Source organism: Hippopotamus amphibius, chromosome 2 (assembly GCF_030028045.1).
Source record: "Hippopotamus amphibius kiboko isolate mHipAmp2 chromosome 2, mHipAmp2.hap2, whole genome shotgun sequence".
Classification (NCBI taxonomy): domain Eukaryota; kingdom Metazoa; phylum Chordata; class Mammalia; order Artiodactyla; family Hippopotamidae; genus Hippopotamus; species Hippopotamus amphibius.
The window spans coordinates 211,443,415-211,581,637 of NC_080187.1; the positions used below are offsets into that span (position 1 = coordinate 211,443,415).

The window sequence follows — 138,223 nt, forward strand, 5'->3', positions numbered from 1 at the left end:
TTTTGTGTATGAATAACTCACAGTCATTTACTTGTTCTATTGTTGATGAACATTTGCTTTGTCCATTTGGACTAGTATGAATAACACTGCTATAAACGTTCTTGCTTATGTTTCTCAGTGCGCATGGGAGAGCATTTTTGTTGTACACATGTTTAGGGGCAGAATTGCTGAGTCATCGGGTATATGTGACTTCAGGTTTACTGAATAAAATCAAGTTGTTTTTCAAAGTGGTTTTACCAGTTTACATTCCCATCAACATCACAATTATTATTATCAGTCTTTTCCTTTTAGCCATTCTGGTGGATGCATGAAGGAAGCTTAACTGGGGTTTAAAGTGCATTTCCCTGATAATGAGGTTGACACATATGTATATATTTATTAGCCCACTTTTCAGTGTCTGTCCTAGTCTCCTGCTCATTTTTCCATTAGGTGTTACTTTGTTTATTTTTTTCTCAATGATTTGTAAGAATTTTTTACATTTTTTGAATATAAGAACTCACCTTAAGTGTATGGTTGGGTGAGTGTTGACATATGCATACACCACTTGTTGAAAAGCCTACCCTTCCTTTATTGAACTATCTTGGCAGCTTTGTCAAAAATCAATTACTCATAAATGCATGGGTCCGTTTCTGGACTCTCTTCTTTTCCATTCATCTGTATATCTATATACCACACCGTCTTGTTTATTATAGCTTTACAGTAAGTTCTGAAGTCAGATAGTTTAAGTTCTTCAACTTTTTCCTCTTTTTCAAAATTGTATCTGCTATTGATGTTTCTTTGCATTTTCGAATTAAAAATTTGTTTGTCAATGTATGGTTTAAAAAATTCCTGCTTGAAGTTAGATTGATCTACAGATTCAGTATCCCAGTTTGGAGAGAATTGACATTTTAAGGATGCTGAGTCTCATGATCCATGAACATGGTACATATATCTATTTAATTACTCTCAGCAATGTCCTTTAATTTTCAGTGTACCTCTCTTTTATTATATTTAATCCTGTTTCATGCTTTTGACATTGTATTAAATGAATCTTTATGTTTTATTTTCCAACTGTTTGTTGCTAGTTCATAAAATTACTGTAAATTTTTGTATATTATATTTGTGTCCTATAGCTTTCCTAAATTCACTTTTTAGTTCTGGTAGCTCTTTTGTGTATTCCTTGGATTTTTCTATATAAACAATCATATCATTTGAAATGAAGACAGTTTAATTCTTACCTTTCAATCTGTATACCTTTTATTTCTTTTCTTTTCCTTACCTCACTACAGTGTCTCGGACCTCCAGCACAATGTTGAATAGTAGAAGTGCGAGTTGCATCCTTAACTAGTTTCCAGTCTTAGGAGTAAAGCATTCACTATTTTCTTGTTAAGGATGATATTAGCTGTAGGTTTTTCATGAATGCCCTATAGCAGTTGAGAAGGTTCCCTTGTTTCTTAGCTGCTAAGAGACTTTATTATGAATGACTATTAAATTTTTTCAAATACATTTTCTATATCTACTTTAAAAAATCATACTGTTCTTCTCCTTTATTCTGTAAATATAATGAATTACATTGATTGAATTAACATTTATCCTCAGATGTTAAACCAACTTTGCAGTTCTGGGATGAATCCCATGTTGTCATAGTGTATTATGCTGGATTCAATTTGCTAAAATTTTGTTAAGAATTTTGTTTCTATGTTCATAAGGAATATTTATCTGTAATTTTATTTTACTTGATTTTTGCAATATCTTGTGTAAATTTTTGGTATTAGGGTTATGCTTACTTCAAAACTTTAGTTAGATAGTTCCCCCATTCTTTATTTTCTAAGAGATTTCATAGAAGATTGGTATTATTTTATTTCATCCTTAAATTTTTTATAGAATTTACCAATAAAGCTATTAGAGCCCAGAGTTTTCTTTCTAGAAAGTTTTTTTTTCCTGTTTTTAACAACAAATTGATTTTATCTAATAGATATAGGGCTATTCTGAGTTTCTGTTTCATTTCGTGACACTTTTTGTAAACTATGTTTTTCAAGTTATGTGTCCATTTCATCTATGGTATTGCATTTGTTGGCATAAAGTTATTTATAACACTCCCTTACTAACTTTTTAATGCCTGTGGTAATAATGCTTTATTTATTCTTGATATTAGTCATGTGTCTTCGCTCTATATTTTCACAATCAGCCTAGCTAGGAATTTACCAATTTTGTTCATCTTTTCAAGGAAATAACTTTTTGACCTTGTTAAATTTTTATATTATTTGATCTTTTCTATATTAATTTATGCACTTATCTTTTTAAAATTCTACTTACTTTGGGTTTACTTTGCCTCTCTCGCTCTCTCTTTTTTTTTTCCCCTTAGCTTTTAAAGGATAACCTTGGGCATTTGTTTAGGACCTTTCATCTTTTCTAATATAAGCGTTTAAAGCTATACATTTCCCGCTAAACATTGGTTTAACTAAATCCACAAATTTAGTTATCATATTTTCATTTTCATGCGATTGGAAACATTTTTTAACTTCCTTGGGATTTCTTCTTTGACCCAGGGATTACATAGAACTCCATTGTTTAATTTTGAATATGTAGGTGTTTTTCTAGATGTCTTATCATTATTGATTTCTCATTTGTTTCAATGTTGGTCAGAGAACATACTCTGAGAGCCCCAAATTCTGAATTTACCTCTCATATATTCTGTTCTTCCTTAATACTCTTCACCATTATATTAGCTGACTAAAGTCTTCAAGCAGATTTTTTTAAATAAGTTTATTTATTTTGTTGGCTGTGTTGGGTCTTTGCTGCTGCACATGGGCTTTCTTTAGTTGTGGTGAGCAGGGGCTACTCTTTGTTGTGGTGCACAGGCTTCTCACTGTGGTGGCCTTTCTTGTTGTGGAGCACAGGCTCTAGGCACCTAGGCTTCAGTAGTAGCAGCATATGGGCTCAATAGTTGTGGGGCATGGGCTTAGTTGCACCACGGCATATGGTTTCTTCTTGGGGCAGGGATCAAACCTGTGTCCCTTGCATTGGCAGGCGGATTCTTAACCACTGCACCACCAGGGAAGTCCTTGAGCAAATTTTTGAAAATAATATTGTGTCTGGCTTTTCTTACTGTGCTAAGTGGGAAAGCTAATCCAAATTACCTAGTCCTTCATTACCAGGCATCACTGTAGTTGCTTTTACAAACCTGTATCATTCAGACTAAATCAATCATTTAGCATCAAAGTTATGCCATAAATGTTTTTGGTGGAATTTTTCTGCATGGAATAGACCGGCTCACTTCTTGAAACTTGAGTCAAATAAAGTTTGGGCCAAAGGTACTTTCCCCCTCTCCTGGTATAACCTTCAGAATTAAACCTGGGCATTCTTTTTACAAAGACTTCCAACAGGTGCCCCAAATTGGGGTCCTCTGTCTCAATCATTTTTCACCACCTATTCAGTTTACAAGAATGTCTCTGACATTTATTGGGTGGTAATTTCTGAGGAGGAAGAAACTTTATTTTCCCCTCTTCTTCTAGGCTCTGATCCCTGTTTAATCAACCTAAAAGACTCATTTGGGGCTGCCTTCTTCCTCGACAATTAAAAATAATATTTTCTAAAAAATAATAATATTTTCTAGACAATTCTACAATGCTCTAGCTTGTGTTCCAGTTTTCCTCAAACGTCAATGTCATTGTTTGGGTGAGTGGAGGAGGGAGGCGGGGGATGCGTATTCCTTCCTCGTGTCTCATTCTACATGGAGGGGCACCGTTCTTTGTAACACTCTTGGCCTCTCTTAGTTTGGAGCCTTAGAAAAGAGAAACTGGGAATGTGCAGTCCAGCCTCTTCTGCCCTATCTCTTTGGGCACAGGTTGCCCTAAGGAAGCACAACTTCTGCTACACTCCTCCAAGAGCAAAATTTCCCAAGCCAGTATTTCGGGTGGGTGCATCTATCCATATACAAGGTTAGAAAGCCCAAATACCAAGTTCACCCCTTATAAAGGAGCTATTTTGGTGTTTATCTGCCTTATTCTCTTGCCTTATTTCTCAGAACATTCAGAAACTAAGGTAGGGTAGGAAGGTGCTGCTTCCTAGGCTCTCTGGAACCCAGTAGCTATGCAAACCAATTCTCTTCCTGAAGTGATCAGTTCATCCTTTGTTTAAGAAAAACAACACCCTCGTGTTCTCAAACCTTCCACAGAGAGACTGTGGCTTTCCCGAAGTGTTGCCTTGGTGCAGAGGCACATGGATGTAACACATTCATGGGAAAGTTTTCCCACCTCATGAATCAGATCATCACATTTTTTTTTTTTATCATCGTGGATTGTCTGGACTATCAAAAACTTCACATGGCCCTTGAATCCATCAAAGAATTTTACCTAAAGGAGTCTTAAGTGGGACAGATAAGAAAGGTCAAAAGCGGGAGGAGGGTAAAAACATGGGTAAGTTGCGAGCATCTTTAATGAAAGACAAACAGTGCTCTTGAGTCTCCTGTGCAATGTGATGGGACAGAACTAAACTCAGATTCTAGCTCTGTGGCTTTGAGCAGATACTTGGCCTCTCTGGGTCCCGGTCCCCTCCCTTAGGAAAACAGACAAATGATGTCCATCTTAGAGGGCTGTTAAATGAGGTAACATATTGGAAAGCTTGAAATGGAATGAGTACTCAATAATGGCAGTTTTTTCCTTCAAAAAAACCCCGACTGGATCAAATTTTCTTGATTATCTTAGAAAGTCTTGGGGAAGATTCTCAGTAATACTGAAAACCAGATAAATAGGAAGATGGGCAAAAGCAAAACAGACAAAACAAAACAACAGAGTTCAGAGAAGAAATGATTGGGTAAGGCAGCGTACATTTGTACAACTTAATGCTTTGCCAAAGGGCTCCCCTAACTGTTATTTGATTTGAGCCTCAAAATGAAATTGATGGGGCAAATACTACTGGGTCCATTTGAAACATGAGGAACTAAAGCTAAGAAATCGTATGTGATTGCTCACGGCTCTTCAGTGTCCAATCTAGCACATCTCTCCCATGGTACCCTCTACATGTCATGCTCACTCCGAAATAATGACCATATGATGCTACCCGTGTGCATATTCGGCACTTCTCAGTATGCACATCTCACATTCATTTCCTCATGTTGTCCTCACAATGAGGATTTCTGGATGTTTCACAGATGAGGAGCCCCAAGCTTCAGAGAGTCCAAGCAGCCAGCCCCAAATCACACAGCTAGTGCAGAGACTGAACTCAGGGCCTTCTGACATGTCCAGGGATTCTGTGCTCATGGATTTTAATCACACAGAGTCTATCAAAGGCAATGGGGAGGTGGATTCATGTCTGGGGTGAGAGCAGAGCACATGTTCTTCAGCCCTGGAGGAGCACCTTGCGCAAGTGGCCCTGGCCCTCATGGTCACAGCGACTGACACAGCCAGCACTCTGCCCAGGTCATTTAGTATCTTCCACAGCAATGGTGTGATTTATTGATGGCTTTCATTCCCCACCGAGACGGCATGAAAATAATCAGATGAATTATGAGCTCGTGAAGGTGGAAGCACTCTGAGCCAGCTCCCGCACAAGGAAAATATATGCTGGGGTTCTGCCTGGAGCAGCACAGGACGATGCATATTTCTGCAGGAAGCGGGGCCTCATTTGCTCCTTTGGCAGCAAGTCACTCCTCTATACAGACACAGAGAGGCTTAATAGGTAATAGCACTGGCATTTCCCTGTTCCAGGAGTGGAGATGAGATGAGCAGTGATGGGTTCCGGGATGGCAAAACAGAGCCTCATCCTTGGGGGACGAAAGCTGCATTTAGCCCTGTGGCAGCTGGCAGGAAGGCCAGCCCCGCCAAGGTTTCCTAATGCGTGGGTGCCTGCCCTGCTTGATCACGAGCCATGGGGCTTTCCTGCGGGTGCAGCCATGCTGTTTTACTTATCTGTTGCTGAATCACACACCACCCCAAAACTTAGGGGCTTCACACCATAATCATTTTATTACTCACAGTTCTGTGGGTCTGAATTTGGGTGGCTCTGGGGGCACACTTATCTCTGCTCCCTGCTGTGTTGGCTGGAGTGGCCCAACTGGGGCTAGAGGATCCAAGGTGACCCCACTCACATGTCTGGGGCCATGCTGTCTGCTGTTGGCTGTGGGCCTCAGTTCTTCTCCGCACAGCCATCCTCCAGCAGGACAGCCTGGACTTTTTACGTGGCAGCTGGGTTCCAAGAGCAAAAGTGAAACTTGCAAGTCCACTTGGGCCTGGACTTTGCAGTCCCAGAAAGTCATTTCTACACATTCTCCTAGTCAAAGCAAGACAAGACGTAAGGCCAGCTCAGATTCAAGGGATGGAGAAATAGACTTCATTTCTGCATGTCTCTACAAAGGGGCGTGGACACAAGAGGTATGATTTCTTGGGGGCCGTTGGGAGTTGGAGTTTAGTGAGAAAGCAGGACATTTATGAAGGAGACCCCTTGGGATGGTCACCAGTGGAAGGGAAAGGAAAGGAGCAGGAGAGGGCAGAGGGAGATGTTGACCAGCAATCAGGTCCAAAGAGAGCTCCAGCCTACACCACAGAAGCACTGAAGGTGAAATGGCCCTTCAGAGCTGTCCCAAGGTGGGAACGGTGGCCAGGACTTCTTACACCCAAATCAAAGGATGTGGGTGCTTTCGAAAGGGGCATGACCTTGGGTGAAGCAGTCCCTAAAAGGAGCAGAGGCCTGGAGGCTGCCTGCTCACAGCACTCCCTGCAGCTGGGAATAGCCCGTGCACTGAAGGGGCACCTGCGCGGCCCTCATGGTGTCCACCAATGTTTTACCAGGCTTGCCTTCCCCAAGAATCTACTTTCCTCCCAGCACCCCACCCCCCAGAGGACAGGGCAACACACCCTGGACTCCCCTGGACCTCCCTCTCCCGACCCACCACCTCAGCATTCCCTGCCCCATTGCCTGGCACCTCCCTCCCTGCCCTACCTGGTGCCGCTCTTACCTGGGTGGCCGACACAGCCTCCTACCAGGTTTCCACCACTCCTGCGCTCTCCCCTTCAAAACCAAGGCTTCTTCAGCAGCCCCAGCTGTCTTTCTAAGACAGATCAGCCCCTGAGACTCTCCTGCTTAAAGCTCGTCCCTGATCCCCACGACCCCAAGACCAAACCCTGGCTTCTCAACGTGGCTTCCCACACCCAGCAGATGGCCTGGCCACGGCTCCGGCCACGGCTCCCTCCACTTTACCCCCGACGCTCAGGAGCTTCAAGCACTCTCCTGTCTCTGTTCCATCTGCCTGTGCACTCAGTCCTGTGAATCCCCCTTTCCCGCCTCCCTCAGCCCACCCTCAGCTCACTCTTCAGCTAACTATTCGCACTGGCAGCCTTCCCAAGGCCCCAAGCCCACCCCAAGTGTGTCAGTGGCCTTCCTCACGTCCCCATTTCAGCACTCTGTACACAGGTGCAGCTAGAGGTGCCCCTGAGGTCTGTCTGTCTCCTGCTAGACGGTGAGCCCAAAAAGGCCAGCCCCGTGTTCACTGCACCCCAGTGAGCAGAGCACGGTACCATGAAGCGCTGTGTGCGCAGCGCATCACAGGGGCCCCGTCATCTGTTCTCTGGGTTACTTGTGACCTGATAGCTGGAGGGGAGACTAGAGGAAGGAAAAGGAGGGCTGCATCTGAGGTCCTGAATTAGACCAGCCTCAGGAGGTGAATGCCCTCGAAGGAGGCAGGAGAGCTGCTCTGGGAAACGGACCTGACCTACAGCCTGTGCCCGGCCGCAGCCCGGCCTGGTGAGAGCCCCACCTCGGATACGGGGTGGACCCAGGGCCATGGGAGCCTGGGGGATGCCCAGCAACAGCGGACAGGCTACGGAGGGCGCCGCGTCCCTTTAAGACAATATCCACATCTCTGCTCCCTGCTGGGCAAAGCCCTCAACGTTTCCTCACAGTCTGTCTTCCTCCGGCCCCAGAGAAATGCTGCCAGACCCCAGCGAGAGAGAACTGCCCGCCATTTCTTGAGCCCTCACCCTGTCCAGGGCACTCTGTGGGGTTTATTATCCTTGTTTTTCAGGTTAGGTAACAGAGGCTCAGAGAACTCCAGTGACTTACCCAAGGTCCCTGCAATGAGTATGTGGCAAATCCGGGATTTGAAACCAAGCCCTGTGTCCTCTGAACACCTGAGACTTTGCATGAAGCCCAGGCAGGGCAACCTGGAAGAGCCAGAGCTAACGCCTCGGAAGGCACCCACAACCAAAGAGGGATGGGGTCTTGGCGAACAGATCACAGAATTCATAGTTCTAACCTCTGTGCTGCACGCTACCGTTCGCAAACACACGCCTGAAAGGGACCTTGGAGATCATCTCGTCTGACTAGTCCATTTGTGCTTAATTTTATTTTGTGAGCCCTCAGGGCTCCAGTTTTAAGATCCATCCATGTTTCTAAGTCAACATCTGGCCCGTTGCTTTTAAGTGCTTCCAGTGCTGCATCAACCCTGGTTTACTGCCCACGGCTGCAGGGACGGACGTCCAGATTACAGCTCACTCCACAGACTCCACTGCGCTCCCCCACAGTCACAGCTCTGTCTTAAAGGTGAGAAAACAAGGGCCAGGGAGTGGGGAGCGGTTGGCAGCCATACTCGCCTGTCATAGCCATCTCTAGTTAGCTCCCTGGCAACCCCCAGGGGAAAGGCGTTTCTCTCTCCTAATTTGTGCACGTCCATCTGGAGAGGGCGCTAAGTGAACTTGCTCGCATCTTCATATACGCGGCAATCCTGGGGCTGGGGCGTTCCGATAGCCTGAGCCGGGTCGTGTGACCACTCTGGTTTGGGGTATGTGAAGCCATTCCTTACCTCCCAACAGGAGACAAATGGGATGGGGAAGGGACACGTAATTCTTCAAAGAAAAGAGGAGTCTCGGCAGAGGAAAACAGCAGGCGTCCACATAGGGCCTCGTGGTCACTGTCGGGCTGGGACACCAGTGCCACTCACAGGGGCAGGGTCCTGTGTGGGAGTGGGGCACAGTGCACCTCTCCTGAGAAGCAGGGGTGAGCGCCTGGCCCTAGGCTGCCCACTGGGAGGGGTGCATCTCCTGCCGCGTGCTGCCACACAGGGCCAAGGAGCCCGGCGCGATGCCCCTGCAGTCCCTCTGAGGGGCTGAGCCGGGAGGAGAACATCCCCTCCCCACCTTGGTCCCAGCCGGAGCAAGGAGATGGCGAGCTTTGGCTGACACCCTCGCCGAATTTGCACAGCGGCGGGCTCAGGGTGAAGAGAATCTCCAGACCCCTACGGGAGCTCCATTCTGCTAAATGTGGAGTTCAGGCTCTGTTGACAACATAATCTCTCAGAACGCAGAGGAAGGAGAGTGACTCCTTAATTCTGGTCCCTCAAAGACTGGCTGTTAAAATGGACACGAAAGGAAATTGAGGACAGATGGTCCACCCAGAACATGGCCGTAGACTAGTCTGTACCCACCTCCCACACTCTCTCCTGTGTCCTGGGAGCACCTGAAGCTTGACACAGGGCCCAGACAGGCAACCCACAGAGACAGAGCTAATGCCTCGGGAAGTGCCCGCAAACACCGAGGATGGGGATTTGGTGAATCAACCTCCAGCCTTCTTTCCCTTCTGTGGGGCAGCTCTGAGCCCACTCTCCTGGGCCTTCCAGGGCTCCCACTAGGACTGAGCTTTCCCTGCCCACAGTGAGAACGCAGGCGTGATAACACACCTTCCGTGAGCTTCCTTCCTCTCTTGCCGCACTTCTCCACTCCCTTGCCCAGGTCTCCTGGGATCACTTTCCAAAAAATGACTTACACTCACATCCTTCTCCCAGGTCTGTATCTGGAGGAACTCAAACGAAGATAATGCGATAACCGAGAAAGTAAACGTGGAAACCTGGAGACGTAGTAGTAATAGAGTGGATAAGCTTCCTCTGGGTTTGGAGTCATATAGTCTGTGTTCTGCCTCTACTAGTATATAAATATTTAATATTAAAATGAGCGTTGTTTATAGACTTTAGGAAGTAAATTTCAGGAAAAGCAGAGCTGGAAAATCTAGAAACAGGAAAATGGCTCAAGAAGGATGGGAGACTTTTACAAATTCTGAGGCTATTCAAATAATTCATTCCTCAGAGGCAAAAAGGACAAAAGGCAAAAGAAGCATCATGGCAGGCCGAGAACAGAGGCTCCACCCGCAGTCTGTAAGCTGGGTGTTGGGAGAATTGCGCTGAGGTTTGTGAATATCCCCAGGACAACAAAAGGGGCTTTGGTAAAGTGCTTCCACGTGCACTGGATGAGGAAGGGACAAGCTGGTGCTTGTGGCAGAGAGGGCCACGCACAGGTGACAGTGAGAACTGCAAAACTCCCATTTTACTCTTGTCTTTCCTACCAAGGCAGATATTTTAGAATATAAAAGGTGAAGACACACTGAGTTAAGAGAAATCAACACACAACTGAAGTCCAGGCAGGTGCTGGGGCTTGACAGGGTTACAGGGCTGGTAGTGCCATGAGGCTGGGCTTGGACTCCCCAGCTGCCCAATCTCCATTCTGAGGGCAGCTGGCGGGTAGTAACTGGGGGTGGGCTGCAGGGCTCTGTCCTTAGTCCCAGCGTGTTTTCTACAAAACATAATGACCATCCTAAGCACAGTGCTTGTCACAAAGAAGGCTCTAAACCAGTGGTTCTCTCCCCAGGACATCTGCAAGGTCTGGAGACCACATTAGGTTGTCACAGCTGGGTGTGTGCGGTGCTATCGACATCCAGGGGTCAGAGGCCAGGGATGCTGCTTAACCTCCTACACTGCACGGAAGAGCCCCCACCACAAAGAGTGATCTGTTCCAACGTGGCAATGGTGCCACGGTTGGGAAACCCAGCTCCGGACGGATGACTGTTGAATGAATGAGGAGCTGGTGAGCACCCGCTTCATCCCTTGTGGATGCACCGATGACTAAGACAGTCTCTCCCCTCAGGAGCTTATACTCCAGTCCAAGAGGCAGAGGCAGGTGGCTACGTAACAGAATGAGATGTGCTTTAATGGAGGGGATGTGAGAACAGAGGTCAAAGAATCACCAATCCCACGAAGCAAAGGTGCCATGTGAGCTGGGCTTTGAAAGATGAAGCTTGGTCTAGACACGAGGTGGCGATGAAAGGTGAACAGAGGCATGACGCATGCCTGGTGTGTTGGGGACACCACAAGGAATCCAGCATGATTGGAGTGCAGGGTTCTTAAGGAGGAACACTAGAGACCGGGGCGAGGGCGCCGATGCCATGGTGAGGCCCCTTGACTGTGTTACGGGCACAGGGTTACGAAAGTTGTTAGGCAGGTGGTAACATGGTCAGAACGATCTCGTTAAAATAAGAATATGTTTCTTATCTTGGTTAAAAAAAAACTTTCTCTCATGTAAAGAATTAGTAGAACATTACTTTCATTCATAAAGCCACACAAAATACAGTGGAATATTCTGCATCCTTCTAGAGGACACCAGAACCCTCTGCCCCGTCCACTCTCATCAATCTCTCCCTTTGCCCTGTAGATGTGCCACATTTTTTTAAGAGTACAATTCAGTAATTCTCAGCAAATTTACACAGTTACACAACTGTGTAACTATCACCATAACCCACTTTTAGGACGTTTCTATCAATGTCACCTCAAAGAGTCCCTACGTGGTCATTTGCTGTCAATCCCCATTCCTACCCCCGGCCCCAGGCAACCACTAAGCTGCTTTATGTCTCTATACATTTGCTCTTTCTAGATACTTCATATAAATGGAATTCCACAACATGTGGTCTTTCGCCTCTGGCTCCATTCACTCAGCATCATGTTTCGAGGTTCATTGCATGGGAGCGTGAATCAGCAGTTTGGTCCTTCTTATTGCTGAAGGATACCCCAGTTGGATGCCTGTTTCAAAGACGATGCTGGTTCTAGAATGTAAGGTGGGTAGGAGGAGGAAGAAACAGAAGTCAGGGGAAGCTAGGAGACCATGGTGGTTGTTCAGCCTGGAGACAAAGGAGGCCTGAGCTTTGTCTCACTGGAGAGGCAGTGGGCACGGAGAGAGGGAGGGATGGAGGTTAAAGGACCGGAAGACAATTTGCTCATGTGGGGCTGGATGGGGAAGAAGAGGAGAAGCTAGGGGAGGTCTGGATTCCCACAGGGCTAAGGAAGGGGCACGTGAGCTGATGGCACCCCTGGGCAGATTCATACCTGGCTGCTGGAGTGGAGTGTTCGCAGATCCAGTCAGCCCCGAGGACCCTCGGGGTGGCCTGCTGAGAGGCTGGCTCCTTGGGGATGAAGATACTGAGAACATGCCTGTCGCTGTGCTGATGACACAGAGCTATGAGGAACAGCAAATTTGGGATGATTCAATTCAAAAAATCTTGGCAGGCTCAAATGATGGGCCATGGCAGAATCTGGGTGGCTGTGTGGTGGTAAGACCTAAAAATGCCAGTGGACTATGGTTTTCTGGAAACATATCTGTCTTCCTGGCATCCTGTGAGCTTTGTAAGGACAAGGACAGTGCCTGGAGGTACAAGGAGGATCACGTGAAAATGACCCCAATAGCTGGCTCTGGTGGTGGGGGCCTCCTCTTCTCAGCTTCCTATGGGACGAGGAGCGCCTCTGCTCCAGCAAGAGGGTCTGTCCTGCCTGAAACTCCTGCAGGCCCCCAGGTCCCCATGTGAAAGGTGGCCGCTTTCCTGGACCACTCCTCTAGCATCCCTCCATCAGACTAACAAGCCCATCATGCCCCTCCATGGGATGTTGAAACGATGGGGACCTCATGTCTCTTCTCGCGGATCTTTACTTTGTGTATTTCTCCCAATAAAGTCTGCTCCTTAAGACTTACTGTGTACCGTGCAAGAATTTATGATACTATTTATCATAGCAGCAACTAACACACCACAGGGGTTTCTTCACCTTTGTATCCATGCACGCCAACGGAGGGCCTGGCCCATGCTAAGAGTTTGATAAATAGCTGTGGACAAATAAAAGCAGAAACCACTTGGATGATGGATACCTGCCTTAAAAGCAGTTGGTTCAGAATTCCAGGCATTACGCAAGGATTCTATCACTGGACTCTATTCATTGTGGCCCAATTCTTGGAAACTGGAGATTCTGATAACATTTACTGTAATTTCTAATTTAAAAAGTAGCATATGCTCTCAGAGGCAGATTTGGAAACTATAAGCAATGTTAACTTTTTTTTAAAATAAATTTATTTATTTTATTTATTGGCTGCGTTGAGTCTTCATTGCTGCACACAGGCTTTCTCTAGTTGCTGTGAGCAGGGGCTACTCTTCATTGTGGTGCGCAGGCTCCTCATTGTAGTGGCTTCTCTTGTTGTGGAGCACGGGCCCTAGGCACATGGGCTCAACAGTTGTGGCTCACGGGCTCTAGAGCACAGGCTCATTAGTTGTGGCGCACGGGCTTTGTTGCTCCGTGGCATGTGGAATCTTCCCAGGGCAGGGCTCAAACCCCTGTCCCCTGCATTGGCAGGCGGATTCTTTACCACTGCACCACCTAGGAAGTCCAGCAATGTTAACTTTTTGATTGATTTCTTTCTGTCTCGATAGAGAAGGATGTTCAGAACATTTATGATTCATACATGTACACAGACACGTACACACACCACAGATCTTTACTACATAACTGGGATCAATAGGAGGATTTACGTTTCAAATTTGAAACATCTTTCTGTCATTAAAACTCTTTGGGAACACCCTTTTTAATCAGGGCAGAATATTCCGTCACAGGTAGGTTACCTGATTTACTTGCCCCTTTCCCTCTCGCTGCCTTTTTAGGTTGTTTCTGGGTCTGGGGGCTGGCTTTGGTGATACCTAAGTCTGTGCATCCCACATGGGGCTCAGGAGCCCTTCCCCGCTTTAGTCCACCTCTCTAGTACCTGCAAACTCTCCTCTGGTTACCTTGCTCGCGGGTTGATGCACAACATGACTCACCCCTCCCCCTTCTCCTCACCCCAGGGGCCAGCTCTGCCCCAGTTCCCTGTTTTCCCCCCACCAGCTATTGTCTGGGGCGCTTCACAGTCCTGGAGGCCACAGTGGTAGTAGTTCCTGGCTCTCTCCTGCCATCTCCTGCCCACTTGCAACATCTCTAGCATCCTAGCTTAATTCTTACAGTGCTGGGCCAATGGGGGAAGGACAGGCCTAAACCGACGTGACCACATGTAATAGGTTTAACTGTAAAGTCCCATACTTATTTGTTCTCAGTTATCTGCATAGTAACACTATGAGGCCTGATTTAATTGCATCTGAAAACAGTCCTAGAGGCTTTACTTGGTAATAAGCCCGATAAGAATCAGTAAGGGAATGTGGCTGTCCAAAACAAAAAGAAAGGTAATGCCATTTCCAGTCACCTTTACGCACTGTTTTTAGGCTCAGGATTACCAGGGGGATGTCTTGGGAAGGCAGATTTCAGGTTAAAATAAGGAAATAGCTTTGTAACTGGAGCTGTCCTCCAATGAAATGAACTGGCAGTGACTGTTAATATTCAAGAAAAGATGGGATCCCTTATGCCTCTGAGATTTTATTGCTACCCACACAGACTCATTACGCACACGTCTTAAGTGACTGTAGAGAGATTGAACACCCACACCAGCAGTGGGAGGTGTGAGCTCTGGGTTTACATATGAACCTTCATTTTGCAGCTTGCTCCCTGGAGTCACTGAGAGGGCTTCAGAAGCTATGTGAGGTGTGTGGTAGCTCAGCGGTCTCCAACCTTTCTGGCACCAGGGACCGGTTTCGTGGAAGACAATCTTTCCACGGATGGGAGTGGGGGTGGGGGAAGGAGATGCTTCAGTGGGTAATGGGAGGGATGGAGTGTCAGATGAAGCTTCACGCTCTCACCCAGCACTCACCTCCTGCTGTGCAGCCCGGTTCCTAACGGGCCACGGACCGGACCGGGTACATGGCCCGGGGGTTGGGGACCCCTCTGGTAGCTCCCTGAGGCGGGTCCCAGCCAGGCCCCGAGGCCGGCTTTTCACTGCTGCTGGGCCTCGGCACAGTGAGGCAGCATCTGGTCTCATGAGTGGTGGGGAGCAAGTGTCCTCCACTCTCCCTGACCTGGGCAGGAAGAGCCACAGGCCTCACCCTGCCTTCCCATCCACCCCATGGGGCTCTGCTGCTGTCACCGCACTGTCTGCACTCAAGCCACAGCAGCTCCAACAGACTCTTGCCTGTTACCCATTCAACACATGTTTCTTTCCTCTAGGCCTGTTGTGTAGAAAGGTCTGCAGGTGATTCACCAGTGCTTAAGGGAAAGCATCCATTTCCCTTGGGGAGAGGGAGCAAAAGAGCAAACTCTTAAAGGGCCAAGGCAGAGGACACATGCAAGGGTGTGTCTGCCAGACAAGAGCAAGTGCAAAAGCAGGGGAGACGGAGCGGCTTGGGTAGGAGTAGGGGGAGAAAGCATTCAATGTGGCAAGTAGCTTAGTCTGGCTGGGTCTGAGGTGCTGCAAAAAAGGGTGGGTGAGAAGTGAAGCTGAAGAGGTAGACAGGGCTCTAAATAAGAACAACCATACTAAGGAACTTGGATTTCAAACTGAAGGCCATGGGGCCACCATCAGAGAACAGTACGAAAAGCCTGAAGACGTACAAGGACTATGAAGTGGGTGGTTCCTTCTGAGAGCAATGACCAGCTGAAAGAAAGACTGAAAGGTTCTGACCCCTAAGTTCCTGATCTCACAGGCTCAACTTGCCAGCAGTGACCGACCTGGGGCTTCACACAGCACCCTGTGGAGAGGGTGCTGTTTTGTCCCCACTGAAACACATTTGGATTTGCTTCCGTGGCCATCACGCTTCTGCCAGCACAACCATCTGTGGACTCACCTTCTACACAGACTTGGTATCAAAGACCACCTTGCTTGTAAGGAACTCATTTTTCTGCAAAACTAGGAAATTGGTTGATAGACCTTATTCAAAGTTTTTACCATGTACCAAATCACTCAGAGGTAACTGGCTTTATAGAAGGGTGTAATCACCTATGGAAAACAAGTTCTAGCGCCACTGGAGAGAAAACACCTCTGAGGTTAGCGCACTGATCTACAGTACATGATATACCTTTTGAACCAGCAACCAGTACACAGGGCCGGGAACCAAGCAGTGGATGTGCAGGTGCTTGTTTGTCACTTTCATAACTAACGACTCACAAAATTTTTGCTTCCCATCCCTGTAACTCTGGGCTCTGTTGGTTTACAGATTTTAGTTTTGAGAGAAGAATGCTTCCATGGGGAGACAAAAACAAAGGTTTCAAAGACTTGGCTATTCTACCTCCTCATACTACTGTGGTGTTGTAACATAGCTACTACATAAGCCAGGAAGAGAAAAGCATAGATGCAACCGAGAAGATCCCCTGGGACTTCTCTGGACACTGCAATGATCAGTGGTAAAAATGAGTGAAAACTATAATCGGTGACACTGAATTGAACGTTTGCTGATTTCCTTAGAGTAAAAACTCCTCGTGTGGCCAATTTCAAGCTATCAATATGACATCACTGCATTACGAACATGCAGTTAGGATGAGATGAACAGTAGCACACCATTATATGTTTTTTCTGCCATACATACAAAAGGCATAATCTCAAAAGGATCGATAATAGTAAAATAATTAGAAAGTGATGAGCTTGGGATATTTATTACACTGTCTTTAATATAATTTATTTAATTGTGTTTATATAATTTAATTTTTAATAATGGCTTATTTTTAACAAATGGCCGAAAACATTGCTGAAAGTTTATCAATCTCCTCTCAGGAGCCAGTACAAAACAGATTTAGCACACCACATAGAAAAAGTGTCATCAAGGGCTCAGATTCCTCAGATATGAAGGTTTGGGTCACCTTTCCTAGTTAAATAATCCAGCTGAGGTTCTGGCTGAAGGCAAAGGGAATCTTAAATGTTGTGGGGAGGGAAAGTCACAGACACCACTTCTGGCCTTGGGCCTAGCTGCAAAAACAAAGACTTGAGCATCTATCCGTATTTTCTTCCATTCCATTTATATATGTTGGGGTTTTAACTAATTTTTCTTGTCTTTCCTATCATTATCCCTGACTCCTGGGAGTCGTTAACTGCACAATTTAGTTTCTTGGTCAGATCACAAAATTGTAAGAATGTGACAAAACTGGAAGAGGAGGACATCTCCAGAGGCCCTGGACTTGGGCTTGGAACTGGTTACAATTCTTATGAGACACCTGGTCGACTCCCTTTGAGAAATGGATGAACACATTTTTTATTATATGAGGGTTAGGATGGAGGAAGTTTTATTTTGTTGTATTTTGTTTTTGAAGCAAAAATTTGGAAAGAAGTAATATTATTGATATGGTAAAATCCCATAATAACACACCACCTCAATGCAAACCTGGATATAGCACAACTGGTGACTGATTGCCTCCGTCCTCTGCCTAACTCTGTTCTCAAATGGAGGCAGGTTTAATTTGTTATCTTCTGCTTCTGCAGCAGGAGTGAGGAAGATGGAGGGAGGATGAAGCTGAGCAGGAAAACAGCAGGCACCCCTGCACAAGGAAGTAGAGAGATGGAGGGTATACTCCTGCGTCACTGGTTTTCTCCCCAGATCAGGACAATTAGATGAGAACCAACTAAGTAAATGTTTTGGAATCACTGTAACTGTTCTGGAATCCCTGCCTGCTGCAGAATCCAGAATCCTCCTCTTGACACTTAAGCTGGAGCTGACAGCTGCCCCCAACAGCACCATATGGCAGCTGGGACATGGCCCCAGTTGAATCAGGCAGTGGGACTCAGACCTGCCATCCAGCTCGCTCTGCTGCCTCACCCAGTTATTTAATTTATTTCACATTAATACATCCCACATTTTGCAAGAGCTGAATTAGGGGAAACTTACTTATAACATTGCAGCAGGGTTTTTCAGCACTGGACACCAGAGAGAAGTGAGTGGATATTTGTATTTTGTTGGTTTGGTCTTTGGCTTTCCAGAATTTGAAACCATTTCCATACTTAGGAAACGCCCCCTCTATGAGTCTTAGTATGAGGCAGTGCTGATGATGCCCGCAACTCACCTTCCCAGCCTCCCTCACAATTAGCCTAATCAGAGGCAGCTAGGATGCAGATCTGCTGGGATCTGGCATTGAGTGGTAGTAACAGTGGCATCTCCACTGAACCAATTCTGCAACATGATTTGGCTGCATAGCCTTCAAATTTTGTCCCTCCATCTTTCCAGTGATTCCATGAGCTTCCTAATATTTTTTTCAATAAATTACTTTTCTTCTTAAATCAGACAACTGTTCTTATAACCAAAACCCTTGGTTGATATAATATAAATAATCTCTAAGGAGAAGTAACAGAGTCTCCTTCTAACTTTTGGACTAACGACACAGGAAGCAGGGCCGCTCACTAACAGAGTTCTGTGCACATGTGGATTAAAGTGAAATGATGAGCCACTTTGAGCAACTCTGGAATCCTTTCTGAATGAGTCTCCTTCCAGCATCAGTGTGCTACTTCTTTGGTGAGCTCTTTGAACTCTCTGCCTTTAACCTCTCCTTTCATATGGCTTCCAGCCACCGTTGTAGAGGCCGAAGGGGAGCTCTTATATCCAAAGTGACTTGATTCTCTCCTGTATTTTTTCCTCTCTGTTAATACACATAAGCAAGGACTGACCCCTTAACACCAGTGGTGAGGGGTTTGTGGACATGCGTGCAAGCACACATACATCTCAACCAAACTCAGCGTCAGAGAAAACAACCCTGAAGTTCATAATTCAGAGAAGGCAGTAAGAACATAATTGGTCCAAGTACCAAGACAAACCAGTAATCATCCTAGGAGCAAAACCTCATAAAACTTTTGTGCCAAGAAGTACTTTTGTAATAATCGAAGCATCTCTCTTTCAATTCAGGCCTAGACACTAAGGTTAAATTATTTATCTGCAGTCACTACAAACAATCAAGAGCATACTCAGGAGCCAGAACAAAACTTTGCTTACATCTGTACATCTCATAAAACTTCATAAATCCTCATCATTAAACACATCCCAGGAGGGCTCATAGATAGTATCTAATTTGTATATACATACATACACAGAGTATCCAGTAAGATGAAAAGACTTTCTATAGAAAGGCAAGTCCCAAATTCCAGCTGAGCCCACTAATTTCTAAAAGACACCCTTCACTTGATTTAAAGCTAATTTCTCCCCGCAAGACGTTAATCTCTTCTCCTACACAGTGCCATTTTAGAAGGATCTCAGCTGACTTTTTGCACTTTAGATATTCTACTGTGCTAGCTTTTCCATCATGCACCCCGGCTTTTCCTGCTGACCATCATAGCCAAGGCATAAATTAGGCAGACCAAGCTCTTGAATACTCCCCCATCCAAATGCAGAAGAGAAAGCATAAGGGCCGCTCCTCAATGTTTTTACTGTAACACAAGATAATAGAAAAAGCTCTTTGATTCGGTGAGGTTCTAAAGGTGCTGTCCTCTGGATTAGAAAAGTAGTAGCTCAGAGGAAAACACAGAAAACCCTAACAGATCAACATTTTTCTTTGGACTTTAGGAAGCTCAGAGCCGACTTTGCAGTCCAAGTTTAGTTATGATATGAGGACATCACCCCCGCCTTTTTCTTAACCCTCAATTTCCTCATGTAATTACGTTTACCTTGCCATATATATTTCTTATTTTTCTGAGGAACTAGGTGAATCTACTTTTACCATTTTAAAACTTTAAATAAGTACAGAGTCATTGAAAGTTTTAAAGATATTGGAGAGGTCCTGCTTTTCGTTTACCTAGTTTCCTCCAATGGCTACAGGTCACGTAAATACAGTAAAGTATCAAAACTAGGAACTTGATATCCGTACAAAGTGTGTGTGAATTCTAGGTCGTGTTATCACATTCGTGTAGGTCTGTGAACTCCACTGCAATCGAGATACAGAGGTATTCCATCACCAATGATCTCCTTTGTGCTACCCCTTTGTAGTCACACTCATTCCCGCCCTCCGCTAGCGCTAACCCCCAGCAACCACTAATGTGCTCCCCACTAATGCATAATTTTGTCGTGTTGAAAATGTTATATAATCCACTACGCTCAACCCCTGACAACCACTGATGTGTTGCTATTACTGTAATTTTGTCATTTTGGAAATGTTATGTGAACTGGTTATATAGTAAGCAAAGGTGAATATATTTTTGAAGTACAATTATTTGTTCACTCATCTCTTTTTCTCTAGGTCATTTCAATTTACTTACTCAAGTGGAGGACTCTGGGCTGGGGCAGCCACCACTGAAGAGTTTTTTGAGCACCTCTGCTGTCCAGTAGCTTGTAGATAATTTAGGAGATAAAAACCAGTAACACTGATTTGGAACTTCTGGCTTCCAGAACCATGAGAGGATATAGTTCTGTTGTCTCAAGCCACTGCTTATGGTAATTTGTCATAGCGGCCATAGGAAACTAATATACTCCCCAACAACCAGGACAGTGCCTTTCTGATACATGGCAAGTACTCAAGAAATGTTTTAAGAACTTCTTTGAGTCCAGAATAAAAGGGAAAACTCTTCCAAAAAGTAATTCCTGGAAGGTTTCATGGAAGTAGGATCTGAGTTATTCCTTAAAGAACTGAGCGAATTATAACGGGAAGAAATGGAGTGAGAGATCATTTCAAGCGGTGGGAATAAGATGGGCAAAGCACGGGGGCCGGCAAGCCGAGGACGGTGAGGGCAATGACACGGGCCCAGTTTGGCTGGGATAGAAGAAGGCCCTTATGGGGAAAAGTGGGGGAGGCACTGCAGTACAAATGCCCTGGTTCCCTCATTTATCTGTCTAGGCGTGGGTTTTCATTGGCTTTCCTCCAGCACAACAAATCTTACCAATGTGGGGAACTTTTACAGATGATTCTTCGAAGACCTGAGCATAAGAAGTGGTATTCTGTGGTGTGCTGTCAGAATCCCAGTGGGTTCTCTTCGATCCCCTATCAGAAAGCTATTTGGAGCCTAGTAGGATAGAAAGAACCTTTTCCCTCCCCTGGGAAATGGCTCTATGAATTACTGACCAACTGTTTACCATGCTCTTAGTTACTATTTTGTAATAGTTTTAACACACAAAGTCCATTCATCAGCTTAGTATAGATGTGGTAATTCACACAGCAAGCTGATGGACTTGCCATCTGTCTCCAAGGACCCTAACACCCACTCCATTCCCAGCATCCCAAAAGTAAATACAGTCAGCTCTCCTGGGTGCAGCATTCTACTCAGGCTCTGTGAGTAAGCATACCAGCGCACAGAGAGCGTGCTGATAATTGGTATTCGTGGCATTGCTGAGGATCCTGAGATCAGGTCTTAGCAGGCCCTGTGAATTCTCAAAGGCAAAGTCAAATTACTTCAATATACTTGCTTCTCTACCGACATTCTATGTTAACCAGAGCATTCCATTCCCTGCCCACATTAAAGAACAGAGTTTTCCATAATGGCAATTCCTAACTAATAGGTTCCCCCAAATCCCTGCCTATCTAGTCAATATTATCTTTTATTTTTTCAAGAGTAATTGCAGAAAGATTTGGAACTTGAGAGAATGAAATACACAGATTTTGAAGTGGAGGTAAGAGATAGGTAGACCAATGGAACATAATGAAGATTTAAAAAATAGACCCAAATAAGAATTTCATATATTTTTGAGTGGAAAAAAAAATATTATTGCATTGAAGAAAAAAAGATAATTGAATTAACTAGGAAAACTGAATAGAAATATAGATAATGAAGTGAATCTGTACCTCATGTGATAGCATTAAAACAGTTCCAAATGGATTATTTAAAATAAACAATATAATTAAAGAACTAGATAAAATATAGGTCCATATGATGAGATAGAATGTTTAAGGTATGATATCAATGCCAGAAACCATAAAAGACTGACAAATTTGAGTACAAAATTTAAACTGGTGAATGAGAGAAAAAAACTAAGTTAAAGGGAAAATAAAATCAGAAGGAAAAAAAACTGCAACCTATTTGGCAAAGAATTAACATCTTTTTGTAGATGATTCTTAAATTTAATTGTAATTTAAATGTAGTCTTAAATTAAAGGGGTTAGAAGAAATTCTTGCTCACATAGTGCAATTCAATTCACCACTCTTAACCTCAGGCTCTTAAAACAAGGGTAGGAAGCCTATTTATTGGATTCCCTGGACAAAGAAGGAAGTGGCCCCCAAACCCTGTACTATTATTGTTTTACAGGATAGTCTTCCTTGGCATGAACACATACAAGAGTACTGAAAAAGACACAACAAAGTGCTAACCACGGTTATGTCTAGGTTTGGGGGGGTGGGGCGGTAGGTTGGAGGGGTGAATTATTTTTTTCTTTTTCCTGTCTGTATTTTCTAAAAGTTTTCAAATTGAATATACTTTGCTTTGGAAATAAGGAGAAAAGAATTTAAATTAGCCCTGGTTCTTAATTGCAAGCAATAATACCCAATTCTGGCAGTTTTAAGTAAATAGGAGATATATTAAGAATCCATTGGATTAAAAAAATATTTTTAATAATAATAAAAAAGTGCACTGGGTAGCTCATTGAATTATAGAGAAGATGGAAAACCAGGCTTGGTCCTAAGCAGACAGAAAAATCTTCCAAATCACACTCCAAAGTCTGTCTGAGGAGAAAACAGCAGTTGTCCCATCAAGCATTAGATGCTAATCTTTGGGCCACTTCCATCTCTGCACCAGGAACTTGATCTTGGAGAAAACCCACCTGTCCCTGCAACCAGAAAGAGAGACCAGTGCCACCTCTGCCTCTTACTGTCACTTAGTATCCCAGTCAAAGTCAAGGACACAGCTGGCAAGATGGCCTGGCCTGGGTCATGTGCCTGCATCCCAGGATGCCAGGGAAAAGCAAACACTTGGCATTTTCAGCCTCTATAGTGGGAGGGTGTCTCTTCATCTCATTAAGACTCATAAGACAGAGAATCCACTAGACATAGAAAAGTGGCTCACATGCTGGTGGTCACGTGGTGGTTATATGTAGTAACTGGTTACTACATAACACACTTTAGAGATTTTCATCAAAAATATAGAGGGAGCATGGAAGCAACCTAAATGTCCATCAACAGATGAATGGATAAAGAAGATGCAGTACATATATACAATGGAATATTACTCAGCTGTAAAAAGGAATGAAATTGGGACATTTGTAGAGACATGGACGGACCTAGAGACCGTCATACAGAGTGAAGTGAGAAAGAGAAAAACAAATATATGTTAACACATATATACGGAATATAGAAAAATGGTACAAATCAACTAGTTTGCAAAGCAGAAATAGAGACACAGATGTAGAGAACAAACCTATGGACACCAAGTGGGGAAAGTGGCGGGGGGGGGGCCTGCAAGGGGTAGGAAGGGTTGGAGGGGATGAATTGGGACATTGGGATTGCCATATATACATTACTAATAAGAAAAACAATCAAATTGTACACTTAGATATATGCAGTTTATTGTATGTCAATTGTATCTCAATAAAAGTTCTTAAAATATAGAGGGAGGTAGGAATCTGAAAAGCAGCAGTAGTTTAAAGGAAATTGTGATGGTAGCATAACTCAGCCATCTGTGATGCCTCCACATGTGGTAAATTATCTTCATCTTCCCTTAAAATAGGATTTTTCCCCTTAGTTTTATTATTATCTCTAAGATTATCTGCTAATTAACACATTATTGGGGGTTAAACACACTTTTTTAAAGTAAAAATTCACTTACAGTAGTTAACATGCTATTAATTTACAAATGAATTCATTTGGTCATGCTGTTTTTTAAATTCCTGCCTCAGAAAGCTCCACCAATTTCTATCTTGGAATAGAGGTGAGGGAGATAGGAAAATAGGAGTCCATGGTAGGCCTGGATAAGGGGGTGCAAAAATGGAGGATTTAGGGTATGGTGAGTGCACAGGAAGCCTGAAGGGACACAGGTAATGAATGCACAAAGAGAGCAGAAAGGAAGGCAAAAAATACCAGAGACAGACATCTACTTTAGAAATTTGTTTGAAATATCTGTCAACCAAGAATAAGATGAGAGCCACCATAGAATGGCCATAATCAAAAAGTCTACAAATGGCAAATGTTACAGAGGGTGTGGATAAAAGGGAATCCTCCTACACTGTTGGTGGGAGTGTAAATTGGTGTAGCCCCTATGGAAAACAGTATAGAGTTTCCTTAAGAAACTAAAAATAGAGCTACCATATGACCCAGCAATCCCTCTCCTGGGCATTTATCAGGAAAAGATGAAAACTCTAATTCAAAAAGATACGTGCACCCAATGTTCATAGTAGGACTATTTACAATAGCCAAGACATGAAAGGAACCCAAATGCCCATCAACAGATGATTGGATTAATTTAAGATGTGGTGTATACACACACACACACAAAAGAATGAAATAAAAAAGAACAAAATATTGCCATTTGCAGTACTGTGGATGGACCTAGAGAATATTATGCTTAGTGAAATAGGTCAGAGAAAGACGTATATATAGGATATCACTTCTATGTGGAATCTAAAAAATAATACAAATATATATATAATCTATATACAAAACAGAAATAGACTTACAGACAGAAAACAAACTTGTGGTTACCTAAGCAGGGAGTGGGGGGGGGGGGGGACAAATTAGGGGTATGGGATTAACAAACTACTATGTATAAAATAGGTAAGCAACAAGGATTTATGGTATAGCACAGAGAACTATGCTCAATATTCTGTAATAACCTATAATGGAATATAATCTGCAAAACTACTGAATTCCTATGCTATACACCTGAAACTAACACAATATCGTAAATCAACTGTACTTCAATAAAAAAATAAGGGGACTTCCTAGATGGCACAGTGGTTAATAATCCGCCTGCCAATGAAGGGCACATGGGTTTGATCCCTGCCCGGGAAGATCCCACATGCTGCAGAGCAACTAAGCCCATGTACCACAACTATTGAGCCTGTGCTCTAGAGCCCTTGAGCCACAACTATTGAGCCCACATGCTGCAACTACTGAAGCCCCTGCACCTAGAGCCCGTGCTCTGCAACAAGAGAAGCCGCCTCAATGAGAAGCCCGCACACCACAATGAAGAGTAGCCTCCGCTCGCCACAACTAGAGAAAGGCCACATGCAGTGACAAAAAATAAATAAATAAATAATTTTAAAAAAATAAGGTGAAAGAAAAAAATGAATTCTTCTTCGTGGACCCAAATAGACCCAAAATGTGGACTATTACTACTCTGGTTTAGTCACTGCATATTAGTCACTGCATTATTTCAAAATTTTAAAGTTATTTACAAAATAGCTTACATTTCTTACCATCAAGTCTGATGGAAGCATTTAGGGAGATGCACCCTGTTTATCTCATGGCACGTGCCCCAAAGGGAGTTTTTACTCCAGTTTGAAATGATGTGCTAGACCCACGGGGGAAAGGCTGGCCAGCTTTAGAACCAGGAATAACTGTGCTCTTCCTAATGGGTGCTGTGCCTCACCACATATGATGTTCACTTCTTTGCACTGGCTGCTAGAAAGCTGAGGCAAACTGAGGCCAGTTCCAGAAAAGTAAGCAGAATATTATGGTGCTCATGGCATGTTTTCTGGATCCCGAGCTGTTGCTTGTTTTTCCTGTCCTTTTAGTATCTACCATTCCCCTTTCCCTCTCCCATATTAAGAAAAAAACTGCAAGCTACCTTAAAATCTTTTTTGTAATGAGGTAGGGCAAAAATAATAAATATGCATATTGACATTTGCTTGGGAACCTAAAATGTAAATTCAAGGCACTAGCTCCTTATTCTGGTAAGACATCAGATCACAATTAAATCTTCTTCAAATTTCTCTGTTGTCCTGGTAACTGCTCTCCACTTAGAGAACAAGGAGGGTGAGATTGCCCAAAAGGGTCTGGAAGGAGTGCAAGAGCATATGAAGGAATTCTTTCTGCTGTTCGTAACCACACAACAAGCTGTGGCAGAACGGCAGCACAGAGCTAGAGACAAGCCCTCCTCAGGTTACTCCGGTTGCTGTGACGTACTCGGGCTTTGCTGCAGTTAAGTGGCTATGTACATTATAATAACAAGATTGGCTACAGCACACCAAAAATATTGACAACGAATAGTACTTTGGATAATCACAGATTGCAAATCCTCTTAAATGCATTTGACTCTAACAGATATATTTAGACTTAGATGAACAGTAGCTGGGGGAAGTTCTTCAAGTGTCAATTGGTGTGAATGAATAAAGATGGCTTTAAAGGAGCTATGCTGCTTAGGGATTAAGGCCAACTGGAACAATTCACTTTTACAAAATCAGCCTCTGAGCTCAAGAGAGCAGCCCCTCTTTATTTGATTGAGGCGTATACACTTCAATCCTTAGGACTTGTGCTAGCAGCCCTGTGACGGGTCATCTCTCTCCACCTGCACAGAGAAGAGTTTTAAACTGTGCATAAATGGGAACCTGCAACTCCTGTGAAACGATCTCTGCAGCAACAACAAAGAGGGGGCAAATTTTAAGCAGCAGTCACTTTTATTTTGGCTTAACAGATTTTAGCAGGAAGACTCTGACTGTGGATCGGCTTCATTTTTAAGTCCTAAAGAGAATTTCTGAAGCAGCCCATAAGGTGCCACTTTAGTGGAAGGCAATTAAAAACATCCTAGAATAGCAAGAAGGAAAATCACAGGATTTGTTTGGACACTGTAGGGGAAAAGTTACGGATTACATTACTGCCGTTCCTCCGTCCTCCCCGAGTCTATTTGTTCTTATACTCCTACATAAAGTCCTTCCCCAGTTTTTGGAGGTGGGAATGGGACAGGAGGTACGATGCAAAGAGTAAGGAAAGTTTATATTATTTAAGATATCACTTGTCATGTTTTAACTGCAGCAATGTCAAGTGTCACACCCACTTAATAAAAGGGATGGTGCAGACTTTTGAATGGTGCAGAATTTCTCCCCGTAGGTGAGTCGCTCTTCTCAAAAGTCGAATTCCAGTCCTTCCTTGACAATGTGGGCACCACTAGAAAAAAGTAGACACTTATTAGAAGTCACTTTTCTCTAGGTCTTTTTTTTTTTTTTCGTAGTCCTTAAGGACCGCTGGGGAAGGCATTTTCAAACTTAAATTCTTTACAATGTTGAGCTACAAGGAAACTATTAGAAATGTGGTTCGTCTAAGTGAAATGTCAACAGAGGGCACCCAGCTACTTGGATTTCCTGCAGGTACCACTTTTAAAGTGGCCTTCACCGTATTCTTCCAGCCTGTAAGAAAGCTACTTAATGATGCGTAAAACTAATTATTATAAAATAAGACTGAATCTGTACGGTAGCTGTTCACAATGTGGAAAATCACACTTTTTCATGGCCTATTTTCTTTTAAAATGTATGCCCTTTTCTCATCCTTAATGTGTTCTGTATATGTAAAATAAATATTCTTCACAGCAGGACCTGGGCTCGGAGGCCTTAAAACCCAATAAAAGAGTCCTGTAGTTTAATGGTCCTTAAATGCTCGACATCTTTTTCACTTAATGTAAAATCCATCTGATCTAATAGCCGTGACTGAATTATAGATATATAATTTTTTTCTATTAAATGTTAATCTTCTGACTTGGCAGAGCAACAGAAGCTCTAAATTATTAAGAAGGCAATAACCTCTCTAAAGTCTTTGCTGAATTCAGAATATTCCCAGGATAGCTATCGTGAAAAAAAATTGTAAACCTGTTTAAAATATAAAATAAAAATTGGGCCCGTTAAGTACAATTTGATGCCAAGTATCAATTATAAGGGGCATTGTTTTTATTGATGTCCCTTCTATTACATGTGTATGCATGTGTCTGTATGCATGTGTACACACACACACTAATAACTGGAGAAGCAACCCTCACAAGTCTTGGCTTTTTTTCATTTACATATGACATTTTTGTAACCTTCCCTTTTTGGGTGAATTCATTCATCATTGATGTTTGTTCATGCAGGCATAAATAATGAAAATGCCCTCCAACACGTAAGTGATGCCACATGCCCAATTATGCTAAACACGAGCTCTCTCACTGCCCAGGGAGTTGTATTGGAATGCCATCTTTGCTGCCGTTTCTTTTTTTTTTTTCTTTAAATCTCTACATTCATGACTCTCGCGAGCCAAAGGTCCATATATGCAGTAAGAAACAGAAACCACGTTAAGAAGCAAGTTAGTATTTACCTGGAAAGGTTAGTATATAGACAGTCTTGTTTCAAACAGCCAAGACCAAGACACAGGGACGAATTTAATTTTCGAAAACAAAGTCTTAAATCCAGTTTAGTTGGGGACATCATTGAATGAAATGGGAGCTGAAATACCTATTTTCCATTTCGCATTTTGTGCACGATATAGTTTACGGTGCCATTTGCTTTCTTTCTGAAAATTACTCATAATAATTGTTTTTTCCTCTCTGAAAGTTATTCACAGCATTTAGCAGCCAGGAATAAGGTCCAGGTCCTTCTTCCCCTGCCAGACATGTGCAACTGTATTTTGCACAATTATCACAGGCAATTCTCTTTCAATCCTTATTTTGGTGCCAGAGGTACTGTCATTACTTTGATGCACAGAACTTGTAAGACGATAAAAGATCACCACAAGGTTGCAGAATCCAGTGACAAGGAAAATAAAGAGGCAACAAGAAGTAGTTTTCCTCCACCATGATGAAGCAGATGTCAAAAGCAGCCTGTAACCACTACTGTCTCCCACTTGGCATTAGTGTAAGCAGGCACCGCTGTATCTAGTCATCGAGGACACCAACAATTAATTTGAAACACTTCCCTTTTCTCTTTTGAAACAAGTGAACTGAAAACATGACCCATGTTCTCAGTAGGTAAGAAGCCCACGAATGAGAACAATATTTAGGTCCTCGTTAGAAGAAAGCTGGTAACACTGCGGGGGGAAGTGCTCATGTTGTAAAGCTGTAAGATTTTAAAGCAGCAATGATCCAATGCATTTAGAATAACAGAATAATTTAAACTGTATAACGTTGGCTAGGGTCAAAAGGAAGGGTTTAAATAAAAAACAAGCTATACGAAAGATTATACTAAATTCATCTGGAATTTTAGAATAGCACAGGTATAGCTAGTGATTAGACTCACTATTATTAAATTTTAAGACATCCATTGCATTAATATTTGATTTTACTTTAATAGTTCTTTATAACATTAACCCTCTGTCAAAAGAAATGAGCTTTTCTGATGAAGCAGGAATGATAAGAAAAAAATACAAGCAATGAATAGTAATAAAGATTTCAACAAAGGACTGCGCTCCAATAAGAATTCAGTGATTCTTTCAGACAGCACTCGCATTTTAGACAAAAACTGATCTTCCTCTTGGCCTAAGTTCAGACTTCATAGTTTTTCTGAATAGAGGATAGTGAAGAGACCAGCATCGCCTATTGTGTATGTTCCATTTGTTAAACTATCTAAAAAGCTTTCACCTTCAGTGTTGTACATGCAAGTCTGCCTTTGACCCAAAGGTGAGTGAATGAGAAAACAGGATTAATTCAAGGACGTTACTTGATATTGCATTCTACATAGCTAACTGAAAATGGGTGTCATCCTCTGTACTTGGCACACCATCGTTCTCTACCCCAAATTCTCCAAAAATAGCAAATGGACTGGCTTACCTTGTAAATCTCTTACAAGGATGTTCAAAACAATATTCCACAGGAAACATTTTATTGATTGTTGAAGACAAAATAAAACACATATAAACCCATATAGGGGTTCCCTTCCCACCCCTAATAAGGAAAGTGTAACACTGAAATGTAAGTATTCAGTCAAGAACGTCTCTATTCTAGAGCTTCAACAGGTGACCTAAAACTCATGAAACAGAACTCATGTTGAAGGACATTAAATATAAAAATTACAGAATCCAAATATTGCTTATGTGAACTGTGTACACTTACCTAAAGAATTCAAAACAAATCCATCTCTGACTTTTCACTGTTGTTTCTATAACTGAAGAAATACGACGGCTTATTCTTTGGTAGGATAAGTTATTGATATTTTGATGGTACTTTGTCCTTGTTATTTACACAAAAATGGGATCAAACATCTGGTTCAGATGCTCAAAGATTATTGCTAAGGCACATTTTGCAATTAAAAAAACTTGGCTGAAATGATTCATTAGTTTATTTGCTAACAGTCAAATTAGTAATTTTCAATCTGAATCGTAAATAAAATAATAAAATAACAAAACATATAAACTTTCCTTAATGAGATGTAGTTAATAAAAATGGTTGGTTATAATACTTACTATAAACATCTCCAATTTCATTATTTTCTTGCTATCTATATTCTTAGTTTACTATGTTATTGCACTTTTGTCTAAAACCTTAAAGATCTGTCTTCTAAAATCAATTCTCTAAAGCTAATTTTGCAAGAAAACTGCATTTCACATTATTAATCTCATTAGTGCAATTTTCCTATAAATAAGTACAAAATATTTGGTGGATGCATATATAATGAGTACTTGGTTACTATAGTAGCAAATGTCAGAGTAATTACTAAAAAAGAGTCTAAAATTTTTAACACTTTGAAAAATCTAGTATACCACTTACCATAGTTCTCTACATACTGTGGCAAGAAAAGTCACTGCAAGTGAAAATTAATATACTGCTGTAGAGACTATGAGGAAATTTTATTATAAATTCCTGATATATTCCACCCTTGCCTGTTCCTAGCCTAAATGCAAACAATTTGTGAAAAGAAATTTATTTTAAAAGGCACAAAAGTAAAAAGAAAAAAAAATCTGTACCTCCAAAAGAAGTCAAAGGCACTCATTAAGTTACTTCAATAAAAATGGAACTTGGCCAGCCAAGTTACCACACATCCCTTGAAACGGTATTAGGTCTCATGGCTTGACTCAACATCTGAAAGATCTTTTGATCCACTTAAAAGTGGCTACTAACCCAATTAATTTCTCTGGAAGAAACCTTTAATAATTATTTCAGCCTAACCCCTCTTCAAATAGACCCACTCAGATGACTCATGTTTTATTGGGTACTCAGTCAATTAAAAATAGGTAGCCAATCCAGGGCAAAGTGTTACATTGTTTGTCTAATTGTAAAATTAACACATAAAGAATATAAGATTTGAACTGATATTGAAACAGTAACGTATTTGCTAATTTAAAAACCTACTGATGGATCAAAATATACTTTATTTTAATTATACTAGCACAGCGAGGCCCAGAAAGGCCATGGAGTTGCATACAGAATGCTCAGCACCAGCAGGGAAAGCCACGTTGACCGGAGAGTGCTGCCGCTAGCACACAAGCCCTTGCCGCATTTGTATGATCTGGAGTAAGGCCGCCTGCACATCTTCATCCATGTGACCCTTGGGAGAAAGAAGAGAGGGGAGAAATATTTTATGTCATCTTCATTTACACACAAATTCTAAAGAAAAGGGCTTTATAATAGGACCTCATTGATTCTGATTCACCAAACGCTAAAACCCTCACCATTGTGGTGATATTCTAGAGCAGCGGTCCCCAATCTTTTTGGCACCAGGGACCGGTTTCATGGAAGACAATTTTCCACGGACCTTGGGGGAGGTGGGGAAGAGATGGTTCTGGCAGTAATATGAGCGATGGGGAACAGTAGACGAAGCTTCCTTTGTTCGCTCACCTCCTGCTGTGCGGCCCGGTTCCAGTCTGCGGCCCAGGGGTTGGGGACCCCTGTTCTAAAGGTTTTATTGGAAAACAGAGTGGAGCTCTATCAATAAAATTAATTTAAAAGCAGTGCACACCAGGTGCTTTTAACATCTGTTATCAGAGAACAGATGGACAAACCTCTTTCTCTTTTTTACATAATGGCTCAGATGACAGGGGTAGCGTAAGTTACAGATAAGCAAAGTAAACTATGAGGAAATTTCTTTTTCTTCTGCTAAGTTTTTTTTTTTATTAGAGAAGTAGCTAATGAAAAATCCCCATATTTATATTTTATACATTATTTTGCAACTTGCCTTTTCACCTAGTTATTGCCTTAATTATTTTATTTATTTTTATTGATTGATTGATTGGCCATACCACATGGCTTGTGGGACCCCAACCAGGGATTGAACCCGGGTCCGCTGCAGTGAAAGCCCGAGTCTAACCACTGGGCCTCCAGGGAATTCCCTGCCTTAATTATTTTAAATTACTGCATAATATTCCACTGTATGGATGTACCATAATTTCTTCATTCATTCTGCCAATGATGGACACTTACGGGATATCCAATCTTTATGGGCAGATTCCTAGAGAAGAAACTGCTAGATGAAAAAAGCAGGCTCAATTTTTAAATTTTGCTAAGTATTACAGAATTTCCCTCTTTAGAGATAATAACAACTTACACTCCCACCAACAGGGTATAAATGCCCATTTCCCACAATGCCCTGGCCAATGCAACAGACTATCATCTTGTGTAATATCTGCCAGTCCCAGAACTGAAAAGTGGTTCTTTGTTTATTTGCATTTCCCCCTTTACTGGTTAGGCTGATATCTCTTTACACGAATGTTATCCACTTACGTTTAGAAAGAGACACTTCAAAGTTAAAAAGATGGCAAGAGGTTGATTCAACGCAAGTCAATATGGTGAGCTTACAAACCCCTCCTCCTTGCCTTTTTCTTTGCTGGAGCACCTGAATGGGTTTCAGCATGACACTTCCTATTAATATAAAAAGTTCTGCTTCCAAAATCTGTTTCTATAACAGCAGGATGTTTAAATTCCAAACATTAGTCATGGTTGACTAAACTGAATTTCTTAGTTAACTTTATGATGCCAGAAGGCAAGACTATTTCAGATGCCAACTGCTTTTGCTTTGTTTCATTAGGAGTCAGCAGAAAATAATTTTGAATTTCAGAAGCATACATGAGAAAAAGTTGAAACACTTGTTAGTTTGTGGTCTTTCAGCCAGAGTATGCTGTTGCCCCCCTGGCCAGTATCAGAGCCAAGTGCGTTCCTCACACTCACTAACACAGATTTTCTACACGTTTCTATTATTTTCCCTCCAAAGAACTCCCCATTCTGCTGCCCATCAATAGTCTTCTATAATAACTGCAATAATAATATACTTTCAAACCCCAGCTTATCTTCTATCCACTCAAAAGAAAATAGCCAAAATACTTTATCACATCATTCATTATTTTCAATTGGTTTCCCCTTCATCTCCTATAGAAAAGGCGGGCTTTTTTATTTCAAGATTTTTTTTTTTCTTTTCTGAGTGTGGACACTTCAAATCCTAAACAATTTCTATTACATCTCACCTGCCATCTAATATTGTCTTCCCAAAAAATCTATTCTGAGAATTTTGGAGACGCTGATTGTAGGGTTTCTACAGAACATTAAGTATAAAATCCTTTACATGTTAAACATGTTTCTTAGTGTGATCTTTTTTTAATAGCTTTCTCATTATACCCCCCAAAGAAGGCAATTCGTAGTCTTATGCTTCACTGAGATTAAGGCTCAACAAATAAATATTATTGATATTCTAACAGAGCCACTTTTTTCTTAAATTATTATAATTCTGTGCACACTTTGTCATTTTTATACTTTTGTGGTATTCTCTACATTTCAAAGAAATAGTCCTGAGCTACCAAGAAGCAATGCAGTTCTTCCCCCACTCTCCTCTTTTAGCTAACAGCCATGTGTGGATGTCAAGACATTATCTCCAGCTAGCAATACCATTAACGTGTGCTGCCATCACATGTTGCCAAACTGTCTATAAAATGAGTGACAAGCAGATGGAGACAACACTAAATTTAAGATGTTGTGTTGCCATACAGCTTTGTAAATTTCTCTGGGAGATATGCAAGCCATGATTAAAAGAAGCAATTATTTTAAAATAAGCATATGGGGGTACAACTAGCTTAAACATCAATGACTTTCACATAAATTTACTGGAAAATAAAAAAAAAATTTCTCTAAAATGATATCCTATCCAAAGGAATAGTTCTTCTTTACCTGTGCAGCACTAAGAAGGTGTGTCCGATAAATTGCAATTACTTCTTGGTGCTGTCTGTCGGCATCCTACAAGTGTGTAAAGACGGACAGATCAGAATATCAGCATTCACACTGTCAAACACATGGAGGCTTGTGACAATGCTGTCCTCCGGCCTGAAGCTTCTAAACGGTAGTATTATTTAAAGTGCTCCTGCTACTTTCTGTAACAAACCGCCCTGGACCCACCAGACGCAAAACTCCACAGCATAATAAGAGTATAAACTTTTCTAAAGAATGTGCGGGAACATTCACAGTGAAAGCAAATGCACTTACCCTAGGTAACACGAAATCATTGCTGTAGTTCACATCCAATGCCACGAAATTACCCAGACACTTACCAACTTATGCTTTGGATTATTGCAAAAACTTCCCATCTCATCTCCTGTCTCTAGACTTTATTCCCTTTCATGCTTCCGAGACTGAGGTAGCTCTTTCCTCACATCACTTTTGACTCAAAAACCTTGGGTGAATTCTCTCTTATATGCAGTGAGGCGTCAAACTCATCAGCCTGATTCTCGACAGCCTCTATAACTTGGCCTCACATACAGCTCCCACGACTAGCCAGGCTGAGCAGGCTTTACTACCCCTGGGGCATGCATGCCACTTGATTCCACAGCCATGCCTTGCTTCATGCTGTTTCCTTTGCCTGGGAGAGTCTCTATTTTCACTTCCTTTCACCTACCAAAACACCATCTATCTACAAGTTCAGGCCAGGTAATCCCCTCCTCATTGAAACTAGCTCCCACCATACCAGTAATCTTTCCTTCCTGGGAATTCATATCACTTAGAATCCAGGACCATATTCTTAGTTCTATATTTGATACTTTTTGTCTCATTTTCCTTTTCATGCATCTATATTTTGCCTCTCTAAATACCCAGAACTCCTTGAGGACAGGAACTGTATACTCTCTTTATCCCTGACAGTACTTAGCATAGCATCATGAACATAACAAACATATTTCTGAATACTGAAAAGACTACCATATCCTTTTGATAAGATCCAAATCAGCAATATGTCATCATTAATCTGTAGGCCAATGGTGTTATAAGATGAACACTTTAAAAAATAACTTTTTTCTATTCAAAAACAACTCACAACAAATTCCTATAGAATAGGAATTATCCCACAATTCACATTTGATAGGACTGTGTTTTACTTAGCCCCGTAGCTCATTTAATTGAAAAAGCAAACAAACAAGCAATCAGTTCTTATTATCAGTTCTTATTATCACCCTATTTTACGGATGAGGAAGCCAAGGGTTAAAGGGAATGTTCCACGTCACTCTCTTTTAAGTGGCAGGGCTTAGAAATGACATCCCAGCTTCAGCTTCTTAATCCAGATGGCTTCTTTTAATATATAAAGGAGATAACATATCCATATAGGTACCTATATGAATATATATACACAGATGTTTTAATATGTAAGGATATAATGTATAAAACCATGGGAATGCCCACCTTTATTCACAAGCATATAAGACTATAATAAAACTTCCTTTAGTTTAGCGGACCTATATCGTAGAAAGTGTGCTATAGCTGGAAAGCTATCAGATCTGGAGTCATCAAGTGCCAGGATTAAATCCTAGCTGCAGGACCCCAGGCATATTTTCATCTTTGTTTCCTTAAGAATTAAATAGGGGGGATAAAACCTTGTAGGACTGTGAAGAAGATAGTTTAAAGAGCAAATATAGGGCTTCCCTGGTGGTGCAGTGGTTAAGAAGCTGCCTGCCAATGCAAGGGACACAGGTTCGAGCCCTGGTCCGGGAAGATCCCACGTGCCATGGAGCAACTGAGCCCATGTACCACAGCCACTGAGGCTGTGCTCTAGAGCTCATGAGCCACAGCTGCTGAGCCTGAGTGCTGCAACTACTGATGCCTGTGTGCCTAGAGCCCGTGCTCCGCAACGGGAGAGGCCACTGCAATGAGAAGCCTGTGCACCGCAACAGAGTAGCCCCTGCTCCCTGCAACTAGAGAAAGCCTGCGTGCAACAAAAACCCAACACAGCCAAAAAAATAAATAAATAAAGAGCAAATATATAAAATGTTTAGTGTAGTGCCTGGTATATAATAAGCACACAAAAATATTATATCATTGGTATACGTAACTTTTAGCAAAAATGATTACATTCTTGCATCTGAACATAGCCACAAATCAACCTAGTTTCTAAATAAGATTTTACAAACAAACAAACGTGACCTTGCATGTATCAGCACAAAGCCCTGCAGGTCCCAGTTACTCACCGCCAGCTGCTGCTGCAAGGACTTGACCTGGTGCTGCAGACTGTCAATCAGCTGACTCTGCCTCTTACTGGGACTCCCGCTCGTGTAGGTGAGCTGGGAAAGGCCATTGAGTGCCTGCTTTAGTCTTTCCACATCGTTGAGCAGTTCAGTTATCTTATAAGAAAAGAAAAAATGTTGTGGGAGAAACATATCAGTCACTTATTCACTTTATAATGAACATCTTTACACAGAACTCATTCCTTGAGACACAAAATTTCTCTTCATGTACCAGAAAGCTGAGGAATGAACGCTGTCAAGACTGTTATCGACAGTATGTGCAATACATAATCTCCTCTCAGTAAGGGGAAAATCTTTCATAGCTAAGAAAATCAAATGAAATCATAAATACATGTTTGGTATGTAGTATACATTTAATAAATGGCATCAATTATAAGCAGATATTAATAACTTGCTATTATAATTATATATTATATTCATAACTGACTTCAAAACAAGCTGAGAGCACTAAAACGCTGGGCGATATGAGCAGACACGTCAGAAGGTCAGTACTTGTACCTCTCCACTGAGGGGGGCTGGGGCTGTGCCTGCTCTTACTTGTCACTGTATTTCCAGCAGTAAGCAGAGCACCTGGCAGGTAGAAGGCATCTAATAATTAGTTGTTGAGTGGGTAAAATTGCACTCCATCTCCCTGATTTTTCATCTTCATAGTACATACTTCATTCAACTACCGGTTTCGAAAATATTATTGAGCACCTATTCTGTAAAACGTACCATGAGAATGAACAATAAGAAGGAAGATAAGTTATGAACCTGCTCTTAAAAACTGGTTGGGAAGACCAACCACATCATTCTGACATGGTAATACATATGTTGTACATGGATGGCAAAATCAAAACACAACATGCATTTTGGAAGAGGAACAGTTTACTGTAGGCTAGACTGGCCAGTGAAGGCTTTAGGAAAGAGGATTAAGTGATTAAGTGGGCATTAAGGGATGCAGAGGATTTACATAGGTAGAGAGGAGGGGCAAGATATTCTGTCCGTAGGAAGATACGGGGAAAGAATGTACAATGAGTTGGAGGGCTCAATTTACTAGTGTGGGTGAGTGCCAAGATCAAGTCTAGGGAGCTCTGCAGCATCCTTAGTTTCTCGCAGCCCAGAAACAACTTTTGTTCCTTCTCTCCCTCACCATTCTTTAGGTATCCTAAAACCCACTGGGTTTTGACCATTCATTTTTGAGGCAAGTGAACCTTGAGTTTCCCCATCTTTCCTCAGTTCTTGGCTGTACCAACTGAAGAAACAAAAGGAAAACTGCTTCTGATTTTTGCTTGTGTGACTTCACCGTTTTCTCAACTCCAATTTCTTTTTGCATATTCGTAGTCAAACTAAAAAGGTGGCATGTAATGGTCACTTTGTTAATGGTTTTGTAAACCTGTCTTGTGGAGTGCTACGGTGAAGAGTCCTATTCTACTCTGGCAATTCTGCTCTGGGGTTTCCAACACCAAGCTACGATCACCTAAAGTATTATCATTACCTTATTATCTTTCGCTTCAATTTGTTTGGCGGATTCCTGTATTCTTCTCTGTAACTCTGTGATTGTTGTTAAGGACTTATCGCATCGTTCCTGTTGATCTTTGATTTCTTGCTCAATGCTGAAATGGAGCAATTCCTTCTCATCTTTTGCAGACAGTTCCTTCTTTTTGGCATGCAAAACCTCCTCACATACTTCCTCATACTTCCTATTCAGATTGGCCAATTTTTCGTTTAAGTTGGAAATCTGTGTCTCCAAATCACTTTTCGTCGCTTTATATTTAGACAAATCAACCACCTCCCTAGTCTCTAACTTTTTTAATGCTTGTTTAGTATTCTGAATCTCAGACTGGAGTTTGGAGACCTCCTCGGTTTTGTTTTGGCTTTCTTCTTCCTTTTCTCTCAAGCTAGCTTTTATGATCCCAACTTCTTTCTCAAACGCTTCCTTAACCTGCAAATGCTCTGCCAGGGGCACAGAGGAGTTCTTGTGATTCTGAAGCATCTGCCGCAGTTGGGTCACTGTCTGTTGCTCTTTCTCATAACACCTTTGCTTAGTCTTCAGCTCTTCCTTAAGCGTCTCAATTGTGCCATTAAGAGATTTTTTCAGGGCCTCAACCTGCTCCAGTGGAACATGCTGTTTCTGCAAAAGAGTCTGTGCTGCAAGGATCTCAGAAGTCTGCTTGGCATTTTCTTCCACTAGCTTCTCTTTCTCATTCTTTACCTCTGTGTATTTCTGTAACAGGTCTTTTAACTGTTTGTTCAGCTCTTCTGTTTTTCTGCTTAATGCTCTTTCCATCTCACAAGAATTCTCGACGAGAACACTCTTATCCTTTAGATCTTTCTGAAGAGTGAGGATCTCCTTCTTTAACTTGTCGTTCTCTTGCTTGCACTTCTTGGCCTCTTCTTCGCTGATGTGATATTTTCGTGTCTGTTCAGATAACTGTTCTTTTAGTTCTTTCTCGGTAGCTTTAAATTTTCTCTCACACTCTTCAAGGCTGATAACTGGAGCATATTTGAGCTTGATGCATTCTTGTATTGTGTCAAGTTCCCTCTTCTGGGCCTCGATCTCGGCGTGCAGTGTTACGATCTCCTCCTGGCCTTTCTTGTAGTTGGCCAGTGTCTCGGCACTGCTGTCCTGGACCTTCTTCATGCTCTGCCTTACGGCGCTCATCTTCCCCTCGTGCTCTCTTAGGCTTATGTACTCAGCTTTTATTTGGTTCTGAGTGTTCTCCAGGTTTCTTCTTAATATTTCATTCTCATCTTTTATTTTCACAAATTCTTGATTTATATCGTCACACTTTTTCTTCATGTCTACTAATTCTCTGTTGGTTTTATCCAATGTGCTACTTAAGGCAGTTTTAATCTCTTCGTGGGTTTTCACTGGCACACACTGATTACTTATTGTCTTTTTCAAGTCAGTGTTTTCAGACATGAGCGAATATATTTTCTCTTGGTCTTCACCACATTTTTTATTAAATTCAGATAGCTGTTTCTTAAGTTCAACAATACTGGATTTCAGAGCCATTATCTCTTTTTCGTGTTTCTCAGGAGGTACGAACACAGTTTCCAGATGGCTAACGTTCTTACTTAAACTGGCATTTTCCATCAGCAATTTCTCCATTTCCAACTTCTTTTCCGTATATTTCTGTGTCACATCTGACAGCTTTTTATTCAAATCATCAACAATTACATCATGTGACTTTTTCATCTCTTCACTTACTTTTAAAGGGACATAATGATTTTTCATTTCAGTTGTTAAGTTATGTACTTGTTGCTTGAGGAGCTTATTATCCAGATAGACCTTTTCAATTTCCTTTTGTAATGTCTGATTTTTTGATGTTAACTCAGTGATCCTCTTCCCAAGTTCTCCTGACTTTTGTTCTAATCTGCTCTTGAGCTGCTCATGTTCCTCTGGTTTGACGTGCTGAGCCAGTTTGGCCTTCAAATTCTCAAGTTCTCTCTTTAACGGTCTAATTTCGCTAAGTGATCGTTCACATTCTCTTTCCATCTCTATTAATCTTTTTGCCTTCTCATTTACTTCATTTGATAACAAGCTCTTCATGTTTTCAAATTTCTCTGCCGGAATGGAAAGGGCCATCTTAGCTGACAAGTCCTTTAACTGGCCTTCCATCTCGGTGACCTTTCTCCCTCTCTTCTCCCGCTCCAGTTCACACATGCTCAATTCCTTCTGCAGTCGCTTATTCTCCTCCATCAGCTTGCCTTCATCCCTCTTAAACTCTTCAACTAACATCTCATTTTGTTTGATTTGGTTTCTTAATTTCCCCACTTCTGCGGATGCACCTTCATATTTCACTTTCATGTCTTTCAACTGATCCTTTAGTTCCTCTGTCAGTCTGTGGTTCCCAGTAGCTGCATCGCTTGTTAGGTGCTCTTTCAGGGCAAGAAAATGTGTCTGCATTTGTTTCACTTTACCTTCTGATTCATACATTCTCTTTTGCACATCTTTCAAGGCATCTTCTAGTTGCTTTATCTGTTCATCTGAATCCTCTTTGACCCTTTCACATTCCAATGCTAAGGCTTTGCACTCCGCCACCTTGTGAGCCAGTTCATTTTGGAGCTTGAGTCTGTCTTGTTTTGCTGAATCACAGAAAGTTCTCATTGCTTCTAACTCCTTCTTTAAAATTTCATTTTCTGAATATGAGGTTTGATTAGGTAAGGCTAGCTCCAGTGGTCTTAACATAGATCTGCTTTGCATATGGGCTGGCACACCTGTGGAAGTACACTGAAAAGAAAATAATAATAAAATATCAATTCTAAAAGTCTAAAGAAGACACTTATTTATCAAACTTATGAAGTTTCTACATCATCAGTAGTCAAAGGGTTTCCAGACTAGTATATTAGAAAAGTACAGTACTGATTTTTGAGGGAAGAAAAACAGTTCTGGATATGATTTCCTTAACACAGTGACATTTTGGAAGCCTTTTCACTTTAGGTGTATTTCTGGCAGAACAAAGAAGGAAACAGTTGTGGCCTCCAGGGACTATGTTCTCTTTCTTTCCCCATTTTTAATACCTACCCACACATGAATATCAGTTTTATCAAAATACATTCACTATTTCTATGTTTTATGGCACGTAATGTGCTTAGAACTTCAAGTTCTTAGAAAGTCATCAAAACCCTTGAGTGAAAACAAGAGTTTTGCAATTTGAAATCTGCAAATAATTTCATAGAATGGTATATTATTTTCTTATAACATATATTGACTTCTGAATTCCCTCAAAGTTAACTCTAGTGTAATGTTTAAATTATAAAAATACCACCAAAATAAACCTAGCTAGTATAAGAATCGTCAATAAAATGTTAATCAACTCACAAAACAGAAACACGTTTTCTTCTCTCAAACAGAAAGATAGAGTTTAGCATACGATCTTACTATAAAATTGGATTGACATCTTGTTTCCTCTATTAGATGCTGACAAAAACAAGTATAATTTATGTTCTCATTAAAATATTTCATAGGTATCAGAACATATACCATTAAAAATTAAATTTAACTATTTCTATTTTTCCCCATCCACCCTATTACAATAAGGGCTCTTATAAAGTACAAATTCATTGATAAAAGCCATGTCCTATGAGTATATCCCACTATTTTAATAGGCAGGTTTTACTGTTGTTCAGTTCACTCCACACTGCCTTCCCATGGATCAAGAAGAATATTAACATGGAATAATTTCGCAGCCTCAGTCTGCTTCTAATTATCTTTCAACTTACAATTATCTTTAGACTAAGACTACTATAATTTACCAACAAACTACTTACACAGCTTCACAATTTCCATACTTCTTTTATTACAATCAAATATTTATCTTATCTTCTTAAATATTATTCAGTTGATTGACATCCATTCTCTCAACCTAGAATCTTAGAAGTTTCCAGCTTAGAGTGATCTCAGACATCATATAGGCTAAATTCACTCTGCCTACAGATGAAGGTATGTAAAAAAGCCTTTAAAAGCCCAAATATTTATCAGTTCTGCAGTTCATAGAAAGTACTAGAAATGCAAACCTTGTATTTAATGGAAGCTAAAAGTGAGGAGCAGTTAAACAGGGAAGAAAATCAGACAACAGTCCTTCTTGGAAGCTTTACTTTGAGGTGAATTTCCAAAATATAGAATATACATTTGAATGCAAGGAACAATACATTTAAAAGTCAAAACTTTTGAATTATTCACACTTGTCTGAATGAAGAGTTGACCAATTGCTGTTAAAGAACAGAGGCCTACTATCAAAGACAATGAAATTGTAATTCAAATCTCTTCTTTAAGTCACTGTCACAAAAAATACTCTAGAGGGCACTAGACACAGCAATATCTGCTTCTATTAAACTCAAGACCACAAGGCCAACTTTTCTTTGACAGTGAAAACCTTTTTCAACGTCTATAGAGAAGATAAATATACAATGCTGTTTTCCTCTTTTTAAAAAGGCACAAATATTTGCACAAATATTTTTAAAAATAAAATATTACCTGTGAGTCTGTCATGTACATTTGACCTTGTTTAAGAAGCATATCTTCTTTTCCTAAATAAATCCAAATACATAACTTAAATATCCATACCAAAGAACGTTAAGCATTAATTTGGTGTTATTCTCTCCTTTGTTATTCAAATAAAAAAGAAGCATGAGTTACAACATAAAATTATCCTTGTTCTAAAATATCCATATTTTTCCTTATTATTTCTATATACATAAGGAAAGTATATATATTCTTTTGAATAGATAATAAGTTGGTTTTTAGAATTATGTAAAATTGTTAGACTAAATAAGTTAAATGATTATTATAAAATATTTATATCACAGGCAAAATAAAAATGGTGTTCTTTACAATTTATAGGATGAATATTGTGATTGTACTTAGCTAACAGATAATTTAATATTCAACAGGAAGCAAAAAATTAGATTTTCTAGAGAAATTGTTTAAAATTGGAGAATAAAAAGTGAAGATTAACTATATATTTGTATACATAAATATAAGTATTTATGGAACCTCTAACTAGTTTTAAAATGCTTACCTACATTGAGACTATATCCAAAGATTTCTCCAAATCAGAAAACTATGCTTACATCTTTTTCCATAAAAAGCAGGCCCCAAATATCACAAGATAAATGTCTAACAATCGACAAGGCAAATTTGGTAATTTATACAACATACAATTTAAAAATCTAGGTCCTAAGGAAAATCTGAGCCTCAGTGATAACCAGATTTTACGTTAGAGGCTACAGGAGTCATTTTAATCTCTTCCTGGTTCCATGTTGGTATATAACATACAAGTAGTTGGGTGAAGTTTTGCAGCCAGAGTATCATATACTGTTAGGCAAAATAAAGAGGCATAAACATTCTTTTTTGCTTGAACTGTGTGAACTGTAATGATAATCTATACTTTTATACTTACTGTTACTGAAATGACTTCCTGATCCTAAGTGATCACTCTGAAATCAGAAGGATACATTAAAACATTTTAGGTGAATACTGCTTCATTTTGTTAAATTCTGTATCTATTTTAGCTCTAAATGATCCAGTCATTAAAATCACATTTTCAACCTTCCTGTTTCTCCTGGGTATTATTCTACTCAAACTCACAGAAAGGCACAGCACAATTAGAGAGATCAGTTGGGAATAAACTACTTCACTAAGCATTTTAAAAGCAGCCAAGTATTTCAAGGAAAAACTTGACTGCTCAAAAGAAAAAAAAAAAAAAAAAAGGCAAGCTCTAAATGAAATGAAACAACCTTGAATGCATACTCTCTGCTGCTTCTTTACCTCAAAAGGAAAGAAATGCCACATTCGCATCAAGAAATCAATTTACTTTGCCACCGTTGGGGAGCAGGAATCCTACATCATCAACAATCCTACATCATCCACTGTGAAACATCAGCCTAACCCCTCTTTCAGAATTTATAGGACACCAATCACCTTTGAAGGTAAAAGGAGACAGAGAGCAGGAAATGAAATAGGCAAAAAGCTACATACAGCTCATAATAAATCCATCAATGCATCACTTAGGAAAAGAGGAAGAATAGAGACACTTCAGACACTCTGAGTAAAGATATATTTGGACTGCTCCTATTCCAAGGAAGCCAAACACAAAGAACCTAACATAAATTAAAATACTATACCTTTAAGAGTTAAAGATATGCTGATATACTTCATGTTTATTTGTCTATAATTAGTACTAACAGCTGTGTGTCAAACTCTGATAGGTGACCATGATAAAAATGGCCCACAGTTCCATAATTAAATTAATGTCCGACTCTAATACTTATTGCCCCAACGGTATGGAAAAATATCTGCAGACGTAGGTAAGCCCTTTGTTCTAAGTAATGTCTAATACTGGAGTCTGTAATAGGTAGTAAATGTATGTATGGGAAAGGGAGGCCAAGCACATAAGGAGTTCAAAAAGCTTAGTTTGGGTTTATTACCTTGCCTTGATGACTCAAATGAAAACAAATGCATGAGTTACAACACAAAATTAGCCTTGCTCTAAAATATCCATGTTTTCCCAAACTTCTCCTATAAAAATAAGGAAAATGCCTAATTTTAGGTATTACACATAACATAGCAATTCTGCTGGCAGTTTATGAAGACTTTTAAGTATGTGAGATGAATACAATAGTGGATATTCCATATTTATAAATTATGATTCCTTAGTTTTTAATGCCTGCTTTCATAAATACTGGGTCACATATAAAGTGGACCTTGTAATTTTATTTTTGAAGGTTAAAAATCATTTCTAGCATAAAAATTCATCTGATTGGGGAAAATGTCCCCATTATATTGAGTGCAAAAACTTACAAAACAGGATGTATAATAAGATTCCACCTGTTGAATTCATGTATATAACACAAGTTATGTACAAAGAAAGATCTAAAAGGATATCAGGTGCTAAGAGTGCTGGGCCTATAGATGTGTTTACTTTCTACTTTTAGTTTAACTATATTTTTTAATTTTTCTAAAATAAATATGTATTGTTTTATAAAAAACAATAAGTATTTTCCTATAATTTATCATAAGCTCATTCAAAGTTATACACTTGTCTGAAGCTACAGAAAAACATCTATTCTTAGGACATGAGCGTTTACTCTTAGGAGAAAAGGAATACAAAAATAGTACCCAATTATAGGTGTCGAACTTTGATGAATACCTGAAAAGCCCACGTACGCGTCTGTGTTTTCTCCAGCTATTCTGAGTGTAAAAATAGTATTGTAGTTAAGAGTGCAAACTGCCTGAGTTCAAGTTCTGGCTCTAACACTTACTATTATTTATAAAACCCCTCATGGGTAAACCACTCTGTGCCTCAGTCTCTTCACTTATGAAGTGGAGATAATATGAAAACATGCCATATCAACATGCCATATCATTGTGTTTATTAAATGCACATAAAGTGCACAAAGCAATTTCTGGCACATGGTTGGGGCCATTAACACGTTAGCTATCACTAGTTTCACTACTAACGTTAAAAAGTCTTCAAATGTGAAAAAGGCCCTATACTAGATTGTCCTTTCGCTTATAAAACTGTTTCTAAATAATTTCAGAATTCAGTCTATACATATAAACACACTTTTTTGGTTTTGTTTTTTTAAATGAATCAAGACGTAATTCACCTGCAAGAAAGTATACAAGTATACAGTGCGATGAATTTCTGCGTATGTATTCTTATGTAATCACAACTAAGACCAACATATGGAACATGTCCAGCACCCCCAGAAGCCTCTTCATGCCCCATCCTGGTCAGTAACCCCCCATCAAAGGGTGGCCTCTATTCTGACCTGTATCAGCAAAGATTAGCTTTGTCTAGTTCTGCACTTCATAAAAAAGGAACCATGCAGTATGTGCTCCTTGTGCCTGATTTCTTTCATGCAACGTTATGTCTGTGAGATTCATCCATGTCTTTACACTTTTTCATGGTTGCACCCATAGTTTTTATTTACAAACAAAAAAACTTACTTTTGTTATATACTTTGGGGTTATATTCCATAATAAAGATAAAGGACTCACGGTGAATCAGCCACTCTCTTCAGTGACCCCCAGTGATGAACAACATTTATAAAATACATCTTATGGCCTTGCAGAACAAATCCACGCAGCTAAAAGTCTGGAGGGTGGTCACACTTGGTGCAGGGAGCAAGCATGAGGAGGCTTCTGGGTACTGGTGATGTGCTGTTTCCTGATCTGGGATGTCTGATTTGTGAAAATTCTTCAACTTATACACTTTGACACGTTCTTTTTAATGCATATTGTATTCTGATTACAAGTTTTTTAAAAAAAACATGGTCTTGGAAAAACTGAGAGCTAATGGAGCCAACAAAGATAAGTATATGATCTGAGCCTTATTAACACACTACTCTGACCAAACAAATCCGTGTACGCACAAGGTCCTTTCTGAGATAATCCTGGAATCACCGCTACTCATTTAAATGCTACTTTTTATTATCACCATCATAATCATTGTAATTTTACAGGTAAAAGTATGACATCTTGAAAAGGTAAAGATGGACAAAGAAGAAGGCTGGAGAAGAGAACTGGAACTGGACCAAATGTCAGTTCAGTCAATTTCAATTATTTCACTTAACCTTTACAACCACTCTGTGGAAAAAGGGACAATCACCCCATTTTTGCCAAAGCAGCAAAAAGCTCAGAGACTTTAATTGGCCGAGGTCACACTATAAAGAAGAAAGTGATAATTCAAATTCAAGCCTGACTTCAAGCCCTTTAGCACTGCCCATTAGGAGTTACAGGAAATAATTTATTTAAGCTTTCTATACCTCAAAATACTTGAATCTATTTTTCAGAGCCTCAATAGTTCTTAGGCTTTCTTCATGTTGCTTTTCTTTAGCTGCCAAAATGGACTTCAGCTTTTCTTTCTGAAATGGAAAGGAATAAATACAGAGCAAAATCACCCTGTGCTTAAAATCGTGTTAAAAATGTGTTTTAGAAAATGTGAATTAGAATTACTTTGAGGACTATAGTTAATGAATTCTCTAACCTGGTCGATTTTTAACTATTAGTAGAGTTCAAAATGTGTAGAAATATACTACTAATATATAATGTACACAAACAATATTATGAAAAACTCAAATTTCTGTGGTTTGTTTTAAATCTTATTATTTTAAGACATTTTCTTTATAATGCTTAGAACTTTATATATTTTCATGAGAAGTTTCATAGAAAATGAGACATTCCAAGGCAGTAAGAACAAAATGCCTACAACCCATGCCACTATACTCAAAACATAATTTTACAGTCACACTCAGTTTTGCTTTTTCCTTTTTTTTTTTTTGGCACACAGGCTTAGTTGCTCCACAGCATGTGGGATCTTCCTGGAGCTGGGATCAAACCCGTGACCTCTGCATTGGCAGGCGGATTCTTAACCACTGCACCACCTAGGAAGCCCTGCTTTTTCCTTTGACCAATAGCTGAAGACAGAATTCTGTCTCCATCTCAATTCGGGTCTCAAACCTCTACTGCAGTATTATCTTCAATTTACATAACATTTTACAGCTTTAAAGTAAAATTTATCATCCTACCTCACTTTCCAGATCATCAGCAACCATTACTTCCTAAATTTAAAAAGAAGAAGAAATGTATTTTCACTCTTGTAAGTTTATTTTAAAGAGCATGAGCTTGGCAAATATCTTTTAAAAAGACTGGCACGTGTCGTTAAGAGTGGGGACAAGGATGTGAAAAGAAAGGGGCTGTGTGCTACCACTTCCGTGCTCTGCGTCGTCATTCGTTCCTCATTAATCGGGTTCAGAAGCACTTCTGACTCCTCTGAGAACCCATCAGTTACTTACAACTCTCCCTTGCCCTTCCTCCTCACTCTGTCTACTCCTTCCTCTCCAATCCCACAACTCCAGGTACAGTTCAGTCCTTTGTTATCACCGCAGACCAGCAGCGTTCTCTGTTCTCAGATTTGGCACTAAGTTTCCTGGAAGGGTCCTAATGAGATACAACTTTCCACGAGGGCAGTGACCCGATGCTGGCCCTGTGACCTGCTGTCATGGGCTGTCATTAACAGTTTGTTGCCGATGACGACGACTCCTAGGGAAACAGTTTTGGATTTTCTGAGTATTATGCAGACTGTTTACCTCGTTCAGCTGTAGCTGTAAACCATTGACTTTATCCAATAATATTCTCTGTTCCTGCTGAATTTTTCTCAGCCTCTCTCTCAGATCTTCATTTTCAATCTCCAGGTCCTTAACAGTAAAGATAACAGGTGCTGGATCAACTTTAAAGGAGCAATTCTTACGGAAGAAATTTCTAAAAGCAGCTCACTATCATAAGCAGATATATACATATATAAAACAGCTTTAGGTATAAAGATACAATAATTTCAATGACATCCAAATAATTTAAAATCTATACATGAGAAATAATGTAGAAAATTATAGTCCTATGATAACTAATAAGTACAACTATATACAAAGACAGCAAACCATCATGATTCTAATAAACAAGAAATAAAAGCATCATCTGGAAATAGAAAATAGCAGAAGACTAGGTCATTTTAACTTTTGCCAAATACCTCTCAAATTTATGAGTTTAACAAAGCATAAGAATATTCTTATCAACATTTCAGTGCTCTGATAAAACACTTAAGGCTCCAATTGAAGGCTATTAGTTCACCTTCTTAACACTACATAGTAAACTATGAAAACCCAGATAAGATGCTTTTGTTTTATCACGTGGAAATGGCTATACAATTTATATTTTAATGGTATTTCAGTCATAAAACAAACCATTTAATTATGGTCACAATCCAAATAATAATTACTTTTGAACACTTTGATGAACATAAAGGGTAAAAAGTGCTGGGTGGTTAACAAAATTATTTTCCTTAAAATAGAAAACAATTTAAGAAAGAGTTCAGATTTTGTCTTATTTATATTGATAACCATCATTTTCATCATTATAATTAATTTTCTAAAATGAATACAAATTTATGATTTATGGCCCAAAACATACATTTTAAATCAACAAAAAGTTATATAAAGTTATTAAAATTTACTTCCTAATATATATTAAAACAATGCTTCCTGTAAGATAATACAAACATTCATATCAAAGGCCAATTCTTTTAGAAGGAACTGGGCACGAAAATAGAATCACAAAGCATAACAAGCTGCCCTTCCTTCCCCTGCTCATTTCCCCCACACTTTTGCTTCCTTTCTTTTCCCCAACCCCCTACCAACAACACTGGAATTCTCTGCAAAGTACCAATTTTTTTTCTTTTTACCTGAATGTTTTGATGCTCCCGCTGACTTGACTTCATATTTACTTCATCTAGCATCTGCGTCAAATTTCGCTTTGGTAAAACATAAGAAAACACAGGAATTAGCAATAATGAGAATATAAAAAACTACGTTTTCCTCAATAGGCAATACACACCGAATTAGTGATTTTCAGCTTATCCAAGTTTAAATTTTGCTGTACAAAACACAAGGTGGCAGCGTTTCCACTTAAAACTCCAGATGGAAAGAATATAGGTTTTAAATAAATCAAGTATAATCTATTTTTTAAATACTAAAAAATAACAGAATTTAAAACCCCTATTGTTAAGGATTTATTTTAACCACAGTCACCCAATTTTAAAAAGAAGAATTTGTACTAAAGGCAAAACTCACGTTGTACTATAAAGCATCAGCTACCATTCCCAAAAGAAGAATTTGGTGTTTAAAAAGGGGGGGAGTTACATTAATGTTGAGAGAAAATATGGAAATTATTTCTTTCAGTACTGATGAAATAAAATATCAAAGGTGTGATAAGAGACAGACAATCCACTGACTAAAGCTACATGCAAGATTTCTAAATAACTTGGTTGGGTACATGATCTGTTTCTGTACACTTACTGCTTTGAAACTTTATTTCAGCTTAGAGATTTGCTTTAATAAAAACAATACAATCATTAAGCGAGAGATAAAATAATCTTTTGCCCAAACTGATCTTTAAATCTACACAATAATTTGGAAAGCTATTTCTTTCTTCCTTTTCTAGAGCTAAAAACAAACAAAAAGTGAGTGCTTTAATTTTCCAAGATAATTTTTTAATCGTTCGCATTATTTGTTGAGTTTTGTTTAAGCAAGTGTTTAAACTATCGTTCCAATGAGCCTGGATTTAGAATTAGAGGGACAAGTTCCCATTAAGACGATACTCTGTATCCATGATTTGGCCCAAACTACATTTCTAGCCTCTTTCCTTCTACCAAAGGCCGTTCTTCACGTGGAATCTGACCAGTCTCACCGCACCACTTTCAACCCCGGCCTTCCCTTCTGGCCTCTGGTTCCTGTCACTCTGCCCCTCTACTGCCCCATGGACATATTAAACATGCTCCTGCATCAGGTGCTTGGGACTTGCCCTTCCCTCTGCCCTTGAGGCTTCGCCCACAGAGGCCCTGGCTCCCTCCTCACTTCCTTCAGACCTCTGCTCCAATGTCTGTCGCTTCCTGACCACACCATCTAAAATAGCTTCTCGCCCTCTCCCTTTTCATTCCCTCACCCTGTTATGCTTGTCTTCAAAGCATAACACCAAGACACTAAACACCCATCTGCGTACTGTTCATCTCTCTCACCAGGCTGGGAGCCCCACGAGGGCAGGGACTTTGAACACTGATATCCCCAACACTTAGAACAGTAATGGGCACACAGTGAGTAACTGAATACATCTTATTTTTTAAACTATACTGTGGGCGTCTTGATAACAAGGATTATATGTCCCATAGTACACAAACAAATCCTCTTTACAGCAAATATTTTTAAATGTAATTAATAAATAACTGAATGAGTTTTACTGTTCTTAGCAGAATACTAACTCCATGAATTCATTTAGAGAATTCCTATTCATTTAGATACCATTCTCATATTAATAGTCAATAATTCTTTCTTTTAAATATCTGTATTTTTCAGAAATAATTTTTCTCTTAATATGTGTGAGATGGCTGGTATAGATATAAGAGGGTACATTTTATTTCCCTTTACCCCTACTTAGGTTATCTGAGGAATGGGAGAAAAGGCTGAAACAGCTACTCCAGATGGGAAAGAAAAGTGACAGCAGACATGACCCATGCATGGATGTATTACTTAATTCTGATGGACTGAAAGGGAAGCATAAGTTCATACAACTTTCAGATTCAGGTGTGAGCTACAGAAACGGTGCAGGATGATGACAGGATGGCTCAGAAGGTACCTGATCACTTCTCTTCAGGGTTTGTAAGTGCTCAGGTCCCTCTCACCAGAGAAAAGCTGAAAGCCTGGAAGGGAACAGTCTGCAGAAGAGAAGAGCTGCCTACACTAGCTTTGGGGAGGATGGTAAGAGTGTGTAAAGCAACCCCAGTCACTTTAATTCAAAGAGATCAGGGGAAGCGATTAGACATCTACTGAGACTGAGACAAAAAACCAGGGTTAAATAGTGATTTGATAATAAATTTAGTGCAAGGTAGGAATTATTTCATGTACTGTGTTTTTTTAAAGTCAGGTCTTCATTAAATTAAATACACACAGCAAAAAAAAAAAAAAAAAGAAAAGAAAAAGAAATCAAAATGTTAACAGTAGCATTGAAATCACATATATAATCAGTTTTGAATTCTGTTTTCTTCATTTCTTATTGCTTGGAAGAATGTTCCCACATTAGGAGACACTGAACTCTGTTACTGTATGGTCTGCCAGGCTAACATTCATCATCAAAGAAACTCAACAAGGTGCAATATTCCATACTTGAAAGGGCTAGATATTCAAGACCAGCAATCAGGAGGCTACTTATTTCCCATTGGATACATTCAACATAATTAAGACCCACTGTCTCAAGCTGAGTGACAGTATCTGGATAAAGCCTCAGGATCTCATGACCTAGGTTCTACATGGGCATGATTAACTGGGAAGAGAGAACAGCATACACTCAAACTCAAAACAGTTACATATAACCATTAACCACATTTATAAGCACTTTACTTAAACTGCACAATATATATAATTTTTTAACCTGTTGTAAAGTTGGTCCTTTCTTCCAGAGTTCTCTCCCTGAAGATTTAAAGAGAGGGAAAGAGAGGAAAAAGAGGAACAGTGAAATAGCAGGTTAACTTCAGTAGATTTGCATTCCCCAATTATACAATTAAGTCAATATTAAAGAAATAAAATTTTAAGTTTCTTTTAAAGTTTACTACCTTACAGTCAAAAGGATAATGAAATATCACTTTTGCCCGTGTAATTTTTTTTTGCTATGACACCATCCATGTAGATAATATTCAATGTTAGGGAGAGGGGGCAGATGAAAAATGCAAAATTTAAAACATCCTAAATTAGAAGGCAACTTATCAATATATATCAAAAGCTTAAAGAAATGTGCATAACCTGAAACCTTCTGATTCAATCTCCAGGAAGTGATCCTAAGGGTGTAATAAAAATATGCTAAAATATTTATATTTAGAAGGACCCACCGTCACTAAGTGGTTATTTACATTAGTAAAAACTAAAAACAACTTAAATGACACCTAAAGAAAACTGTTTGATTAAACTTAGATGGAATTTTATGCATCAGTAAAAATCAAACTTAGAAAAAATACTTATTTATGAGGGAAAATTCAAACTATATTGCACAAAAAGTAATCTATAGCTCACTACAAGTGATCTCGATTCTATGCATAGAGAAAAGACTGGAAGGATATTCCTCAAAATGTTAATAGGGGCTCCTCAGGGGTAGAATGAATGGCTAATTCTACTTGCTGCGCTTTTCTGTACTTTCCAATTTCTCTTTAATAAGCATAGAAAAATGCTTGGCACAAGTATTCAATAAATATTTTATATACATGTTTATACAATGATTCTTTCTTTAAAATTTTTTAAGTGTAAGAGCTTAAGCACTTCACCCCTCCTCATCAAAAAATATATATTTGTAAAACACTTTACTTGGCTCTTTCTTTTCAGTTCTTAAATTACTCCACAGTGGAGCAGGGTTGACTGGATAAACTGGACAATAAATGTAACACACACTGCCTCAAGACAAGTGACTATAATGCAAACCCGCACACTGGGGCATAGAGTGAGATGAACCAATACTGCTTACTGTAAGGAGCGTGCTGCCCCTTACAAACTGTAGCTCCACCATCTAAATCTTTAAAAGCTACTCTTTATTAACTAGCACTTTTCTAGTGATAGAAAACTGCTGGTACCTTTGTTGGTATTTTCCGATGCAGTCTTTAGTAAGGTGAGAATATCCAGATTGTCACCAATTCTTGCATAGTAAGAACTATCATGGCCAAGTGCATCTAGCAGGGTTACGTCTGCACCATTTTTGATTAAGACTTCTACTGCATCTTTGCAACCATACTCGCAACCTAGCATGAGAGCAGTCCTGGAAGGGAAGACAGAAGAATAAAAGACCTAGAGAAGGATCCAAAAAAATATTTCAGAAATCTCTTTCAGAGGCCCCCTTCTTAAAGAACACATATTATTTTAAAAGGCCATATTGTTAAAGACACAGATTTGACTTCACATTTTTATCTTATATTTTAACTTCCTTGAATTCAAAAAAACATTTGCTTTGTGTCTTAGTTTGCAGAGCTAACATTTTACATCAACTTACACACATTTGTTACTTCTACTACCAAATTAACCTCTTTTATTCCAGCCCTTCTATGTCCTACAAGTCAACTGCCACAAAGATCTTCCACAACTGATGCTGTCACCTTACCTGTGCAAAACCTACAACAATAAACCCAAGATTTTAAATCACTTTGCAAACTGAACCACATCATGCAAACCTCCCCAATGAATCCCTTCTATTCCAAAATAAGAATCAGATTCCTGTTCCTGATTTCTCTCTTTAGAAGAGCCTTTCTTCTCCTACACACCTCTTTCACATTTTCACACTTAATTGTGAAACTTGCCTTCTCAAATAAACCTTCTTTGATTAACCCCATCATCATGGGCCATTGGTTTATTCTGCCGTGATGGAATCATTAGCACTTAAACATTTAACAGTATAATCGGTAAATCATAATAATGCAACAATTAAGTCATCATGGAAATTTAGAAGGACCCTAGAAATTCTCTATTTTTACTGCTGAGGAAACCAGCACTTAATGAGATGAAGTGACTTATCCTATATATGACTCTGTCTTCAATTGGGAAAATTGGATTTCATAAGGAAACTGATTTTTGCCTTTATTCAACATCTGTTCTATTTCTCTTTTATACTCCCCAGTAGTTACTGGAACGCAGTTTTATATACAACAGGCATTAACAAATTTTTTGTTATAAGGGAAAAAATGTTATAGATAAGACAGGAAGAAAGAAAAAAAACTTGAATACAGAGTATCAGAAACTGAGATTTTAATTTATCTTTAAAACCATCTGCTATGTAGTCTAAATACAATAGACACTGCCCTAGCTCACTGGCTTTTTTGTGAAGTTCCAATGAAATAACAGAGACAAACATACTTGGAAAAACACAAGATCTATTAAAGAAATAAAGCATTATATATGTGGATCAGCCAGATCACCCCTCTCTGATCCTAAAACTTATTTTTAAGTCAAATTTTCTTAATTATGCTTGGAGCCAGATTACAGTATCACAAAAACAAAGTAATATAAAAAAGCCACTTTCTTAAAAATCATATTAATGATTTAATTGCTTAAGAATTTCCTCCTTTGAGATGCCTGAACCATAAAAACAATCAGAGCTATAAAATCTGACAACCAAAAACTATTTTATTATACTTATCTACTTCCAGTGAACTACAAACAATAGAATACGTGTTTAGAAGAATAAAATTAACTGAAAAGAAACCAACAATTTTACTAGTAATCATCTATAAAATCTCGGAAACTTGTCATACATTATTGTAATGCTTCAACTGGTGGAAGGGATGTATTTCAGATACTTTATTATCAGAAACTCTGTGACTAGAAACATCAGAATTATAATATATCAAGCAGCATGATACACTAGACCCAGAAAAGAGGACAGGGAGAATTACAGATAGAAATTGTTAGTGCACACCAACTAAAATAACATCAAATACAGATGGAGAAATAAATTAATGGAATCTGTTTAGGGTACAGAAATGAACTCAGTTTCAGAGGAGGAGGTGGCATTGTGCCTGGCAGAAAGGAGAGAAAACACCTTGAGAAAATCTACACTGAAACACGTTAAAGGACACCCAAGAGCTCCTTTACTCTCAAAAAAGATTCACTAATGAAGAAGTAGAGACTGTAAATGAAATTTTTTGTTCTCTTCCTTATTTGAGCTCATTTCATTAAAGATTATTTTAAAAGCTCAGAATAACTAGCACATAATTCCTCTTTCTTCAGTTCTTTGACCTGAACACAGGCCATAGTCACTGCTTGTATTTCGAGTTTACCCTGTTATCATCCCCTACTTCCTTCTCCCTTCTTCTTAAGCCAACTCTGAAGGAAAATAAGAAGTGGGTGCTAGTTCCAAGGAAGAGAGAACCATGGGGGATGGAAAGGCCAAGTCACAGCAGCAGAGCTTCAGGATCACTGTGCATCCAGCTGGTGTCTGGGGAGACGTGATAAAAGAATTACCTGTTTTGTTTGTCTCTGGAATTAATATCTGCCCCTCTATCTATCAGCAGTTGACATATTGTTGGCCTACACATCTGAGTAGCCAGAACAAGCGGCGTCCGCCCATCCTAAGCAACAAGAAAAATAAGGCAGCATTAAGACAACAAATCTCCCAAAACATGAAAGTTAGAATTCTCATTCAACATGAGTTGAAATGAGAATAAACATAAACTGACTTACTACATCTTTGGCATTCACAGAGGCCCCGTGGTCGCAGAGCAGCTGTATGCTAGAAGGACAGTCTGCCATAGCTTTGAGGAACAAAGGAAAATGATAAATGGTGAACATCTGTTGGTAACACGTGGTGTTTTGCTAGATCCATATAAGGCCTAAATTCTTCAATCCCTAAAGTACCAAGCTTCACATCCTTCACTCTCAGTTTAGTACTATCAGCATCGATTTTTCTATCTGAAAATGGATTAGACAAGATCATTTTGTAAATTTTGTAAAATTTATTAGGACCAAGGAATACTGTCATTCTTGTAGAGGACAAGAATATACTGCTGTTCTAAATGATAATGAAAATCAAACTTAAATTTTCTATTTATAGTATATTTTAAAATATGGCTATAACTAACTGAATCCTTGAAGTGTTAGCTCTGTTTTTTTTTTAAGAATCATATTCTTTTCTCTTTATAGAAAACCCACAGCAAATAAAGTATGATTCATACAATTCATATTTCCTTTTCAAAGCAGAAACTGCAATTTCTGCCCTTGATGCAAAAAGCAGGGTCATTTTGCTAAAAATTATATTATAAAATCACATGATGCCTCTTCTCTGATCAACACTAGAGTTCATATTTGTATCAGGGAAAAAATGGTCAAATTCATAAAATAAGATTGTGTTTATACTTCCCATGAGTTTTTATAAAAGTTTTATGAGTTGATACTAGGTTATTTGCACAAAAAGCACTAAGTCAGTGTTCTTTTTTTTCTTTTTGGTGATATTCAATAAAGTAAAACCAAACATACATTAAAAAATCAAGTAAATTTTTCATTTCTGATGTCTTTAATCCAGCAAATCCTTTAAATAAAATATATAATAAATCTTTAAAAGAAGATAAACTGAAATTGAAAACATTAATTCAGGAATTATAAAATTAACAACCATTCAGGTCCAATTAAAAATAAGAATGAACAGGGCTTCCTAGGTGGCACAGTGGTTAAGAATCCGCCTGCCAATGCAGGGGACACGGGTTCGATCCCTGCTCCGGGAAGATCCCACATGCCGCGGAGCAACTAAGCCCGTGCGCCACAACTTAAAAAAAAAGGGGGGGGGGGATAAGAATGAACAAATGTAAAGCATAAAAAATTCCAGAGTTATACTATATTGAATAAATCAAGTCAGTACTAAAGGTGCGATGATGGAGAATGCCAGCTGTGCATCCTTGTTCCATGGAAATAAAAACTGTGCTGGGCACAGGGTGGCTCACCTAGACCACAGTTTCCAGTCTCCTTTGCATGCAGGCATGACCACATGAGTTAGATCATGCCAGTGGAGTCTGACAGGAGGGATGTGCGCTACCTTCTAAGACTAGGGCTTTCAAAAGTGGTTGTATATTCCTCCATAACCTTTCTCTTTCCTGTTAGCAGGATAACAGGTACCTATTATCAGCTTCAGCCTTAAAGATGAGGACAACACGCCAGGCAATAGTAGAACTGCAAAATGGAAGAAATCTGGGTCCCTGAATGACCACATGGAGCACAGGTACAAGCCAATCTGATCATTAGGGCTGTGACATGAAAGAAATAAATTCTGTTTGTTTTTTTTTAAGCCAATTTTATTTTACTTTGTCACAGCACTGTAGTCTTATCCCTAACCAAGACAAAAACTGCTATCAGGAGTCAGGTGCTGTTGTAACAAATACCTAAATTATACGGCACTGGTTTACTAGTTGGGTACTAGGTGGTCAGTAAACATATTTCAGGCTAGAAACCTTGTGATTTTTCTCATGCTGTGGCAAAACATTGGATAGATCTACCATCTGTGCTAATTTACAAGGTATACTGTGTCACTATGGAGCCCTTCTAGGTGAAGCAATAGAAAAGAGCCAAAATTTTAGGGCATATTGATGGCTGCTTACTGCTTTTAGTAAGGTATTATAAGAAAGAGATGAAGTCAAGCAAGAATTAGTTATGAACACAGATGGAAGGAAACAGAGTTCCTAGATATTTGGGACCTCACGGGTATAGAGAAGCCAATTGTTTCTCTATACCAAAAAGCAAGATATAAAACTATTGTTGGTCACAACTTTTCTCAAAGACAGCCCAATAAGCAAAAAAGAAAAGAAAAAAAAAAAAACCAGATCCAGGCCTAGGATAAAGTTCAGATTGAAGACACTCTATTCCCACCCAACACTATTATTTCAGATGACTTTGAGGTGGCAGTATTAAAATGAGGTAGAGAACAAATGAACTTATTGATAAGACAGAAGTAGAGTCACAGATGTAGAAAACAAACTTAGGGTTACCAGGGATAAGAGGGGGAGGGATAAACTGGGAGATTGGGATTGACATATACACACCACTATATATAAAATAGATAACTAATAAGAGCCTACTGTATAGCACAGGGAACTCTACCCAATACTCTGTAATGGCCTGTATGGGAAAAGAATTTAAAAAAAGAGTGGATATGTGTATATAAGTGATTCACTTTGCTGTACACCTGAAACTAACACAACATTGTAAATCAACTATACTCCAATTAAAAAATGTTTTTAAAAGTTTGTAAATTAACCTAATGTTCTACACTGTATTGAACATTTTACAAATAAATTTTCTAAGTTGTGGTTAAAAAAATAAAATAAAATGAGGTAGAGAATCATGACTCTAGAAATAAAGACAAGAAATAAAAGAAAGTTAAGAACTTTATGTCCAGAAAATAAATGGTTCCTGGCATATGGAAGTGGCTGGCAACAAATAGCCCAGAAATCTACCACGGTTTTGATGGAATGAACTACCCAAAATCCAAAAGCCCAGTCAGCTAAAACTAATAACTCTTCCTGTGTTGAAGCTGCCTATATAGACAGCATATTTTCCAACATCCAATTTATCTGTGATCTTGGAGGATAATGGACAAGTAAGAACCTCCCAGAAGGCAGAGCTAGGGCCCACAGAGGACAGTGATAAGGGATTTCTCCCAGGAAACAAAACAGGGGGGCACCTGGAGGAGCTAAGACCTCAGCTGAAAGCCTTTGCAAGTCTTGCTCTGCAGCATCTGATACCTGCTATTCACTGCTGATTGCTGTGTATTTCCCAGTTCTCCCTTTTCTGAAAGGCAGTTGTTATTTTACTTATCCTGTTCTTGTTGCATCACTATATATTGTGAGGAACAGATCGCTTTGAGTTTACAAATTGTTGGACCATGAGGGCTACTTCAGAGCCAAAAACAGACAAGTACACATCACCCAGAAATCCCAGACTTTGAGGTGGCTTCAGTAACTGAATTGTTATGTATCCTCTCCCTTGGGGAGGGAGTAAGTTCTATGTGTGGGAAGTAGTGGCTGCAGGAATATCTGGAGGGCCAGAGGGCTGGACTGTGGCAATTGTTACCAAAATTTGTTCTCCCCTTCTTCTACAGTGTAGCAGCTCGGCCATGACTAGTTATCCTGAGATTACATTTCTGGGCCCTCTTTGCAGATAAATATAACTAACCGACTTTGCTCTTGTTGATGGGTTATGAGTAGAGGACTACTGACCACTTCCAAATCTGGGCCTTAGACTGTAGGCAGGTGCTCCTCCTATTCTCCTTCCCTTTCCTGCTAGCGGGAACAGGGATATGACTACACCCCTGCTGCAGTGACCCAGCTGAGGAAGACACCGGAGGAAAGTGGAGCAACCACATAGAAAGAATTCAGTTCACAAATGACCTCAAGCCACCTGACATCCTATACCACTCAACATTGTTTTTATAAGCAACTGACACTGGAGTTTCTATTACATCGACTCGGTCTTCATTCTAACTTCATCTGTAAACCTACTGAACAAATATTAAGATTTCAATCTAAGTCGTACCAGTTTTTAAAATGGGGATAATATAATCTATAATATACAAAAATTACACACATTTACTGTATATATTTTGATGAGTTTGGACAAATGCATACACTGTAATACCATCACCACAATCAAAGTACTAAACATATGGATCACCTCCACAAATTTCCTTGTGTCCTTTTGTGTGTGTGTGTGTGTGTGTGTGTGTGTGTGTGTGTGGTTTTTGGCGTTTGTCCTTTGGGGTTTTTTTGGTGAGAATATTTACCAAAGTATTCTATCCTCTGATATATTTTAAAGTACCTAATACCATAATCTTAATTATGTGCAACACATTATTACATTATAATAATTATATACAATTTTTATAAAATAATTATACCTCAATAAGCATTAAAAAAGTAAAAACAACTAGGGAAAGTTGAACATTGAGTAGATGATACTGAAAACATTTTCAAATGCATTACGTGTGATAATGGCATAACTCTTAGGTTACGAAATAGAAACATTATCTTTCAGAGATAAAAACTGAATTGTTTATAGATAAAATTATAGGACATCTTGGATTTGATTTAAAATATGTTAGAGTAGAATAATGAGTGGTGGTGTAAAGCAATCAAGATTGGCCATATGATGACAACTGTCTAAGCTGGATGAAGGATATGAGGTATTTTAATGTGATAGTCTAACTTTATGTTTGAAATTTTCCATAATAAAAAATTCTTAATAATTTTAAAAACATGATTATTAACAAGGTTGCATGGATTAAAAAACAACTATGAAAAGGTGGTAGGAGAACAGAAATATCACATGACACATATTCATACTTCATTAGGCAGCAAAATCATCTTAAAATTTCCATCAAGCACAATAAATTAGTGCTACAGAAGCGAACTGTATTTTTCTATGATTTTGAATTTAATATGTAAATTTGTTTTGATGATTCCATAACAACAGAAGCTTGATAAGTATATCACATATGAATCTAGGTTTATTTTTTTATTTTTAAGTATTTATTTTTATTTAAGTAGCAACACAAAATTATCATCAAAATATAAAATAAAACTATAGAAACTCACAGGGTTCATGTGAGGCTCAAATGATAAATGCACACAAAAATGCTTTGCAAATAATAGCACTCTATACCATAATTTTTAAAAATGCATGTGTGAGAGATTAAACTATCATAACAGTACATAAAATATTTTTAAAAAGGAAGAAAATCAAGGTATAAAAGTTTGAAGGAAATTTGAAGTATAATACATTTTTAACAGAGACTACTCTAATCCTCTAATCTACCACAGATATTTCATATACATGAAAGGAAACAGTAGGTTTCTTTTTTTCTTTCCTTTGAACTCCTAGTTAACTATGAATTTCAGTCTTAGGAGTTCGGCCAGGGGTCAGACTATCTTACAATCCAAAAATCCTTAAATGTTTAACTTTTTTCTAATCATTTTCTTTAAGACACCTAAAGAATAATGCAAATAAATTTTGATATACAGCATGATTAAGAAAATCCTTGAAATTACTAATACAAATCTCTTTTAAAATAGAGGAAATTATAATGATATGAAATTCAGCACTGACACCTCTAAATCAAAACAAGCACCATCACCATTAATTAAGAAGTTACTAGGTGCCAGGCACTATTCATGATTCAGTTATAACCACTGCTGCAGTAGTATTATTAACTTCATTTTGCAGATGAGGAAAATGAGGTTCAGACATGTTAATGAGGTAAACACAGTTTTAAGAAAGAGAAAAGTCTTCCTCCTTCCCATTTCTCCTACCAGTTCCCAAGCACACACATGGTATCTACAGCTCCTTGAGAACAGGATTATGGTTTATTCATCTTTAGACTTTCAGTACCTAGCAACTTGGCCTGTAAATGTTGGCTGAATGAGTCTTTTTAAGCTGTACAATCCAATAAATTTCAAATTTGAGAAATAAAAAACTCATAACATTCTGTTTCTCTATGAATTATACAAATATATGGATGTTAAAACTTTGAAATTAATTTAAATGCACAGCCATTTTAACAAAGATTTGTTTATGTCTGAATGAAACCTTTGCTTACCTGCATCGTGAAGCGCAGTTCTCCCCTGCAGGTCTACATGTTCAGTGGGACAATCGTACTGTTAAAACACAGAAATTTACTAATCTAAAAAAGTCTCATTTTCAAATTAAATATCAAGACTCAAATGAACAGCTGTTATTTAATCTTAAAAGTACTGCATTTATCAAAAGCTCTAAAGAGTACCAGACAAGCCATAAATATTTTGACATGCGACAAATATAATATTAGACTGTAAATCTAACAGTATTCCGGCAAACAGGAAAACATATGGTACATTACAATAGCATGAAACTGTTATTGTTTGGGGGTTTTTTTTCAGCAAGAGTTAAAACTTGAACAATTGAATCAGAAAAAACAAATGAGTTCTGCTGTGAAACTTAGTGGCAAACATGTTTAAGGAAATGTGTGACCAGACCCTTCGATTTAGCCTACTAGTTCATAGAATTTTTTGGCTGCCCGATTACAAGCTTAGCTAATGATGTTATTATGCAGTCTGAGTTATTGATGTTTACATAGAAATATATAGTTTCTATGCTGTATCACTTTATCTCAAGTCATATACCAGACAACAGAAAATTCCAATCTCCAGCTAATGTCAACAGGAAGGTCAAGTCTTTGTTGTTTATTTTTAATACACTAAGTTATGCAATTCACTTCCCTCAGAGTTTTTGCTCTTTATTGTTCACATTCTTTCACAAATGATGGAAAAAATATTATATAAGCTAATAGTCAAAGCTAGCCTACTATTTTCTTTGATCTCAAGTTCCAAAAACACATTGAAAACACATCTATTATGTGCAGTCAAAATAATAAAGTCAAAGTATTAACCACTTTAACTACCTGTAGTAGTTTTTGTAGACACAATGCATGTCCGTACTTTGCAGCCAGGTGAAGAGCATTCCTCCCTAGAAAAGAAATAATTTTAAATTTATGATAAGGGTTATTTTCTTCACATGTGAATTCTTAGAAATGTGCTTCATTTTTCCAAAATCAGTTGACAGACTATTTCATTTGTAGGCATGCTTTAAGTTTCTAAGATGTTTCACCCCGTTTCATATTTTAATTAGAGATAATGTACACACCAAAACAATGAAGGTAGGAAGAAAAAATTAACACACAAACTCATTAAAGAGCAAGAATTTTGTCTTATTCACCACTGTATCCCCAATACCTGGAGCAGTACCTGAAACAGAATAAGTAATTAAATACTGCCATAGGAAAGAATGGAGAGAAAGAGAAAAAGAAAGAGGAAAAAAAAAAATAATGGGGATAGAAGGGAGAGAAAGATACCTAGATCTCACATAACATTTCCAAATAGGCAGTGTGGATACTAAAATGAAGAAAGGTTAAGAGATTTAAGTCAAAGAAAAGGTATTCTCTAATTGATTTGTATACTTCAACTAAAATACAAAGTTTACAAAGAGATTGTCTCTGAAAATCAAGACAATTTGTTCAAATATGTGATTAAAATGCTCAAATTTAAAGGAAATGATAAGGGGGGCAGGGAAGAGGTTACCAGATAATCTGGAAGCTTAGCTCTGAATACGGAAAAAGGTAATTTGCAGAGAACATTCTACCTCCAAACACTATTTCTCCTAACTATACCTCTTCACACATACATCTTTCTTAGATGGTGAAAAATACAAGGGTTTCACCAGACTATTCCAGCTTCCAATCTTTAATGCTCTTAATTTCCCTCGAACTCCACAAACTTCTCTCCAAATATAACTGGGCTTCACAAGTAGACCTTTCCACCAGAAAATAAGTAATTTATGTTCTGCTCATCCTGGATGAAGGAATACATTGATTTTCAACTCTCATTCAATTTTATATGCATTTAGATACGTGAATAAATTTTGCTGAGTCTGATCACTTCTGTGCAGCTAACAGGTTCTAGAACAGAAAGCAGTAAGTCCAGATTTTTGAACAGATACATGTTCAACCACTCCTAAACATTCTCTACAAATAAGTCAGATGTAACAATTTCAAATTTCAATTTGCTACTGTTCACAGACAAATTTTGTAGAAATATTTCACATCCTGAAAAGTGACTAGAATAACTGGTATTTACATGGAGAGAGCATGGAGTGGATAATGAGGATAGACATAGTGGCAACAGACCCTGGTGTTCACCAAAATGCCACAGAAACTTGGTCACATAAAAATGTCAGGTCAGGGCTAAGGACACACCAAATCCAGCCATTTGAGATAGCGCAGCAAAAAATCATGGAAATCTCACATCTAAAGCATATCACCATGAATTATAGTAAAGGTGCATAACTGGCAAGACCTGGGTCACAAATACCTCAAAACCGCACTAACTTGAAATCTGGTTATTTTCAATACACTTTTGTATTGCTAGCAATTAAAAGTTAAGATAAAATACATAAAGATTATTTAATCAAATTTTTATCAAATATCCACATCTGGATTATAACAGACAATATAACAGCAAATGAGACAAGGTCCTTGTCCTCAGGAAAGGACAACTCTAAAGACAAACATAATTAAACATATCAAATAAAAACATGACTAAACAAGAGCAAAAACAAAAGACAACATGAGTAAAGTAGGGTATGTCGGAATGCAGTATATGAAATGATGTCAGCTGAGCCTGGGAAAGCACTTGAGCTTCGTCTGCATTGAAGGAGGGAGGGCAAAAGTCACTTAGATTGGCCACTAGGCCAAAACGTCCAGAGTAGAAAGAACACAGACAAAAACAAGAAAGCCATGTGTTTGAATTGGAATCAGCACAATAAGCTCTTATGAGTTCTGAAAAGGCATGGTTAGTCCAAAATTTCTAAAAATAAATATTCTTCTGCATCAATGGAAAACATATATAAGTAATAAACAGTTTTTGTTCATTCAAAGGTGGTAAATAAATTGAGTTTGGTCTTCAATTAAGAATTTGATGTACCTTTAAGTAAAGATTTTCCTCACTAACTCATTTGTGATCTCTCTCTCTCTCCCCCCGCTTGCCTTCCATTTCCAAACACGATGCTGGCTAACAGTAATGTATTTATTTGTCCATACATGGGGTCACAGGATAAAATATTAAAGTTGTCAAGGAAATTCTCTGCTCTAGGTCAACTCCCGTATTTAACTGAATAACAAAGTAAAAGTGCAGAGAAATAAGCTTCCAAGGGTCTTAGAGAACCGAGGATGACTGTCCAGATGAAGAGAAAACTAAAACACTCACTGAAGAAAAGCAATAGCTATATTCCAATACTTAAAAATCTACCTTGTGATGTGCAGACAAAATTATACTATAATAATTTAAAAGACAGACATAGGTATGACTAAGTTAAGCACAAGGCCTGGTAAGAGACAGACAAACTATCTATGAGAAATAATTTTTTATAAATATAGCTAGCCAAACACAGACCAGGTCTCCTAATGAGGCATAATGGTTAAGAACAGACTCTGACTGCGACTCATCCACTGAAGGACCCCAGGGCAAGTCACTTAACAGCTCAGTGCCTCGCAGCCTTATTGGCTTGATATGAGGATAAAATGAGTTAGCACGTGTAAAGCACTTAGCAGAGTAGTTAAGTAAGTGTCACCTATTCTTGTTATATGATCACTACTGGTGACACTGTTGTTATGAGGCAGTTAGTTCCTCAACACAAGAAATGTCCAACCAAAGGCCAAATGACCTCAGGACAGCCAGAATTCATATACTGAACAGTATATGAGTACAAACTAAATGGCCCCTAAAGGTTCTTCAGAGTCTGAGATTTTCAGAATCCTATAACACTACCAAGATCAGCCCTAGATTTCAGGTCTCCAGCTGCTCATCCGTTCAGTCATCCTTTCTGCTACATCCCCGGTACTTGCCCTCTCCCCTACAACGATACCTCAACTAACTGGAAACAGAAAGTTAAGGACACCTCTTTGTAAATCATATTTAGGTCTGATTTAGAGCATTAGCAGTGAACAACACTTGTCTTCTCTGCTTTGTAACTGACTATAGAGGCAAACATACCTGCAGTGTCACTGGTTGTAATATCAACTCCATGTATGAGGATGGCATTCAAACACTCAAGATTGCCCTTTGCGGCTACAACATGAAAGCTAAACAAAAAGAAAATATTTGTTATGCCATGGAAACTACCCAAGGTCAACTTAAATGTTACGTTAATGTCACCTTATATTCAATACTCACATACATGCACACACGCGCACACGTGCATTTTAAAGGCTACATTAGGACACCTACACATTTAATACAAGAAGAAAGAAACCAACCTCATGTTACTGAAAAACTCATTTTAATCCAAATTTACCTCATTACCTCTATAGTTTATCATTTCAATAACAAAAGCACTGGTGTTTAGACCTTAATAGACGCACTGAAAATTTTCTATCAGATTATTTTGCTTCGTTTCAAATATACTGAAGCCACCAAAACAAATGAAGTTACCACTGAATGCTAAGGCCAAAGACAGATCAAAACACTTATCCATTTCTTTAGAATTATCATATTAAACCTGGTATGGAAAAGCCTTCAAAACACACTAAGCTACACTTGAAAGCCATAAAAGATCAGGCATCATCTTCTTCCTCAAAAGTACTACCACATAATTCTTCCTTTTACTCAGAGACCTGTACGACTGGTTGAAATTTCACACAAACAGGCAGAACTGAACATGTTTTCTAATGAGGCAAGTAAAGCCTATTTAAAAAAATAACTTTAAGCCACCAAGTATTCAAGATACATGATTAAATATCCCATTGTTTCTCTGATCATCTAATACTTTCTTAATCAATAAACATTTACAGAAATATTTTGTGTGCATTAAGAACTGACATTGTAAGTAAATACCATAGCACTTGTTGGCAAAGGACATTGAATCAGGTCCTAAACAAGTACAGTAACCATTGTGAAGATGCCAAGAGAGAAAGGCTCAGCAAGGTGCCTGGTACACACACTTGGCAGCACACTCCCTGTAGGGGTCTCCCCTAACCACACCATTTAAAACTTTTACATTTCCCATTACCTGAAACCTTAGTACTCCTAGCTCCCCACAACCCTGCCTTCATTATTCTAAATAGAATTACACATTTCTAATATGATATATAAATTCAAGATCTCTTTTCTTTATGGTCTATTAATCTCTTCCTACTCAACTAACTAGATGAAAGCAGGGATTCTTGTCTGTTCTGCTTCCTGTTATATTCCCAGAACCAATTAAAGTACCAGACAGATGATGGACCCTCAAATATCTGAATGCTTAAAGACAAAATCTGGACATAGCTTGCAAATTCATTTCCAGATATTACAACACTCAGTTATACCTCTATTAGTATTATGATGGATATAAATGCAAACTAGAGACCGAGCGCTACTAAGTAAAGTAAACCAGGCTTGCGTACAGTTTGCATTAGAGAGAAAGAGATGCTTCTGTTAAAAGGAATATCGTGCTCTTAGAAGACAGTAGAATTAAATTGCTATAAGGCTGAGGTAGAATTAAATTGCTTACAGTAGAATTAAATTGCTATAAGGCTGAGGTATCCATTAATCTCTCTGCAACACTGAAGACAGGAATTATACTATGCAATGTACCATGAGAACCTTTTGAGGAATGGTAATTTCCTTCAAGCAAAGGTTTGTAGTCTTCCAACAATCTTGGGGTTCTCATTTTTTGTCTGCTTTTTTTAATTTCTTGGCTCACAAAATTTGAAAGACTCCTTCAAAATAACTCAACATTATACTGATGATGCACTAAAAGGGCAGAAATCACAGCAAATCTACAATGCATTATTAATGCTGGCGTGCTATAAATAGTAGATGTGCTTCAGAAAAGATATATCAATCTTAAATTTTATTCAGAGTTGCAAAAGAAATCTGGAAAACTGCTTTATAGAAATACTCTTTTTCAATTAAAAAAAATCAACTTTTTCTTTTTTTAAACAAGTACTTCTACTTCTATAATAGGAGATCCAGGTAATCTGGACAGTCCCCACCTCTGAGGACAACTAGAAAAGCTGAATAAAAAATAATACATCTGCTTGAAGGTATCAGTGAGCTAACAAGAGAGTGAAAAATTACTAGGCCAGTATGCAGGGAAGGACAGAGGCTCAGAGAGGTGAGCCTGGTATTTGGGGCTACTTTTTGTCTAGGAGCATTTGCTGATTCTGGAGAAAACAGCTGGGAAGCTGAACAGTAATTCTGACAGCCTGAGGGGGTGGGGAGAAAGGAATCCCTGGCTCTCCAAGTGGCAGTGGGGATTCTCGGTGAACCTGCCCCATTTTGCACTGGCAAAGGGCTACACCCTAGGAAAGAGGCAAACAGGAAGAAAACAGATCCTTGCAGTGACTAAGCTAGGCCTCAAATATTTCATTTTTGAAATTGGACACAGGTCAAGATGGACGTTATTTTTGTCTTAAATTCCAAAAATTAAAAACCAAAAAAATCCTTCAAAATAAAATTATTTTTATAATTATAGAAAATATATTTGTAATATGTCCTATATTTGACTAAATATAAAATGCTTTAATTAAAAAAGAATACAGTGTGTGTGTGAATAACAAAAGGAAAGTATTTTATCCAATGAATCCCAGAGAGAATTCTACTTCCTACAGTGAAAACCCCAAAAACTAATACTACTCAAATATTTCACAAATTAAATTTCATAGTTCATCAAATTACACCAGATTTTCATAATTCTGACCATTAATACAAATAATTTCCCTCAAAATTGAACCTTAGATCAAAAAAATCTGAAAACTCAAGTAACCATTCATTCAAAACATTCAAAGCAGGGATGGACATAACTGAAGAAATAAGGTTTCACTGAATATTTTCATCCCAAAGGAAGATTCTTTCATCTTTTAACATCTTGGCATTTGGAGAAAAAATACAAAAAACAGTCAGTTTTAGAAATTAAATTTTCACTACTTATATTGTGAGCCCTATAAATGGCTTAAAATTTAGCAAAAATAGAAGCAGGACTCAAAATAACCAGTTCTGTTTTATCAAACTGCCTACTTGATAAAACTGAAACTAGAAAAAAATTGAAACTTCTCAAATTTTATTGCTCTTATAAACAATTTAAAGTCACGCTTTGCTATTTTTACTATACTAAAATATCTAAGCATTCTAAGGTAGTGACCTACATCAAACATTAACTATTCACTTCCTAATACTCATTTCTATATTTAGTATCTGGTTTCTAGTTATAATATTCTAAAAAAACTCATGCAAGTATAAGGCGGAGAGGAATTTTAGGAAATGAGACTTTTCACCTCTGACTTTGGAAGGTTTCCTAGATAAGGTTTTAACTGCTATATTTATAGAGGGTAGTAGCAGAATCTAGATCTGCTCTTGAATCCAACTGCTCCCCACCCTCAACAGGAAGGGAAATGATGAAGGCTGGGGAGGGATGAGAGGAAATATACCTGGTTCATAAGCATATAAACAAGCCAGTAGTCCTCAGTCACACAAAAACAAGAGTAGGATCACTACCAGTATCTCCCCTAAGTCACACTAGTCATTCTATCTCCCTACTGCCCTAAACATTCTCATTTAAATTAATCACCCAAATATAAAAATGGATTGGGCGTTAAGAGGAAAAGGCAGTGTAATTTACAGAACTCTTCCAAGACAGAAAACTTGGGTTTACATGCCAGACTTTTAATGAGACTAGACCAAGTTATTTAACCTCTGTAAACTTTTTCCTACTTCTTTCAGAGGGCCACTTCAAGGATCAAATATGATAAGGAGTATAAAAAAGCTTATAAATAAAGTTGCACCAAATAAAAATGCACCAAATAACCCAGGCTGTGGTTTGCCATAGGGCCCAAACAACTAGACCACTGGGTAAGTATTTTAGTATTCTCTCACTTGAAAATCTTTGATATTGAGAACAATTATTAGTCCAAATTGTTTGAAAGTGATGTTTGAAAGATTTTATAGTGTGGGTTTTGATGGAGCTTTTTTTACATTAAATGTTGATAACCATAATTCACAAATTTCATTTGTATCCCAAGAGCCTACCCAAATTCCCTTTAGGGAATTATCATCAGAAATACTCACGCAGATCTGCCTTCAACATCTAGTTTGCCTGGACTGACTCCCTTTTTAGCAAGGATTGAGGACACTTTTTCTACATCTCCCCTTTCTGCTGCTTTCATCAATCGGTCATCATATTTGTTCCAATCTGCTGCTTGCTAAAAAAAGAAAAGAAAAAAAAAGTAAACATGGCATACTATATATATTAGTAAGACTTTCCAAAGAAGGGGGGAAAAAAGAGAAGGGAAAGCAGTAGTGTAATACATCACTCAGTTACCAACTGCACCCCAAATTTCCTTGTCCCTGCTGTTCAAATTTCACAAAAAGAATCTTTCCAAAACACATGATATACAAAAAATATTTTAAATTATACTTTTGAGAAAAAGGTTGTTTCTCATGTTTTCTGCTGTTTTCTTTGCCTTCAGAGCAAAGAAAGGAAATGAATAACTGTTAAATACCTAGCCTGTTTCAGGCATGAATTACTCGTAACAACTCTAGTAAACCAGAATTATCATCCCTATTCAACAGATGAGAAAAGTCAAAGCTCCAGGGACATTAAATGACTTAAGCGGCCAAGCCCAGTCACGACTTCTCATGACTTCCAAAATCAGTGTGCTTTTTTTCCTACTCTGTAACCCATGCTTCCAAATTTGGATCTGGTTACCTGTCTCCCAAGACCCTTAGATACAGTGGAATTCTGTACACCTTTTGAGAAACTCCCCCCCCCACCCCGCCACCACCACTTGTTTAAAAGGTACTGTTGGAAATATAATTATGGGGGCAAACTACACTCAATAGAAAAAGCAATCCATTATGCTTATATATTAGAATAAAGAGAAACTTCCACATAGAAAAAAAATTTCTAAAGTATTAACTACTTAAAAATCCTAAAATTATAGATCACAGATGACTTTCATTTTCTTCCTTCTTTACATTTAACATATAATGCTTTTGTTAAAACAAGATTTTTGATTTGAACAAAAACTTAATGCATGTGTATTTAAAAGGAAGATCAAAGGCAATTCTTTAAATAGGAGAATGTATCATGATGTATATTTTAATTATATCAGTTATCTTTAGCTTTGACTGGAAAAAATATATTCAAGACACTCTGAAGCCAATAATTCAATCTTTCCTTAGTAAGTAGAAATGGAGAACCCAGAACTAAATTATACATTATTTATTATTTACACAAGTAAGGTTTTAGCCTTTTAAAATTCTATACAGTAAACTTATTACTAAATTCTTTGATAAGTCCAGTATCACTTCTAGAACAAAAAAAGATGTACATATTTTTCACTTAACTTACAAAGCAATTCCTGTGTCCACAAATACAATAACAAATCTCTGGGAGGAAAAAATGAATCACTTATATGAAGCATATCCTCTAAATGTTTGATCAATATGATTATTTTATATCTACTATCCCCTCTAAACCAAAAAAAAAAAAGCAACCAATTTTCTAGTTAAATAAGCAATGTATTCATTAAATACTTGAAGTGAAAAATATAAAAACTTAATATCAAAAAAGATAAACATATTAAAATTTTAACCCACCCCTGAAATATAACATTTCAATGGAATCTGATTCAAATACCTACACAGACTCCAGAATTGTTGTGTCTAGTCAAATTTGGAGATGAACCCACTTCCTTCTAACTTGAAAAATTCAAACTACCAACTATGAGTAGTGGCTAGCCCTACGTATTCGCTCAAAGTATAAACTACATTTTAGGCATCCTCTTTCTTTAGCTTTAAAACAAAACAATCAGCTTACTGACTCTTAATTGGGGAGTGGTTGTAGATGTAGGCTTTGTGTTTTCAAATGCCTAAGCAATTAAGTCATGTTTAGCACACAAACTCTTGCTCTAAATTGATTAGTTTATCCTTGCAGTTACAACAACTCAACTTTATTTCCAAGTAAACTCGCTGGAGGAGAAAGGAGCTAATTTAAAACACTAAAACAACTGTAAAATCCCAAAGTAAGGCTCTTTAAAAGACAATTAATGAGATTAAAGTCTCATTATTATTCTGTGATTTTCAATTTTACTCCACCAGGCACAGTTTTCCATTTTGGTCCACTGTCAGTTAACAGAAACACTGCTCAATTATTAAGACTCTACTATGTGCTTTTTAAACACACAAAAAGAAACAAAAACTTTTGTTTCTTATCACTAACCCCAATCTGCTAATCAAATAAATCAGAGAAAATATAAGACGAAGAAACCAAAATTAATAAAACAGTAGTACATTTTAAACGAATTCAGTTCAAAAAGCCTAACCAAGACTCTTTTGTTACACTGTACTGCAGGGATACCCACTCTGTTCTTAGGAGCACAAGAAAACCAACAGTTCATCATAGACAGGATTCAGTTTCTTGTTGCTAACAGCAAACTACTTCGCATTAAGTTACAAATCTCTGTAGCTCACAAAGCAAGCCCTCAGAGAAACTCCTAACAAGTGACTCGGTCCTCTTTACAAGGCTTTCTGCTCTACAATCTTCATGCTGGGCTACACTTAGCTTGGATCTCTAACGATATTTTCTTCGTCTTCGGAATCCTTCTCTGCCTTCATAACGCTTGAAAATTATCTTCCTTGCTGCGCAGCACTTGATTAAGAGCAGCCCCAAATCAGGTACTGTAACTCCTCCTATTTGTTATTCTTTAGAAGCTGTCTTTCAAAGCTGTCCCTCTTCAGGGACTCCACTGGGAAACTTGAACGGCTCTCTGCATCCTGCCGCCTCAACACTGCAACACAGACCAGCGTCTGTGCATGATAAACTGTCCACATCCGAATCATCGCGTAAACAGTGTGTAGACTCTCTCCCATTGGTCAGGATCTATTTTAGATTCCATAGGCCTTGACAGCTGAGTGACAGATAGAGAGGGGCAGCTAAGAATATACTGTAAATACATGCTTCTCCTCTGAGTAATAAACTTCAGGTCTGCTAGGGAGAAATGACTCAAATACACCGTAAAACATACTTATTATGTCAAAGCAACCTGCATGACATCATGACAATATTGTTAAGAGACAAATTTGGTTATTCCACAAAACAATATTTAAAACCAGTTTCAGTCTTAGGATCATCTATCATGAAGTTATAATAACCTTGATAAACAGAATACAAATTCTATTTTAAGAAAATGTGTCACTTTCATTTAAGGAAGCACACACACACACAGAAACATTTTCAGATTTTCTCCATTTTCCTTGTACCCCTATCAGTCTCGTTCTGCACACAGCCAGGTTTCAGCTTACAACTGCCGCCAGTCTGTCCCCTAACACGTTAAATGAGAAGAGCCAGAGGCACTGCCAAGACATTAAATAGTCTGCATTATGATGAATACTTTTCAACAAATTTTAAATTTAACTCGGTACTCTTAATTTCCAAGTTTAGCACCCTGCCTGATATAATAAGCAAATATTGTAACAGTGGAAAATCAAATTATCTGGATTCAGAGATTCTAAAAAACAAATACAATGATTAAATACTAAAGGAGGCAAATTCAAATGAGTATTAATCACTGAGCAAGACTGTAAATAAAACTCTATTTGGGGACAAAGCAAACTACCTCTCCACATCCTCTATGATGTTTAACATGTTTGTACCACAACATTCCTTACATCATCAAGGACCATGACAAATATCCACAAGCTCCAGGGTGTTTTTGTACCTTCTAGTTCCCACGGGAGCATAAGAGTAATTTACACTTCCTCTAAAAAGGCAGATTTGGGAAGATCCTTTTATGGGAATGCAAAACATCCTAACACAACTGTTTATAGGAAGGAGGTAACTGCTATACTATAGATCATGCTGTCAGTTAAAAATTCTGTTACAAACTTCATCAAGAAATCCATTTCTTACTATTTAAATTTAAAATAATAGGTACATATTCTAATTATAAAATATATAAGATCATATACCATGATGTATTATTTTTGAAACAATAATTTTTTTTCTCCCAAATCACATTAGACATCACAATGGATTCTTGGCTGGACCCTGAGACTCCACTCACTCCATTTCGCCCTTCTTCAGAGGAAATCTGGGTGGGATAGAACTCAAGCCCTGTCCTTTGGTTAACAAAGCAAGCACATTCTTTCTAGAAATAGGACAGCAAAGGCAAAGGAAATAAAAAGAAAGGGGGAAATCTGTAATGAGTAATAAAAGCCATACATGGAGCTGTCTGTACTAATAACTATGGCTCAGGAGATGGGATTTATGTGCCCTCCTATACTGCAGATAACCTGAACTTCTCCAGCTTCTGTTACTTAGTCTCCTGTTCCTCCTCTCACTGCCTCCTTCCCAGCTGTTTCCCAAGAGCTCTAAGCAAACTCCCACCTCTGCTCTCCCCTGTGCCTGAAAGATTCTTCCCTTACCTTCATTCTGGTTCTTAAATATCACTTCCTCAGAGGGCTTCTCAAACCTCTGTATCTAAGCAGCACCAGCCCCATTCTACCCCTGCCACTCTTTCTCTTTCTGCCCTTCACTTATCTTCATAATGCTTATCAGTATTTGCCATTATATCATATATTTAGCTGTTTATTAGCTTACTGCCTGTTTCTGGTATTTACTTCAAAAGTAATCAAAATAATTAGGGGGACAGATTGAATACAACATCACATTAAAAAGATTATACACCATGACTAAGTGGGATTTATTCTTGGAATGCAAGGACAGTTCATCATATGAAAACTGATCAATGTAATACACTACATTAACAGAATTAAGGACAAAAGTCACATGATCATCTCAATTGATATAGAAAAATCATTAAATAAGATTTAAAATCTTTCATGATAAAAACACTCAATAAACTGGAAATAGAAGGAAATTACCTCAACATAATAATGGTTATATATGAAAAGCACACAGCTAACATCATATCCAATGGTGAAACACTTTTCCTCTAAGATCAGGAACAAGATAAGGATGCTCACTCTTACCATTTTTATTCAACATAGTATTAGAAGTCCTACCCAGAACAATTAGACAAGAAAAGGAAGTAAAAGGCATCCAAATTGGAAAGGAAGAAGTAAAATTATCTCTGTTTGCAGATGGCATGATATTATATGTAGAAAATCCTAAAAATTCCACAAGGAAAAAAAAAACTGTTAGAATAAATGAATTCAGCACAGTTACAGCATACAAAATCAACACACAATAATCAGTTGTGCTTCTATATACACTAACAATGAGCAATCCAGAAATGAAATTAAGAAAACAATTCCACTTACGATAGCATCAAAAATAATACAATAATTAGGAATAAACCGAACCAAGGAAGTGAAAGACCTGTATACCTAAAACTACAAAACATTGCTGAAAGAAATTACAGAAGACACAAATAAATGGAAAGACAGTTTGTGTTCAGATTGGAACACTTACTATCATTAAATGTCAATGCTACTATAAGTGATCTACAGATTCAACACAATCTCTATCAAAATTCCAAAACCATTTTTTTAAGAAATAAAAAATCCATCCTAAAATTCATACTGACATTTAAGGGAACCCAAATAGCCAAATAATCTTGAAAAAGAAAGACAAAGTTGGAGGTCTCACAAGTCCTGAATTTAAAACATATTATAAAGCTACAGTAATCAAAACAGTATGGTACTGGCATAGCGATGGGTACATCGATCAATGAAACAGAATAAAGAACCCAGAAATAAACCTTCACATGTATAGTCAAACGATCTTTGACAAGGGTGCTAAGATCACCCAATGAGGAAAGGACAGTCTCTTCAGCAAATGATGTTGAGGAAATATCCACGTGCAAATGAATGAAGTTGGACCTTTATCTTACACAATATAGAAAAATTAATTCTAAATGATTAAAGACTAAATTTAAAGACCTAAATTTAACATCTAAATATAAAACTCCTAAAAGGAAATATAGAGGAAAAGCTTCATGACTTTGGATTTAACAATGATTTCTTAGATGTGACACCAAAAGCACAGGCAGCAAAAGCAAAAATAGATAAATGGGACTACATCAAACTTAAAAACTTCTGTACATCAAAGGACACAAACAACAGAGTGAAAAGGCAACCTAAAAAATGGAAGATTTCCAAATCATATATCTAATAAAGGGTAAATCTGCAGAATACATAAAGAACTGTAACTCAATTATAAAGAAACAAATAACTCAATTTAAAAATGGACAAAAAAAAAAAAGGAGCAAAGGCCCTGAAAAGACATTTCTCCAAAGATGATATACAAATGACCAACAAGCATATAAAAAGATGCTTAACATCAATAAATTAGAGAAACACAAATCAAAATCATAATGAGATATCACTTCACACCCATTAGGATGGCTACTATCAAAAAAATAGAAAATAATAAGTGTTGACAAGGATGTGGAGAAATTGGAACCCTTGGGCACTGTGTGTGGGAAAGAAAAATGGTGCAACCACTATGGAAAATAAGATGGAGCTTCCTTAAAAATTAGAAATAGAACTATCATATGATCCAGCAATCCCCTTTCTGGGTATATATCTGAATGAATTGAAAGTATGATCTCAAAGAGCTATTTGCACATCCATGTTCACTGCAGCATAATTCACAATAGCAAAGAGATGGAAGCAACCCAAATGTCTACTGATGGATGAATGGCTAAATAAAGTGTGGTATAGACATGAAATGGAATATAAATCGGGCATAAAAAGGAATGAAATTCTGTCATGTGCTACACCACAGATGAATCTTGAGGACATTATGCTAAGTGAAATAAACCCCAGCCCCCCAAAGATAAATACCGTATGATTCCATTTATATGAGGTATCCAAAGTAGTCAAATTCATTGAAACAAAGTAGTCAAATTCATAGAAAGAAAATGGTTACCAGGGTCTGGGGAAAGAGGGAAATGGGGAATTGTTATTTAATGGATATAGCATTTCAGATTTGCAAGGTGAAAACCTTCTGGTGATAATTTGCACAACGATGTGAATATACTTAACACTACTGAAAGGGTCACTTAAAAATGGTTAAGATGGGAAACTGTATGTGTTCTTTACCACAATTAAAAATAAAAATAATAAAACAAAAGAAATGCAGTCTCTCACTATCATCAGCATGATTCATATCAATTAATAAACTTTTCAAAAACAAAATTAAGAGGGTGAGGATATAGATGAAACAAGATTGGCCATAGGTTAATAATTGTTAAAGCTGAGTTATAGGTTCATTTGGGTTCACTATACTAAACCATTCTCTCAACTTCTGATGTTTCATTCACTTTTGATACATGGTCCAATAAATCTGGTTGATGTATAAATTATTAAACTATATTACATGCTTATTACCAAGGCCCTTCATTAATATGGCAGGAAATGCAGTATATCCTTTCCACTCAGACCTCTCTGGACTAAAATGAAGCTATTGTCATTCATAGCCATATACTTACAAGATGAGCTCTGTGCCATTGAATGAAAGCATTCTAAAAAGAAGGCGTAAGTTTTTTTAAAAAGCACTAGTGGTTACCACATATTATAATAAATATACTTCTATACTTCAGTACTGCACTGTTAAAAGGTTTAATCAAGATTTTTTAAACATAACTAAGTCCAACAGTTGCTTCATTTATTCAATATTTAGGATAGAAGGTCTCCTGAGAAGAACTTTATAGATACAAATAAACAAGCAGACTTTAAAATATATGCAAATTCATATAAAGTACTTATATATATTTAAGAGGTGGACTCAACAGATCACAGCTAACATGATTTGAAGACAAGTTTTAGCCTAAAGGCAATTCTGGATACATTACCCAAAAGAGAAATATACAGGATTACCACAAAACTTTCATAGAAAACTGCTTAAAACCAAGAAAAGTCATGCTAAGAAAAGTATCACATTCACAGATCTTCATCATTTTGGTGTCATAGGTCCCTTTGAGAATCTGATAAAAGCAATGGACCCTCTTTTAAAAATTATACATAAGTATATAATCAGAAAAATTTACATTTATTTTCAGGGAGTTCATTGATATTCCTTTCTACAAATACGGAGTCCATGAACCCCATGATCAAAAACCCTAATATAGATAAGGAGAAGCAGCAAAAGTTCTGAATAAATACTGAATAACATTATTAATAATATTATATATATTTAATAATATTTATTAATAATATTATATATAATATATTAATAATATTTATTAATAATAAAATAAGTACTGAATAACTGCCAGAAGATGGGATAATTTATTTGTTCAGTAAAAATTTACTGAGCATCTATGTGTAAAGGGATATGAATACTTGACTCAACATTCAAATATACATGCTCATTTGATATGTGCTACGCCACATGTTAAGTGCTGGATATACCAAAGGGAACAGAACATACATGAGACCTGGCCTCAGGCAATTCACAGGATTAAAACTCAGTCACTTTCTGCAAAAAGAGGGAAATTATAAGAAAAAAAAACTGTATAAAAAAATAACTAAACTGTCTACTAAAAGATGAGTAGGGAGATGAGACCAGAGGCCGAACTCGGGATCTGACAAGATGACCAGGCTGCCCCGCAGGATTATCAAGGAAACCCAGCGTGGGCTGGCAGAACCAGTTCCTGGCATTAAAGCAGAACCAGATGAGAGCAACGCCTGTTATTTTCATGTGGTCATTGCTGGCCCTCAGGATTCCCCCTTTGAGGGAGCGACTTTTAAACTTGAACTATTCCTTCCAGAAGAATACCCAATGGCAGCCCGTAAGGTAAGTTTCACGACCGAAATTTATCATCCTAATGCAGGTAAGCTGGGAAGACTATGTTTAGATATTTTGAAAGATGAGTGGTCCCCAGCACTGCAGATCTGCACAGTTCTGCTATCGATCCAGGCTTTGTTAAGTGCTCCCAATCCAGATGATCCATTAGCAAGTGATGTAGCAAAGCAGTGGCAGACCAACGAAGCCCAAGCCATGGAAACAGCCAGAGCGTGGATGAGGCTATATGCCATGAATATTTACATCGATCCGATCATCAAGCTTGTATCACTTCTCCTGTTCTGCCAAGACTTCTTCCTTTTTTATTTGCATGTGATGGACACAGTTTTAGAAACATTACAGAATAAAAGCCCAGACATCTTCAGTCCTTTGACGATTAAATGTCCATGAGCGAATCTATGTCTTGTCCTGATTCACTGTTGTAAAGCAGGAGCAGAGGCTAGAAGTATCATCTGGATTGCTGCAAAATGTTTAAAAGCAGTGCCCCTCTCCGCTTTTATTCATTTCTCCCATCATGGTTTAAGTAGAAAGCACTGTGAATGAAAGTAGTTGTCAGGGTTAGCTGCAGGGGTGTGGGTGTTTTTCTTTATTTTATTTTTTTGGTTGGGGGAAGGTAGTTTTATTTTAATTTTATGGGCTCCTTTCCCCCTTTTTATGATGATCTAATTTCACTGGTTAAAAGCAGCTAGCCAGTTCTTTAGAATACGCTCTCTAGCCAAGTCTAACTTTATTTAGATGCTGTAGATGGACAAGTTTGAGCCAAAATGGGAACACTAAACAAACATCACAACACAAATAACATTGTGACTTTGCTGTCAAGTGTAGAATCCTCCCTTCAAGAAAAAGCTTGTGACCATTTTGTATGGCTTCTCTGGAAACTTCTGTAAATCTTCTGTTTTAGTAAAATATTTTTTGTTATTCTAAAAATAAAAAAAAAGAAATAAAAGATGAGTAGAAAAATCACCAGGTTTGAAATAGCACCACAAATTAGGAAAGTGAACACAACTTGTAGCCCTTTGCGGTGAACGAAGCACTTCATGATATATTAATTTAAAAATCTATTCACATATGACTCCCATACACATCTGCAACCCAGGCTTCTCTAAGCTCCAGGCCCAGGTATTCAAATATCTTCTTGACAATTCTTCTTCAATGTCTTAAAAGTACCTCCATGTCCCAAACTATAAATGTGTTCTCCTGAAATGTGATCCTATTTCAAGTTTGACTAACACAGTAAATGATACCATGATCCATCTAGTTGTACAAGAAGGAAATCTAGAAATGAGTCTTGACACCTGACTCTCCTTGGTCCTCCATCGCCGAATCCTGGTGACTTTACCTCCTCACTATTACTCAATTCCACCTGCTCATCTCCAGGTCCATCGACATTACCCTACTTCAAGTTAGCACCATTCCTCACCAGGGTTAACTGCATTAATCTCCTAAACAATCTGTCTATATTCATTCTAGCCCCTTCCCTTGTATTCTCCACACTGTAGCCAGAGTGATTTTCAAAATGAAAACCTAATCACACCACCACCACTACACCACTCCCTTCCAAATACCATGTCCCACCTCACTTAAAATCTTTCAGTAGTTTTCTGTTCTTGCAGGAGAAAGATAATTCCTTTATGATGTCTACGAATCCCTGAATGGTGTTACCCCTACTACCTCCCTCAGCCTCATCATATGAAATGCTAACACTGCTTCTCATCTACATATGCAGAAACTGAGTCCACTAGGAGACTGGGATTTCATATAAGGCAATTGCAGTTAGTTGCAGAATGATTAGCGAATCCTATTGTTAGGACTTGTTGTCCAGTCCCTTCTACTAATTAAGCTATTTCCATTTCTCAAATCATCCAAAAATAAATCTTTGATGTAAAAATGCAAGTATCTTTAAAAAATTTAAACACTGTAAACTTAGATGTCCTTTATAGAAAAAAAAAATAAAAAAGACAAAAACTTCCACGTTTGCATATGCAAACTTCAATGAAGCACCTACTACATGTTATGCATGGCACTAGGGATAGAGAAGTGAATAAGATAGCCGAAGTCTCTCTCCTTTTTTAAACCACTTTATTAAAGTATAATTAACATGTAAAAAGCACTACATATTTAATGTATACAACTCAATGAGTTTAAGTCTATTCCAGTGAAACCATCACCACCATCAAGGCCATAAACATATCAAAGTCTCTCTTCTAATGGAATTTGACGTCCTAAAGGAAAAAGACAGGGTTAAACAACTAAGGAAAACAAAACACTATCAGGTGAGAATTGGGAAGGAGATGTGATGGAATGCTGGGGATAGACTGTAAGGTGGGGTAACCCAGAAAGTTCTGAGAAGGCAATACTGAAGATGGGATCCGAGTGAAAACGAAGAGCCAGCCTGGGAGAATTCACATTTCAGAAGAGAACAAGCAGTGAAGTGAGCTTGGCATGGTTGAAAGAAGGCCAGTTTAGCTGATGCATAATGAGTAAGAGGGACCATGGAATGAGGGGGGGGGAGGCACTACAGATCTAAAATGTGAGATTCCCCAGTTTTGTCATTAAAATTTTTCGAAAGGGACTTATTCAGGAACTAAAGCAACTCTTCTTCATAAGGTTCTTTTGACCACTTTAGAATCAAGTCTAAAAAAATAATTCATCCTAAAGTACTATTTTTTTGCACTTCCAAGCATTTATATTGAACAATAACCAGCTAAGTCTTAACTTGTCTTAAAATGTTTATAAGATTAAACAATTATCTTAACATAATAAATATCATAAGTACCTCACTCACCTCAGACCTAGAAACCTAAACAAACTGCAATGAACTACACTTAAAAAAAAAAGAAAGAAAGAAAAATAGCACCGCAAAAAATAGAATTTCACAATCACATCCTCAAGACAAGGCTTTTCAAGAAAAAGAACACAGAGGCAACTAGATAAAGTCTTCTCCAAGGCGAAAAAGTCCTAAATAAAAACTAAACAACATGTACATTTAGGCAAATCCTTAAATATCTAATTGAAACAAAGTATAACAGGCTTCATAGTACCCTGCAATTATCACCACTCCTGTTGCTAAACCCAAGGCAGCTCTGCCACAACTGAAAATGGAGCAAACAGCAGAAAGCAAACCTCCTGAAGCATAAACATTCCTTGAAGATTAGGCTGCACAATTAAGAACTGTTCTACAGTTCACTGGATTGATGATAGTAAAAAATATTTCCCCCATTCCATTTAGTCCAAAGGTTATTTACTCTTCTTTCTTATATAACAGCAAACTAGAGCTTACATAATAGAAAAAAGAAAAAAAAAAGAATGTTAAAATAAACCAGGAAAACAAAAGCAGAGCATCCAGTGTCTTTTCCCCAGACCCCAGATTCTTTTCCCTTTCTGATTTTTCCTTATCCTTATTTAATTAGGCCCCGTCTTATCCTCTCAAGCTTTCCACTGTGATCTGAAAAGTACTATATAGGCAGGACTCAATGGAACAAATATCGGAAAGGGAAAATTATAAGCCAACAATCATTTTTCTGACTAAGACATTAACAGGCTTAATCCTGCTTTACTGGATTTCTCTACATAAAAATGTCAAGGACAAAAAGACAACAATAATAATAACTACTATTATTACTTAAATAATAAATCTAACTTCTTAAGGACTAAAGGTGCTATGACATCTAAAAAAAACTTTAAACTGCAGTCAAAAAGACTCAGCATTGCTTTGATAAGATTTCCTAACCACCCAGTTTGATTCTATTCTAGTCTGTTGTATAAATACCAGACTGTCTACCCCCAACTATTGCAGGTATTTGCTCCTTTATTAGAACTGTCTAGGGGCCCAAAAGAGGTTATTTAAAATAGACAGGAAACTGCCTCTCCAATTTTAATAAGCATCATTTGTTTCATAATATTATTTATTTCACCCTTCCTCACCAGAAGAAGCACTAAATTCTAAAGTAAATATATACATAAATCTTAAACACAACAAATTATAAATGTATATCATATAAAAATAGAGCTCTCGGGCTGGATAAGTAAGATTTTAAGATCCCATTTAAAATGTTAAGCAATTGGTTATAAGGGAGAAATAAGCATAAACTTTTCCCTAGAAAATTTTAGAAAAGAATGTATTCAAATTAGACTTCTTTAAATGCCTAAATGTCATCAGTGAAATGTTCTCAATATAAAGGTAAAAACCAAGACAGGTCTATTATGCCTCTTACCCCATCTTATATACAACCAGTGAACAGAGTAATACCTCTGGTGAGTTTTAACAAACATTTTTGCTAATGTCTGATATATATATATCTCTCTCTCTCTCAAAATGGGACAGATTTAGAAAGCATTCTATGTTTTTTCTTGACAAAGTAAAAAGCAAAACAGATACACTTATAAAAAGCCTCTGATGGGGTCTGACCACAATGAAAAATAAGAGCTATTTTTATTTCTTTGGCTATTTTTTCTTGGCTTTGCAAAGAAACATTAGCTAAACAAAAATATGTTTGCTGGAACTCAAAAGACCCCTCATGAATAAAACTGATAATAAATCTTACTCTACTAGCCAGTATTTTTAAAATAAAAGTGGGAAATATAAAGATATGTACAGAGGGTTATAAGAAAATACAAGCTTTTGTAAACATATCAGAAGTTAACTGCTTTTCTTTTTAATTAAGAAATGAATAATAGTTCTACACATGAGCATAATTCTTCCCGCATAGCGATTTTACACAGGATTTCCTTCAGTGAGTCTTAATATATTTCTCTCATATTAAAAATACATGACCAAATTAATAATGAAAAAGAATGAACACTGATGATATTTAGGTATATAATTAGAAAACACAGCATTTAAAATAAAAATTCAATTTCAAAATTCTTTAAGAAATACTTATAAGTGCTTTATATACATAATTGTTACACTATAAGAAGAACTCTCTAAGTCATACTGTTATTTCTATTTTCCAAACAGGGCATAAAGAAATGAAGCAATTTACAGTGTTGGATTGTGCAGCTACTATTAATTCCTTTCACTCCTGTAAGCCCACCCTTTGCAACATGACTTTGCCATGATTCCCATCAAAAGGTGGCATTTATTTCCTCATCCCTTAAATCTGGGCTGGACTTGTAACTTATTTTGACAGATAGAATGTGGCAGAAGCGACCATGTAGAACTCTGAATCTAAGTCCCAAGAGGCCTTGCAGCTTCCCGCCTTGGGATGCTGCTGACACAGCGTAAACAAGCTGGCGTCCAGAGCATGAGAGATCTTAAGAGAGCAAGAGCCCAGCCACCCAGTCGTGCAATCTAGCATAAAGTGCCAGACACATCAGCGTTGCCAATTTAGACCACCCAGCCTAGAAGCGCTACCAGATGACTTGGCAGCCACATGAGTAAACCCAGACAAGACCAGTGGAACAACCATGCAGCAGAGCCCAGTGCAAATTGCTGACCTATCGAGTCAGCAGCAAGTAAAATAGCTGTTGTTTCAAACCACTAATTTAAACCTAGGACTGTCTGAAACCAGGGCCTACACTCTCTCTACTAACTAAAGCTGCAATTTACTATTTGGTTGGGAAACAAATACATCTTGTACTCTAATTCAATTTTACAGATACAAGAGAAATCTAATTAAAAAATAATAGTTTACTTTTTTTTAATCCATTATCTAAAAAAAGGGGATGAGCTGGGCACAGAAATATCTTTTTACCATCTTAAAAGAAGGAAAATAGATACATACAATGAATTCTGCAATTGTAATAATATGAAGTTGATCAAATTTTATAGAATAAGTATTTTCTCTTTATTCCCAAAGATACACAAGTATTAACTTAAAAACTAATGGCATTCATATATATTTTATCCAAAAAAAACTGAACTCAGCATGTGATCTAAAAGAAAATCTGAATGGCTGTGCAATGAAAAAATTAAGAAATGATTAAATTTTATGAATCAAATAAAATATGTGGTCATTAACAATAAAACACTGCTACTATAATGTTTAATAAGTATACATTCGTACTTGAACGGAAATACTGAACTAGGAGTGGACCATAACAGAGCGAGAAACACAAGCACCATTTCTATGTATTCTTTAAGGTTTGGCAAACATTTTCTGTAAAGGCCTAGATGGTAAGTATTTTAAGATTTGCAAGTCATGAAGTCTCTATTGTAACTATTCAACTCTGCCACTGTAGAATGAAAACAGCCACAGACAATATACAAAAAAATAAGCATTGCTGTGTTACAATAAAGCTTTATTTATATTTAAAAAAAAAAGGCAGTGGCTACAGTTTGCCAACCTGTTTTAGATGCTCAAATATCTTCAGTCAAAATACATCTAGTTTATAGTTATGATCAAGCTAATTTGTTTGCTGCCTTACCGTGAGACCTATTAGAAAGTATTCTCTGTATTCATACTCTACTCTCTGCAAAATAGCACTATGTATATATGACAGTAAATTTTATATGACAACTTGGCTCAGCTATGATGCCCAGTTGTTTGGTAAAACATGAGTCTAGATGTCGCTATGAAGGTATTCTGTAGATGTGATTAACATCTGAAATCACCTGATCTGAAGTAAAGGAGATAATCCTTGATAATGTCGGGTAGGCCTCATTCAATCACTTGAAGACCTAAAGAGCAAAATCTGAAAACTCCCAGAGAAGAAGCAACCCTGCCTCATGACTGTAACACAGAAATCCTGCCTGAGTTCCTAGCCTGCCAGCCTGCCTTACACATTTCAGATTTTTCAGCCTCATATTCATTTGTAAGCCAATTCCTTAAAGTAAATAATTCTCTCCTAGATATACAGATATCTCCTATTAGTTCCATTTCTCTGGAGAACCCTGATTGATAAAATATATTAAGGTAATATGACCTTAAATTTTAAAAAGGATATACTCTGATCTTTGTGCATTATCCAAAACTATGTGAGAAAGTTGTGGTAGACAGTATTATTATTAGAGATTATTCAATCCCCTACTTCCTTGCAAGATGACTTTATATATATACACCCACGTGTAGACATGTGACTTGTGCATATCTCATAGGGAAAGAATAGACATCCCTGGGTTATTGATCTGGGGTCTACCCATGTCATATATTTCAGCCAATAGAATGGGAACACATCTAAGCAAAAACTTGAAGGAGCAACCCGAATTTGGGCAAGCCTTCTTGCTTCAGTATTTTGTCAAGAGATTGCCATATTTCATATACAGGCTGCTCCTTCAGCCTTGGTTCCGGAGGGAAGTCACAGGCTATTTCTACACAGCTGACCCACAGTCTACAAGATAAAGTTAGTAGGAAATATAAATTTGTTATTTTGAGAAACCACTGAAATTCGGAGCTAATTACTACAACAAAGCTGAACACTGCAGAAACTGGTACCAGAAGTAGGGTGCTACCTTCATCACCACCACCACCAAAAACAATAAAAATATGCGATGCAGGTGTTGAGACCAAGTGGTAGATAACAAGGAAACTGTAATAGCAAACCACATAATGTAGTGGTAAATAAAACTGTTAGGTATAAAATATTAGACAACTTGGTGAAATGACTGGACTTGTGATTGCCATCTAAAGTAGGAGGAGGCAGTCTTATAGGACTTAGCCCTTAACCTGTAAGGTCTGAGCTAATTCTGGGTAGTGTCAGAATTGAGTTGCATTATAGGACACCCAGCAGCCGGTGCCTACAAAGAATTAGAGAATTGTTTGGTGTGGAAAAACCCACACATATGTGGGAGTGCAAAGGTATTCAGTGAGCTGTGAGTAAAGGAAACAAATGTTTTCCTTTCACCCAGTAAACCCTTTCAGTGGAACAAACTGGCATGGAGGGGAACTCCCCACAGGAAGAGACTAAGGATGTGGTCCCACAGAAGCCTGATAAGCTCAAGATAATTTTATTGATGTCTAGAGAAAAATGCATAGTTCAAAGAATTGAGGATATAATTCATAGCAAATGGATCTGACTAAAATCAAATAGACAAAAAGACAACAGACAATTTCCAAAACAATTCCCAGACTAAGTTAAGGGTCTATTACTCTTCTAGATCATTTTTGGGTCCCCAAATTTCTATAGGTAAGAAGCAGGCTGGGAAAGCTGCTCAACACTTAACCTCATTCCCCAGCTAAGAAAGGTATACCCTCCAATACCTCACAGAGGGCACAGCCAATGGCCACAGAAAACAATGGACTAGGGAGCTTCACACAGGAGCAAAACCAGGGCCTAATCAGGGAACATCCTCTAATGCCAAGAAAAGGAGGCTTCACTATACTTACCTAACAATATTCTTACAGTTGCCAGGGACCAGTGACTGCTATGTGCCTCCATTCGTCCCCTTTCTTCACAGGACAGTTTACTGGGGATAGCCTATCCCTGCTCCATCATTGTATGTTGGAGAGATGGAGGGTGGAAGATAGCTGGTCTCTGGGTCAAGAAAATCTACATACAGAAATGATGTAGAAATTCTCATGTGCTTCAAGACTTTAATATGATTGAAAGAAATTGTTGGGGTATTTTTCTCGAGGAAGGGATACATAAATCTAGTATGCAGAAGGGAAGAAAGTTAATATTTGTAATCAAGAGGACAGATTGTGGTGGATTATTTATTATTCACTCTTTACCATGCCCATCCTTGGAAGAGGCTATACATCCCTGCCCATTCATTTATAACTTGCCTATACCTCCAATGGGAACAATATTTGTCCCTGTGCCTCACCAACTTTAAGCCTAGCCATGTGACATGCTTTGGCAGTCACGAGGCACTCCGCACCTGAACAGAAGCTTTAAGAGGTATCACAAGTTTCAGCCAGCCCTATGAGTTCTCAGTACCACGCAAACAGCAGGTCCAGACAGAGGCTGCTCCTTCAAGTCTGGGTCTTAGAATGAAAACATGTGGAGTAGAGCCACTCTGCACGGGCAGCCCAAAGTCTATGTGTAATGTAATGTGGTTATAAGCCACCAAAATTTGGGGGTTATTTTTTTCTGTAGCAAAGTTAATAGAGAAATCAAATGAAGCAAAAGGTAAAAGGGGGAGGGATTCTGTGATGCATAGCTATTATTTTGGTAGTTGAATATAGTGCAAGATGCCTATGGTTATAGACTAGTACAGTTAGTAAAGGCTCAGTTTCTACAGCAGCTAGGGGTATGAGTAAATATAGATTCCTCAGTTCCGTTTAGTTGTTGGAATTGAGGTTGCAGCAAAAACAAAACTAAGGTTGCAAACCTGGTAAATTAACATTTATTACCTCTAATAAGCACTTCATATACACTTCACATAGTCCTCAACTATAAGCAAAAAAGACTTTCATTACCATCTTCATTTTCCATATAAAGAGAAAGAAACTTGGAGTTCAGTAACTTCTCAACATTAAATAGCTACCAAGTGATAGAGTAAAATTCAAATTCAAGACTATCTAATTCTAAACTTCAAATCTTTTCTATACCATGCTGTCAAAAGAAAAGGGTACAGATTATTTAATAATCATTCCATTGAAGGGTTATCTTGGTTTTATACTTTTTACCAATTCTACAAAAAGGAGGCAAGAGAAAGCTGATACCATGAACTCAGTTCTAAGTCTGAATCCTATTAAATATATTATTCGTAGTCAATTTTTTCTTTTATAGGCTCAGATGTTCTTATTAATGTGACAACTGAGAATCTAAAATAAGACATTTTATTTCTACTGAATACATTTTCTTAAATTTAGACTACAGTAATTCAGAATTTTGAAGATTCAGATTAAGTGATAGCCTAAATTTACCTTGCCAATACAAAAAAGATTTCCCAAGCAAATCAATAATGTATTAAAATGACTGGTGATGCATTTTAGATTAAAAGAACATTTTAAACACTCTATAAACCATTTAATAGCCCTTACCTCACCCATATAATCAAAAAATAAGATTTTTTTTATCATATAACACATTCATGGTAGAAAAATTATACAAGACTAATACATATTCAAAAAAAAGCAGAGGACCACCTGGCAAAACCACCATTAACGGATAATAAGAACTTTATATTTTGTTACACATCCTTCCTCATCTTCAATACCTAGATATATATTTACTTTTAAATCAAAATACACATATTTCATTTAAATGGTTGTTCTTAATATGAGTTCAGTAGAACTGCTCCTGAACGAATACTCCTAACTTGGAGAATTTCAAAGCGTATTCAAATATCAGTCTTTCTGGCTCCCTCTGCTGGACACTAAGAAAAGCTTTTTATTATTACTATACAATCTGTTTAAAATCTCAATCTCAGAGAAGCACTAATTTATCATTCTTAAAAACATCTTTGAGAACTTGTCTGAACATTTAATTTGACCAGAAAGAGTACAATGGTCTATTATTAAGTGCACTCCTATTAGCCAACAGGGATTTGCACCAGAAAATCCTGGACTGGGTTCCCAGTGAGTTCCCAGCTTGATTACTTCTTTGCTAACGACCTTGGTCAAAGTATTTATCCCTTCGGCACCTCAGTTTCCTCATCTGTAAAATGAAGCTAGTTTCAATCACCTCATTAGTTACAAAAATTATGAGTTAACAGAATAAGTGCAAACTAAATGGCAGTTAAGTATTATTGCTACTACTACCACCACCACCACCACCAAGGAGCTGAGTTGCGGTTAGACAGCATAACGACTAAAGAATCACTATACAGTCTTCAAATTCAAATAGGTTAACTTTTAAAATGTAAACTTACTGTACTTACACTCTTTTAGTAACTTCCTATTGCTCTCAAGATCAAAATCCTTAACACGACCTCAAAGATTCTTCACAGTCCGGCCCCTACTGATCTTTGAAGTGTAATCTTGAAGCGGGATACGCTCCCCCCAGCCCTCCGATTTCTTTTCATAGTGAAAGTTCTTCCCTCAGAGTACCTGATTACAGCATTTCCTTCCTCTATGCTACTGAAGAATAACTCATTTTTTAAGATCTCAACTCAGCTTTTGCAGAAACACTTTCTCTGACTTCCCAGACCAAGTCAGACCCTCCTATTGTGTATTCTGGTATACCTCTCCTTCACAGAGCTTACTACACAGAGCTGTAGCTTTATAGTTAAATGTGTTAGCACTGTAATACTGTCTCCCCACCCTTGTCTGTCTACAAGTTCCTCAAGATCAGGGAGTTCTACTCCTTGTCCTCATAACATAGCCACTTGACTGCATAGAGTAGGCACTTAAGTATCCACTGAGTGACTGAATAAACTTAAATTAACAAATACTGAAATCAAAGAGTTCTTTCTAAAACTGACTACTTCACATACAAAGGTAGCCATATAAATGTAAAACAACGTTATGAAGATATTCCTTTGTATTACTTCTCAAGCAGGCTGCTCATAAAGTCTGTTCGACAATAATACACAGAAATCTCTTTAACACATACACTCACAGAAAAAGTTGTGCCCTTCAAAGAGAAGAATTTTTAAGAGCACAGAAACCTAAATATATGATAGTCCTTTAACACTTCTGATTAACATTTTTTTAAATTTAATATGTGGCTTGCTTTTGTAACAAATATTTAGCTGAAATTTTGTCTGAAATTGAGTGTTTTACACTGTACCTCAGAGTTTTACTTTTCAAGGGAATCTGTGGCTAGCAAATTAGCACAGCTAGCAATAACCAGCTAAAAGATGTGCTTCGTGGTTTCTTTTGGAAGTATGTATACTGAACTATTTTAAACCAACACACACCTCCAATTGCCTTAAAGAGGGTGGACTTTTTATAGATTTAGCTCCTTCCTTACATAGTAAGCATTCCCAAGTATATAGTAAATTTTGACCCCAAATGGCTTTTCCTCTATTCATTTATACCAAGCCAGAAAACAAGGAAAGCTCCAACCAAAAAAAGCAACAAAGTTTGCAACACATCTCCTAGACTCAACTCTTACTTGCTAGAATATGTGATAAATTCATTTGATAGATGTATTGGATAGAATTTTGTCTTTATTGATGATTCCAGCAAACCCTATGACTCCAAAATAACAATTGTTATTTTGTCCCCACAAATTGCATTATGATGTACAGAAAATCTAAAAATTAATTTCTTCCCCTGTTATGTTAGGGAAAATTAAAATGTACAATATAGCTCATATATATAATAGAATCAAGCCCTTGGAGGATCATCCAGCTCAGGAATGGTAAATACTTGGCCTTAAAAGTGGCCACTCCCATAGCAAATACGGATAAATCAATCTTGGCACTCTTCCCTTTTGACAAGGAATGTCCACAGACTTCCCTGCTCCCTGAGGAAAAGCATTAGTCAGTAATGTGAGAAAAGCATGTGATTTTAATTGTCACAGGGAACATTCACTGCTAATGGTTGTGAAAAGAGGTAGCCAACAACTTCTGGTAAATCTCCCTCCTCCGTGTTTGAAAAGGAAATCTTTCCACGTTCTCGATGTCCTTCCGACCCTAAGGAGGACCTCTGGTGACAGATCTCTTAATTCATTATAGTCTCCACAAAGGTGGATGGACTGTGATCTGACTCAACAATGTATTTCCTATGCTATCATTTAACCAGAGAATAGGAATGAAGAGTGGGGGCACAACTGAAGTACCTATGAACATACCAGAACGAGAGCAGAGGTGCATCAAGAGGGAAGGTTTTCAGGAATTCAGGTACCGACCATGCAGGAACAATCCAAGGAAGATGACGGGGACACCAAGTCATCAAAACATGACGGCTTTAAACATTTGAGTGGCATGACTCATTCCCACTCTTCTGATGCTACCTTCACCAGGCAAGCTTCCGATAAACTTGCTTCCCTACAGGGAGAGACGCGATGGAGGCATCCAGCCCACTAGTCAGCTACTTAGTTCTCATTATACGATAATAAGATGACATTTAATGCCTCAGTGGGCTTTCAGTGTTACTCAGCTTCTTCAAATCCAATCAAGATTGAGCTTCTGCTTACACAAGCCTAATGTGAATTTTTTAAAGTGACAAAAGGCTTCCCCTGACAACAGGAAATTGGGTCTCCCCTAACAAAACTTTTAATTCCAACTTTTACAAGACATATATGAGCAACACACAGGAAACTGTAAAAACTGTAACAGCACTGGTTTTCTCACTAGCTTAGAGGCATACTTCTTGTTGATCTTTTCATAATAAAACTAAATCTCTCCAAAATTCAGGTTTTAAAAGTACATACCTACTAGTTTCTCCAATTATTCTCATTTGCCTTGGCTTTAATTTTCTTCTGAACTAGAAATAAGATCACAGAGCTCAGTACCTTGAAAAGGCATGCAAACATTAATCTAGGTTGTAAGATCACAATTTTAAGGAAAAAACATTCAGAAAAATAATGGAAAGAAATAACCAAAGAGTTAACAGCTATGGCATGTGAGATTAGAAAAGACTTGAATTCTTTATATTTTCTGTATTTTCTGAACTTTCTACAATGAATATTGTTCTATTCAAGATTCTTTACTTGCAAGAAAAAAACACGCATTCAGTTAGTTGCCTTAAGAAAAATGGGATTTATCTTAAAGATATACAAAGAAGTGCAAGAGAAATCTCACAGAAAACCACAGCTGAGCTGAGCCCTACAAAGTCTGGAGCTGGCGTGGCCCTGGCATCAATTCTGTTCCGGGAACCTCAAGAAGAGTACTGAGCGGAGCTGCCCACCAGTGCTCTGCCACACAGGTTGTTCAACTCTAGTCCATGTATGTCTTCCACTCTCACGACCAGCCATGGGCGTGCCTTCTTTGCTTCCACCCGAAACTCCAAATTTCCTTCATTTTAAGCATAAGGCTGTGGTTAAGGTATAAAACAGGCAGCTTCTGCCTAAGGGTTAAACTGTACTTTTTAGATTATGAATTGAATACATACCCATGGTTTTTAGAAAGAGACAACAGTATAGAGAAGGCACTATAATAAGGAAAAGTCTGCCTCCTCTTCCCTGGCAATTGGGGTGGGGGGAGTAACCTATAAAAGGAAAGTTAGTATTTCTGTTTCTAAAAATCATAAAAATATTATTTAATAAAGCCCAATATCCATAGTTTTTTCCTTATTTTATGACATAAACAATTAGTAAATGCACATAATCAAAACCAATAGGTTACTTTAAAATTGATATCGCATCAGATAGAAATAATATGAAACTGTAAAACTGATTGGTTCCATTTTAAATAGACACTTTTTCTGAACTTTATTGTCTACAGGGCAGATAAATTTATATTGGCAACCTATTTATAAATTATTTGAAAAACTTCATGGTAGAAATATTTTCATTCCTAATACACTTTTCATCTGTCCTGCTCAGATTAAACTGGCTAAAATGAAAATAACTGAGAAAATGTTCTCAAAAACTAAAAACTCCAAGTATACATAAGATAGTGACGTTTAAGATTTTAATTACTGAATACCCTCAAACTCTCCTAGAACTTCTGCTTGATATGGACAGCTATGTCAGATGGTGGTTTTCAAATCTTTTTAATTTCAGAAACTTTCTTCAAAGAAGTCCTGAAATGAACAAAGAAGAGGAGTTTCTCTTTGAAGGTAGAGTCCCTTTACTGGCTATATTCTTTGCTTTGACCTCTACTACCTAAGATACTTCACAAGGCAACTCAACCAGAATGTAGCAGGCAAGCCATCTGCATCAAAATGACCTGGTGCATGTGTTTATTCAACATGTAGAATGACACCACTCTAAATCTAAACCCATCCCCTAAAGTGTGGTCCAGGAACATCTTTGAGAACCCCACTTTCCTGTACCCCTTAAATACAGGAAACTATTTTTAAGAGTTTAATGAAGAATTTGGTGTATATTTTTCCAGTTAAAAAAAAAATCTCTACTAATCAAACTAGGATTCTACTAATAGGCACCCCTCAATTTGCTTTTCTCACATATCTTGGATATCTTGACATGTCACATACACATAAATATGGAGATTTTTCACAATCTAAATGATAATTTCTAAAGATTTATAATTTTCTAGAATCAGAGAAGAAGTTTTTAAAAAGGAATGAATAACAAATGTTTCCGTTTTGCTATTTTTGTTATTTCAAGTACTTTGGGTTGATTTTAGAATTTAATGTTGATTATAATATTAATATTGTATTGGAAGATACCTTATGGGACACACCCTCAGTTTAGGGCTGGAAGTTAATTGGCAGATTTCTAAATTGGTTAATTAGTTTAATTATAGTTTTCATGTTTTGGAAATATTTAAAAACTCTTAAAAGCAATTTTGAATTTTTCACATATTTTACATCAGTCAAGTAGCTGTATATGAAGAATAATTTGAATTTGGCATGAATAAGTAGTTTTCAAATTAATTAGTATGCTTTACGTATTATTTTATAGTCAAATTATAGCAAACTATGCTAACAATTGTATTTCACTATACAGTTGGAATTAAGATACTCTGTATTGATTTTAATAAAATAGTGGCATATTCAACAGCTTTCAAATAATACTTTGTACTTGAGAGATTATGGAGCTTAGTTAAAGTTCAGTATCTTTATTATCATCTTAACAGAGGACTGTAGTTACTTCTATTGCGGTGATTATTCTAATTGGAGTTAATAAATGCCTATGTTTATAATCTCTTGCCTAATGGTGACAGAGCTCACGGCTTTGCTAATGGCAGGGCTAGGCACTGTGTGTAGCAACAGTTCCAGTTCACTGGTTGTCAAATGTTGCCTAGTGATACTCTCAGGCATTGCGAGAGGTATGAGGGTGACATAGCCATTACCTTATTTTTCTGAGTTTCAAGGATGTTTAATGATGAGCAGATCAGAGATCTAGAATCATTAATGTTCTGAGCTGGCAGGTGAATTCGAATAGGTGGCTATCAGGGCTCAGAATGTGACGGTGTCCTGGCAGATTTTCTGTCGCGTTTGAGTGTAGCAGGACCCTATTTGGGAACCACTTCCATATTGTGAACAAAGCAGGATATTTCATCCAAAGTCATACAGAATGTCTACATTAAGGAGAAAAAAACCTGTGTTCTCTTGAGGTCAAAATCTTAAACTTTATGTTATATTCTTTCTATAAGTTTTATGCAGTTTCAAATTTGCACAGTATTTTTTCTATATTTAAAAACACTTGCTAAATCTACTTACTTATATGTATTTATACAATATAATTATTTTGTTAAACATAAGATGGTTAGATCTTTTTAAAAGAATATCTTTTGTACTTCAACCATAGTCTTTTACTTAAAATGAAAGAAATTTTTTTAAAAAGAACAAGATCAGCCCCAGTACTTAAACAGAAACCAAACTACATCGAGGTTCACTCCAACAAATAATTTGCTATAAAAAAAGCCAACAATAAAATTAATTTATATTAATTAATGGCAATAAGAAGAACTATGATGGTTTTGTTCTGGGGGTTTTTTGTTCTGTTTTTTTAGTTTCTGCATCCTGGACTATTACGATAACCTGGCCTCCCCACTTCTACCCTTGTTCCCCTTGTCTACTTGTAAGCTAGTTTACTCTCCACATGGCAGTCAGAATATTTCTTAAAACGTAAGTCAGATCATGTCACTCCTTTGCTTAAAACCCTCTAGTAGTTAGTATTCCTGCCATAAATATTTAACCTGAAAGTAATAATTAGGAAGCAATGAAGCAAACCCAAATTGTGGGATGTTCTGTAAAAAGCAAACAAACAAACAAAAACTGGCCTACTGGACTCTTTAGATTGAGATCCAAATACAATCCAAAATCCTTACCCATACATCATCCAGACCCCCAAGAGATCACTGATAAAATTTCCTTTCATTTTCTCCCCTTTGCTCACTTCACTCAAATCTTAATGGCCTCCCTGTTTTTAAATTATGAAGATAGCAAATACAATCCCATTTCAAGGCTTTTTAACAAGACATCTGTCTAGAATTATTAATAATTAGAGGAAAAAGCAGATACACCCATTCCCTCCAAAAAGCTTACTGTATCAGTTTTCTATTGCTGCAAAACCAAACAGAGATTTAAAATAGCTACCATGTATTACTGCACAGGAGTCTACATGTCAGCTGGGCAGTTCTGCTGTGCTGGGCAAGACTGAGTAATCTTAGCACTGCATGTGTCTACAGTCAAATGGCCCAGCTGGCTGGAGGCTGACGGTCTAGGATGGCCTCTTCTCCATGTCTGGTGATTGGCTAGATGTCTGTTGGGACAATAGAGCAACTGGTAACCAGCAGTCTAGCCAGGTAAGTGCAGGCTTGTTCACAAGAGGGAACAGAAGCATGAAAGACCGTTTGAGACCTAGGCTCAACATCATTCCCAACATATTCTATTGTCCAAAGCAAGGCACACCTACAACCTATGTTCAAGAAGCAGGGAAACAGGCAAAGTCACATTGCAAAGACCGTGAATACAGGGAAGGGTAGAGAGTGGGGCCATTTTGTAATCAATCTAGCACATATCATGACAAGAGCACTATTTCAAAATGCTGGTTCATCTAAGATGTGGGGGTGAGGGGAATGAAAAATATAAAAGATGATAAAAAAAACTATACTTCGTTATAAATCCTATAAAGCATGGTTTCTCAACCTTGGCACTACTGAAATTCTGTGCCAGGTAAGTCTTTGCTGTGGAGGGTGTGTCCTATGCATTGTGGGATGTTTAGCTGCATCCCTGGCATCTACCCACTAGACACCAGTAGTACACCCCCAAGTTGTAATAACAAAAAAGGTCTCCAGATAATGCCAGATATCTCCCAGGGAACAAAAATCACTCGTGGTTGCAAACCACCGCTACAGAGGAACAAATTAAGGTAAAGACAGCTTGGTCTTATTCTTGCCAATATAACCTAATTTTACTTTAAAACGCTGTTCAAATGATTCTAAAATGCAAACTTTATTTACAGATATGCAAGATATATACCAAATTCTTAACAGTTTACATATTAAAAATTCAAAACTTCATCAACAGTACTTAGATTCCTGCTAATTTAACCAAAAATATCACCACATTTTTGAGGTCAATATAAAAGAAGTTAATTGTCAGAAGTTCAACTAAACTAATAGTACTGGCTCTAGGATTTGGTGTGGTACATATATAAATCCCAGATTGGTCTACTACTTACATTTTTATAAAAAATAAATACCAAGAAATGGTGATGTTTCTCTCTCAACCTCCAAATATAAAATTCTGTCTCAAAACTACAATGCATGTCCAATCCTCCTATCTTCCCATTCCCAATTCCACCTCTGACCCTAACACCAATTACAAATCTGAAAACACACCAAGAAAACCTCAGTAATAAATTACAGGATTAAAAAGTCTCAATAAAAGAAGGAAGAAAACAACAAATCAGAACATTCCCTGGGCATACTGCAAAACCTAGCAGTCATAGTCATGAAATATTTATTGATCTAAACTGTTTTCACAATACTTATGTTCCTGAAATGCTATATAAAAACCAAACTGCTTCAAACGCATAAATGAAATATTCTCTAACTTACATTAATGTACAAATCTGTGACAGCCCTGGCCAAGTGAAGTCATATATACAAGAACCAATTTAAGGACACTCTTTCTCAATTCTCTGGGCAAAAAAATAATAGTTTCTCCTTCAGAGAAAAGAATATTGGATAACTTGCTAACCCAGTGATGCACCAATGAGCAGGGCTGGGACCAGGGTAAGGGGAGTGAAGTGCTTAGGGCACCAAATTTAAGGAAGGACTCACTCTAAGGTTCAGGCAATGAGCCAAAATATGAGGCAAGCATCTGCTGCTTTAATCTCACCTCCAGTCCAGCAGGAACTGCACTTAATAGCAGGAAACAGCACCCTGATTTCCACACCCCCAAGGCCTGTCCTATACTAAGCCTTGGCACTCATACCTTACTCATCATCTCTGTGACCCCTCAAAGAACCACAGGGCCTGCCTAACCTGCTAGTCTGACGGCACCAAACACGGAACCTGGGAACCCAGCAGAAAGAGTCACCCACACATACACAACTGGAACACTTAAGTTTAGAAACTATAAAGGCTGGAAAAAAGAGGCATTTCAGGAACTCCAAAACTCCGTCCTTTATAAAGTTGGTCTTGCATTTAAAAGTGGTTTATAATTTTTAAACATGTATATTCACACTTTCCATGGAAATGTTATCATTTTCAATATTTTTCCAATTACTGCTATTTAACTGAATCAATGGAATGCTGAAAGCAATAGTATACCTTGTGGTTAGTGATGTTATTTTTAATAAAGTAGTTTCATACAAAAAATAACTATAGGATAGGGTTTCATCTTCATGATGCAATACTATCATTTTCCTACTTATGGTCCTCTTCAATGCTACTGAAGAGCAGACACAGGAAGTTTATCTTACAAGTTAGAATCAATAAAAACAAAAAGCCTACATGATTGCCTCACTGCATAAAACGAGACACTTCATTTGTCTTAGGTGTACACCCAAACACACCACCACACCCAGAAGTGTTTGTCAAGGGTCCTAAGTGTAGTTCCTTCCTCTTCTGTGACTCACCCGTTTCCCACGCTATCCAAACAGTTCAACAGCAGCAATGAAATTATATCTAAGCAATTAGGAGAACTACTGTTCCATTTCCTCAATTGCATACAGAAAGAGCTCTGATTAATAAAGCTTAACATGCACGACCCCTTGCAATAAAGCTCCTTGTTAAGGCTAAGTCACTTCAAGTGGCTTGAAGACAAGTAATATTTGGCACAAGGCCTTTCACATCTTTATTTCAAAGGCCATACATAAGCAATTTAAATCTACCTTTCCAATGGCCACATCTTGACCTCTACACAGAATCTCTTTTCCAAAACTGTGCAGGCCTGTGCGTTCCGCTCAACAACACAGGACAACAAAAGCTATTTCCGCAGCAACTTAGTGATGTGGTGAACGTTAAGGAACATAGGGGTTTTAGTTTATTACCAACAGATTCCTTCTAGCAATTATCTTAATTATATACATTCAATAATTAAGCCAAGGGAAAACACTCAGAAGCTTTTCGCATGTAACACTTGCCAGCAAGAGTCTTTCAGGCCTACAAACTTGCATATTCCCAGTAATAAATCCCCAAATAAAGTTCTCAGTTTTATATAAATAAGTGTGTTAAAATTATATTAATATAAATCTATTTTAATTATAAAAATTAAAATCATAACAAAGAAATGGAAAATAAAAATTTCATACCCTATAACTATGATCATCTTTGTATATAACCCTGCTAGTATTTTCCCATGTGAATTTTTATATGACTATTACCAGGTTGTACCTAGATTTTTTATTCTGATTTTTTTTCACTTATAAGATTTTCAGGGCCTTCCCTGTTGGCACTGTGGTTAAGAATCCACCTGCCAATGCAGGGGACATGGGTTCAAGCCCTTGTCTGGGAAGATCCCACATGCCACGGAGCAACTAAGCCCATGTGCCACAACTACTGAGCCCACATGCCACAACTACTGAAGCCCACACACCTAGAGCCCATGTTCCACAACAAGCGAAGCCACCGCACTCTGCATCTAGAGAAAGCCCACGAGCAGCAATGAACACCCAACACAGACAATAAATAAATAACAATCTCCCTTTTGTCTAATTCAAAGTCCTGTGGTTAATAACCTTAAATTACAGCTGCAAAATCTCATTTACCATGTAATACAACATAACTATGGGCATAGTATCTCATCAAATTCAAAGTCCTGGGGATTAAGGTGAGAAATCAGGGAAGGCCATATTTAGAATTCTACCCACCCACATCTCTGTCACAACAGAAAATGTATTTCTAACTGTGGATTATAGTCTAAAAGCTTAAAGGTCCTTAAAGGTCATCTAGCCACTGGACTAGAAAACTTAAAGGTCCTTTCTAATCCTACAATTCTAAGAAATCTAATATTTAAACACATTAAAGAAAGTGTAAAGTTATTTTAAAACTCATAAAGAAAATAAAATTATATAAATTTTAAAATTAGTTAAATCGAAAAGGGAGCTGAACTTTCCCCTAGTCAAAAAAAAAAAAACAAAACAGACATGTAAGACATGTTTTTGCAAAATTGTCACCTTTTGGAGCCAATTTTCCAGTTACACCAAAAGGCAAAAGCATGAATGTGGAAATACAGGTTAGTGCCAAAACATAATGCCTGGGTAAACCAGAAGCAAAGAACACTGAAACCAGTGACAATTTCCATATTACAAAACTCCAGTTTGATTCTTGCTATAAAGCCTAGAGGACATAAACGAGTCAAATGAAAACCTAGCTCATAGATAGGCTATTCCACCAAGGTTCATTAAGGAAAACTAAGACTAAGGACATCTCAGAGGGATTCAGCCAACTGACTTTGGTATGAGATAGTCCCCATGCCCACCACACAAATCTAGCCAAAAAAAAAAGGAAAGGGGAGGGAAAGGAAAGAGGAAGGGAGAAGGGAGAAGGGAGGAAAGGAGGGAGGGAGAGAAGAAGGGAAGGGAGGAAGGGAGAGAGGGAGGAACCAAACAAAACCAAACCAAATCTGGCAGGTAGAAGGTGCTAAATAAATAACTGTTGAACGAAAGTACGATGTAATAGACCATAAACATGTTTGCTAGCCTTCAGGAACTTCCCTCCTCTGGAGAGAAGAGAGCTGTTTCTAAATCTCAGCTACTAGGGCTAAACATTACCAACAGCATGCCAATAGGCTGACACGGACTGGATAGCAGTTCCTGGGAGCAACAGAAGAAAATGAGGGCAGATGATAAAAGTGTTAAGACCAAAAAAAAAAGTCTGATAAAGGTAAGTGTAACTGAAATTTTTAGTCTCAAATAATTATAACTTACACAATGGCAAATACACAAGCAGATAGTGTCCCTCAATAGAATTCCAAAGACCTGTTCTCAGCAAAATAAGCCAGATTCTGCCTATTTGTATTCACCAGTGGAAAGAGTACATTGATAGCTATGAATGATGCCACGGAGTGAGAAGCGTACACAGTGGTAAATATAACATACAACTCTATCAAACGTAAGCGTAATGGCTTCCACAGCTGGCAAAGCACTCTAAATCGAGGGTTCTTATTCACCTGTGCTTATAATGATTATTAGCATAGCAAGTTAAGCTTTCAAAAGTATTTTTCAAACAACATCATCAGAACTTTGAGCTATTCATCCAAATCGATTATGAATCAGTGTACTTTAAAACAAGGTTAAGTTGCTAGCATACAAGAAGATGGAGACAGTGTTCTCTCCACCCCCATCAGCCTCCTCTGAGAGTTAATTACCTCCAGTCTGGGACTGCACGTTCCCCACACTGCATCAGGCACCTGGGGCTTAGTGGGACTTGCTCAGGCCTGGCAGGCAGGGGTTCTGACCATTTGTCTGTTGACTGTGTGCCTGGCAAGTCACAACTTCTCTGGGTCTCAGGTGACTCATGTTTCTCTAACGTATGCCCTTTCTCCGTCCCTTCCAGCATTGTTATGATTCAGGTCCTCACTAATCCTTGCCTATACTATGGTAGCAGATTCATAAACTATCTGCCCACCTCCAAGCTAGACCCCGTCAAATCCATCTTGAACAGAGCTACCACAGTAATCCACCTAATAAAACACTTTTGATCATATGATTCGCCACTTCTGCATACACAGGACAAAGCCCAACACGTACAACGTGGCATATTCTAAGCCAGTCCAAGATTTAGCCCCAACCTCCCCTCCTGCCTACTTCCCCTTCAATCCTCTTGCCTATTATTTTGGTGGCAAAAAGCTGAGCTGACAATCCAACTGCCCCTTCCCCCAACTCTGGCATTTCTCCTCTCCATGCCTCTGCTCTTACCGTTCCCTCTGAAAGGAATTTCTTCCTTTCCTGGATCACTCCTACCCACTTCTTTTACGCTTCAGATTAAGAGGCTCATCCTGCAGACTGGTGGGCTGCCAGGCGGGCAGGAGAAGAGGAGTTGGGAGGCAACTGCTTAATGGATACAGGGTTTTCTTTGGGGGTGATGCAAAAGTTTTGGAACTAGACAGAGATGGTGCTTACACAATACTGTTAATATACTATATGCCACTGAACTGTTCACTTTAAAATGATTAATTTTATGTTATATGAATCTCACCTCAATTTAAAAAAAAAGAAAGCAGCACAGCAACAGCTCACCCTGCAAAGCCTTCATTGAATCCTCAGCCACTGACTGGATCAGCGCCTTGTGCATTCCTCTATCACAGCAGTTATTATTTTATGTTAGAGTCTCTTTATCTTCCTCATCTTCTCATCCCCCAGTGCTCAGCCTTAGGCCCTCAAGGAACATTTTTTTTAATAAATAAAAAAATAGAGATACCACTTACCTCCCTTGGGGCAAAAGGCTAGGACAGATGACCTTTTGAAGATCTAGGTTATATGAAAGTCCATGAAAGCATGTATTAATTGAAAAGAGAAAGATCAGGAAAGACTGCTATTCATCCGGTTATAAAGGACAAAAATGGAATGACCTCTGGTGAGATTTTTTCAGTGAGTAATGACAAGAACTAACATTTATTGAGTTAACTGCAATTATTAACCCCATTTTCCAAATAAGGAAACAAACATATTTAAGGAACTTGCCCAAGGTCATAAAGCTGGTTACTGGGAGCAGCAAGATCCAAGTTCAAGTCACCAGACTGCAGAGTTTGACAGTAAAACACTAACACACCATCCTGCCCCTTCACAATGCTCCAGGCATAGTTTCAAGAGCTATGAATGAACAGTCTTTGGCCCAAAGTGTGCCCTTTCTAAGGCTGAGAAAACACTCCATTTCCCACATTTATCTACTTACCCATTGCCATGAATGTTGGTTATATTTCATAAAGTATTTTTAAAATACAAAATGTTAATTTTTTAAAAGAATCTAACAGTCAAAAAAAATCAAGGTGAATCATAAAAAAGATCTTTCATTAAAAAGACCTCTCACATGTCAAGCAGCAAGTGTTTGTGGGCAATTCCTCAGGTACACAGCAGAAAAGATGAGAGTGCACCCGCCTCGCTAGAACCACACATACAAGACTTCCCCACTGGAGACTCACTGTCATGGCGCCCCAGCCTCTGCACAGGGCAAGTATCTTGCAGATGAGAAAACTATGGAATAACCAAAACCAGCTAGAAGAAAAATTACACACTCTCTTTAGTTTAGAAAGTATGATTGTTTTATGTCCTTCCCTCCCCTCCTTTAATAATGCCACATCTGGTAAGAAAAAAATTAACCAAAAGTCAATGAGATTTTTAAAAATATATTTGTGCATCTGAAAGGGAAAACTTTACTACAGAGGTAGTGTCAAGCCTTGATGACATATCAATAAGTTCAATATTAAAAACATATTTCCCTCCACCCCAAAAAGTGTATACCCTTTTAGACACACATGCAGACATACATGCACACCCATACCGACCCACACACACATACACACCCTCCTCTCCAGAGAGCAAGCCAACAAGTTTTAGTTCTATTGGATTCTCAGGACTTACTTCACCATACATCCGCCACCTAATGCTAAAACCAAGGATGATGGGATAATATACCTGGGGAACATCCACATACACACAACAGCAAAAGGCAAAAGGGATACAATATGAGAGTATTAATATCAAACAATGTAGAATTCAAGACAAAAGTTATAATGGGACAAATTACAGGTTTTTATATTCACTAGTTACACTTTACAATGAATATAAAGTAGCCATGAACCTTAATGTATCAATTATTACAAAATTAAGTACATAAAGCAAAAACTGTTTGAAACACAAAAAGGGGAAGACAGAAACACAACCATAGGAAAGATACACTACTCTCAAAGCTACAATAGGCCATAAAATAGCAAAAATAAAGATATAAAGTTCCTAAAGATCAATATGAGCAAGGCATCAAGAGAAAAAATGGTCAAATAACACGGACACTTCTTAAAACACGAAGTAAAAGTGCCAACAAGCATAAAAATATCACATTCCCTAAAAATTGAAAACACAGATTAAGATTGCAATTTTTTGGTTGATAAATGTTTTAAATAGTATCCATTACTGGAAGGGTGCGGGGAATGCAACAATTTTATACACTGCTGGATGGAACATAAGCTGGTTTTGAGACTTACAATAAAAGGCCTTCCTTCTGGCCAAACACCCCACCCCACAATTTTTTTGGTCTTTGACTTAAGGTACAAATCCCATAACTTTACATTTTAAATTATAACCCTTCACAATGGTTAAGGACATGGGTTCCAGAGTCAGGCCACCTGGCTCTCCACTTATCAGTGACAGCACCTTAGGCAAGTCAATTATTTAACTTCCATCTAAAATGATGGCAATAGTACCCACTTCTTAGGGTTACTATGAGGATTATGTGAGTTTGTGTAAAGCACTTAGAACAATGCCTGGGACATACATGCTCAATAAATATTGGCTATTGGCACTTGGACTTCTTATAAGTTATTTCTTTTTAAGTAAATTCACTGGTATTTACTGAGTTCTCCTAATGGGACATTTGTATCTGCTCAAATCATTTCAAATTACCTATAATTTTAAGTACAAAGTTTCTTAGAATCAAATACAATTCAAAAACAAATACATACATTACTGTGGCATTAAGGTAATGAAATGCTGACTAAATAACAAAAAGGCACTATGAAATCTTTAAAAGTAGCCTAACCTGTGGTTTATAACCTAGTGAATAAAATTACAATTGACTTGATTTGTTCTTTATGTTCAACTATACTGTTTTCTACAATGAGCATGTATGACTTTTATAGGAAAAAAAAGATTTTTAAAAACAACAGAAAGCCTTTGATCCTCACTGGCTGAGTCAGCATCTACTCTCTCTCAAGGGCACTTGCCAGTCTGATTGAATTATATAATACAGCTCATCAAATCCCATCCTTGGTCAGAGCCTTAGTCACTCAACTGTATAGGTTCGTGTTTTACACTTCATTTTGGAGACTATACTATTTGGAAATAAAGGAGTCCACCATCAATAATATTCAGGATTCATGAGAATAAAAAAAGTCCAACAGACAAAACTGCTTTTATAACTACAAACAAGTGAGTTTATTCTTGTGTTTTTGTGCTATATTTTTGTTTTTGTTTTTTTTTTTTTTGGTTTTTTTTTCAGTTGCGGCGCACGGGCTTAGTTGCTCCGTGGCATGTGGGATCTTCCTGGAGCAGGGATCAAACCCGTGTCCCCTGCATTGGCAGGCAGATTCTCAACCACTGCGCCACCTAGGAAGCCCTTTGTGCTATATTTTTAAACCTGGAAGAGCTATTACTTTTTCTAACTATATAAAAGCTATTTAAAGCTTTTAATTGTTTTATGATTTAGGAAAGGGCAATATGCATATATTAGCCTATCATTCTGCTTATAATTTCAGGAAGTGCATTGCAATTTCCTACAGAAATCAATTTGACTTCTCTTGCATAGATAACCTCATGCAGGTGGAAATTTTCAATAATCTGTTATATCCCTTATGTAAGGACAGACAAATCTTTGCATAATCTGTAACAGGACAGTAAAGGTTTCCATGATAGAGATGAAACAGAGAATATGTAAGTTATGTTTAAATCTAATATTCTGGGATCTAGATTTCTTCACCAAGGATACAACCATAAGTTAATCGAGGCTGATAAGAACAAAATTTTGCTGGCTATTAGCTAATTCTAGAGGGAAGGGGATAAGAGGGAAAATGAACTTGTTATTAACAGGATAATTTCTAAAGATGAAACTTTACTGACTCCAGTCAGAGATCTCTCTAAACAGCAGTTTAAACTTGTCAAGGAATTCAAAGTTTTAATTCAAGGTAAAAAACAAAAAAGAAAAATCTTCCTTTGACTATCCCCCCAAGCTATCACCCTCTAACTCCTTACTTTCCCTGAAATTCTTGTCAATAACTTATCTGCACACCATCCCTTACCAGAACACCAAAGTTTGTTTTCAAACCTAATGCTCCCACAATAGGCTATGTAATTTCACAGCTCCACACCACTGTGCTCACTTCTCTTTTGCCTGCGGTGCCCTTTGAACTGTCTGGCCCAGGTTGAAGCTTCGCCTTTCTAACCTTTATCCCTGACCCCACCCTACACATCTGTGTTCTCACAGTAATTTATACATACCTATTGATATATTATGGCCCTTAACATACTGTAGTATTGTTATTTTATATGTAGCTCTCTTAAAATTCATGAAGGCTATGATTTGATCTTTCTTAATATAGAAATTTTAGAACATATACAAAATAGTATCACAGAAGTAAATACAATAGTATCATTACCCAACCAGCTAAAATAATTAACTCAGGACCAATCCTATTTCAACTATACCCCCCATTTACTTCTCCCACCGACCCACAGATTATTTTGAAGCAAATTCCAGACTTCACATCATTTCATCTGTAAATAGTATACTTTTAAATGTTTCTAAGAAAGACAGCTCTTTATAAACATAACCACATTAGTATCACTGTCACACTTAAATCTCTTAAAATAATAATTCCATAATATCAGCACAAATCCAATCAGTTTACATTTCCTCAACTGTCTAATAAACTTTTATTTTTACCATTGTTTAATCAAGGTCAAATGAAGCCTACCATTGTGATTAGTTAATGTCTCCTAAGTGTGTTTCAATCTCTAGATTTCGCTTTCATTTTTTTCTTCTTCTTATGATGTATTCTTGGAGAAACTAGGCCATTTACTCTCGAGTTTCCCATGATTACAGTTTTGCTCACTGCATCCTCATGTTTCTCTGTCCTCTGTATTTTCTGTAAAATGGCGGTTAGCTCTAGAGGCCTATCATATTCAGGTTTGGCTTTTTTGGCAAGACTATTAATTAGTAGCAATGAATATTTCCATCAGGAGATAAATTATGTCCAACTGTCTTTCTTTTTGAGACATTAGTAGCCACCCATAAATGACTGTCCGGACTCTATAGCCATTACTTCATGAGGAGCTGCAAAATTGTGATATACTAATTCTATCATCCTTTCTGTATCTATTAGCTGGGGTAAAATACCTTTTATAAAAAGAAACTTCCCCTTATTGAGTATTTGGTTACCCAGAGAAAAAGCACAAGTTTCATTCTTTCTCTTTATTTTCTGAATCTTAAAAGGATACATCAGCTCTTTATTATGAATTCATAGATTCATTAAAGATTTCAGTCCACTGCCATATTATCCTTATTGATGATCAAACAGTCCCCATCACTGGTCAACTCTTCAAGTTGGCTCCCTCTCTAGTCCTGATCTTTGATAACTTCTTTGCCTTCTAGTGTGACAAAGGATGCCATGCTCATCTTGCACATTTTCTGCTCCCAACTTGGAATTATCCATTTCTTCAGAGGACCTAATTATTAATTCAGTCTTGAGCCTAGCTTATGTGTGCCATAAATGTTTCCCAAACTAAATAAAGCAACTGCCTTATTATTAAACTAATGATTTTAAATGTGAAAAATGTATATGATGCACAATAAATAAATGCACAATCATTATCCCACTCTTATTAAAAGAAGTAATTAAAATGCTTAACTACTCATCAAGTTCTTGGACTCATGTACTAAAAGACATACCAAAGCAACTCAACCCTTCTGCTTTTGTATTATAATAAAGTTCAGCAATTAAAGTCAGCATGATGACCTGGGCAAAACTGCTGCTGGGTTGAAATCCAAAAGCATAAAAAGAGGGCTTCTTTATTGTGATCTTCCTTCAAGAACCACAAGAAATACAACACAGGGATAACCCTAGGAAACTGTCTGAATAAAGCTTTAATTAAGGTAAATATTTTTAATTAAAGATTGGCATCTTTAATGAAAATGAGTAAACACTGCTCAGTTAAGTATCATGACTTTAAACTAAACACTAACAATTTGTGATCTTAATTTTCACATTACCACAAAATCATCAATATAAGAATAACAATAACATCCTTTCAAACACACCCATATCCCTGAGTGGAAAACATAAATACCTCCTTCTCGAAATCACAACTAAAACAAAATCATATTTAATCCCTTATGCTTTCTAAATATTTCAAACTTCTACTCTTGGTGGGAACCAAAAGAAGTTTTTTGAAGATTTTTTCAGTTGCTATATTTGTAACTCTAAATTCTTTTACAAATACCAAATTTTTTTCAGGGTACTGAAACATTGCAAAGATGCTTTAGAACATATTTCGTTGCTGATTTATAAGGCTCATTGCCCCATTTTAAAAGCAGCCTAAAGAAAGGGCAGCAAAAATAATCACTGCAGAACCTCTCAAGTCAGAGATTACAAGTATAGGTACAATTATGGTGGAACCCCATTCCAAAATGTCTGGTTACAATCCTGGTTTGCAGTAGTTCTTTTAATTACTACTCAGATTTCCTAACCTGAACTAGGTGAAAATGGAACAAACCTATTCTCATTGTACATATAACTGTACACATAATTAACTGTACATATAATTGACTAGATCTGAAATACATTTACAGTCATTTAATTATCCCTTTCAGAAATCTGAAGCTCCAATTTAGTAATTAAAAATAAACCTAACAACCACAATTGTCTTATTTTATGATTAAAAAATGCAGCTATCTCCAGATTTAGCTACTAAATGTATCTCAAATGTATCCTATGCACAATTGCTAACTTTGAACTATATTTATACATATATAAACACACCCCCACTTAGTAAACTCTAAACTCAATGACATATTTATAACCACAGTACTATTCAGAATACTTAAAATGCCTTATATGACATATAATTTAGCATGTTAAACTAATATGGCATATTTCACATACTATAATACCATAAAATATTTACATACCTCAGTCTATTTCTAATGTGTCTCCAGATAAATAAGCTTAAATACATGAAGAAAACTATTTATGAAATACACATTTTTAAATTTTTTTCCTCAAAATTATACAAATTGTGATCATTTCCATGATGATGAAATGAATGCTTTAAGATTCAAATTAGGTAGCCATGAGCGGAATGTGGGAGAGAAAGAAGAAAGCAAGATGTATACCTCTTACCTTACACCAGAATAAATTCCATGTGGATTAAAGAGTTAAATGTAAAAAAAATGAAACAAAAAACTAGATGAAACCATGGAGATTTTTTTTTCTTTTCTTTTTTTGCTTAATATTGCAGAATGGAAAGGCCAAAATATAATATAACTTAAAAAGTCACGTAACAAAAGGTTGATAAATTCAATTGTATAAAAATAACTACACTGCACAGCAAAAGCCCCATAAACAAAGTCATGACAAACAACCAATCAAGAAAAAACATTCATATTAAAAAGGCTAATTTCCCTGATATAAAGTATATACAAATACAAATGAATCGGAAAGAAATCAACAACCCAACAGAAAAATGGAAAGGGCAAACTGTTCACATAAAAGAACATGGAAGGGGCTCTTAAAAATACGAAAAAAAAAATGCTCAACTTCACCCATAATGAAAGAAATATAAATTCAAACTATCCTGAGATACTGTATTTACCTATCAGGCTGCCAAAACTTAAGAATCTGAACAAACTTTAAATAAAAACATGGGAAATAATTTCTCACACATTGGATACATAATGCACAGCAGAAATTTAACAACATTCTTTGAAATCACATATGCACATATCCTTTAATCCAGCAATTCCACTTTTAGAAACTGATCCTTCAAGTATATACACACACACACACACCCACTTGAAATATACAGAGGCTTATTCATCATAGTATTGTATATTATAGCAAAAGATTTGAATGGGGATGCTCTGAATGGGCCTGGATACTACAGTTTAAAAAAACATATGGAACAGTGAGTACAGTGTGTTACCATTTCTATAAAGGTTGAATACTTATATTAATATTTGCTTGTATATGCTAAACTCTCTCTGGAGGGACATGCAAGCAATTGATAACACCACTAGCCTCTGAGGAATGGTGCGAGCAGTCAGAAAAACTGAGGGACACAGGTGGAAGAGGGACTTTTTGCTGTAAATAATTTTGTTGCTTTCAAATATTAAGCCATGTGCTATATTCAAAAGCAAATAAATAAAATTTTATACATTTTTGAAGGCAAAAAGGTGCTCAATCATAACAATACACACACATGTGACTGAATAGGACATTAGGGATCATGGTTTATAGACTCTGAAAAGCAGAAGGAATCTATTTCCCGTGTACATTTATTATACTCTATCAGTGCTTGGTTTGGTTTTATTAGTCATCACACTCATTTATTTTCATTCAAATATTTTACAAAAGTTATATGAATATTTTACTAAAACTGAGTGATGCTCACTTTTTCTAAGCAAGTAGATTCTATTTTTTATACCATGTATTTCTCTTTATTTTTATGCCATTATTTTGAGGAAAAAAACTGAATGCTCAGTGTAACAAGTGCTAAAGATTTAAGCTCAGAGAGATGCACTTCATGTGCCAAATGTATAAAATGCAAACTGGTGTGCTGATACTACCAATAACAACTAAATACTCTGCATTTCTAGAAGAGAAAACAGACTAAAATTAAGGTGTACAAAACTAGAAGTGGGATGTGAATCCTCAGTGCAAATCAAACGGGGTATAATACTGTGAATAATCCTAGAAAAGTATCTCTTTAGAGCTAAAAACAACCTGCACTACAAAGAAGTTGAGTCTTTAACTTTATGTATATAGTGACCTCTGATATCACTAAATGACGTTTCTGCCAATTATTTTATTTTAAAAATTGTGAAAATCATCGTTCCTTCCATGGGGCTAATTAAACAATTTCATGCTTTATTAAACAATATCAAATCTTCAAATATCATGCCATCTGAAGCTATCCCCCTCCCTTTTTTTTTCTCAATTGGGAATTAAAGGGCCAAGTTTTGCCACAATTTCCTTTAAATTCGAGTAAAATCATCCTAGAAGCAGTCAGGTGGAGAGAAAGGCACAATTCTGAATTCACTCAAAAGCCACAGCAGATTAATAAGTATTCTCATAAAAAGCATATAATCATTTGGCAAAACCTGTCAACTACAATTGGCACTCGTGCATTTTTTTTTAAGTCGACAACCCATGTAAAATTATTAAGGTCCGTTGTAATTACTCCAAATGGGCAACCAGGCAGTTTGAGCATGACATCTCGTTTACGTCTCGGACTCTTCCAAGACTTTTAAAATAACGTTTATTCCCATAATATAGAATGCAGATGATACGGCCATTCTCCTAACTTGCCAAGTGTTCTAAATCCCAACATCTGCGGTCAGGCTGTTTCTCAAGATTTCTGTTCCCCTGCCAACTTAAGAGAGGCCCTGAGAACCTCTCAGCGTGCACACGGAGGCCGGGCTGCAGAGCAGCGCCGAACGGAGGTCTACACGGGTGTGCCCCACAGGTGACACTTTCACGGCCCCGCGGGACAGCCACCTCCGCTTCCAGGGTCACCACCCACTGGGGGCTTTGTCTTTACAGCTACGCCGACTCCATCTGCCTCGCTCAGAAATCAAACTTTCCCAGCCACCCGGCGACAGTGGCCAGCACACGGCGTCCATCCAGCCCGGCAGCGCGCACCCAGGGAAGGTCCGGAGCCCGGACGGGGCGGCGCCGGGTCCACTGCCCTGCCCACCTGGACTGCGGGCCGCCAAGCCCCCGCCCGACCCGCAGCCCCGGGGACTGGGGGGCGCCCGCGTGGGCCCCGCGGAGTCCGGCCGGGTCAGAGAGCGCGTGGGGTGCGTGCGCCAGCCCGGAAGAGGGAAGGGCCGGGGTGGGGGACACCCCCAAGACACCGAATTGAGGAGGGGGCGACTCCATCCCAGAGACCAGGAGCTGGGAGCCCCGGGGACGAGGGGATGGGAACGGGGCCGTCGAGGCCCGAGGGCGACGGTGCGGAGAGTCCCCAGGGTCTCCCGGGCCGACGCGGAGCCCTGGCCTGAGGAGGGAGAAGCCGTCGCCGGGACCGAGCCGACGCGACGCTCGAGCAGACGGGACTCCGCGGCTCGCGGGAGGGCAGCGCCAGGAGCCCGGGGCGCGCACGGGCCGCGGGACTCACCGCGCTGGCGGCGGCGGCGGCGGCGCCGGACGGCGCGGGGCCGGACGCGTCCTGCCTCCTCAGGCGGGACTTGAGGCTCTTCATGGCCAAGTCCTGGCCGTCCCGCTCCCGCCGAGCGCGGCGCGCCGGACCCGCGCGCGAACCTTCAAGTCTGAGGGCCGCAAGCGCGCGGAGGAGGCGGCGGCGCCGGCGGTCCCGGCCCCGCCTGCCACCCGCGGACCCCTGGCGGCCGTCCGCGCCGGGCCTGCGGCCGGTCCCCTCCCACGGCCAATGCGCCCGCGACCCTGGCGGGGACGGGGCCGGCCCCGGCCAATAGGAATCCGGGAAGGGGGTGGGACTTCCCTTTCAAACTTAATAACACCCTTCCTCTCGCTGCCGGAGGAAAAGTTTGGAACTTCAGCTAGGCGAGCGGCGGAGGTAGGTGGCCGGCGGTGTGGAGAGACGCAGCAGGCAGGCTCCAGGCCGTCGGCGCCCGCCTGCCTCGGGGATGGAGCCTCAGGTCTAGCGAGAGCGTGGGGTCCAGCCGACACCAGCTCTTATCTTCCCCGACTCCTCTCCTCTTCTCACCCACGTGCTCTTTCCCAAAAAAAGTTCCCTTGCTTCCGTCTGATCCCAGAAAGGACTACTGGTCACCTGCACACACACCGGCTTTCAAGAAGTTCCCTTACATCTGCTGATGTTTTGCTACGCAGATCCCAGGATCCGGAAACAGCCACACGCATCCAACACTCCAGGAAAATAAAAAAGTCTCTAAACAATAAGGTGCTGGTTGTACAGAAGGACAGATAGTTAAGAACAGACTTTGAAAAACGATGTAGAAAATCAAAGCACAAGTCACGTGCTCAATAATTATTCGTTGAGTCCAGAACCCACTGCTTTGGAGGGAAAGAGATGGAAAATGGAGCGGGGAGAGCTTTAATAAAAAAAAAAAAAACGACCCACGTGGCCAAAGTGATATAAAAAGCCGTCAAAGAATAAAATACTGTCCTTTCTTCCAAAAATGATTTTGTTTCCTGTAGAAATACATTACAGGTAAAAGTATACAATGAAATTAATTCATCCTACCCAGAAATCTGGATTATTGAGAATTAGTTAAGGGAAGGAGGCGTAAACAGGCAAGTGAGTAACACCCAATAATTTGCTGTTACAGTGACATCTTCAAAAGTCTTCCTTGGAGTCAGTTTTTCCCAGCAAAATGTTTATTCTAGCATTTGCCCATTTGAAAAGACAAACAGTCCACATTTCCGACTAACAAAGGACTCTTTGTGTCTGAAAGGTCGGTTGCTTCTTTGGAGTCTCCTTAGACTAACTCAAGGTTTCATTCAAATAGTGTTAAGAGAGTTTTCAGAACTCTTTTGGAGACACAGTATTTAAAGACCATGTTAACCCTTAACAAAATAGTAAGTAAGAATGAACTACCTGAGAAAACTATTAAATTTGCTCTTGGTTAGTTCTATGGAAGGAAATTTTCTTTGACTCCTCCTCCTTCCTCAAGATCCACAGCCATTCGGTTTTGTTGGCTCTTCATAGTGTCTGTGGATGGCTAGTTCCTCTGTCCTCACCTGCCACTGCAGATCCAAAATTATCTCATACCTGGATATGACAGCTTTCCAACCAATCACCTGACCTCTGGTCTCACCTCTCCCATCACCAATAAACTACCAACCATCATCAAAAAATCTTATGAAATATTCCTCCCTTGCTCAAAAACCTTCAGCAGCTAATGCATAAAATTTAACTCCTTTACTTGGCTTTTAAGGCTCTACAACATGAACCCAACCCTGTTCTCCAGCTGACACCCCAAGCAAATAACTCTTCAGCCCATTCCTCAAACATGGGTCTTGCCTTTTATTTTTCCACATCTCTATGCATGCTGATCCCTCCTCCAGAAATTTTTTCTCTGTCTACATTCATCTCACAAAATCCTACTCTCCCCAAGAATGATGGAAGGGAGCACAAAAGGAGCTTCTGGAGTACTGCACTATAGGATCTGGTTATATAATTAGTGTGCTGGTTACATAACTAGTGTGTTCAATTTGTGAAAATTCAGTTAGCCTGTAGTCTTTATGATATGTACACTTTTGTGTGTGTTGTACTTTAATTTAAAAATGTTTTTTCTAATCATTCGTCCATTCCAAGTGCCCTCCTCTCTAATAGAGCCTTCTCTGAGCACTCAACTGAAAATGATCTCTCCATCCTCAGAATGATTACATTAAACCTCTCAGATGATATTAATACATATGTTCTGAACAAGCATTATTTCACTACTAGACTTCAAACTCCTGAAAACCAGGGAATCACTGATACATGTTTGAATTCCCTAGAGTGCTCAGCATGTACTAGGTATTCAATACATAGTTCTGAATAGATTGGTACATTCCTTTGGTTTATTAGAGTGAATTATAGTTTGCTGCGTGTATTCATGTAACACAGGATTGGTACTTTCCCTGTGGTGAATACTGGGTGTCTCCTGTAACATCCAAGTTCTCATAGCCCTGGTAACTTGCCTCTTTTCAGTTGTTACTAGATAAAGCAAAGGAAGCAGACAGAGCCACAAGTACAGCTTGCATCGGTTTCCAAAAATGTTTGGGCAAGTTATTTTTATGAACTGTCTGCGTGATGTCCCCATAGTGTCTGTGTTCAGTGGCCTTTGTGGATTTTTCCAGGCTAGAAACTTGATAGCTGATGTCTGCTTATTCCCGTTTGAGAGCTGCTAAGTAAATAGCACTGGTTTGTATGTGCAGTATATCTTTTTTATATTGATCTGGAAGCTCCCTACATGAAGTAAAGTCACTATTGTTAGCATTCAGCCAGACAGGTTTTGTTTTTTTGACTATTACCACTATTATTTATTTTTATCTTCCCTTCAGAGCACAAAGCTGTTATCAAATCTAGATGGAATTTATTTGGTACTATGCTAAATCTATATGAATTTTTTTGTTTGTTTTGCTTTTTATGTTTCTTAATATATGAAACCCGGAAAGGAAATGCACTTTTAAAAATTATCTTCATAGGTTACACATGCACAATGTAAAGATATCTGAAATAATACAGAAGGGGAAAAATGAGTCTCCTCACCACCTCTATTCGCTGGTCCTGGCTGTCAAAGAGCTTGTGATCTAGACTGGGGGGCAAAGCTAACATACACAGCTCAGCTGGAGAACAACTACTTACTGAGCTGTATGGTAGATCGCAGATGTGGGTGGAATTTAGGGAAGGAAAGATGAGGAAATAAGTCTTCATGCAGAGAGGGTACCCAAGGTTGGGAGAAGCTTCAGTGAGTGCCCTGAGAAGGAACACAGAGGAGGCAAAGGATTCCCAGGGGCCCAGCCGAAGCAGATAAGAAAGCAGGGCTGGGAGGTGCTCGCTGATAACAATGTGAGGATAATGGCAACAAGATAACAAAGACACAGAATCAAAAATTTACACTTAAAAGGATCCCCTTTCAAGCAGGAAGCTCCCCTTCCAGACAATCTTTAGTTATGAATTTTATGTCCAACAACTTCCCTCTTCATCTGCAGAGCTTCCTGCCACTTAGGATAGCCCCAAGGAACCCAGCCAACAGTCAGTCAGCCATTCCATGGAGGGTCCCAGGACATCAGTCATTCCCTCCCAGCTCAGATACCAAAGCCGATAGGCGGCAGAACCACGTGTGGCCACGGGGTCAGGAGGAAAGGCACCTCCACCCACAACTCACATGGCAGCCCCAGGAATGAAAGACCCGAGGCCATTCTCACACCCTCTTCTCTTGCCACAGTCAAAACTAAAACACATTGCGTAAGAGAGCTTTAAAAAAATAAATAGGTCATCTTTGGCACTAATTTTAAAACCATCTGCATTTGTAGTAAGCTCTCCAATGCCTACATCCTGGAAAACTAGGGTGGGAAGAAGGAAAGTCGGAAGAGAATACAACCACTTCCCTCTTACAGAAACTTCTTTAATCTCTCCCGCTGAGGGTTGTTTTGTGCTCTGCTATAGCAATCTTGAGACTACCAATTATCTCCTGAAAAAGGCTGCTTTCCATCTAACTCTGTCCTCCTTGGCATTTACAGGCTGTCATCCACATCACGTGTGTCATTAGTTTTAATACTGAAAGAGGGAGCAAAAAAGCAGGGAGGGGCGTGGTCAGGAACAAAACCAGACTTCCCTGACGTACTTGAGCTTACGCCTAAAAGCAGCCAAGATACCCACAATTCTCTGAACTCAGGTTTAATGTCAGAAAATCCAACCCATTTCATTTGCTGAAAATTAACCTTTGTTACCAAGTTTTCATTACAGAAAGCTCCAGACACGCCGTTGGCCTCACTTTATGAGATTGATGGCCCTCCGTGCGCAGGGCAGAAGCTCTTGATTGCCTCTTTTGAAACAGGCTACTAATCCTGGAACCCAGATAAACACAAGGCATTTGATTCAGGAATCAGTAACGATCTGACTTCCATAACAAACTTTCCCAGATTCTGGGCCTTGGATTTTTCTTATCTTGGCCAGCACACCAAGGTATGCATAAACAGTGAGCCAAAAGACGTTCAAGACTTCAGCATGGTCGAAGTGAAACAGAAAAGTCTCTTGCTTTTGAATTGAAAATATGGCAAATAAAGACTATCTCTACAGATTATTAAATGATAGTTTATGTGTCCTCCTTATAGTTTTTCCCTTCCAAATCTCCAGGGGTCTTTTAAAATTCTGGAAAGGTATTATTAATACTCTTGATTGAATAATTATTAGTAAGTTATGTGACTGCTATACCATCAGTTACTCCATGCTGATCTTTGCTACTCATCCTAATGAAAGGATATTCCAGACAGAATAAGTCAAGGTAAATCTCACATTCAAATATGCTTGGTAAATGCCCCAAACTTTATGATACATATTTAACAATAATCTTACAGTCGCTTAAATTAAAATTACTATTGACTATAGTGTTTTAAGTTATGCTGAAAGGAAGACCATAGGCAAAATATTGGATAGATGTTTTAATAAAGTTATATGTAAACACAGCTTATTATGTATATTAGATATTATATTATATTTTACATTATACAAGATTATATTATATTATTATTTATAAGTACTATTTGGAATTCTTTCATAGAATATCTTCACAAATTAATAAATCTTTATGTAAGTCCTAATTTTCATATAAAAATTTGAACCCATGTTAATATGGGTAAATTTGTATTTCAAAAGGTGAATCTTAAAAATCAGTTCCTTGAACAATATCATACAGGATTTATGTATGTGTGTATGTATATACGTTCAGATTTAGTTACCAAAAGACTCAGACTTTTGCTTCCTGGATGAGAACAGTTTGCAAAAAATGTTCCTCTGTGTGCCTTCTTCAAAACTATTTGTACCAATGTTTAAATTACTATCAAAAATTTAAATTTAATTTTGTATCAAATTTCTCAGTAATAATCGCAATGCTTATTTCAGAGAAAATTTTAAATTAAGGTACAATTCTTGTATACAGTGGCATTATTCCACACCACATATAAGCCATGAGGGATTTTTGTTGTTGCTGTTGTTTTATTTTTATTATTTTCATTATTTTTAATTTTTTTTCAGATCTTTATTGAAGTATAATTGCTTTACACTGTTGTGCCAGTTTCCACTGTACAATAAAGTGAATCAGCTGTATTTATATGTATATCCCCATATCCCCTCCCTCTTGAGCCTCCCTTCCACCCTCCCTATCCCACTTCTCTAGGTCATCACCAATTATCAAGTTGATCTCCCTGTTATGCAGCAGTTTCCCACTAGCCATCTATTTTACATTTGGTAGTGTATACATGTCAATGCTACTCTCTCACTTTGTCCCAGCTTCCGCCGCCCCCCCAACCCATGTCCTCAAGTCCGTTCTCCACATCTGCATCTTTAATCATGCCCTGCCACTGGGTCATGAGGGATGTTTTAAAAGCATACTTTAACTATTCAAAGAGATTTGTCCACTATGAAGCCCTCATGAATTAACCATGTATATATTCTTTACATCATCAATATCGATTTAGTACAAGCATCAAGACAATCAATAATAATGGATCAATGTATGCTTTCCCTATTGCTATTTTATGAGTGCTGTTGCTACAAGCAAATATATATAAAATAACTAATCAATTAAAACACCAACACATTCTGGACTTCAAAAAGTTACATTTTAATTTTGTGAGACTAGGGAGAAGCATTACATATTACGCTCCATAAACTTCAAAACTATCCCTAGACCTAAACAACAATTAAGAACAGTTCCTTTGAAACTTAGGAGGGTGTAGTTCATGAATTAGCCTAAGATCAAGGCATAGCATTTTAAGGCTAAACTAAAAGGCATCTTTCTTCCTCTCCTGAGACATGAAGAGAATGTCAACTCTCAAGATACAGCAACTTTTCAACTCAAAACTCTGAAGTGACACTCGTCAAGTCAACAAATACAAATAAGCCTGACAACCCAGAGGGCTGAGCTCTGATTAGCCAAGTAAACCCTAATTAAAGTAACCTTGGGGAATCCCCAAATATGAATCACAGCAAACCCCTAACAACAACAAAGCTCACACTGCCACATGAACCCTTATGGCCAGAAAGCTCCCGTCCAATATCACATTGCTGCAAGTCAACACTACATGTCAACACTTCCAATGCTTTCGTTTAAATCACAGTTCTCTTCAAAAAGAAATGGAGGTGACATAACAAATCTCACTACCATATTTCCCATCACAAAAGCAGGAAAGAAACCAGAGGAAGAGAATGTTAGAGCAACTAGTATTGCTGTCCTGGGTTTGAAATTTGGCTAACAGCCAGGGCAAAACAAAAAATGGGAACAACCAGGGACAGCTTAAATATGGGGAAAGGAGGAGGTGCAGCAGTTTCTCAATAGAAGTAAAGTTTTCCTGATGCTGCATTCTAGAATGCATTTCTCACACGGGTGTGGCGTCACATACAGGGCAGTGAGCAGTGTCGTAGACGATCTCCTCACTTATGCTTACCCTTGCAGTATTTAGAAATACCTTTGTTAAGCGTCCAGAATGTTCACTTATTCACTCAGCAATTGTTGTTAATCACAGGTGATGTGGGACACAGTGCTGGGGAAATAGAAGGGAACAAGGTAGACAAGTGGCGTGCTGTCATGGAGCTTCATTCTTGCAAGCACGGTGGAAGGGAGGAGAAGTGCAAACACACAAATAAGTGACCAAGACAAGTTCAGATAGTGGCACGTGAGGAAAACAAAAAGAGTTGTGTGCTAGAGAACAAGGGAGGAGGGGCGACTGTAGAATGGGTGGTCAAGGAAGGTCTCTTGGAGAAGGGACTTTGAACTCAAGTCCGATGACTGAAAGGAGCCTGCCAAGTGTCCATGTGGAGGCAGAACATTCCAGGCCGAGGAAACAGCAGCAGCAAAGGCCCTAAGGGGAGGTCCAACTTAGCAAGTGGAAGGCGCACACTGAAGGCCAGCATTGCTGGAGCATCATGGGGGGAGAATACAAGCAAGATGCGTTTGGAGAGGCAGGCTGGGGCCCACACAGCCTTGTGGGCCAAAGTAAGGATTTTGGATTGTTCTCTAACGGGAAGTTAGTTCAGGTTCTAATAAGAAGCTATTTAAGCAGGGGATGATGGGATCGTATTTGTATACCCAAAGGATCTTTCTGTTTCTGGGGAAATAACTCATAATAAATGACCAAGAGGGAAAGCAGAAGGGTATGAAGAGGGTTGGGATATAGTCTAGAGATAGAACTGACTTGCCAGTAGATGCGATAAAGAGAAGAGACGTTAAACAACTACTTGGATGGTAGTGCCCTTTACTGAGTGGGAATGACTACGGGAGCTGTGTTTCAGAGGGGAAGTTAACAGTTGTATATTGGTCACGCTGGTTTGAACTTCCCATTGGGCATCCAGGTGGGGATATATTAAGTAGATGGCCTAAACAGCAAGAGTGACACTCATTGGAGAGGTGGGGCCGGAGACACAGATTTGGGAGTTAAGGGCAAAGAAATGGACTTTAAGGCCATGGGACCAGATGGGCTCCATTATGGAAGAAGAGGGCCAAAGGCCAAAACATGGATACTGCAACATTTAGGAAACAAGCAGAGGAGACGTCGAGGAGGAGGAGACTGAGAAGGAACGGCTAGAGGGCAGGCAGAAAACCAGAGGGGGGTGATGCAGCAGCCAAGAGAGGATGGTTTTTCAAGTGTCAGCCCTGCCAAATAATGCTGAAAGATGGAGAAGCATGAAGACAGATGAGAGACCACTGGGTTTGGCATCATGGATGGTACCCATAGCCTTGACAAAACAGTTACCATCGGTTTTGGGTAAAGTAGGTTCAAGACAGAATGGAAGGTAACGGGGTGCAGACTGTGACCAATGTGGTGTGAAGGGCAGCAGAGAAATGGGGGTAGTAGCTGGAGGGCGACAAGAGGTCCGTAGAAGTTTTTTCAAGGTGAGAGCTACTAAAACATTTTTGTAAGCCAGGAGGAGAAAACTGCAGTAGAGGGGGATGGACTGATGAAACAGAGAAGCGGGATGTTTGAAGGGATTAAGTCCTTGAGAAGGTGGAAAAGGGGTCTGAGTCCTCAGATGGAAGCTTGAACCATCATCTGCAGTAACAGGAAGGAAGGCAAAAAATACAGGTACAGATACTTATAGGTTGGTATATTTAGTGGAAAAAAAAGAAGAATGTCTCAACTGGGTTGCTTCTAGTTTCTCATGAATCATAACCATCAGTTAAAGGAAAGACGGGCAATGAGAAAACAGGACTTTTGGAAGTTTGAGGAGAAATGGGAAGGTGTGAAACAGCCAATGTCTTTCAGTCTTACAACTCCAAAATATCGACTTGCTCTGCCTGATCTAAGAGATCCTCAATGTTATTCTGGGAGTATGAAGAGAACTACTCAACTGATATTTTTCTACCAGCAAAGGGATCCATTCAGACAGGAACCCCCAATATCTAAACCACCAAGCAGCAAATATTGGTTAATCTGTGTTCCCGAGCTGTATAGGGATTGGTCAAAATATCTGTCCACCAAAATACCACATCTTACCTTTTTGTGGGTATGTACCCCACAGCACAAAGTGCTACTATTACTATTACTACAATGTAACTAAAATTTATTGAGATACTACCATGTACCAAGCACTATGCTAAGCTCTTTACATGTGTTCTTTTGATACTCCCAACAACTAAATGAGCAGCATGTACTGTTATTACCCATTTTATAAGTGATGAATACGAAGCTTACAAAGGCTAAAGTATATCAGTATGAGAGACCATGAAGCTGTCCATGAGTTGGGAAGGACAGAGAGTCAGCAATTATTAACCACGCCATGTAATTAGAAAGTTGTGTAAATAAATGTAAAACCAAATCCTAATAAGGTATTCATGCTTGTTAATAATTTGCCTATAGAGAAAAAAAAATCTATAAATCCAAAACTGAAATAAAAGACCTATACCTGGAAATGGGTAGGATTCACTATAGGAAGCTAAAATACTTCCGAAAAGCCCAACACTGAAAAATGGGAATTTAGAAACCCCTGTTGACTCAACACGTCTGTCAAAGAAGAGACTCAACCAGTGGTGTAGTGTTGGTAAAATGTTTAACAGCTGGCTTTTTTTTGGTGGGAGGGATTCCTGGTTTGCAGTAATTGCCAATTTCCATGGTGTGAATACACCCACCATGGAGTTCAAGCTGTTCACAAAAATTCCTTAAAAATCAGCTCTTGTGGGTTAGCTCCTGCACATCACTGGAAAAAGCTAGTGTGAGCCCTTCTGGCACCACCAGACCTCATGCTTCCTTGGGTATGTCTAGCAAGGATAACTCTGAAATCTCAGAATTTCAGCTGGTCTGAGATTATAGCCCCTTTCCTATGGGCTAAAGGAATGAAATAAAAAGAAAACTCCAGGGGCTTCCCTGGTGGCACAGTGATTAAGAATCTGCCTGCCAATGCAGGAGACACAGGTTTGATCCCTGGGCTGGGAAGATCCCACATGCCGCGAAGCAACAAAGCCCATGAGCCAAAACTACTGAGCCCGCATTCTGCAGCTACCGAAGCCCAAGTGCCTAGAGCCCATGCTCCGCAACAGGAGAAGCCACGGCAATGAGAAGCCTGCAGACCACAACAAAGAGTAGCCCCCGATCAAAGAGTAGCCCCCTATCGCCGCAACTAGAGAAAGCCTGTGCTCAGCAATGAAGACCCAACACAGCCAAAAATAAATAGCAAATAAATAATAAAATATATCTTTAAAAAAAAAGAAAACTCTAGGCATGAAGAATACTGATTCTAACCTATTCTTGATACTAGGGTCAGGAATAGATACAAGATACCATCTTGTTACAGTGTTTATATTTTGTTCAATATCTTCTCTCTTTTTCCCAGAATATTGAAATACGAAGTGAATAAGATATAATCACATATAGAGATTCAGAGTGGGCACTTCCGGTGTTTCAACACACCTGAGTAATTCCAGGCCTATATTCTTAAAGCAGTAGTTATACGGCTTCCTCAAGTAAGTGCTGAGAAGTTGGTGTTGACTTATTGGATAATGTAACTGACTGAGTTTTCTGTATGCAAATAATTCACACAGAGAGGTTTAGCTTAATGTCATCTTAAACAAAGGATTCATTGACCTTCTAGTTTCAGGTTTATAAATGCTCCACCAGAGTGGAACATTTATAAATTCATGGGTGATTGTTACGTGAACTTTCAAAAGTATGTCTTCCCAGTTTCATTCCTGATTCATGTCAGAACAAGCATGGTTTAGAGTCCAGGGTTGAAAAAAGACTCTAGGGTGGAATCAAGTTTTCTTTCAGACATGTTCCCCAGATTTTGTTTTGTTTTGTTTTGGCCAATGTTCCTGGTGCTGTAGGAACACTGCATTCTCTTGTCCACGTCAAATAAAAATCTAGTCAATGCTGTCCAAAGTTGAGATTCTAAATAAATATTTCAGAAAATAATTGAAATAGCAAACAGCATAATTAAAAATAAGAAAAGTTAAGCAATATGAAAGTTCATGATTGAGAAAATTAATCATTCATTCATTCATTCAATACTTACTGAGTACCTTTTAAGTGCCAGGCACTGTTTAGACTCCTTGAGATTAATCATTGTTCCTGAAGGACAGAAAGGGAGAAGTGCCCATGTGGCTGGAACAGAATGAAAAAGAACAAGAGATGGATATGAACTGAGAGATGTAAGGTGGAGTGGAAAACTACATCATGTAGTTCCCTGTAGGATACTGTAAGAGCTCAAGACTTATCTCTGAGGGACAGGGGAAACCACATCAGGGTTTTGCAGTAACCCAGGTGAGAGGCAATAGTGACCAGACCAGGGTAGTAGCAGTAGAGAAGTGATCAGATTCTGGATATACCTTGAAGGTTGAGCCAATAAAAACTTCTGATAAATTGATAGGAAAGATGAGAAAGAGCCAATTAGGAATCGAAGCACCTAGAATTTGTCATCACTGAGATGAGGAAGGCTATGGGTAGAGCAGGTTGTGGCATATGGACTAGAGTGGGGTGAAAGGTAGGAGGTGGATTTAAGAGATTTTGGAGAGGGAATGAATAGCCTGTGGTGACTGATTTGGATGCAGTGGGTGGAAGAGTGGAAAGTTAAGAATGACTTCCTGGTTTTTAACTTGTACACCTGGGTGAAATAATGTTGCCTCTTACTGAGGGGCACAGCAGGAGCAGCAACAAGATTGTGGGGTAAGAAAGTTTGTTCCACTTGAGATGTGTTGAGCTAGAGTTGCCTATAAGGCATCCTTATCTAGCAGCAAGGATGCTATTCCAGTCTGGAGCTAAAGATAAAATCTCAGATGTTGTCAGCTAATATAAATGGTAATCTGAGCTGCAGGAATAGATAAGAAGGCCCAGGAAGTGTGTAGAGTAAGCCAAGTCTAGAAGAGCCTAAGGAATGGCAGCTTTTATAGGATAGATGGAGAAACACAGGCCAGCAAACTCTAAGGTCACAGAGGCCAAATGTCACTAAATATTAAGTGCACGTGATATAGACAAAAGCCAACAGCCACTTTCCTTGTAAACTGTCATCTTCACACAGAGCACAGCTTGTCAAACCCTCAGAATCATTGTGAACCACACCTCTGCCCAATCTTCACCCACGAGAGAGCAAATAAACCTGAGGCGCTGTTTGCTTAGTGGATCACAATTATTTGGGACATTTATTTGCTTTTATTTCTTGGTATTTCAATTAAAGAATGTGCAGAGAAGTTGATTATTATAGCAGTAAATCCTCTATACTAGCAAATGCTCAACCCATTGGTATGAGAAGCACAGGTTTATCTACATGATAGGGAAGGTCTGTATAATGATGTTTCCTCAAAGAGCCCACATGGATCCAGTGACGCTTAGAGGTCCTGCGTGCTGATCTCCCTGGCACCTGTCCTACGTGCATGGCATGTCTGTTGGCAACCGACTGGCTCAGTTCAAAGCGGAGGCTGGCACATGGGGATCGAGGGACCATTAGTCGGTTTCTCATCTGTAGCCACATCTTGGACTAGCCCCTTTGCACTTTACGTACGACTTCTGTCCACGGCTCAACATTCTTCTCAAATCTGGCTGCCATCACAAATCTCTCCTTGACTGTTTCAGCCTACGGTTCTTTTTCCTTCCTATGAACTTTTATCACAGTTTCTTCTGTTTACCTGATTCTTGATAATATCTGGTTTGAGATTAACTTCACTCTTGGATCTTATGTCTCCTCTGAGTTATTTGCTGTCATGAGGAAGGATACAGAAGGCACTGACATCTTCTACCCATTTCTCTGGAAGCTCACATCCACCTCTGTCCTTGGCATAGGTAATAACTAATTACCAATCATATATATAACATAGACATATTTATAGTCACATATAAACATGATTGTGGCGTGTTTATAGTGTTAAGGTCAAAGGTCATCCTACTCAGGACTAGCTTCAGTCTGAAGCAATTCGTTAATCATCGAGGAAGTCATAGAAAAATAAGATCAGATCATGTCTAGGCTAGGTATAGTACAACGGATTCACTTATTTCTTACATTTTAATGTAAAAAAGAATCATACATTATATAATAATGAAATGCCTGTTATTGATTTATCGCGTCTCATCTCCAAATCTACCCTTCATTGCCCAGCAAACCGGAGCCTCTAAACATTTCTCTTTACCTGATGGCATGCTGTTAAGCTTTGTCGGTAGAGGGTTCTGGAGGGAGACTGCAGCAGGAAAGCAGGAGTAAGGGACTTCTTTTCCTGGTTCTGGTGTGCTTTCTTTTCCTCTGGCTCTTGTGGCTTTCCTGCCTGTGGCAGGGGCCGAGGGCGGAGTGGGGAGGCATCCTCGCCTCAAGCAAGTTTCAGTGCACCCCACAGGCACTTCCGTGGGGTTCCACGAGCACCCTAGCTGACCTCCCTGTGAGACCAGCCGCATTCCCATGGGCAGCTCCTCAACAAGTTTTTCTAGTGCCCTTTGCCTGCCAGCCCTGGCCGGTAATACCTCAGTGGTTTCGGTGCCATTCACTGGGTTACAGCTACAAGGTCTTTATCTCAGCCTTGGGAGTGGGCGCCGTCCAAATTTGTCCCTTCCTTCGGTACTCCGCCTCAGCCCTGGAGTAGGTCCTAGGCTGCTCCCTCTCTCTGCTGTTCCAGTATTCTTCAAAGTTTGCTTTACCCCTGAGTTGCTAGTTCTCTGTTATTAGTTAATAACTGTTTATATTAAACCTCCCCTGTTCCTAGTACCATGTGGTTTCTGTCTCCTACTCTGAATGACAAAGATAGAATGGGAGGGGGTCATTTCAAACAACTCCCTCACTGTATAGGTGAGGAGACTGGACCAGAGGGACCAAAAGAGTAAATGCCTCGCCCAAGTCACACAGCTAGTGAGCAGCAGAATCAGAGGAAGTCTCATCACCTATAGTCCTTCAAGTAGTGACTTCACTATACTAACTCGGCATCATAGATACATTGAGTGAGTGGATTAATGAATTGAGGCTCTGAGAACAAGGCTTTGTTGGGGTAGATCAGGAAAGAGAAAGCATGAAGGCCCAGGAGTCTTTGATAGTAACAAAGTTATCACTGAAACAAGAAAAGTGCACAGTTAAGAGAGGCCAAGACCTCTCAGCAAAGAATTTGCTAATTACTTCACAATGGAACAGACTAAATCAATAGCTTGACTTCAGGCCACAGATGGCCAGGGGATTTGGAGGTAATTCCTTAAGGGCATTTGCCTTCCATGTTCCTGAGCCTGGAGCATCCTTGGCCAAAAGTCAAGTCTGTGTATCCCAGTGCCCACCCACTGCCTTTTCAGATCACCCAGGCTGCCTGAATATTCACCGGATGCTGGCAGCTTCCCTGGAAGGGTCCCAACCTAATTGGTTTGCGGTATCCTAGAGGAGGCAGCTCTCTAGCGTGGGTGAAACCTAATGGCAATGGGGAGGGCCCCTCCAGAACACCCCCATCTCCCACCCACGCTCATAAGATCCCCACTATGCGCAAAGCCATGGTTTGGATTTTGTAATTAACAGTTTGTCTTTTGCAAGATGGTTTTGGCATAGTGGGTACCAACACACAGTATCTTTGAAGTATTGGCCAGGGCCCAGGAGTTGCTTCTAATTTCTGATTAGGGCATGTTTGGATAGCAAGAGAAGAAAGGCCTGTCCAGCATTGTGATTAGAATAAGAAAGTGGTAGGAAGGGTTAGCCTCAGGGAAACTTATTTTATACAAGTCGTTTTGGCAAGTTCAGTAAAAGGAAGGGAATTCTAGGGGTAACTGGATAGAGTGGAAAGTATACTAGCCTTCAAGTCCAGCTCCCAGATGTCAAGTCCTGGCTCTGCTACTAACTGGTTATGTGATCCTGGGAAGTCACTTCACTGTTGGAGCCTCAATATTCTCAGCTATGAAATGTTGACCAAAATGATTTCCGGACCCCAGCAACCACATTCAATAAGACTATGGGATTCAGAGATTCCTGGAAAGAAATAGGAAAGTACCCCTCCTCTTCATCCACTGCTCCCTTCAAGAAGTTGACTACTGTGAGCTGCAGAGTGAATGTTATCCTTTAAAAGAATGAGGGTTTCACTTTGTATCTATCTAGGAACAAATGACCCCAAATGCTTTTTGTGTCGATTCATTCATTAAATTATTCTCTGAGTACCTTCCAGGGCTGAGAGAAGCAGGCAAATCCCAATCATCTTTCAGGTTCACACTCAAAGCTCTCCTCTACGAAGCTTTCCTGCTCACTGGCATCTCTTCCTTCTTTTGTGTACTCACAGAATTTAGTGTCTGTTCAACTCATTTCATAATTCATCCTATAACCTATAGAGTTTAGCAATTAAATTGTTACTTTATATCTCAAGCCTTGCTCTCACAGCCTTATTTCATTCATTCATTAATCCATTTAAAGAGACATTTGTCATGTCTCTATAACTAGACTGTGAGAGCTCAAGGGTAGGAACTGGATCTTATACTTTGTATCTCCCACAGAGTCAACTTCAGTGTCCTGTACATGGTTAGTGCTCAGTTAATGATCCTTAACTGATTGGTCTATTAGCACTGTGGATGTACAAAGGCATTGTAAGAGGAAGCTCTTGTCCTCAGGAAGGATTCAGTCTAAATGAAGGATACAGTCCAACATGAAGAGTTATATGACAATGCAAGCAATATCCCTTGACCTGTGATTCACTGTAAATAAATGCAATAGGCCAGTGATTCCCAGACTTTGGACCTTGAATCCCTTGTGATTTATGGGTTGGACTAAACATCAAAAATCCATACATCTATAAGGTGACTCAGCTACATCTCAGAAGGTGCATATATTTACTTTTCAAATATATATTATCATTTGCAAAATAAATAGCTACTTAAAAGCCTAGAGTTCTATGCTATCCTTTGGTCATTATGAATTTTTATAATAGGTACTAAAAGAACAATTATTGTCATGTGGGTTATGTGAACTTTTTTTTGAAGTTAAAAAAGAGATTATCAAACCCAAATAGGGTTGTTCAAACCACTGGCATACACATTAGCCTAGGTGGGTCGGAGGATTTTTTTTTCTTGAAAGAGATGGGATTTGAATTGATCCTTGAATAATGATTAAGTTTTTAACAGCAAGGGCATATCTAAGGTTCAACCCATTTCAAGTGTCCAATGTATGAAAGGGGAAAGGCCACAAGACTCATACCTACATGCTACAATTCCCTCCATGACCGGGCATGATACTTCAAGAGCAGAACGTACACAGATGAAATGGAGCACCGGTGGATATAGACCTCAGGTTAATTGACTTAAATAGCATCAAGAAAATCAGCAAAGACACAAGAAACCATTCACCTTAGTAATGTATACCAATCAGTCAGGAGACTTTAAAACTTACTTTTTCAGATTTTTTTTAAAGTGCTCCTTCTAACACTGTAGACACCTATATACATCCTCAAAACTTAATGAGGGAAGCCTGTGTACAAGGAATCATGTATACAAGGATTGTGCCGAAGTACAACGGCTTTTATTTGTCATCAAAAGTAGATGGAGATATGGGTATTAGTCCAAGATTTTGCAACAGACTAGCTGTGAATCACTTCTTGGGCAAGTCACATCGTTTTTCTAGGCTTTGAGCTGACAAAATGAGGGGTTGGGCTAAAGAATCTTTCAGGTTTCTTCCCGTTGGAACATTTCTGCCTTTTGGATGGTGACCGTGGTAGGAAGAGCCATCTGTCCACAGGGGAGCTGGCTGGTGCCACTGCTTGGGCCTCTGTCCTGGGAGAAGTGGACAAGGGAGTTGCCCAGAATGGTGAGCAGAGGAAAAGCAGATGACTTTCCCAACTGATCTGGAAAAAGTCCCAAGAGGCTCTCATTTCTATAACCCTTTTGTGAAAGTTGTGCTCTCTGCAAGAGGTAACACTTCACTCTATCCCTTTCTGACTTTTTCCTTTAGGTTAAAATTTGCCAGGGAATCTGATTTCTTTCTTTCTTTGAACTTGGTTTCACTCATATCAAAATGCTGCCTGTTCACTCCCCTGCACTGCTGGGAGGAGATCACATAAGATGACCCAGGTCTTTTGGAAAACTTCTTGGCCTGAAGGATCACAATGCTTGAAAATATTTGTAGCCTCTTGTCTTATAAATCCTAAGATATCAGTCTTAAAGAAGTAATTCTAAATGGCATTAAACATTCAGGCATAAAGATGTTCACCACCAAGTTGAATTATTTACAGTTGGAAAATATTAGAAGCAACCTCAGAAGAGGGGGATGGTTAAATAAGTCACAGTTTATTGAAACAACGAAATATTGTATTGACAGATGGTCTTAAAGAGTTTGAAATAAAAACTTGGGGACTGCTTATTTTGCAAAGCGATAAGTGGAGACAGTGGGAGGCAAAATTGATTGTGTGTGGTATGATTTTAACTCTGTAAACCAAAACAATGAATTAAAAAATCTTTTAAAAAAATCAAAATGTTAGCAGCAGTATTTCTGGAAGCTGGAATTCTTTTTTGCTCCTATTCACCTATTTTTTTTTATCAATAAGCTTGTATTATCAGAATAAAAATATGACTCAAATATAAAAAAACACACCTAGAAAAGTATTAACAATGAAACCTCCTAATGAAGGGAATACGACTGTTATTTCTTCTCTTTACATTTTTCTGCCTTTTCCAAGTTATATATTATTTATATAATCAAAGAAAAAATTTAAGAAAGCCCATGGTGCAGGAGGCCCTCTCAGGATGATTCTCGTGCGGCTCCCACACCAACTCCCCACCCCCACAGTGGCCCTGATGACATGGTGCTCACTGGCCTGCCAAAGCCACCCAGGCCGGAAGGTGCTCTGCTGTGCTCGTCTCTAAATTTAGACCACAGGTGGCAGGAAGGACACAGGAGGAAGGATAAAGATCCAAGGGGGTGGTTGCTTAGCAAGCCTCAGAAACCGAAATCTGGGTTGTGCTGTTGAATGGAAACGGCACCTCCAAACATCTTGGCCAACCCGTGCTGCTTGTTTATCCTGAGGACTGGAGGTGGACTCACTGGTCCCCATGAATGCCCAGCCCATGTACCGCCAGCAGGAGTCTGCTGAGGCCAGTTGCCAGCTGGACAGGCAACACCACTAGATACACTGGGGTGTGCTCTGCCCCTTCCCTCTCCTGCTCCAAACACTGGCAGACTCCAGCTGCCGGGAGGTCAGATTCCCAGTATCTTCCAGGCTGGATAAAACCCAGGAAACACCCAGGAGTTCTGCCCTTCATCGCAAACATCTGGCATCGAAGTGCAGGGTGAGGACTCTGCAGTGGGAGTCACATTTGTCTTCCAGCTCTTCCACTAACTAGCTGGGGGACCTTGGACAAGCAGCTTGATTTGTGCCTCAGTCTTCCCATTTAGCCTCGAGATGGGACCTGGCATAGAACTGATGCTTGATAAATGATGTTGAATGAATAATAAGGGCAATATAGGGTGGGTCTCATCAAGCAGGCCCCTGGGAAAGGCTCAAGGGGGCTTTGCCCCTTTGGGAAGAGGCATATAGTGCTGGGTTCCCTGCCCCACCCACTCACCTCAGACCAGTTCTCTTCTGTCCATGGAGGAACGTTTCTGGCCGTCCTTTTGGTGGGCAGGCACAAAATGGACAACCCAACCTTCAATTAAACATTACTCAGCCTTGTCTCCAGTGTCACCAGCCCAACTTCATTCCATACGTGTTCAAATAAGTGTTAAAGAAATAGGTAACAAGCAGAGCTGGAAACACAGATATGAAAGACCCAATCCTTGACCTTACCAAGCTCATTGTTCAGCCAGAGAAGAGAGAACTAATTATGAGGCAACGTGCAAGGTGTAAAGCAGAAGCCTGTACCAAGTCCTCCCTGGAGGCCTTGAATTGGGAGGGTGGGAGAGGAGGATGGGAAGGGGGGCAAATCTTCATCTTTGAACGGATGCTGGAGAAGGAGTGATTTGCTTGACAAATAGTTCACGGCTGAACGAGAACTAAAGGAAGAGGACCTGGTGCCTGGCTGCAGAGGAAGGGAGAATTTGCCTGTTCCAGGGATAGACTGAAGAAACCCTAATGTCAGGGTGTGGAGACCCTAAATGTCAGCAAGAGAGTGTGTGCTGTCCAGGAGAGGGGCTGGAACACCTGTCCAGGAGGCCAGGCATAGGAGGTGGTGTGGAGATGCTTTCAGGAAACAGTGGAGGCTGAGGGAGCCCCTGAGTTGCCATGGGGTTAAACAGAGACACACTGCAAGAAAGACTGCAGGTGCAGGGAGCAGAGGACCCTGGGAAATGAGCCCCAGAACTCTTTAAGAAATCCCAGGGAGAGCTCTGTTGTCACAGGCAGGGGGGTGGCCAAGAGCTAAGCTGGCAGGAGCCTGCCTAGTGGCAGGGTTGGGGACAGCAGAGCTTCCACCACGGGTGGGCACGGTAGTGGGAGCCGCTTTTCTCCATCTGTCTCACAACCTTGCTTCCTCTAACATGTTTCCATCCTCGTCTTAAGCATGATGTTGTCTTAAGCATGATGTTGTTATATTATCTTTAAAGATCTGGAAAAGCCCCCCACCCCCATTTCCCACCAGCCCTACCCTGCTACACTGCCTCGGGTCACACACAGTGGAGTCCAGGCTTGAGCCAAGTGTAAGCAGTCCACGACAGCCAAGGAAGCCCCAGGGGACCTTAAACATAAAAGGAAAAATAACAGCACATCAAGGCATTCCCGAGGGGCCAGCCAAGTGAATGTTGAAGCCCACGCACATTTCTGGAAGCATGCTGAGAGAAACAGGAGACCGTCCCTTGGGTGGGCCTGAGGGGAAAGATAAACAGGAAAATCAGCATTCAGGCGAGACAAATGCAGGGAAAATGTCAGAGCGCCCTATGAGATGGAACAGTGCACTCACAGCTCTCGGCCATTCTGGATCCAAAGCGACAAGTGTCCCTGGTACTGCAGGGGCTTCCTTTCAACCACTGGAGTAGAGACAGGGGCACGTCGGGAGCCAGCCCTGGCGACCAGTCCACCCTGGGAATTCAAGCAGAGGAGGGCACGTGTCGTCAATTGATGCCTGGGCTTTGTGGATGTAGGGGGCGAGTGTGTGTGTGTGTGTGTGTGTGTGTGTGTCTTTAAAATGGAGTTTGCCTGCCTGCCGATCAGGCCCACCAGCAACACCTGCTCCAGCAGTTGGGGATTTGGGAGCTTCCTCTGAGCCCAGTGTAGCTTATTTAAGTCATCCGTCTGCTGGAACTTAGTTAAAATGAGGTTTTAGTAGGATTCTTCATGTGAGTGCTGTGGTTGAACAGAAATTCCTTTTCAATGAAGGCTGAAGAGCAAGTCAAAATAACACCAGAAAGCTGGGGATGAGTAACTCCAGGACGGAGCGTGAGCTGGGTGGAGAGGATATTTACGTGGAGCACATAGGCCAGAGTCAAGCAGGTGGTGGCGGCCCCAGCCCGCAGCCCAGGGTGTGGCATTCTGCCCTCTCCCCATGTCACCGCTGTTCTATAGGGAGTATATCTTCCTTACTGAATTCTTGAGCATGATTGAACTTCAGTAATCATAGCCAAACCCCGCTTTTTGTCAAAAGAAAATTTCTTTCATTGCTTTCTTTTTAAAAAGCACCACCGCTCATTAGATAAAAATTAGAAAATATAGACAAGTGAAAAGAAGAAATGGTAAAATATCCATAATCTCACCTACTTTAAACAATCACCAATAACACCATGTTAGATAAGTAAAATATCCCCCTAGATAAATAAATATCTTTATTTTTTTACAATTGGTATGACATTTTACACCATTAACACCATGTTAGATAATTAGAATACCCTTCTCAGGAAATATATATATATATATATATATATATATGTATATATGTTATTATATATAAGAAATATATATTGTACTATATAATATATAATGTACTATATATATTATGTGTAATATAATTATATACTCACACACACACAAATGTACCCTTTTCAAGCAAAAATGGGTTCATCCTATTTATACTGTTTCTGTGATTTTTTTCCCCGTCTTTTACCTAACAGTTTCTGTGGTTGTAGGTACATTTCTCAACATCATTTTAATCCTTGCATATGTTCCTATTACCTGAAATACTAAGTTCATTTAACCAGTCCCCCGTTGCTAAACACTTAGGTTATTCCAACTTTTTCTCTCTTAATAAGTGTTGTAATGAACACTCATGCAGCTAAATATTTGCATGAATTCTCAATGCTTTTTTGGAATGCATTCCCAGAAGTCAAATTGTTTGCAGCAGAGACTGGTCAAAAGTACTACAAAAAGAATAAAAGGTGGTGGGGCAGCAGAACCGACAACCCAGGACCAGAGCCCAGGCCTGCCGGCTTCGGGTGCGGTGCTGTTTGCACTGTATGAGACGAGGAAGGGTCTCCTTAGATTCCTCTGACAGTTGGTGTCAGAGGATGGGGGCCAGCTGTGCAAATGGGGGACACCATTGTACTACAACTTCTTGTAAAAGCAAAGGCTCTTAACTCAGAGTCGAGGAGAGTTACTCATATTCTAGAGCCCCAGGTCTGGGGTACTATTGGGATGTGTACCACGTACATCAGACCTGTCAGTATTTACCTCCTTGGATGCTGCGTCTTTATACCTTCTTTCTCTCCTGCTGGCCACCAGCAGGATGGGATATAAATGTTTTCTGAAGTGCTACAGGAATTTCCTGGCCTATTATTAACACGATGGCTACTTCTCAATTAACGTCTCTGCCCTGAGGGTATTTGGAGAACAATTCAAAGGCCTCAGAACGGAACAAATTGTCATGTTTGTTAGAAAGCAGAGTAAGATTCCTCCCACCTCCCACCCCCCACCCACCTTCCTAGTACAATTTAAATTGCGCCACCTCGTGGCTAAAACTGTAAACTAATACTCTTCCCCGCTGATGAGGGAGGTGGTGGGGTGGGGAAGGGGTGCGAGGGCAGGTGACAGGTTTATAGAGGAATACAGGTGAGAGTGTACAAGAAAGGAGAGGGTGTGCAGTGTGTCAGCAGAGTGTTAGGTTAGGAGTGAGGAGACTGGGCTCCAGCTCTGCCAATGTACTGTGTGGCTTTGAAGAAGTTGCTTTCCTACTCTGGTCCTGTTTCTTCATCAGTTAACCTGGAGCACGAGACCAGGTGAGCTCTACTGTCCCTTTCTGCTTTAGCTGCTCCACTGTTTTCCTCCCTCATGTGATACATTTGTTTAGTAACATGGTTTAGAGCACTCTTTTTGTGACTTCTGACAATCTTTTGTGTTTTCTGAACCTTATAGATGACTATTGTTCCGACACTAAGGCCATAGAAAGACTCCAAGGCAAACTGTGATGTTCTGATGCCTGTGTCAAAGTCCTTCAGTCACCTCTCCTACAGCAACAAGCTCTCATTTCTAGTTGACCATGTCCCCTGTATTTAAAACCTAGCACATGGGGGCCTCTAGGAGCGAGGAATGTCCACCTCACACATACCTGGATACTCCCCCACTACTTCCTCCTTTCGGCAAGGCCTTTGAGTCACCAGGGACTACAGAGTTGGCCAAGAGATTTCATCCAGCATGGCAGCCCAGTCAACCAGCATGGCAGCCCGATCAAGGGTTACACTGTAAAGGGCTCTAAGCCACTGCCATTCTCAACCAGAAAGATCACCATGTCCGCCCCGAGAAAGGACTGTGGGAAGCAGTGGCATCACCATTTCTCACCCTCCCTGACCTTCTCTAGGAGAATCAGCATATCTGCTCCAGTTTCAGCTTCCCAAAGGGTTCCTGTGCTCCAGGACACTGATATAGAAAACCAGCTCTCTCAAGGAAGATGAGCTTAAGGAAGAAGGAGGAGGCTGGTGCTGTAAAAGCAGGGCTGCATGACACTGAAAGCCTTCTAGCAGCATGGAGGCAAGATGTCTCCTATCACCTGTACAGTGGACTTCCTCAAATTGCTTTCTCCTCTTAGGCGGTAGCTTATCCTCTCCAAGCCTTCTCTTGATGTTAATGTTTAATTTTCTCCTGTATCGCATTTTGTTTTGAGGAGGTAGGGTGGGTACTCACAGAGAGATTGGCTCCAGGCCTCTGTTTTCCATCAGGAGGATGCTGGCTGGATCATTTATGGCCCAGAAATTGGAACTTCAAAGAGAATCCACTATCTTCTGGCAACAAAAGATTTAGAAGCTGGCACACAGGGAAATGTTTGATAGTTCCCTTCATTCTTTCCATGGGAATGCAAAGTAAAGCAAGTTTAAAATGGCTATTGGTAGAACTGTAAGCTATGGAGTAGAAAACCCCAGCAGGGTTTTAAAGCAGACTTCCTAGACCTGAAAAGAGCGTGCAGCTCTGTTCATGGCTGCGTGTAGTATCAGACACGCCAAGATCTAGCATCGGGAAGCTAAAGCTCTACTTTTAGCTTTGTCACTCACTGAGAAGGTCATTTTCCCTCTCTGGGCCTCAGTTTCCCCATCTGTTATCTGCCCTGCCCACTTCAAAGAGTTTTGGGGATGATCTAATGAGAGAAAGGATGTGAACACGCATTGGAAAGAAGGCTCAAGAGCTATATAAATGGAAGGGATGATTGTTTATTTTCGTAAGTGGAGTTGTCTCTTTGCCATCACCACTGGAGAGCTGTTTGGACTGTAAGTATTTGGCCTCTGAACCTTCACTCTGGACTGGAGCAGCTGTGGGTGGCAGGAATGTGGGGAGGGAGGAAATATCAGAGTTAGCAAGCATGGGCCTCAGTCTAGGACTTGGCCAGGTTTCTAGAGGAAAAAAAGTCTCAAGTAGCTCTTTGTGGTCATGAAGAACGCACTTATGTGATTGTTCTGAAAGTTTTAGAGTCTGAAGAAAAGCTTTAAGGGACATATCGCAACGGACAATAATAAAGTTACTCATTCAGCCAAGGCTGTACAGACCCACATGAAATGGAGAATAACAGAAATTATCTAAAAATTCAACACTCCTCTTCCTTCTAACATGTACACACACACACAGGCGCAGAGATGACTGCATCCGCCATGATTCAAATAGCAATTTGAATTCTTCCCTCTTTGCACCGAGTCAGAACCTTTCCAGTCTTCAAAGTTCTTCGCAACTTCTCTGTCATTTTATACTCTGTGCCAAGCACAGTATGGCACTCAGTAACTTTCTGATCAATGACGTACCAACCAATCTGGGCTATATGGTTACAGAAATGGCCCCCAATGAATCATGCCTCTCTGAATCCATGTCCCTGTGTAGTCTCTTCTACATTACCTCTGGCCTGGCCATATGATTTGCTTTGGTGCCGATGGGACCTTACCAAACCTGAAACAAACAGGGGCTTGAAAAGCACATCAGAACATGTACACCATATGAAGAAGCCAGGGCCAGGCTGCTGGAGATGCATGGCCAGTCAACAGCCAGCTCCAACTACCATTCATGTGAGGGAGGCCGTTCTAGACTCTCCAGTCCCTATCAAGCCAGCAGATGGCTGCAGCCAGAAAAAGTCAACGGAAGACTTGATCAGCCGAGCTCAGCCCAAGCTGCTGATCCAAAGACTCGTAAGAAAATATAATTGTAGTTTTAAGCCACTGAATTTTGGGTTAGCATGTTACACAGTAATAATAATTGAGATACTACATTTTTGTAAAAAAAAAATATATATATATATATATAGACACCTTTAGATCAAGAATGATAAATAGGTAACATCTCATGTATGAACTTTATGGATTGGTAGTGTCTCCCAGGAAGGCTGTGTTGAGAAGAATCTGAGGACAACGTAATGGAAAAGAAAGCCAAGACTCCAGTAATGTGTACAAAGAACATGGTCAGGCGTGGTGGCAATATGTCTGCCTTAGATTTGCCATCCTTGTTCCATATTATCAATCAGAGGGCAATGAATAAGGAAAGCAGAATCATCAAAGTTAAATATTAAGTGGCCCAGTTGCAAAGGGGATTTTCCAGTGAATTTGGTTACCATTCCCCGGAACAGTGAGAGTGAAGGCAGAACTCCTTGAGTGAACTCAACCACACATTATTTATGCCACCAGCAAACATAACTGTGACTAAGGAAACCCACGATTTGGGACTCTAGCTGGCGACCCAGGTTTGCCCAGGGCAGTCACAAGTGGCTTTATTAGGGCCACAGATCTCTTCATCAGCTTCATAGATCCAGAAACTCAGTCTTGTTAGTGCATCTGGAGCTGATTGAGCTCTTGGGAAGATATCTACAAGAACCACATTCATGAGATACTGACAGCAAAATAAAATGTGAGGACTTTCCAAGGGTACAACAAATCTTATCTGCTCCCCAGACTAAATTAGTCATCAAAACGGCTCAGTCCCACAAAGAGGATGGAATGAGAGGAAAGGAAGTGGGATGGTTCAGAGCGAATATTTCACATGAGTCAGGAAAGGCAGATAAAATATCTCTGTCTGACAACAGTGCCCTCTCCCCAGTAGTGGGAAAACCCCAGACCTCAGGTCCAGTGCCTGTATTCCTTGAGAATAACTGGAGGCACACTGACCACCTGGAGACAGTGATTCCTCTTCCAACATCTCTGCAGATTCCATTCCTTCTGGGAGACATGCTTCCCCGAACACACTAATATAATTGATTAAGCCATTGCTACTTTTCTATTCAGAAGCATCTTCTGAGGATTCCACCTTAATTAGAGTTTGTTTTCCCAAGTTCCTAACTATCCATCACCACCTTGATTTATGAGACATCTTACCTCTTCTAAGATTTCCATGTAATGCATTGATTTTGTCCATCCATTCATCCATCCATCCATCCACCCATCCACCCATTCATCCATTGTTTCACCAATTTCTTCTGTAAATACTTAATATATAGTCAGGTGCTGAGACACAAAGAGGGACAAGGCATGGGCCCTTCAAGATGTCACAAAGGTGAGAAACAAGAAAGGAACCTAGGTGGGAGACCAGTCTTAGACAAGCCCAGGGAAGATACAAGGGTACTCTGACCAAGACTGAGCAGAGGGACTAGGCAAGGTGGGGGCAGATATCAGAGAAAGAAAGTGTTAAGGAGAGAAAATGGATGGTGACCGCCTAGTGGGCAGGCAGTGAGGAGAAGAAGGGGACCAGGATAATACAAATGACTGTTAGCTACTAAGTATTTTTAGTGTCATCATTGTTATTATTAATAGCTGGTGTTTATTGAGCACATGCACCATGCCAGGTACTACTCTAAGCACAAATTTATGCACAAATTCACTTAATTCTCACAATCCAATAAGAACAGGAACTGTCATGACATCCATATTTCAGGTGAGGAGGTAGAAGGACAGGAAAACAAGTAACTTGTCCAAGGTGACAAAGCTAGTACGTGTCATGGGTGGGATGATCCTCAAGTGTCCAGTTCGGTGTCCACAAAGACAGCAAATAAAGGCGGAAGATACACAGGAAAATTGTAGAAATGTGCGATTTGGGAGGCCTGGGACCATCCCAGTGGAGGCTCCCGTAGGGAGGTGTGTGTATAGGACAGAGGCCAAGGAGAGCATCTGTGCTGGAAACATGAACTTAGACACCGTCAGCGTCCATGTGCAGCGGCAGAAGCCACAGGTGTGGTGTGGAATGTCAAGGACAGGGCTGAGGGCAGGACCTGGGAGAGGCCCCAAGAGTGAGGGGCATTTGAAGGAAGAGGAGCCTGGCTGGAAGTATGGAAAAGAATGATGAAAGGGTTAGGATATGAACCAGGAACAAGGGGGTGTCATAGAGCGTGAGGGAGTAAAGAGTTTCAAAAAGAGGCAATGCTGCCCTGAGTCCCAGACCACCAGAGAGCACATGAAGACGCCTGAAAGCAGCCAGTAGCTTGGACATTCAGGAGGTGTGACATCTAGTGACCTTGACAAGAGCAGTTTCAGTGGCATGAACTCCAGCTCCCAAAGTGCCTGAATCAGTGGTTCTCAAATGCTCCTGGTAGTTTACTAAAATGCGGATTCCTGGGACCTACCCCCAGAAAGTTGGATTCAAAAAGCTTGAATTTGGACCCTGGAATCTGAATTTTTAACAAGCCCCACCTCTCGACCCCCATTCCTAGGTGATTCTGATATGGTTGGTTCACAAACTATATTTTGATAAGCACCGCCCTGAAGACACAAACATTTCCTTTCCCACCTGCCATAGGTTCTGGCTTCCTGTTAAATAATCCACGACCTCTCGTGAGAGATCAATGCTGTGTGTGACCAGCCTTTTCAGTTCACATCTTCCCACAGGGACCTTGTCCTACAGGCCCTGGTGGCATAAATCATATTTCAACACTTTAATTACTAAAGCATTCATACATGCTACAGACACACATTCATGTGCATACCCAGAATAGG

At 39.1% G+C, this 138,223-nt stretch overlaps 2 protein-coding genes across 4 annotated transcripts; one reads left to right on the plus strand and one right to left on the minus strand.

Annotated features, from left to right (window-relative positions):
- Nucleotides 1-29,108: 29,108 nt before the first annotated feature.
- UACA (uveal autoantigen with coiled-coil domains and ankyrin repeats) lies at nt 29,109-111,249 on the minus strand. Of its 3 annotated transcripts, none has more exons than XM_057723146.1 (19): nt 110,975-111,249; nt 69,361-69,494; nt 65,308-65,396; nt 62,163-62,227; nt 61,323-61,380; nt 55,427-55,497; nt 55,208-55,314; nt 52,831-53,012; nt 51,645-51,682; nt 48,907-48,975; nt 47,759-47,866; nt 47,198-47,230; nt 46,436-46,534; nt 43,066-43,102; nt 42,141-42,193; nt 37,656-40,394; nt 36,122-36,274; nt 33,843-33,908; nt 29,109-31,236 (listed from the first exon to the last, which is right to left on the minus strand). In XM_057723146.1, the coding sequence occupies exons 1-19, from the start codon at nt 111,056-111,058 to the stop codon at nt 31,165-31,167; spliced, it is 4,257 nt and encodes a 1,418-aa protein (XP_057579129.1). In that variant the 5' UTR covers nt 111,059-111,249; the 3' UTR covers nt 29,109-31,164. The 3 variants fall into 3 exon arrangements, with proteins under 3 accessions (XP_057579129.1, XP_057579130.1, XP_057579131.1); XM_057723147.1 differs by lacking the exon at nt 110,975-111,249 and adding an exon at nt 71,658-71,765; XM_057723148.1 differs by lacking the exons at nt 55,427-55,497; nt 65,308-65,396; nt 69,361-69,494; nt 110,975-111,249 and having other exon boundaries at nt 29,110-31,236.
- On the plus strand, nt 77,855-78,457 carry LOC130846693 (ubiquitin-conjugating enzyme E2 N-like). Its single transcript, XM_057725082.1, has one exon. The coding sequence runs from the start codon at nt 77,855-77,857 to the stop codon at nt 78,455-78,457; it is 603 nt and encodes a 200-aa protein (XP_057581065.1).
- Nucleotides 111,250-138,223: the final 26,974 nt, after the last annotated feature.

Excerpts from the sequence above, each read along its gene's own strand:
- LOC130846693 (XM_057725082.1), top strand. The coding sequence starts at position 77,855 with ATGACCAGGCTGCCCCGCAGGATTATCAAGGAAACCCAGCGTGGGCTG.
- UACA (XM_057723146.1), bottom strand. The coding sequence starts at position 111,058 with ATGAAGAGCCTCAAGTCCCGCCTGAGGAGGCAGGACGCGTCCGGCCCC. Across the intron at positions 53,013-55,207 it reads TCCAGAGACAAACAAAACAG|GACTGCTCTCATGCTAGGTT; the intron begins GTAATTCTTTTA and ends CTTCCCTTCCAG. Across the intron at positions 48,976-51,644 it reads AAGGACCAACTTTACAACAG|CGAAATTTGACGCAGATGCT; the intron begins GTTAAAAAATTA and ends GTTTTACCAAAG.